This window comes from Callorhinchus milii, unplaced genomic scaffold (genome assembly GCF_018977255.1).
Source record: "Callorhinchus milii isolate IMCB2004 unplaced genomic scaffold, IMCB_Cmil_1.0 Scaffold4, whole genome shotgun sequence".
In the NCBI taxonomy this organism is placed as follows: domain Eukaryota; kingdom Metazoa; phylum Chordata; class Chondrichthyes; order Chimaeriformes; family Callorhinchidae; genus Callorhinchus; species Callorhinchus milii.
Genome location: NW_024704745.1, coordinates 62371031 through 62515209, shown reverse-complemented (window position 1 = coordinate 62515209; position 144179 = coordinate 62371031). Strand labels below are relative to the sequence as shown.

The 144179-nt window shown below is 41.0% G+C and overlaps 5 protein-coding genes, 1 long non-coding RNA gene and 1 other non-coding gene across 12 annotated transcripts; 4 read left to right on the top strand and 3 right to left on the bottom strand.

Moving 5' to 3' along the window:
• Nucleotides 1–8010: 8010 nt before the first annotated feature.
• On the bottom strand, nucleotides 8011–8922 carry LOC103172299. Its single transcript, XR_486927.2, has 2 exons — nucleotides 8861–8922; nucleotides 8011–8424 (listed from the first exon to the last, which is right to left on the bottom strand). It is a non-coding gene; the product is annotated as an uncharacterized LOC103172299 (long non-coding RNA).
• Nucleotides 8923–10122: 1200 nt separating this feature from the next.
• On the top strand, nucleotides 10123–16488 carry dph3 (diphthamide biosynthesis 3). Its single transcript, XM_042334470.1, has 3 exons — nucleotides 10123–10261; nucleotides 12912–12986; nucleotides 14591–16488. Exons 1-3 carry the CDS (start codon nucleotides 10154–10156, stop codon nucleotides 14657–14659), a joined length of 252 nt encoding a protein of 83 aa, XP_042190404.1. The 5' UTR covers nucleotides 10123–10153; the 3' UTR covers nucleotides 14660–16488.
• A 3165-nt stretch (nucleotides 16489–19653) lies between these two features.
• trnav-cac lies at nucleotides 19654–19725 on the top strand. Its single transcript has one exon. It is a non-coding gene; the product is annotated as a tRNA-Val (tRNA).
• Nucleotides 19726–41637: 21912 nt separating this feature from the next.
• LOC103172336 (four and a half LIM domains protein 2) lies at nucleotides 41638–73589 on the top strand. 3 transcript variants are annotated; one of them, XM_042334366.1, is made up of 8 exons: nucleotides 41638–41783; nucleotides 42346–42457; nucleotides 53476–53655; nucleotides 53764–53935; nucleotides 65636–65810; nucleotides 70672–70841; nucleotides 72280–72466; nucleotides 73343–73589. In XM_042334366.1, exons 4-8 carry the CDS (start codon nucleotides 53780–53782, stop codon nucleotides 73492–73494), a joined length of 840 nt encoding a protein of 279 aa, XP_042190300.1. In that variant the 5' UTR covers nucleotides 41638–41783; nucleotides 42346–42457; nucleotides 53476–53655; nucleotides 53764–53779; the 3' UTR covers nucleotides 73495–73589. The 3 variants fall into 3 exon arrangements, with proteins under 3 accessions (XP_042190300.1, XP_007883318.1, XP_007883313.1); XM_007885127.2 differs by having other exon boundaries at nucleotides 53472–53655; XM_007885122.2 differs by lacking the exon at nucleotides 53476–53655.
• Nucleotides 73590–83641: 10052 nt separating this feature from the next.
• On the bottom strand, nucleotides 83642–99029 carry cunh2orf49 (chromosome unknown C2orf49 homolog). Of its 4 annotated transcripts, none has more exons than XM_007885101.2 (4): nucleotides 98867–99029; nucleotides 94062–94231; nucleotides 92549–92906; nucleotides 83642–85698 (listed from the first exon to the last, which is right to left on the bottom strand). In XM_007885101.2, the coding sequence occupies exons 1-4, from the start codon at nucleotides 98969–98971 to the stop codon at nucleotides 85642–85644; spliced, it is 690 nt and encodes a 229-aa protein (XP_007883292.1). In that variant the 5' UTR covers nucleotides 98972–99029; the 3' UTR covers nucleotides 83642–85641.
• Nucleotides 99030–99280: 251 nt separating this feature from the next.
• On the top strand, nucleotides 99281–130558 carry tgfbrap1 (transforming growth factor, beta receptor associated protein 1). The gene is made up of 12 exons (XM_007885094.2): nucleotides 99281–99449; nucleotides 102120–102821; nucleotides 110636–110830; nucleotides 111346–111500; nucleotides 112174–112256; nucleotides 113852–114193; nucleotides 114714–114771; nucleotides 120927–121070; nucleotides 122128–122274; nucleotides 124060–124219; nucleotides 124482–124915; nucleotides 127739–130558. The coding sequence occupies exons 2-12, from the start codon at nucleotides 102137–102139 to the stop codon at nucleotides 127913–127915; spliced, it is 2580 nt and encodes an 859-aa protein (XP_007883285.2). The 5' UTR covers nucleotides 99281–99449; nucleotides 102120–102136; the 3' UTR covers nucleotides 127916–130558.
• A 7647-nt stretch (nucleotides 130559–138205) lies between these two features.
• gpr45 (G protein-coupled receptor 45) lies at nucleotides 138206–139327 on the bottom strand. Its single transcript, XM_007885136.2, has one exon. The coding sequence runs from the start codon at nucleotides 139325–139327 to the stop codon at nucleotides 138206–138208; it is 1122 nt and encodes a 373-aa protein (XP_007883327.1).
• Between the last annotated feature and the right edge of the window lie 4852 nt (nucleotides 139328–144179).

The window sequence follows — 144179 nt, the reverse complement described above, 5'->3', positions numbered from 1 at the left end:
GAGTAAGTGAAATCAGGTTCAATGAAGCACTTAGAGACGTCCTTCCAAAGTGAAAGGCACAATATAATTGTGAATTGTACTGTATTGGAATGTTACACCTCATGAATGTTTCAACTAGATGTGGCACTCTTATTCCTGAGGCTGTGTGATTGGGCCCATATTTGCCCACAAAATACACAGTCACTATACTTTACACTTCCCCTCCCCTCCCTTCTCCACCCCTGATCCCAGCTCGGATCTGAAATGCTGTACTCTGTCCAGCGCCTTGGGACGTCCTCCCGACGTGAAAGGTGCTATACAAATGTAATCTTGTTGTTGTTGTTGTTTACAACATATTTTGTGAAGCGCTTAGAGATGCCTTGATGTGAAAGGTGCTATACCAAATATAAGAATTATAATTATTATTTTCACTATGTTTTTTCCATTCCAAATCAACATTAATGCACCCCAAAGATGCTCTCAAGGTTAATTATCATATTGTTGAGCACTTCTGAAGGTTCATTCTGTTTCTCTGACGTTCAATCTGAATCCGTCCAGAGACTTTTATTGAGTGGTGTTAACATGCTTTACTCTTTTAACTAACAAAATCCTTTAAAGTTTTCAGGGTAAATCTACCAGAATGTACACTCTATAATGCTTACAGATAGCATAGTATGCAGTGTGGTTGTGACCCATACATATTAGAATTGTCTAAGGCTTGATTCCTGGTCTGTTCTGATTTAGATCGCAGGTGGGCAATGGTAAGGGCTTACAATTGACCTGAACACCCCCTTCCCAATTGTCTTAAGGCTGAGATCATGTTAAATGTTGAGTCTAAGATATTTTAGTACCCAGAATGGTACGTAGAGGAGAAGGAAACTTTAATTGCAAATGCAGGTAGATCCACAGAAAAGGAATGTGCGTTACTTTGGGCTGAAAGCATTCTGAACACTTCAACGAATGTACACTTTGCATCACTCAGTGCATAAATAATATAAGTGGTAGGAATGATTTATGCCCAGGGGTGCATCATGAATATAAACAAGGCTCCTGGGTTGCCACCGTTCTGCAGCTGCAGAATCTGTCACAGAATTGCATGTGTGGTGCCGAAAATTAGCCCTTCATCACCATCAGAGATCAAAAATATTGAAATTGAGTAGTTTATTCCCCAAACCTACATCAACAGAGGGTGTTCTGTTAAACGTTGCATTCCAGTAGCATACACAGTGCTACTGTTCTTTGCTTCCATCTGCTGCTGTCCAGATTATGGGCAAATGTGTGAGAAACATAACCATAGATCACAGTAGTCAAAAACAGCATTGTATGTGTCAGCGGATGGCAATGCCAAACACATTTACAGCTTGTACTCTTGTTTCAAATAAACTGTTTGTAGACTCTCTTATAGAAAATAAACATTTTCCACTGCTCTATTTCTGCCATAAATTGGAAATCCCTGGTTGCATATTAAATTTTTATCACAGCTCAGAATCCCAGGGCTCTGTCTGTACTATTAACATACACATAAGACCGTACACATAAAGATGAAATGGAGAATTGATTGAAGTGCTTACAAAGGAGATACAATGATAGTTTGAAAGTAAAGGGATAAGAGAAAGAATTGAGGAAATAGGATTAAAGACTGAAAGGCTAAAAAGATAGAAGTGTGAGATGGAGAGGAAGAGGGAGGAAGGTCCATTTTGTATTTCACATGGGGACAAAAAAACAGGAAGGGACTATTAATTGAACGGAACAAAAATAAAATGTGTGGAAAATGAAAAGGACCTGGGGGTCCTGATTAACAATAAATCAAAGCTCTCATAACAATGCTCTGTGGCAGTGAGTAAAGCAAACCAGAGGTTGGGATGTATAAAAGATCAATAGTAAGCCGAAATAGTGGGGTAATTCTGCCACTGTATAAATGATCGGTGAGACTGTACTTTTTGTGTACAAAAAGGATATGGAGAAATCGAGAGGATACAGAGAGGGGCAACCAGAATGAGTGAGTGAATGAGTGAGTGGATTGGACTATGAGGAATGACTAAGTAAATTCAGATATTCAGGCTGGAAAAGAGAATATTGAGAGGTGACATGATTGCTGTCTTTAAGATACTAAAGGGGCTAGATAATGAAGATCGTGACAGGCTGTTTCAACTAGTCCAGAATAGTAAAGCCAGAGGACATGGCCTGCGATTGATGGGGTGTAAATTCCGAAGAAATCTATGCAAACACTATTTCAGTGAGCGAATAGTAAGAGGCTCCCTAGGGAGATGGTTGATTCCTTCAAACACAGATTAGATAGTTTTCTTTTGGGAAATAACATTATTGGATATGGTGCATAGGTAGTTCAGGACATATGTGCATGCCACCGCCAGGAAGGTGGAAGGCAAACTAGATGAACCTTGGTCTTTTTTTCATCTAGCAGTTATGTTCCAGAGGCTAGATGTGTGGTTGCTGAAGGCTCAGCCACTGATGGTGGTGTAGATAGGTCGGGGGACATGAAGCAAGCATGAGTTTGCTGAGCAGCGGGGGTGAGAAGAAGAGTGGGGTATGAGAAGACAACAGTGAGAAGGGATTTAATAGGTGAGCATGAGGACCTTCAAGTCAATTTATTGGTTGCCAGAAAGCCAGTGGAGCCTGGATGTCTCTGTTGGGAATGTGGAATTTGGTGCAGGCGAGATGTGGGAAATGGAGATTGAGCCAAAACTCACTTGTTTTAAAACAAGCCTTGGACTGAACCATTCCATGGCTTGTCTTTAGGAATTGATGGAAAATGTTTCACCCCCAACGAACTGCTATGCGGGCATACCAGCATTCACTACAGTTTAAAGTAACTATTTCTATATAGCCCGTTGAGAAATTTTGAGCGAGAAATCTTGACATTGTAAGTGCTGAATTAAATGCAGTATTATTATACAATGGCACAATAGGCTACATTCCAAAGAACAATGTAATTGTGTTAGTTCACAAGTATAAGATCATTTCACTACATTCAACAGATTGTAGGATGCGGGAGGGGGAATTTAATCTTTATTTTTGTTGAATTGAGAAATTGTGATGCAAATTGTCCATAGTGCAGGACACCACCACCAAGGCTGAAAAAAGCAGGAGAGAGGGTGATATGTCACGGATTATTTGGTCAGGTAATTTCAGGTTTAGGTTTTAAAAGATTATAGATTGAAGAGTCAACTCAGGAAACTAAGGGCTTCCAAAAATATTGTGGTTCCAGGAAATAATGAGTTATATTGTAGAAAACCATACAATGGGTTTTGATATTAACATAGTTGAATTATGCACAGAACAGATTGTTGAGCAGACCATGCAGATGTGCACATATTAAAATCATTTGCATAGCATTTCTAACATTGAAACATGAAAACGTAAGTCTGTAAAAATTCCGTACAATTTAGTTTAATACAAATATATAAGATCTTGCACCGATTAACATGTTTGGTTTGATGCCTATTGGGAGATGGAACAGAAACAAATGTGGAACAGATAATTGCACTATAAAGGGTTAAGTTACGAGGAAAGGCTGTGTAAACTTGGATTATATTCCCTTGAGTTTAGAAGTTTGAGGGGTGATTTGATTGAGGTACTTAAGATGATAAAGGGATTTGATAGTGTAGTTACAGAGAAGCTATTTCCTCTGATGGGGAATCCAAAACAAGGGGGCATAGTTTTAAAATTAGAACCAGGCCATTCAAGAGTGAAATCAGGAAGCTTTTTATTTGCTCAAAGGGTGGTAGAAATCTGGAATTCTCTCCCCCAAAAGCCCATGGATGCTGAATCCATCCACACCTTCAAGAGTGAAGTTCATAGATTTTTGGTAGGTCAGGGTACTTACTAAGGGATATGGGAAGGAAGTGGAAAATTGGAATGGAAAGGATCAGTTGATGTACAGATCAGCCATGATCTAATTAAATGACAGAACAGGCTCGAAGTGCTGAATGGCCTACTCCTGATCCTATGTTCTTCGACCGTGCCTTCAGCCATTCTCCTACATTCGCTTATCCCCCCCCGGCTTGGGTCCTAATTGCAGACTATCCAGCACCTTGGAAAGTCCTCCCAACACTAAAAGCGCTTTACAAATGTAAGTTTGTAATGTATTAGGTATATTAAAATGTACTTTATGTTCTAGTTTACATATAAATCTAATCCATTTTACAAAATCTCGACACAAAATTGCAAGAGAGGCTTAATTCGGTTGAAAACCTATGGAAGTATGGTTCAGTCTATTTAAATCTTTTCAAAATACCCACCCTACTTTCTTCCCACTATAGAATCATGCTGTTTCCAAATGTGTTGAATATTCTGGTTGTCATTATGCAACCTTATAACTTGTTCCAGCTGCTGATTGCCTTCTGTATAAACAAATACTTTCCAGTGTCTATCCTACTTCCTGATATCTGTTCTAAATTTGCCCTTCATAAACCCAGGTCTCTTGTTGTGCAGAACTCTGCAGCTTGTGAGCCGATCATCTTCATCCTTGCCCAGCTTCACTGGATTGAGTATAAGATCCTTGTCCTCACCTGGAAAGCCTTCCATGGTCTTGTTCTTCCTGCGACCTATTAAAACTTCACCAGCTTATCCGTTCCCTCCACTCTGCCGGCACTGGCTGCTCTATGTCCCTCGCCCTGCCTGCTACACTATTGGCGGTAGGGCCTTCAGCCTTTCTTCCCCCATCCTCTGGAACTCCATCCCAGAGCCCCTCCGCCACCTCCCCTCTTTGGCCTCCTTCAAGGCCAGTCTAAAGATCTTTCTTTTCAAGCGTGCCTTCAGTCATTTCCCCCCCTCTCCACCCCTTACACTACACTTTTCTCTGATCGAAGGCAAAGCCCTCATTGTCCAGCGCCTTGGGACGTCCTCCTGACTTCAAAGGTACTATATAGGCACTATTCAAAGGCTGAAAGCCACACTTTTTACAACTTTTGCTGTTTATTACAGACAGTCTCTACAACACGTGTACTTACTGTTCTCTTCTAAAGGGTCCCATCTGAAACAGAGTTGGGGAAAGGGCAAGTTTAGGATAGACACCAAGGTGTATTTCTTTATACAGAGGGTGACTAGCAGCTGGAAAGTGTTACCAGGAAGTGATTGAGGCAAGAGACTGGACTCATTTTAATAAACGTAACTTGATGATGGGAAAACAATATAACTGGAAGGATATTCTGGAAGGATATGATCAAATGGGCCAAAAGGCTTTCTTCACCCAAAATGATTAAATGAGCAATTATCCTTCATTTGATATTGTGCCTATAACAGAAAAATGTTTCACAGATAATAGCTGTAATAGTGACAGCATCCAATTTGCCCATAGCAATGTCCCACAAACAGCTGTGAAGTGAATGACCAATTTTATCTGGATTATCCTATGACCTGCTGCGCATTTCCAACAATTTAGTTTTATTTCATTACTTGTGCCCTCTGGTGGAATTAATATGGTGTGTACCCACAATAGAAATTATTGGATAAATGGTGCCCAGCACAGCATTTCAATGATACTGCTTGAAAGCTGCATAAAAGCATGCTGAGTTACTCCAAGTCTTTGCCAGTTAAATAAAAGTCTCCATGTCTCAAGGTGGTTCTTTACAATTAAGAGTCCATCCAGTATATCGGAGGATGAAACTTATGAAATACTATACATATTAATTACACTATACACCAAAACAATAATTTGGTCACTCAATCCACGACTGCTTGTGGGACACTGCTGTGCGTAATTGGCTGCCGGGTTTCGCCCACTAGTATACAGTAAATTTACCTTACAGTATATTCTGTGAAGCGCTTTGAGACGTCTAGAAGACATGAAAAGCGCTATATCAAATGCAAGGATTATTATTATCACAGACCCAAACCTATGCTTACCTGATGTACACACAGCCATTATACTAATATAAAGTATCTGAGAGAAAATTTGCTATGCTTTATAGCTCTGTGATTTTTCCTAAGAAATATGGACAGGGAGGCAATGCCACCTCAACAATAGGAAACATTATGGTTAAGCATAATTCCTAAAGAACCTGGGTATCTGGAGCAATTTAGTTTGCTAATCGGGCGCCAGAATTCACAGGAGTTCTCATGCCCTGGGTTTTATTAAAGAGAAATATTACGGTCTATTTTAGTGAACAATACAAGTGCAAATTATAAAGTTCCTAAGAATTTTTTTCCCAATATTCTCACTTCCTATCCTATGTGCACTTGCTCCTGTTTGGGTATACTGAAGTTCCATTGGGGTCAGCAACACCAAAATAGTCATTTTACATGTTTTGGCCGAGACATTGAATGTCACTAAGAAATTTGACTGTGGCTAGCAGAGGTTTGTGGAGTCCTGTAGCTCAGTAGTTAGAACATTCACCTTGCAAGCGAGAGACCTGGGTTTGATTCCCAACAGGGCGAAATGTTGGGCAAGTTTCCTTACTCCACGTCTCTGCTTACCTGGCAGTAAGTAGGAATCCAGTTGTTAGTCGATTGCTGGATCGCTTTTCTGGGTATAATAATCCTTCAAAAAAAACAATAATTTGGTCACTCAATCCACGACTGTTTGTGGGACACTGCTGTATGTAATTGGCTGCCGGGTTTCGCCCACTAGTATACAGTAAATTTACCTTACAGTATATTCTGTGAAGCGCTTTGAGACGTCTAGAAGACATGAAAAGCGCTATATCAAATGCAAGGATTATTATCACAGACCCAAACCTATGCTTACCTGATGTCCACATATCCATATTGAATGAAATTTGTTGAACAGCAATCAGAACTATGAATCCTGGGTGATTTCACGTCCTCCTGACGCGTAAAGCGCAATATAAATGCAATTTGTTGTTGTTGATTTTCTTCTCCCAAGTACAGGGATGCGAAGGGCAATTGAACAACTCCCAACTATTGCCTTGGCTATTAGCAGCTAACTCAGCACAAATATGGAATTGAACTTACAATATTCTGGCCGGTATGGCTCAGTGGTAACAGAAAAGTGTAATCATAGTCTAATTGTGAGAAAATACAGAAAATGAATTCCAAATTCTGAGATTACCATGTCAAGTGGGTGTCCTGTCCCATTATGCCTCCACTCCTCATTGCTTTACCATGGGCAGTAAGAATGCTGACGAGCTTAAAGAATCCTTTGATGAAAGTGTATTTATTGTTTTTTGCTGCCCATGTTTAACAAGTTCAACTTACTCCTCCAAATTGAAGCACCGATGATTCACCTTTTGCACCCAGCAGTGATGATGCTATCCAAAGATGTTCTTTTGAGATTTGTCAACCTTGTGATAGCTACAAATATAAATGTTACGGAATTAAATTACATTGATTCTTGTATACAGTTCCGAATGTCTGAAGCGTTTGTGACCTTTGAGACAAATAACTATGCAAGAAAAGTAAACATAACTGATACAACATCATATCAAATATTCTTGGTTGAATTTGTGCAATTTTTTCAGCAAAGGACTGGATTACATGAGAAAGGCAAAGCCTTTAGAAGATCCTGTACTTAGACGTCTGTCTTTTGCACCTCTTTGCTCATCCTCATCAAAGGTACTGACAATGTAGGAGGATAGCACATCTCAAGGAGCCAAGGAACATTTAATGGATCTCTCCAAAGAAAGCTAGTGCATTTTCACATGCTTCACAATTTTCTTCACACGGGTATTGCAAAGTGCCATGTATTCGGAGATAGATAGATTTTTAAAAACTAAAGGGATTAAGGGATAGGGCAGGTAAATGGAATTAGGCTGGAAGATCAGCCTTGATCTTATTAAATGGCGGGGCAGGCTTGAGGATCCAAACAGCCTACTCCTGCTCCTATTTCTTATGTTCTTTTATTAATCTAACCAGTCATGTATCAGCATCTTTCCGTGATATAGAGGCAATGATTTATTGATTTCCTGATGTGATCAGTGCATAACAAATGAATCATCTGTTTTCCGAATTGAGGGATTATCAAATCTATGACACATTTCCTGAATATGACAGCACTATGAGAATTGATGAATTTGATATAAAATAAACAGTAAGTGGCCAGGCAAGATTCTCTATGGTTTCAAAATTTGTAAAATTAATTTGTTTAATCCCCACAGCAACATTTCATGTGAAAGACTATTCAGCATAGTACGGAAAATAATAACCAATACGAGAAGTTCATTGGGAAAAAACCCTCTCACACAGCAACCCATGTCCAATGTGTATCAAGAGACAACAATGGTGAGGAAACACTATGCGCTATACTGGCAGCGAAAATCAATATTCCTGAAATGTCACAAGTGGAAGCCATCACTTGAACTGTGCAAAAAGGCAAAATCTGGTATATATATTAGTTTGTCCAGCCAAAAGGAACACTCTACAGGGTAACGGAAGCAGTCGGAGTTTGCGTAGGCAACTACATTTATTTGTTTTACTGTATCCTTCTTTAGCCTCTTGAAATGTTGGGAGGTGTGCTATTTGGTAGGACTGGAGGAAGATGAAAACAACAAAGATAAACAAGATTAATCTGAAACAATTTGGCAGTAAATATCAGATAGATATTAACTATAATATAAATATTTTCAAACTGTAATAAATTATATATAGTTCTAAAAAATATATATACATATCACACACACAAATATATTATCAGGCCCAGCTCTTGTATATATTATTTATAAATGTTACAATAATTCTTAATAAATATGGTAATAAATAAATGTCAATATTATACATTAACTAGAAAGTCTTATAGTTTATGATGGAAACAATACATTGAGTACTTCAAAGTTTACACATTTTAACTGAGGAGAGGGGTAAGTCAGAGGTCCTATGGTTAGAGCACTTGACTCGCAAGCGAGAGGACCTGGGTTTGATTCCCGGGAGGGCGAAACGTTTTCTTACTCCACGTGCTTCTGTTTACCTTGCAGTGAGGCGCCAGTTGTTAATCCATTGCCGGATCGCTTTACCGGGGAGTAGTAAGCCCTTTTTAAAAAAAATTGGTTACTTAATCCACGACTGTTTGTGGGACGCCGCTGTGTGCGATTGGCTGTCGCGGCGTCTTGCCCACAAAAAATAAAAGTCAGTTCGCTTCACGGTACATCCTGCGAAGCGCTTTGAGACGCCTCGAGAACGTGGCAAGGCGCCAAATCAAATGAAAGTATTGTTATGATTGCGCTGGTACGTCCTCCTGATGTGAGAGGCGCTACACAAATCCAATTTTGCATTGTATTTGTGTTTATTAGGATGAAGGTCCGATGTTAGTGCAACAAGTGCCAACCAGTGTGGGGCGGGTTTTGTGTTGTTGTGCGGGAAAGCACGGGTTTGGGTGGGTGGGTAATATTTTTTTATTTTAACCTGAAAAACACGGTCCCCCCCCACCCCCCGAAAACACTTCCTTACACTGTTTGAAAAGCACTAAACTCGTCACTCTGCTGCTCACAGGAGGCAACGTGTAACATTGGGCTACAAACTCATTATCATTTCTGGCCCTGAGGGCGACAGCGGGTTACAGACAGAGCCTCACCCGCACCGCTCCCCACCCCGAGCCTCACCCGCACCTCACCCGCACCGCTCCCCACCCCGAGCCTCACCCGCACCTCACCCGCACCGCTCCCCGAGCCTCACCCGCACCGCTCCCCGAGCCTCACCTACTCCCCACCCCGAGCCTCACCCGCACCGCTCCCCACCCCGAGCCTCACCCTCTCCCCCACCCCGAGCCTCTCACACACACGCCGGGCCTGAGCCTCTCTCTCCCCCCCTGAGCCTCACCCGCTCCCCACCCCCCGAAGCCGGGCCTGAGCCTCTCACCCCCCGGAGCCGGGCCTGAGCCTCTCCCCCCGGAGCCGGGCCTGAGCCTCTCTCCCCCCCGGAGCCGGGCCTGACCTCTCTCCCCCCCGGAGCCGGGCCTGAGCCTCTCACCCCCCGGATCCGGGCCTGACCTCTCCCCCTCCCCGGGGCCGGGGCTGACCTCTCCCCCGGGGCCGGGGCTGACCTCTCCCCCCCCCCGGGGCCGGGGCTGACCTCTCCCCCCGGGGCCGGGCCTGTCCTCTCCCCCCCGGGGCCGGGCCTGTCCTCTCCCCCCCGGGGCCGGGCCTGACCTCTCCCCCTCCCCGGGGCCGGGCCTGTCCTCTCCCCCCCGGGGCCGGGCCTGTCCTCTCCCCCCGGGGCCGGGCCTGTCCTCTCCCCCCCCCGGGGCCGGGGCTGAGCCGCCGTCATGTCTGTTTTCCATGACGAGGTGGAGATCGAGGATTTCGAGTATGACGAGGAGGCGGAGGCCTACACCTACCCGTGTCCGTGCGGAGACCGCTTCACCATCAGCAAGGTCTGGGCCTGCAGCCCGGGAGCCGCGCTCACTCACTGCCCCGGGAGCCGCGCTCACTGCCCCGGGAGCCGCGCCTCACTGCCCCGGGAGCCGCGCTCACTCACTGCCCCGGGAGCCGCGCTCACTGCCCGGGAGCCGCGCTCACTGCCCCGGGAGCCGCGCCTCACTCACTGCCCCGGGAGCCGCGCTCACTGCCCCGGGAGCCGCGCTCACTGCCCCGGGAGCCGCGCCTCACTGCCCCGGGAGCCGCGCCTCACTGCCCCGGGAGCCGCGCTCACTGCCCCGGGAGCCGCGCTCACTGCCCCGGGAGCCGCGCTCACTGCCCCGGGAGCCGCGCCTCACTGCCCCGGGAGCCGCGCCTCACTGCCCCGGGAGCCGCGCTCACTGCCCCGTATTATTATTATTATTATTATTGTATTATTGAGTAGTATTGTTTGGACCCGTTACTCGCAATAACTGATCGCCAACTCACACAGAGCCTCATACAGATGGACATTGTTATCCACTGGTAGTTTTTGAGCCCCAGGAAATCAGAGCCCAACTTACAGACAGTTTTATATTTGAAGGAAAGGCCCTCAGACAGCACTTGTGAAACACAGCGGAGGGTGAGGAGGATTTGGTTTCACGCCGCGAGTTGCGCCGATCTGGAATGCACCGCCTTGAAAGGGCGATGGAAGCCGATGCGGTAACACCTTTCAAGAGAGAAGCGGATAATTATTCGGGGAAGGACAAGTTTGCAGGGAGGGCCGTGGGGGAGGGAGAGCGCGGGGGGAGTGGGGTTGATTTGGGTGGAGCCGGCACAGACACGGTGGGCCGAATGGCCTCCCTTTTCTCTGCTGTATAATTCTACGGTTCCTAGTTGTCAACTCGCTGCTGAGCTAACCAGATCGTGCCGGCGGCCGCTCTTGCGAGCATGTCCAGTGGTTGCGAAGATGCTGCTGACACTGTGCGCAGGAAAGTGGTCAGTCAGTGCAGGAAACCGGCCTGTCAGCCAGAAGTCTATCATGGGATGGGTTAAGGAATATATAGTAAACCCACCGCTTATCAGGTGTCTGGAATTTGGATCTTGCTGGACCAGGCCAGAAACCCCCCCAAAAAATGCTTTTCAAAAGAATTCTGCAGCTTGCGCATGCAGACTCTCTCCTAGCGCTTGCCAACACCCCGCTGAACAGACTCGCCAACCTTGCTGGCTTTCAGGGATATCGACTTTGACTCGAGTTGTTTGAATCTCGTGAGCAAAATATACTTTATAAGCTATCTTCTGCTTGTGGGATTTTCAAACAATTGCAATGCCGATACCGGCATTTACTGGCATTTTTCAAATTGCTGGTAAATAGTGGTGAAGGCATTGTAATTGCACACTGCCGGAAATACCGACTTGCCGAATCCCTCCCCTATTATTCCGGCTAACTGACGTTTACGCGTACGTGAATTTGTTTCCAGCGCCTTGGGATGTCCTTCTGATTTACAGTAAATCCTGTGAAGAGCTTTGAGACAAATAATTATACAGAATGTACAGCATGGAAATGAGACATTTATGGCTCAACTAGTCTGGATGCTGACCTACTCCTGACGTGAAATACTCTATTCTTACCACCCTCTACATAAAGAAGTTCCCCTAAACTCCCTTTTAGATCTGCTACTATCTTTATGGCTCCTCGTTTTGGACTCTTCACCAAAGGGAAACGGACTGCCAGCGTCCACCTTTAATGAATACTTCCATAATCTTAACCACCTTTATAACATCTCGTCTTAATTATCTCATCTCCAGAGGAAAAATCTCCAGTCTTTCTTGGGATGAAATGCATTCATCCATCCCTGGTAGTATCCCCTGGGAGCTTCTGCTGCACTGGATCTAATGTTATAAGCATTTTGAGTCACTACCCTGCGTGAAGGGCACTATATAAATGCAAGTTGTTGTAATGTTATTCCAGCATTATGGTGAACTGAACTGCACACAGTACTCCAAATGTGGTCTAACCAAGATTTTATAGAAATGTTGTTTGTTTTCCATTATAGTATGATGAAAACCCAAATGTTAATTTACCTTTAATGCAGATAATATTTGAAGTATACACTTGGGTAGCTCGAGGAACTCCATCTCAGCCTTCTTGCTGATCTGAAATGCCAACTGCTAATGAAAATGTTTGGAAACTCCCATAAACTAAACAGTGGCTTGACATGTGCACAGAGTATGGCTGGCAGTGACAGTAACTGAATAAGTGTGTGATGTCTTTTAACTGAAGAGGTGCTGTCTAACATTTTTTGTTAAATAAACCTTGCATTTGATATACAACAACAACAACAGCTTATAGCAGCTTATCATGTTATTTTTTCAAAATATTTCTCAGGATTTTTACTGTGAAGTGTAGTGACTGTTTATTTGTAGGCAAACACTAACCAATTTGTGCATAGCAATGTTCCACAAAAGCCACAAAGTGAATGTTCATTTTTTAGCTAGAGGAGCTGTCAGTAAAAACACCAGGAGAAACTCACTTCTCTTTTCAAATACTGCCTGGTCAGGGAGTTGGAAACTCTATAGGAAAATGTATCTCTCAGTGATGGTAATTGTGTGTAAAGGAAGATTTCCCTGACCATTACATGTTTTCGAAATTGATTAGAAACTTGATAGATGCTTTTTGTCTTTCAGGAAGATCTGGAGAATGGGGAAGATGTGGCAACATGCCCTAGTTGCTCTTTAATAGTTCGAGTCATTTACGATAAGGTAAGTTAGAAGGTATTTATTACAATGATAATTTAAAAAATAAAATAAATTTTGAGGCGAACATAAACTTGCTTATAAAAATAATTCTAATCAAATTATTTGGAAAATAAGTATGACATTCAGCTCAACGTAATCCACGACTGTTTGTAGGACACTGCTGTGCACAATTGACTGTCGCGTTTCACCCACAAAATACAGCCAATTCACTTTACAGTATATTCTGTGAAGTGCTTTGAGATGCCTCGTAGACTTGATGTGGCACGATATCAAATGCAAGCATTATTATTATAAGATGATAAAACAGGTTATAAACGTCCTCATTTATAAGCTCTCAGTTGTACACCTGTCAGTAAAAAACATAACAAAATCAACGTTATGAAGAAATCCTCCTCGGGGTATAGGTAAACAGGGTCCCCTTGGAGCTGAGCTGGCTCCAAAGTGACGTATTTGGCGAGTGAATGTCTCCATGGAGTCAATCCTCTAGTGCGTCCCTTTAGAGAGTGCACACTCCATTGCAGACACGGGCATATTTCTGTGTGTAAGTGGCATACATATGTGGAACTCGGTTTGGATACCCATCAGCATGGTGATCGGTTTCTGCATGTCACATACCTGGCTAGCCAAAAAAACGTCCAAGGCATGAGCTGTATTCATAAACAACAGCAAAAACAAAATTACATTTGTAAAGTGCCTTTCACGTCGGGAGGACGTCCCAAGGTGCTGAACAGGCCGAGTTATGGACCCGAGCTGGGGGTCGGGGTGGGGGAGGGTGGAGGGCAGGGGGGGAAGCAGGGAGATCGAAAGCACGGTCGAAGAGGAAGGTCTTTAGGTGGGTCTTGAAGGTGGCAAGGGAGGGGGTGAGACGGAGAGACTGCGGGATGGAGTTTCAGAAGGTGGGTGCAGAGTGGCTGAAATCCCGTCTGCCAATAATGGGGTGAGCAAGGTGGGGGACATGAAGCGGGTTACGAGGTCGGAGAGGTAGGGGGGAGCAAGACGGCTTTGAAGGTGACAGCCAGGATCTTGAACAACAACAAATTAGATTTGTATTGCGCCTTTCACGTCAGGAGGATGTCCCTATCACACCTGTTGTGTTTGCCAATCCTTTGACATATCTATATAACGTTTAGGAATTGCAGTCTCGAAACTTAACTGAAGCATAAGCAGTACCTCTCCCACACGACGTGGAATGGAAATCTGTTTTTAAAAAATATGCTTGCAGCAACCAATGAAGTTGTTGAGGTGAACACAACCAGTGGGGTGGTGAGAGTGAAAGGAAGACATTCACTGTTAAAAGAGGACATACCTGACATGCCAGAGGGCGTCTTTTTATCCCACTTTGTTGCTTGAGGCGACTATTTAGATTTTGGTACTCAAACTGGAGTAGATTTCCGAGTTAACAGCAAACAGTGGATTTGATCCTGAGATTCATTGATTTCCATTTCCACCAGAGGGAGCCCTAAAGCAGCATATAATCCAGAGCTGTTGTGGCAGGGAGTTTGTAAACTTCCAACAAACATGTTTCAGCAAAAAATTGTCTTAGTCAAAATTGTATGTTGTATCTCTGTTGTTGTGTGATGTGTTCTAATGTCTTGCTTTTGCTTCAGGATCAGTTCATGTCTGGAGAAGTAGTGGAGGCAGCAACCACAAAGAAACTGGAAAGTTTGCAATGCTGATATAGCAAGGACCGCAATTCTGATGGTCACAGGTGACATCACCCTTGGATGAGTCTAATAATCAAGAAATGAAGATGAACCCTGGTTATACAGACTAGAAGTGTTTTAATATATGCAAAATGTGGACAAGTCTCCGTTGCTAGAGTATGAATTCTGCAGTTTATGAGATTATGCATGTGATAGTTCAATTTCAAATTGGAAACTTTATAGACACCCAAGTTTCAAATAAACTCTAGTGGGCCATCAATCTTGATTTGCCTCAGGACAGCTATGATTAGAACCATATTCCAAACAGAAATGCATGGTCATTGGGTGCAATATTCTATTTTTTTCAAAATTCTATTAAAATCTATAATAAATTGCTACATTAATGGACTGGATTATCGGGATGTAAAACGGTAAATCTCTAAATCTATGTTACATTTTGGTACATGCAGCAATCCTTTCCAAATTGTGGCCGATCTGTAATTCATAAGTACAGTATTTCAAGCACAGGGACTTAAGACTCACTCTTGCTCGATTGGGGGATGGTGATGGGGGGAAAAGAACTGAGAACTGCCTGTCACTGCAACACTGTGGATGCTAACCTATTGGTATCTTGCTCACTTTTTGGTATGTATTCTGAAAACCTTTATGAAGCTTATTTCATGCAATTGATAATTGGCTTCATAGTAGAGCGAGAGATGTTGCAATTATACCAAAGAATGCATTAATTTACAGTGTATTAAAATGATTCGGATTGTTTAACTGGTCAGATTTAACAAAGTGGTGGAGTTTATATAGCTGTTTTCCTAAAACACTATGCTATCAGATAAAACTATTTAAGAATTATGTTTCTGTAACTCAACTGTTGTAGCTGGGGAAAGCAAAGTTACTGTACTGATTTTCAGTGCTGTGCTGTGATTGATCGATCCACAGGTTAGTAGAAATCAAATGCTCTGGTTCCTGGCTAGTAAGTCTTATCTATCAAGAATTGAAATACACTTAAGATTTCATGTGGGTAGTTAATAACCTTGTATGCAATGCCTATTCTGTTTATTATTATAAACGATTATAGACTTATTTTGGTGTGTGTTTGAAAAGTTGTTGAAGTACTTTTGTGATGAAGTTTCTAATTTTGGATGATGTGTGATTCAGAGTTTTACGAGTGTGACTGAAAATATATGTTGAATTTCCACCTATAAGAGTTATATTCTTGTGATTTGAGAGTTTTACCAATATTTTATATGCCTTTGTGATGCTGCACGAAAAAAAACAAATTGATAGCTATTCACCAATTTGGAATTTGATTAAAAAAAACCTTGTTCATTAAATCTAAGTGGTAGTGGTTGTTCAAAGTTTGCAAATATGCCTTTGTGTCTGCATTTAAAACAAAGAATTCTGATCTAACTTAAAACAGGGTATCCAGTTATTTGAATACCATGATTGATTTGATTAGACACATACCGATTGAAGTAGAATTTTTAATATAAATTGGAAGAGAATGGACAGCAAAATAATCAAAAATTAAATTGTACCTTATGCTCACAAACATTCTCCCTTAACCTTTTATTTATCTCCTGCTTCTGTGTTGCACATCATTCCTGAGTTAGCCAAGCAGAAGAAATTCCCAGATATAAGATCATAAAGATAAGGTAGGACATGAAGGGATTTATAGGTGAGGTTACAAAGCAAGCTCTAATTTATTATGTATTGTAATACACTAATATACTGGAAGGTGGCAGGAAAGGTTTTAGAGAAACCTGTTTAAATCACTGAAAGTTGTTATGTTTGAACCACATGCTTTTAAGGAAATAAAACACAAAATGAATAAAGGCAATATGACCAATCAAGCCTGTTCAGTCCATTCACAACTACCCCAAAATACTCTTTTTTCCTTCTCTCAACCTCAGTTGCTCTCTAATGTCCACTTTATTCCATCAATCTCAAAAGCTAACAAAGCAAAGCTCCAGACAATCACTAGGTCCTTATTCTGCATATTCATCCTTCATACCTACAGTCCTGACTGGCTTCCATTTATAGTAGAAATATGAAAGGGTTTGATAAGATGCAAATTGCTAGGTATTTTCCTCTTTTTAGTGAGTCCAAAATGAGTGGGCCTATACGATACCAAATAATAGATCTAATAGAGAGTTTGGGAGGAACTTAACGCAGAGCATAATCAGAATGTGAAACTCACTGTTGAAAGAGACGGTTACAGCAAAATGCATTTATAATCTATGTATTTAAGAGGAATATTTTTCCAGTTTTCTTATCAATGAATCCCATTAGAAAATCACACACATCATACCTCAATGCCCAGTATTGTATTAACTATAACATGCAAGCATAGATACCACAGCTTTATAGCTTAACACACAACAGAAGATTGATCAGATCAGGAACTCTTAAGCCAGTCTCAGCTCCTTCGAATTTTTTTTCATGTTCCAAGAATTAACCGTCACAGGCTTTCAATTTTCACTCTAAAAATAATTTAAATGAACCCCCATCCTTTGTTAATTATATCAAGTTGGTTCCTATTTATCCAAGAGTCAGCCAGCCGTTCTAGCTATAAATTCAGATATTGGGTCTTATAAAAAGAAGTATCCGAACACTTATTTTGTTAATGTTGATATTATTCACTACCTCGGAGACAGACTTACAGGTTTAGGAGTCCATCGCCTTGACCTAGCTTAGAGCATGCACGGGAGAGATGTGCTTTTTTGACCTCCTCTGGACTCTGGTCTGATTTAATAATAAATAATCAAATATTAAATTGTACCTTATGCTCACAAACATACTCCCTTAACCTTTTATTGATCTCCTGCTTCTATCTTGCATATCATTTCCGAATTAGCCAAGCGGAAGGAATAACCAAATATATAAATAATGTTTCACCCACAAAATATAAAGTAAATCCGCTTTACAATATATTCTGTGAAGCACCTTGAGATGTCTTGGAGACGTGAAAAGGCAGTATATCAAATGCAAGGATTATTATTATAAGAGGAAACAATGCATACATAAGGGAGATGGCAATAGAGGGATGTAGAAGAGGATATAGAAAGGGTGGGGGCTTGTGGTGGACTATAAACACTAGAGCAGACCAGTTGGGTCAATGCCTCTTTCCGTGCTATAATGTTCTATGTAATTCTATAAACAATCATGTTACACTGATGCTTTGAAATCACTCTTTATACTTATCATCTTATCAGACTTGCTGAGTTATGTTTCTGGCTGAACATTGATTCCTCATTTTCATTTCATACTGTTCTATAGACGTGATATCTTGCAGCTTGAAAAATGTTTTTGACATTACAAAGACATTGGATTGTATTTTTTGTGAAGGGATCAGCTTAAGGTCACAAATACCAGTAAATACATAATGATTGCATTGTGAACAGATCAGTCAAGCAACGTGAGGGTATCATTAAATAATTTCTTCCTACCTTCACAAACCCTTTTTTAAATCAGACTACGAGCAACTGGCTAGATACCAGCTGGTCAAAACCTGCAAACTAAGTGAAGAGTTTTGCAACTTAACTTGTATTCAAATAACATAAACATGTCATAATTCCATGTATCAATTAACGGGTGCAGCTTGAAATAGATAATTCTTCAAAGCCTCCATGCAAATTCCACAGAAACTGATCTCCTGCATCAGGAACACAAGGTTCATATCCTCATGTTACACAATTCCTGTTACAAAGCAACGTTCAGCATTTCTTATAAAGAAATACTCAGTTAGAGGCACATGAACATCTATGTTTTCAGAAGCAATTTAGAGTCAATGGCCAAATAACTGGGAATGTTTAAAGTTCTAACTCCCTGAAACTTTTCTCACTCATCTTTGGAAAAATTGTACCAGGCTATAATGTTACACATTTCTATTACCAATATCAAAGTTCTATTAAGCTAATTTATATACAACCTTTTATATTGCAAATGGTCCCTTCACAGTCTTATGATGTGAAACATGAAACTTAGCCTACGTTCACAATTAGCTGACACCTAAAACCTGTCAGTTTTTATTCTGGATGCATTTACACATTTGTTAAAGCCATCAATGCTAGTTTTGTAACCACTTGAAATGCTTTATAGGTCATCACTCTTGAGTGTTTAAAGGTAGGCACTCTTCATGAAAGCAGTACAGTATTTGGTATTTCATTTTTCATTGTTTAAAAGAGAATCAATCACATGAATTGCTTTGGAATCATTGCTTGTAGCATTACTTGTATATGATGCCACAGGATGATGAGAAGCAGATTTCCTCTGGCATTCTCCACTCCTTCCCAAACAAAAAAGAAGTTTCCCTCAAAAACTTTTGACAAAGAGGTAACAAAGGAAATCCACGAATGCTGTAAAGCTGAAATAAACAACAACACTAACAACAACTTGCATTTATAAAGCACCCTTTATGCAGGTAGCTTCTCAGAATGCTTAACAATGGCAGAGGTGGGAGAGAGGGAGGTGACTGTAATCATGGTCAAGAGGAAAATCTTCAGATGCAATCTGAAGATGGGTAAGGAGGGGGCAAGTCGGAGGGATTGAGGTAGAGAGTTCCTGAGTTTCAGGGTGTAGTGGCAGAAGGCAAAGCCACCGATGATGGAGTGGAGGGGACGACGGACGGGTAGAAAGCTGGAGCCAGCTGAATGAAGGAGGGGGTGTTGGAGTGGGATGTCAGCAGGTCAGAGAGGTGGGGAGGTTCTAGGGCACAAATTGATTTATAAATAAGTTTGAGGATTTTGAAATAGATCCGCTTTGCAATAGGGAGCCGGTGGGGTGATAGAGAATGTGGAGTTTGGTACACGTGAGAATGTGGGCAGTGATGGTTTGGATAACTTGGACAATGCTGGAAACACAGCAGGTGAGTCAGCATTTGTAAAAGAAGGATAGATTGATGCTTAAGGTATGATTCTTCACCACAACATTCTTCTTATCTCACTATCTGAAAGGAACAAGCAAGTTGTCAGAGAAATTGATGAAATGAAAGGTGAAGGAAAATTGGTGTGTGGAGTCCTGTAGCTCAGTGGTTAGAGCACTCGCCTCACAAGCGAGAGGCCTGGGTTCAATTCCCAGCAGGGCAAAACCTTGGACAAGTTTCCTTACTCCACAGGCCTGATAATAATCCCTCAAGAAAAAAACCCAATAATAAATTGGTCACTTCAATCCGCGATTGTTTACCTAGAAGCAAGTAGGAACCCGGTTGTTAATCGATTGGCGGATCTCTTTTCTGGGGTTAATAATCCGTTCAAAAATAGAATAATAAAAAAAATTTGGTCACTCAATCCACAACTGTTTGTGGGACACTGCTGCGTGCAATTGGCTGCCACATTTTGCCCACAAAACACTCAGTCACTACACTTTACAGTATATTCTCTGAAGTGCTTTGAGACGTCTAGAAGACGTGAAAAGCGCTATATCAAATGCAAGTATTATTATTATAAGGAAAATTGGAATGCAGCTTCTGCCCAACAAAGAAATGTTCATGCTAACTTCCCCACTGGAGATATCCAATCCCATTTACTGCTCTTTCCCTGAACACTTTATATTATATTTCTTCAAATATTTATTCAGTTCCTTTTTAAATACCATTATGGATTGAACTTCAGCAGTCATTGTTGAATAGCTGTCATCAGCTATTTAAGTGCTATGAGATGTCTCGAAGACGTGATAAGGCGCTATATTAAATGCAAGGATTATTATTATTGTGGTGAGTCATTTCATATTCTAGCAATCCTCTGTGTAAAACAATTTCTTAAGCGCACAGAGAATCACTACAGTACAGAGAATGGATTGCATCACACAAGAACAATGGTCAGAAGGCATCACAAGATTTTAACGAACTTTTATGCAAGCAACTTCTGTCTATTTCCAATTTCATCAACAACAACAACAACAAATTACATTTGTATAGCGTCTTTCACAACAGGAGATCGTCCCAAGGTGCTGGACAGACAGAGTTACGGACCAAGACAATATACCTATAATTACATTGCCTATGGTAGGTAGCCGTTAAAGATCCCATGGTACTATTCGAAAAGAGAAGGGAGTTTCTCCTGGTGTTCTGGCCAACAATCCCCCAAATAAAATTGTTCACTCATTCACTCATGGCTGTTTGTGGGACATTGATGCGCACAAACTGCCTGAAAACGGTAAAACAGAAAAATGATTCAAGCTTTTTTTTAAAAAACAAAACTACTCACTCTAATCTCTGAAAGACGAGATGAGAAGGAGCTTTGCATAGATTCAAAACAACAGCAATTAATGGTTTATGTTGATGAAATTTATTTCGCCAATTTTCTTTGGAAAGGCTTAGCTGAGAATATGATTCATTTACTCAGCACAGAAAAGTTCTACAACATTGCACGTTATCTTGATATATAATACACAGGTGACAGATAACAAAATAATAATAATAATAATACATTTCATCCCATTGCTGAGAAGGGGTTTGGGATCTTTTTGGCTACCTTATTACATGAGGAATTTGTTCATTAAAAGAACAGAATGGCAGGAGAAATCTCAAGTAATGAAAAATAAACAAACATTAATCATCCAGAGATTTCTAAAAATAAGAAGAGGAAATTAATGAAAGAGAACGTACTGGGAAAGTCAAAGTCAGCGAAAGACAATTAAAATGCAGAACTTCTAACATTGGTCAAGGTGAATTGCAGAGTATTGTGATAGATTGAACCCATGATTAAACGGGATAAAAATCAGGATTGATATATCATTGAATGTGCAGAAATAAGCTGTTAAAAGAGCATGTGAGATGAACAGTGCAGAATTGTGGTCAGGATTTGATCATTGCTATAAATGGACAACGCTTGCGACTGTGCCAATGAACTCTATCAACATGGTTGAAGCAGCCAGAAATGAAGCTGACACAGAGGATTTCTTTCACTCCAAAGTTACAAATTTCTTGTGACATGCCATGCTAAGGTCTTCATCATGAGACTAAATTGCCGAAAACAAACGCTGATTCAAGCTCTTTTACTTTCTTTCTGAATGTTCATTGCTGATGCTTATTTTTCCTGCAAAGGAAATAAAATATAGTGTCATGGTCCTTTCCTGATTTATTGTAGGCTGGATTAATCCTCAGAATTTTTTCAACCTTCACTGAAAAGTGCTACAATGGATAGAAAATGTGGTTTGTATGAGTGGTTATTCAATGCACTCAGGGATAGAAATTCTGCCTGTGTCCAGATTTACTCTATTTTCTTACCATTTTAGAGCATCCAGTATTTGCAAATTGTTTCACACAATCTTAATTTTGAATGAATTTTTCTGTAAGTTATTTTACAAGCAACAGAAAAACGCTGTAAAATTATGACTGAATTCAGCAATCAAATTCTGCATGCTTTGAAATGCTAAGAGAATAGAATAAATTTAGACCAAGGTGGGATTGCTCCCCCTCAGAGTAAAACAGTTATACTAGCATATCATTGGAAAGTCACAGAGGAAACCTATGATCCCTCAGGACCTAGAGAATGTCACAAATGCATCGATGAGGGTTCCAGTGGCCTGAGGGGTGAGGCAGTGGTGGAGCCGGGCAACGTTGTGGAGGTGGGGGAAGCCAGAACGGGTCATGGCACGGATGTAGGGTAGAAAGGATAGTTGAGGGTCAAACAAGGCAACAAGGTTCCGGACTGGCTTAGTAAGGTGGAGCGTGCAACCACGGATGGTGATGCCTGAGGTGTGGAGGCTCTGGCGGGAGCCAATCAGGAGGGCCTCGGTCTTGTTGACGTTCAACTGTAGAAAGTTAGCTCTCATCCAGGACTTGATGTCTGACAGACAGTCTGTCAGTGGACTTGGAGTCGAGAGTGGAGGCAGAAAGATAAAGTTGGATGTCATCCGCATATGGAAGTTGACTCCATGTCTGCGGTTGATGTTACCAAGAGGGAGCATATAGAAGTTGAAGAGGAGAGGACCAAGGACAGAGCCCTGAAAAACGCCGCATGGGACAGTGTGGGGGCTAGAGGAGAAGTTGTTTATAGAGACAAAGTGGAGGTGAATTGAGAAGTAGGATCTGATTTTTCCTGCAAGGACAGAACCATGAAGGTTGAGGTGAGAGAAGAGGTGGCGGAGGAGGATAGAATGTTCGACAGTGTCAAAGGCAGCAGAGAGCTCAAGGAGGACAAGGAGACAGAGGGAGCCCTGGTCAGATGGACAAAATGTCATTTGTTACTTTGACCAAGGCTGCTTTTGTGCTGTGGGAAACACGGAAATGTGATTGGAGGCGTTCGTAGAGGGAGTGGCAGGAAGCAATGACTCGTTCCAGGACCTTGGAAAGGAAAGGCAGGTTGGAAATGGGGTGGTAGTTGGAGAGCAGGGATGGGTCCAGGGAAGGTTTTTTGAGAATGGGAGTGTAGGTGAGGACAGGTAGGTTGGTCCTAGCTGGAAAGCAGTGGAAAAGCAGCAATATCAATGGCAAGTTATGCAGTTTTAGCTGGTTCGACACACACCTGGCTGATTATTAAAAAAACATTTAGATAGAGAGTTCCAGTGAGTGAGGGCTGAATGCTCTCCAGTGGCTGAAGGCTCATCCACTGATAGCAGAGTGGTCGTGACATAGAAGGTGAAGCTGGTCTAAGCAGATCTTAACAGCCCAACTATACCATTCATGGCATCAGGTGAAAATATCCAGCAGAGGCCAAGAATACATACTTACGATGTATGGCACACATACTCGTACATGCATTCCACAAACATAGGGTGCAAATCTGGAAAAAGATCAGCCAATCTGCACTGGTCTCTTGAACCGACAGAGGCCTGGAAACACTCTCTTGTCTCCTATCTTCTTGGGACATGATGAATTCCAGCAAGAATTAAACAAAGAAATAAAAATGTTGTAACAGGTATTTATATTTTTGAAAGAGTATAATGTAAAGTTGAGGAATTGGATGAGAAATATTTAACAACAAATCTGGAAAGGTTTTTTTTGTGAACCTGGGTAACTGACAGTGATGTGACTTTTTTTAAAGGAATATCAGAGGCTATGCGATATAAAAAACTGCTGAGTTTTTTCTTCTTCAATCTTTCAAAAAATTTTACCTCTTCAATTTTTTAATTTTTTTTTACCTGAAGCTGCCGAATCATAGCTGGGCATTATTTCACTAATAATAATCACAATAATAATAATAATCCTCGCCTTTTACGTCATTAGGATACCACAAAGGACTTCACAGGATTTACTGCAAAATATTTTACTGGGCGAACACAGTGGCTAATTTGTGCACAGAAATGTCCCACAAACAGCCATGAAGTGAATGATCAATTTTAATTGTTGGCCAGAATACTGGGAGAAATTTCCTTTCCTTTTGATTAGTGCCATTGGATCTTTAACTTTTACCTGAACAGCCAGTGGAGACCTCGGTTTAGCATCTGAAGAACTGCATCTCCAACAATGCAGCACGATTCCAGTACCTTGACGCCAAGTTGTCATTCCTCAAGAATTAATGTCACAAATAGGAAGTTTGTGGATATCAAGATGGTCAGCCTACCAGTCTGTGTTGACAAGTTTTAAAGGTGACAAGGCCCACAATCTCTTTGATGTCCCAACATGGCCTATGTGTGAAAAGTGTTAATTGAAGACTAACATTCTGAGGAGCCAGATAGTCTGGTTTCTGATGATAAGATAAATCCATAAATTCACACAAGTAGCTCCTGACATTCAGGAGTCACACCTACAATTTTCATGCTATTTTGTTAATGAAACAAGTCTATAAATTATTTTAGCAGGAAATTAGCTCAAAAAAAGGAATATGTAATCTATGCACAGTTTTGTTATGGAACGACAACAAATGACATCTGCAAATGACATACTTCAGGAAGACACCCCAAGGCGCTGGACAGTCAAGGATTTGGATCCGAGCAGGGGGTTGGGATTAGGAGAGGTGGAGGGCAGGGAGGGTAGAGCAACAGATATAGTTTCTCCTCTCCACTGATTTCCTACACTGTGTAGGGAAAGACCACAGAGGGACCTTGTGGCTTATCACAGCGGGAAAGAGAACAGAGGACAAGTTATGGTAGTGCTCTCCTCTTCGACACCTTGTAGCAATTGGTTAAGAAGAGACTTTGAAAAGGTATGAGGATGACATTACTTCATGGCTTGGAGAGAGAAAAACTATTCAAGAAGACAGAAGAGTACTTCAAGAAAACATAAAATAAGCCTTTTTTCTCGGAGGTGCTTGTCACAGGAATCATTTACTTATACTATTACGTTGCTATATAATAATAATAATCCATGCATTTGACTTGGCATCTTCGATACATCCCAAAGCACTTCACAGAATACACTGTAAAATGATTTGACTGTGTATTTTGTGTGCGAAATACAGCAGCCAATTGTGCATAGCAGTGTCCTACAAACAATCGTGGATTGAGTGACCAAATTATTATTTTTTTTTGGAAAGAATTATTATCCTCGGAAACGTGATCCACCAATCGACTAACAACTGGGTTTCTACTCACTGCTAGGTAAACAGAGGCGTGCGGAGTAAGGAAACTTGCCCAATGTTTCGCCCTGCTGGGAATCGAACCCAGGTCTTCTTGCTTGCAAGGCGAGTGCTCTACTCACTGAGCGACAGACTTCACATAGACATATACATAAATATATACTCAGCAATCTCTTTCCTCCACAATAGAACATGACAAAATTCCAAACTGGAAAGTAGAAATTAACTTTGATTACTAGATCATCTATTCTTAGCCTGTTATCAATGTCTATTGTTATCCCAAACCATTCAACGCACTGCTTTTGATGTGTCTGGAATTTAGATATCACAGTGCCATTTCAAGCAAGAACACTCCAGTGCCTTAAGCATTGACTTCACACAAAGCCACATTAGTTAGGGACACGATTGCCGATTTTATCCAAGTTCTACAGTATTGAAGTCAGAAGGCATTTAGTACTTTTAGTTAGCGAACAGGAGGTGAACAATTTCCTTATTTAATATCTAGTCAAAGCCCAGAGCAGACAGTCCAGTTGTAGTCCCGATCTCTCACCTCTTTCTGTTTTTGGCAATTGCTCTGTCACCCCATATTCCCATAGCATCCATCAAGCTATCTTCAGTGATTGCATTACATACCATCTGCAAGCCCATCAAAGCTTCATAAGTCATCACTATACTGAAGGAATTTTAAAATGAAACTTCATGTAGTGTGTTAACCCTTTAATTGCTGAATGGCATTCATGGCTTTTAAAATACAAACACGACTTAGGACCCATAAAATCTGTAAAGAAATTGATTATATGAGGCTTTCTGATGCAGACTGTTAACACATTGAAGTGCACAGAGGCCCAGGTGTTTTTTCTAGATATAATCTGCCTAAAAATAGACAGTCACTACACTTCTTTGAAATCCTGTGAAGTGCTTTGAGATGTTTTGATGACGGTGATAAGGAGCTATATCAAATGAAAGGATTGTTATTATTATAATTTGTTCAGCAAGAAATTGTTGCTTTGTTATTTTAAGGCTAATAATTATCAAATGTGTTATCAAATCTGTGAATCAGTATATCCTGTTTTTTAATCTTATAATTAATTTAATTTCCTTGTACACTTTTAAACAAAGTATTCTTCTTTCTCCTCTCCCTTTTCTCTTCTTCTCTAGATTTTCAGGGAACATGTCATCTGTTGTGGACTTCCTTACAACCATTTTGATAATGTGTGTGTGTGAGATGGGGGTGGTGGGAAAGGGGAAAGGGAGAGTGTTGCATTAGATCCTACCAATGTCCAAAGACAATCATCCATCCCCACATCTCCATTTCCTTCCCTCCACACACATGAATCTCCCACCCCCCACATCACAGAAATCATTGTGCAGAATCAGCATCCCAATGATTTCCCCCAATAAGGTTCTCAACCATTTATCCAGTTCCATATTGAAGGAACAAAAACAGAAGTCTCTGGGAACGCTCAGCATCTATGGAGAAAGGAAAGTGAGTCAACGTTTTGGGTCCATGACCCTTCGTCGGAACTGGGGCATGTTGGGAGGGAGAGGCTTTTAAGAGCTAACAGAGAGTGGGGAGGCAGGGCAAGGAAGGCAAAGGAGAAAATGGCCTTAAAAGCCTCTCCCTCCCAACATGCTCCAGTTCTGACGAAAGGTTGTGGACCTGAAACGTTGACACCCTTTCCTTTCTCCATGGATGCTGCCTGACCTGCTGAGTGTTCCCAGTGACTTCTGTTTTTGTTTCAGATTTCCAGCATCTGCAGTATTTTGCATTTTGTCCATATTGAAGGAGTTATTTGATGTAGCTTTTGTTGGAGTCTGTCGCTCATATCCACTTCTCTGTGGGGGGGGGGGGGAAATTCCTTCTATCTCCAATATTGCTTGAGGCTTTTTATTTTAAGTCTGTGCTCTCTATTTCCTCTCTCACGGTCTAACAGAAATACTCTGCCTACGTCTATGCTTCTCATCTCTCCTTATTGAGGGGAGGTAAGCGGGGTCTCCTTGGAGTTGAGCTGGCTCCAAGGTGATGTACTTAGCAAAGGAATGTCGAAATCAAGTCGACCGTCTGGGGTAATCTTAGTCGTCCAGATGCTGAGTCAGGCAGGTCTGTCGTGTCCAAGGCACTACTGGTGACAGACCAGCCGTGCACTCTGCTCCTGAAAACCCTGCATGCCAAAGCCCTAATGGATAGGGTAGTCCTAGTTGGATAAGTAGTTGGAAGCTTGCCAGACAGTGCTCTCAATTGCAAGCTATGCGGTTTTAACTGGTTGAACTCCAGCAGTTTCCCAACACACACTCTGGGATCCCCAAGCCTTGGCTCTTGCAAACCTATGCCTAATCCTTTCTGGAATTAGATAAGCCAGGTGAATCCCTCCGGCGAGAGAATGTGCATTCCATTTCCAGACATACACAAATGTCCATGTGTAGGTGGTAGACATACGTGGAAATCTAAGTCTGATTTGGATATTATTACACACAATAATGAGAGGTTTAATTATTGCTCATAATTTATAACTCTTAAATCCTGGAATGCTTATAGTTGCTCTTCTCTAAGCCTTCTCCAATAATTCAATGATATTTTGAAAGTAGGGTGACCGAAACAGCCCACAGCATTCCAAATGTGGGCTTATTCTCCAAGTTTAACATAATATCTGCGGTAAATAAACTTGAAAGCAGTGAATTGCTGCTGTAAAGGACTGGATGATTTGCACAGTTTCACACAGTCAATCCACTTTGCAGTATATTCTGTGGAGCACTTTGAGACGTCTCAATGACGTGATAAGGCTCTATATCAAATGCAAGGATTATTATTATTAGTTTTATTATTATTTACACACAGCTTTTAGGAAATGTTTCCCTTCTTCCTAAAATCTGCAAGTATACAAACGTTTCTTCAAGCTGAAAACATTCTCATAATTTTTATGCCACAATTTTCTTTCTGTGTGTCTTCTGATGTTTGAGCTCTTGATTTTGGCAGCATTGAAGCAGCACTTCAATCACCTCCTTAATACAGCAATACACAGCTATCCCCTGAGATTTTCTCTCCTGAGGCATGACATTTCCAAAGATCTTAGCTTTAAACCTCATCGTAAAATTTAAGATTGTGCAGAATTTGGGAATATTCTTCAACTGTGATTTCATTTCGAAGGTATTTTTAGCAGTTGTTTTCAAGAACCTCTGAATAATTAAAATGTTTTAAGAAATACTACAAAATTGATCTCACAAAATGAATCATCACATTTTTATTGTTCCGGTCAGAATATACAATGACAGTAGTAGAACAGGTAGCTTGGCTACCAAACCTGCGCTGATTGTCCTATTGCTGTATTTATATGGCTTTAGCTTGATATAAAATCTTTCCAGTACTCATAAAACCTGTCTAACACATTTGTTCAATACTGTATCTGCTACTTGCATTCTTTTAGGACTGCTACATTTCACCATTTCTTTGGTGTGTTAAATAGAGGCATAAAAAGGAAAAATAATGTGAGACTTTTGCAGTGTTGTGAATAAAATAACTAAAGCAAATTCATTCACCGTATTTTTCCTGACAAGGCTTGAGGCCAGAGATAAAAATAATCATCCAATCATCACTGTTAACCCTCCAAGTACTGAAATACTTTCTCAGCTTTCAAAATATTTGCACACTTCCCTTCAAACAGTGTCAACAAAGAATCATATTTTCTAAAACATCTCTGCGTGAAGAAAAATCAGAGCAAATTATGTGCGTGCTGTAATGGATGATGAGGGACGTCTGATGTGAAGAGTAACACTGTGAAGACGACAAAATTACAACAACATGAAAAATAACAACTTGCATTTATATAGCGCCTCTCATGCATGGTAAGCGTCCAGAGTGCTTGACAGTGGCAGAGCATAATGCCAGGCCAGGGGGAGGTGAGATTAATGTGAACTGTCCCTTTCTTCGAACAAACAATGCCTTAGTATTCTCCCCATGTAGCTTGTGACTGGTCAGAGATTATCTCCCTCTCCCTGCACCATGTTTGTTCCTGTCTACAGAGTGTTGGTGTGACCCCTTACAATTAGCAACAAAATGAAAGAAACACCTGAAATAACAGCATGTAATAGTTTGTGGCTTGATCACTATTCTTTTTAGATTCAACCTGACTATGTCAATGTCTATTTTGTATGGTTGCAATGATAGTATTTCAGGTGACACAGTGTTGAAGAACCCCAATGACAAGTGAACATTTCCGAGCAGACTTTTTTCACATTTCACATGCATTGCAAGACAATTCGGATAACATTATATGGAAGCTCTTTAAACCATACAACAACAACAACAACAACTTGCATTTATATAGCATCCCTCACACAAGGTCGCATCCCAGCGATACAGATAGTAACTAGATTTTTATGTGGTGATTTTTGGTTCTAAAGGTAGTTCCATCACCCTCAAATGAAGTTCCAGCTACTTTGGGGCCCAAGTGTCACTCACAGAAACCTTACTTTTTAAATACTGATCTTGGTTAAAACCTTAGCACTTATTTTTTATTTTGTGTTTTGGATGAGACTTTAGTTGAGTCTGTCTGTCTGTTCAGGCAGATGTTAAAGATGCCATAGCGTGGTTTAAAAAGAAGGGAGTTTATCCCCATGTCCTGGCCAACAATTACCCAAATAAAATCAGCATTTATTTCATGGCTGCTCACGAGACATTGCTACGCGCAAATTAGCTGCTGTATTGGTCTACAAAATATGGTCATTACATTTTACAGGAAATCTGTACAGCACTTTGAGATATCCAGTGAAGCGCTTTGGAATGTCCTCCTGACATGAAAGGTGCTGTACCAAATGCAAAGATTATTATAATAAGGATTGTTAGGTTTTATGCCTCTGAGTATAATAGACAAACGCTAACCTGAGGTAAGAATCCAGGCGGACCTAAATTGGTAAACTCAAATTGGCAAAGAATAAAGCAACTCAATCTGGGTTTGGATGAATTAAAAATTGTTTTAAACACTGGAGTTTATCTTTCCGACTTTAAAATTGTAATTTAATTTATTCATTCTTTGCTAGGCATTCAAAAGTCTTCAAAAGTCGGTGATAATCAAATTGAATATACAAAGCAAATCTTTTTGAGGAATCTCGGGTTATTCTGTTTAGTGAATGAAAGGTCTTACTGGTTGTGACTCGAAGCTCAAAGATAACAATAACAGGCCTTGTACAACATTTTGTAGAGTGAAATTCCTCCTGGATCTAGATTTACTCCATTTACATAGCATGTTTGTGCCCAGAATTTGGAGTATCGTTGAAAACAGTCTTAACTTTGAAGTTGTTTTTCTGTAGTTGTTAAAATATTTTACTGAAATTCAGCTTCAAAGTATTTGAGAATTTATCAAATCCTGGACACTAAACTGCTACGTGAATAGAGTAAATTTAAACCCATGAGGAATTTCTCCTCATCAGATTGTTAGTATTTGTCCTACTTATACAATGTAAATCAATGCTTAAGGTAACAGTTATTTACAGGATCATGCTAGATACGGGGAAAAGAGTGAATACTGGTGTAATAGAGACAACAATAGAACCTCACTATCATTGATCCAGTTAACAAACTCAATTCAGCTATACGTTGACAGATAAAGGAAAAAAGTGAACTGCACCTTCCATCGTTCAATATATGAGGACCAGATTGATATTTGACCATCCATTGAGGTTTAATGGAAACTGCAGAGCTTGCTTGCATAACAAATGCATGTATAAACAACTATGTAACCAAGAGACGTTTCCCTTGGTGTAAATCTCTCTGTATGCTGTTATTTAACATTTTGACAGTCTCTGTTATACATTATTACTGAGCCTCTGATTCTTGGCTTCACAGTTTGGGGGAGGAGTTGCTCATAAAATACCTAAAGGATTAAAGAAGAGGTCCATATAAGGTTAAACGCTAAAGCTACACTTCAATGTCAAGCCATAAATGTGTCTGAGCTAACATTGTGGACTTGGCAGTAGAATGTCAATGACTACTGTAATGTCATTGTCTAATCAACCTGATAAGGTTTTTTTTGTCATTCCATTTCAACTGAGTATTAAAGAGCTGGTGGGATCTTGTAAACCCCCAAACCACTCTGTTGATTTTCAGTCCCAGTTTTCAAATTCCATGGATTCAATTTTGGTCTGAAGGTGCGGACGTGAATAAATCAAATTGATGGGCATGCATTCCAAGCGCCTTGAATCATATGTAATCCTGTTGTAAAACTCCCAATAAACTCAAACTGTTTCACCCAAATCTGGCATATTTCTGAATCAGACCTGCCACTCTGAAGCCAACAAGCACACAAACAGCATTAGAAAGTGTTCTTTTCTTCATCAGCTGGAGTAGTGGTCACTCCATATAAATTCACCTACCCACAACCGTGGTCATGCACTTGACCTCATCATCACCCATGGCCTTGACATTTCCGACCTCAGCAAAGTGGACAAGGCCATCTTGGACCACTTTTTCATCTTCTTCTCCTCTCACATCCCTCTCTCCTCCACCAAGCCCTCAACCATCTTCTACCGTCCTTGGAAAAGGCTACCCCCTGTGATCCTCACAAAGGCCCTCTCATCATCAAACATCCTATCCGTCTGGCCTTCCACCCGTGGAGATCCTGAAGCAGCCGTCCAGCTGCTCCATGATCGCCTCGACTCTACTTTCAATTCCCTCGTCCCCCTAAAATCCAGGACCATCTCCAAACCCACCTGATCCCCCTGGTACAACAACCATCTCCGCCGCCAAAAAATCCAAACCCGTCTGCTCGAGCGCAGACAGCGGAAAACTGGCCTGACAGTTCACAGCCAACTGTGGCTCGAGCATCTCCACAGCTACCGCCGTTTTTTGACATGTGTAAAAATAGCTTTGTACTCCAACATCATCTTGGAGGCTAAATACAACCCCAAAATCCTTTTTCCACCACCCACTACCTCCTCTGTGCCCCACCTCAGGCCTCCTCAATCTTCATCTGAAATGCCAAGTGCGAAGAGGTCATGGACTTTTTTTCAACTAAAATATTGAACATCCACCAGGCAGCCTCATCCACCTGCCCCTTGTCACCCACCACCACGCCCTCTCTGTCCCCCTCACTTTCCCCATCATCTGCTCCCACCACTACCCCCTTTCTACATTCTTTCCTCCGCATCTCTCCCTCCTCCCTCTCACCCACCATCACCTCCATGAAACCCACCACCTGCTGCCTCGACCCCCTCCCCACCAACTTACTGGTCACACAGCTCCCCCTCCTCTGCCCACTACTGGCTGACATTATCAACCATCCTCCGGATCAGTCTCTGTCTCCCTCAAAACTGCTGTCATCACCCCCCTCCTAAAAAAACCCTCCCTAGATCCCTCAAACCGCAGCCATTACTGCCCTATTTCTAATCTGCCCTTCCTCTCAAAAGTTCTAGAATGCACTGTTGCAAACCAACTCCGCGCACACCTCTCCTCCCACTCCCTCTTCGAACCCCTCCAGTCTGGTTTCCGCCCTGCCCACAGTACAGAGACTGCACTTGTGAAAGTCACAAACGACATCCTCTCTATCTATGACCAGGGCTTCCTCTGCCTCCTTGTCCTCCTGGACCTTTCGGCCGCATTTGACACAGTCGATCACACCATCCTCCTCCACCGTCTTTCCTCCATCATCCACCTCAGTGGGACCGCACTCGCCTGGTTTGAGTCCAAAATAAATATAAATAATTCTTGCATTTGATATAGCGCTTTTCACGTCAGGAGGACGTCCCAAAGCGTTTCACAGAACACACTGTAAAGTGAATTGACTGTATATTTGTGGGCGAACGCGGCAGCCAATTGCGCACAGCAATGTCCCACAAACAGTCATAGATTGAAAATGACCAATTTATTATTGTTTTTTGTTTTGGAGGGATTATTATTAGGCGTGTGGAGTAAGGAAACTTGCCCAAGGTTTCGCCCTGCCTGGAATTGAACTCAGGTCTCTCACTTGCAAAGCGAGTGCTCTAACCACTGAGCTACAGGACTCCTACCTCACAAACCACCAGCAGTACATCTGCACAAACAGCTTCTCCTCCCGCTCTCATCCGGTTACCTGCGGGGTACCCCAAGGATCCATCCTTGGCCCCCTCCTCTTTCTGATCTACATGTTCCCTCTTGGAGATGTCATCTGTAGACATGGGGTACATTTCCACATGTATGCAGATGACATCCAATTCTAGTTTTCCACCTCTCTTTGAGATCTCAGGGGCTGGATGAGCACAAACTGCCTTCAGCTGAACGTTGACAAGATGGAAGCCATACTCTTTGGCTCTCATCAACGTCTAAAATCTCATGGTTCTCACCTCCTCCACCTACTCGACCTCCCTCTAAAACTTTCCGAACCCATACGCAACCTAGGTGTCAGGTTCAACCCCCAATTATCCTTCCTCCCCCACATCCGGTCCCTCACCAGCACTGCTTTCTTCCACCTCTGACGCATTGCCCGTCTCCACCAATATCTCTCCCCAAAAGCCGCTGAAACTCTGGTCCATGACTTTGTCACCTCTCGGCTGGACTATTCAAACGCCTTCCTCGCCGGTCTCCCATCCACTACCATCCATAAAATCCAACTCATTCAGAACTCTGCCGCCTGTATTCTCACCTGCATGAAACTCCACTCCCCGATCACCTCAATCCTTGCCAGACTGCACTGACTTCCTATCCCAGAGAGGATCGATTTCAAGATTCTCACCCTCGTATTGAAGTCCCTGCACTCCTCTGCACCCCCCTACCTCTCTGACTTCCTCTCTCCTCAGCAGAGTATCCATTGCCTTCGCTCCTCTGGGTCTGGCCTCCTCCTTGTCCCCCTTGTCTGCTCCACCCTCGGCAGCCGTGCCTTCAGTCACTATGCCCCGAGGCTCTGGGACTGCTTTCCTCACTCCCTTCGTCTCGCTCCCTCCCATCCCATTTTTAGGTCTCTGCTGAAGACCTTTCTTTTCGACCGCGCCTTTGGTCACCTTCCCACCCCTTACCTGGCTTGGTCCCAGGATCCTAAACTGTAAAGCGCTCTGAGACGCCGTCCGGCATGGAGGGCGCTATACTATATAAATGCAAGCTGTTGTTGTTGTTGTATTGTGTCCAATTCTGGGCACCACACTTTAGGAAGGATGTCAAGGCCTTGGAGAGGGTGCAAAGGAGATCTACCAAAATGTTACCAGGGATGAGGGACTTCAGTTATGTGGAGAGACTAGAGAATCTAGGATTGTTTTCCTTAGAGCAGAGAAGGTTAAGGGGAGATTTAATAGAGATGTTCAAAATTACGAGGGGTTTTGATAGAGTAAATAAAGAGAAACTGTTTCCAACTGTTTGGCGGGTGGGTCGGTAACCAGGCAAAGATTCAAGATAATTGGCAAAAGAACCAGAGGGAAGATAAAGAGAATTGATTTAACCAGTGAGTTGTTACAATTTGGAATGCATTGGCTGAAAGGTTGGTAGAAGTAGATTCAATAATAACTTTCACAAGGGAATTGGATATTTACTTGAAAATAAAAAAATTGCAAGGCTATGGGAAAAGATCGGGTGGGTGGGACGAGTTGGATAGCTCTTTCAAAGTGGCGGCCCAGGCACGATGAGCCAAATGGCCTCTTTCTGCGCTGTAGAATTCTCTAATTCTGTTCTATTTTGTAAATGTTTCTCTCGCAGGGGAGACCTCATAAAGATCTTTAAAATTATGAGGGATCGTGATAAAGTAAATAGGGAAAATTATTTCACTGGCTGGTGAGTCAGCAGTTAGAAGGCATCAAAAATTAATTAACAAAAGAGCAAATTAAGTTTTAGAAGTAAGTTTTTTTTACAGAGAGTTGTTAGGATGTGGAATGTCCTGCCAGTTCTAGTGGTTGAGGCAGAATTTGTACGCACTTTCAAGAGAAATCTAAATAGATTCCTAAAACAAGGTAATTTGTAGGGGTATGGAGAAAAGGCAGATCAATAGGACTGAATGGATTCCTCTATCCTATGGTTCTATATTTTTCTTTAGTTATAGAGCTCGGGTCAGGCCACACATAGAATACTTCATACAATTCTGACAATTAGATAAACTGGGCTCTTCAGTCTTGAAAGGAGCTACTCAGAGAGACCTTATAGAGGGATAGAACGTTTTAAATGGGTTTGAAAAAGTCTCATCCTTTAGATGAGACATTAAACAGAGTCTGCCTGTTCAAGAAGAAAATAAAGATGGCATAGCACTATTTGAAAAGAGAAGGGAATTCCTCCTGCTGTACTGACCAACAATCCCCCAAATAAAATTGGTCACTTGCTCCATGGCTGTTTGTGGGACATCGGTGTGTTTAAATTGGCTGCCGTTGACAAAGCACACAGAAACCGGACTTTACAATGTATCCTGTGACGTGCTTTGGAATGTACGCGTGACGTGAAAAGACGCTATACCAAATGTAAGAATTAATATTCCCAGAACAATACTTTCAGATGCACCAAGGCAATAGAACAAGAGGGCATATACTTAGAGTTGCAAAGCGCAATTTCAGGACAGACACCAGGAAGTATTTCTTTACTCCAGGGCAATTAATGACTGGAACTGGTTGCCAGGAAGCCTGGTTGAGGTCAAAAAGTAATTCTTCAAATGAATCAGTCTTGTGATTCCCAGATCTTGCTTCATTCCCAAGTCATGAGATTCCTCAACTCTGCTTGTCCCTCTTTTGTTCTGGCCGCTAACATTTTTTCTGCAGTTTTACTCCTCTTCAACACAGAAACATTTACCATCTGCATCTGCAAATAAATTAAAAATATTATTTTTTTTTGATCAGCTGTGTATCTGCCACGCAGAAATCAATCACCATGTTTAAAACTCTCCAGACAAAACTATTGAGAGTTCCAAACAGACATGGTTTCTGCTTAACTGCTATAGATTGTACATTTTCTTCCCAGAAAGATGTACCCTACTTTCCTAATCCCAGATAGTTTAGGTGAAGCAGGCACGAACCAAGGCTTGGGGATTCCAGAATGTGCATTGAGGTAATACTAGATCTGAACCAGCTAAATTAACATTAACATTAACCACACAGATTAACATTACAAAGACTGTACGTTTTCTGCTGCTTATCCAGATATGATCATAGAAACATAGAAACAGGAGGAAGCTATTCAGCCCCTCAAGCTTATTTCGCCATTTTATAAGACTGCCTCCTAATTTCACTCCTAATTTCACCATTGTATCCATCAGAGCTTTGAAACAGTCAAAATAATCCCAGCTCTAGGTCTGAGGTCTATACTCCTCTTTCTAGATTGTGAGGATATTGGCAAAGTCCCTCCATTGTAGCACCTTCAAATGCCAGCTAGACTATCCGTCATAGAAAAATAACATGGGCATTTTAAGGAGGGATGTAAACTCAGATGGCTTAAGCTAAGTGAATTCTGCAGATACCCAGACATGTCTGAAGTCGACTCTTTGGAACTCCACTTGGACGCTAATCTCTGCCAAGAAGAGTCGGCCTCAGATCATATCCGGATATCTGCAGGATTCACCATAACACATCAATTTGCAAAGATCACAAAATAGACCCCAGTGTTTTCTGTATTTTTCCCCAAGTTTTCATCCAGCAAAATATAATGAATGAAACTTGCTGCAGCCATACAAACGATACAATTATTTATGAAATACATCAGTCATTGTGTATCATGTTTGTCTAACCTCCAGAGGGAATAATGAAACCCTACACATCAACCAGAAGATTAACATCCACACTGGAAAAAAACTGATGTTTCAGCATCCAGCCATCATCACTTGGAATGTAAGCCACCAGAGATTCGGTTACTGCTTTATGTGATAAACTATACCATTGGTGAGTGCCCAGAAAATTGATGTTCATTATGGGGCTATCAACGCAAATAGTTCACACTAACATACGAGAAGGTGTTGTGCTAAATTTATTTCACAGTAATCCCAATTTGCGTTCCCAAGCAGGAAAACTATGTGAACGATGCTCTCAGAGTGAAGCGTACGTGCAGCTGAGAACGAAGAGAGCCATGTTTCAACACTGGCCAACGCTTCTTTGTGATACTTGGAGCACTTTTAAGGGCTTTGGGAATTTTTTGGCCATTGAGTTGAGTATCAGAGCTAATAGCCAGTTCCTCCAAAATTTATAGGATGCTTTCACTCAAATTCCTCCGGTATAAATTAAAATGGTTTAAGCAAGAAACTGGAGATTAGAAGATATTCCCCTTCACATAGGAGTGGATACAGTATGTGAAACAGACTTCCAACAAAAGCAGCTGACGCGGGTCGATTAACTCCTCCAGGAAAGAACCAGATAAATATCTGCTTGCGAGGAGTATTGAAAGGCATAGGGACAGGTGGAGATTTTGATGAGTAAATATTACATTGGACGTTATGATATCTGTGCTTCTGGGGTCAGAGGTGGCATATGCTGGATGTGAATGGAGGAGTCATGGGTTTGAGAGGTAAACATGTAAGAACATAAGAACATACAAATTTGCTGGGTGAAAGAAGACCAAGGTCCATCTAGTTCCACCATCTTGCACATGTCACGTCCCAAACTATATATTGTATCCCCAGATATTATTTCCTAACAGAAATCTATCTCATTTGTTCTTGAAACAATCAACACTATCTGCTTCCACCGTCTCCCTAGGGAGTCTGTTCCATATGTTTACTACTCGCTCACTGAAATAGTGTTTCTGCAGATTTATTTTGAATTTATCCCCTTCAATCGCAGGCCGTGTCCTCTGGTTCTACTGTTCAGTACAAGATAAAGCAGCTTGTGGGAAATTTACCACAGGATAGGTGTTTTAATAATAATAATAATAATAATAATCCTTGCATTTGATATAGCGCTTTTCACGTCGGGAGGACGTCCCAAAGCGCTTCACAGAACACACTGTAAAGTGAATTGACTGTATATTTGTGGGCGAACGTGGCAGCCAATTGCGCACAGCAATGTCCCACAAACAGTTGTAGATTGAAAATGACCAATTTATTTTTGTTTTTTGTTTTGGAGGGATTATTATTAGGCGTGTGGAGTAAGGAAACTTGCCCAAGGTTTCGCCCTGCCTGGAATTGAACTCAGGTCTCTCGCTTGCAAAGCGAGTGCTCTAACCACTGAGCTACAGGACTCTGTTATAAAATAACAGTTTTATTAACTGTTGAGACAGTGAGCTTGATGGACTTAATAGCCTTTGTTTGTTCTGTGCTTCTTATGCTTTTATGGAGCATATTTTCTGGAGTAGATGATCTCAATCTCTTAAAGATCTCATGTGGACAAAATGTATAGTGCTGAATCTCATCATGAAGTTATCCTATGAACATATGTAATAAAGTATCTATATTCTTGCTTGAGTTAAAAAGTAAAAAACAAACATGATTTTTAAAGTCCCAGTTACTATGATTCTCCCCTGAAGATGCTAACCCTTAAGTAAATAATCCTTACATTTGTTATTGTGGCTTTTACATTGGATGGATCTCTCAAAGCACTTCAAATTTCGCCCTCAAAATATACAGTCAATTCACTTTACAGTATATTCTGTGAAGCACTTTGAGATATCTCGAAGATGTGATAAGACGCTATATCAAATGCAAGGAATTTTATTATTATAAATGATTTTACTGTAAAGTATAATGACTGTGTAGTTTGTCAATAGCAATGTCCCACAAACAGCCATTAAGTGAATGACCAATTTTATCTGGGGGACTGTTGGTCGGGTCACTGGGAGAAACTCCTTTTTCTTTTTGAATAGTGCCATGGGATCTTTACCATCCACTTTCCATTAGAAGGACGTCACACAGTCCACAATGCAGCACACCCCAACACTGCATCGGAATGTCAGCCTCGACTATGTAAGTTCTGAGTCCCGATGTAGGTCTTCAAACAACAACCTTTTGACTCAGGCAAGAGCGCTACTTACTTAGTCAGATTGAACCTATTCTTATATTCTTACAGTTGGCGGTGGGGGGGCGGGCAGAGTATGGAGTAGACAATTACAATCACTTAAAGATGCCATTGTGGACAAAACATAGAGCAGTAAACATCATCATGAAATTAAAACTTATGAATGCATGTAATAAAAAGGAAAAGAAACAACATGATTTTTAAAAAAAGTTATAGTACTATATCCCTCCCTTGGAGATGCTGATTGTTGTAGAGATATGAATCCATGGATTCCCATTGGTCTCTGCTACCTCACCCCAGTGAGTTTACACAATGAGTACTGGAAGACAATTCGACAAAGGAAGGCATCACAGACAAGTAGATTTTGTACTTATACAACATTCAAACACCAGTAAGTGTTCCCCTGTCAGGGTCAAGATAGTGATCAGGGGAATAAACTATGGCTGATACAGTATTTCCTCACCTAGGTTGATGAGACCAATTCAACCCAAACGGACCCTCTCACCATCCCTGTCCCAAAAAAGATATTTTAGGTACTATCTTATTCAACAGTGATAGAGACATAATTTGAATTTACCCCTAGGTTCAAACCCAGAATATTCTGGTTCCAAGTCCAATGCTCAGCTGATTATTATACCTTGGTTGTTGACCCTGTTTCCATCCCTGGTCTGTGATGAGTTAGTGGAGTTAGTCCGTGTTGGGGTGTCAGTATTTGAACATGTTGCCCCCTGATATGGGGAGGAGAAAAACAAGCCAGGTTTCCACTTCTGATCTCTTTCCAGTAACCCCACACCTTGAAAATGAGCATGTTTGTGTATGTCAGGTATGGAGGAGAGAATGCACAGTGGCGATGGTTGAATAACCTGCTGACACTCACTTGTGATGAAAGGGCCCTTGAGTGAGACACCAGAGAGTGGTTAAGACCTGTACAACTGCATATCAACATGCGTCAGTGCCCTCAAGAGCGGAGGGTTGAAAACAGTAAAAATAAAACAGATGAGTGTGATTTTCACGTGACTCGAAGTTCACTGATACAATACTTTTATTTAACTGATTATCACAGGGAAATCCAGCATTTTGAATGTAATACACTGTAAAAATACGTACTTATTTTAAAAGCCGCATTGCATATTTAAAAGGTTAATTTTACATGAACCTGGAGGACATACAGTACAGGTACCATTGATTCAATCAGCCAACTTAAATGTACTTGCAGATCTGAGTTGTGCATATGTACCTGGTTGACCATAGTCATTTTTAGCAGCCATTCTTGCAGACAGCCAACAACGGTAATAAAATATATTCTCAGATGCATTTTACTAAACCTAGATTTGCTTCAAAGTTCAAGGTCACCACATGTCCTTCTGTATTCTTTATCACATAATAATAAGTGGTTATTCCCAGTAAAAGTCTACAGCAATATCTGCAGATAGTATTCAGAAGTGCATAGTTCTGTAGGTTTCAGAGTGCAGAATACACTTACTACTTTGTTCCAGACTCGACTTTTTCACTACGTGGCTTGCCAACCTCCCCAGCTCCATCCCCTACAAATTCCAAATCATCCAACGATAATAATAATAATATTACTAATCCTTACATTTGATATAATCCCTTCCACATTGGGAGGACATCACAAATCTCAATTGTGATGGTTGAATAGCTGCAGGATATACTCTAAAATGGAGTGATTGTGTGTTTTGTGATTGAACAGACTCCTCAGCCTGCAACCTCTCCCATACCAGGCTCTGTAAGTCAATTTCCCCCATTAACTTCAAGACCTTTAAATGCCTCCAAGGCCCACCCTACTCTACTAATCTCCTGAAACCCTATTCCCTCAGTTATTCCCTCCGCTCCACCAACTCTGACTTGCCTCAGGTTCTCGGATCCCCCTTCCCCCTGTCAAGTCTTCACCCCACCTCCTCCCCCCCCACCCCACACTCGCTGGAACTCCCTTAAATCCCTGAATCGCTCCCCTTCCTCTCAACTTTAAATCTGTCTAAGAACCTATCTCTTTGACTGCACTTTGCTCCCACTCAGTCTTCGTAAAGCATTCATTCTCCCTACGCGAAAGACCCTATATAAGTGCAAATTGTTGTTGTCCTAAGCCTTTCGGGTTTGTGTCGAGTTTTATGAAAAAAGGGGTACATATTTTTCAGTTTTAGCTTCTGGGTATTGGTATTTTATTGCAGTGATCTCCTTCCTGCAGTAGCACTTCTAAATCTGACTGCATATGCTAGGGTTGGTTTACTGCTATTAGAATCAGAAAGAAATCAGTCAATATAACTAGCACAGCCTAGGAAGAGCTTTACAAGGATTTTGTAATGTTTTGGAACCGGCTTAAATGCTCCCGAAGATATACGAAATTAAATATCAAATATTGAATTTCTTTTGCAGAGTAGTTTGGATTATTCAATAATAAATATAATATACTGTGTTTAGAAAGGTTTAGGAAAGCGAAGAGCTACCCTTAATGTTGTGCATGGCAACGGTTAGCGTGTCCTTGAAGTAACAGGATAAGTGGTCACATTTTCTACCAGTGCTGACTTTCCATTACAGGCTATGTGCCACAAAATCTCCCATACCTTAAAAGGTAGGATGTTGTAAGCAGCAATAGTGGTTCTTATCTCCAGTGGGTAGCAGTTGCTTTAGAGACATTGTATTTATAGACTGTTTGGCAAAAGAATGTCTATCTGCCTAATGACTGGTGTCGTCTACCAAATAGGAGGGTTCGCAGTCAAATAAAACTCTACGTCTCTACACTTGCCTCGTCCTCTGTTGGTTTACCGGACAGCAAAAGAACCCAGAGTGAGGTCAAGGTAAGGACTCTCTTTCCAACAACATAGAACTTTGGTCACAGGTAATAGAGTTATTGCACCTTTTTCTGTGTTCGCTTCTTTGCTATTCCATTAATTTCCCTTCCAAATTGATAGCTCTAAGTGTACAGTTTAATTAAATATATTCAAGCTGCTGATCCCCTCCTTGCTACTCCCCAGAGCAATTGAATTAATAGTTTAATAAATCAAATAATTTATTAAGTTGTTAAAGGATACTTTAGGGACTCTATGCTGAAAATAGATCAGAGATTAGTTTTCCCCTTTGTAATTCTCTACTGTGTTTGTGAACAGAATTTGTTTCTGACTGAAATCTGTTCCACAACTTTTCACTCTGTCACTTCTTCCCTCACTGTAAGGTGATTTGATCACAGCTAATGGACAGCTATCAGGTCATTGTAACAGCATAAAATGTGGTTACTGGCCCAGGTCTGATGAAAGTCTCATCTTTCTCTTTCTGATGTTGTTTGACCGCCCATCCATTTGCAGCATTTTCTGTTTCTATTTCAGATTTCCAATTTCTTGCAATTTTGCTTTTTATCTCTAGGTTCTAACAACATCCTCAATGAAGTTTTAGCTCGTTAAATTCCAGCAATACTCCCAACACACACTCGGGGCTCTCAAGCCTTAGCTCTCGCCAACCTACTCTACAGAATTAGGTAAGTAGGCTGTGTCCCTTCAGGGAGAGGGTATGCATCCTATTCCAGACACAAGACATCTCCATGTGCAAGTGACATACATGTTCACCTACAAAATATGCAGTCATTACATTTTATAGTCTATCCTTCGAAGTGCTTTGAGACATCCTCCCGGCATAAACATTGCTATGTCAAATGTAAGGATTATTATCTTTTATTGGAACTCAGTCTGGTTTAGATACTCTTAAGCATTGTGAAGGGGTTTCCACATGTGTCAGGTAGATTAAGAAACTAAAACAAAATGTCAATGTCCTGTGTAAGACAACTTCAGACTACGGGGATTTGAGAGATCATGAAGCAGCTTCACGGAATATAACTATTTTAAGAAATAAGTGAAATATTTCCATAGAATTTAGATTTATTAATTTTGGAAACATGTTGATACAATTCCTCTTTAAATATATTCTATTAAATGCAGTGTTTTCATACAACAACAACTTGTATTTACATAGTGCCCTTCACGCGGGGCAGGGTCTCAGAGAGCTTAACAGTGATGCCTGATGCTGAGCTGGGGGAACTTTGTTTCAATCTTCAACTACGTGTTTTGGTAGAATTCAGTCTTATGTACTAATGGAAACTTTTGTACCTGTATTGCCTGAAGCCAAGTGATACTGCATATAATACTTTAAGTGTCAGATAGGTAACTACAATGGAGTGGTGCAACTCAAGGGTAGCTCTGTTAATCAGTGTCTGGGTATCAGTTTTTTAATGTTAAAAACTGTCAGTTCTTCACTATCGTTAAAAGTGCAAAGGCTGTTTCCGTACATTTCCAATGATGTTTTGAAAGCTTAAAACGATCGCTTTGCACTGATATTGATAACAAAGTGATTTAACTGACCCTTTTATATCAAATGGTGCTCATAAAAGCACAGTTATGTGACAGATGTTATATTTTTTATAATAATAAATATAATGATAATATGTATATTTAATATTGCACCTTATCACACTGTAAATTTTCAAAACGTTTCACACAATGAGTTACTTTGAAATGTTATTATTGTTGTCATGTAAGGAAACAAGGCAGCAAACCTGTGCCAGGAATATCCCACTTAACATCATTTTGAAATGGAATATGGATGAGGAGGAATTAGCCAGGAGACCAGGAGAACTCCTTGTTCTTATAAAAACACATACGTTTGATATAAAGCTTTAACATGTCATTTTAATATCTGAAAGTGCTTCACTCGATTTATTGAAAAATGGGTGTGTATCTGTAGGCGAAAACAATAGCCAATTTGCGCACAGCAAAATCCCACAATTAGCTGTGAAGTGGATGACTTGTGGAATTGTTGCCAGGACACCAGGAAAAACTCCCTTCTCTTTTCAAATAATAATAATAATCCTTGAATTTGATACAGCGCTTTTCACGTCTTCTAGACGTCTCAAAGTGCTTCACAGAATATACTCCAAAGTGAATTGACTGCATATTTTGTGGGCGAAATGCGGCAGCCAATTGTGCACAGCAGTGCCCTACAAAGAGTTGCAGATTGAAGTGACCAATTTATTATTGTTTTTTTTCTTGAGGGATTATTATCAGGCGTGTGTAATAAGGAACCTTGCCCAAGGTTTCACCCTGCCGGGAATCGAACCCAGGTCTCTCGCTTGTGAGGCGAGTGCTCTAACTGCTGAGCTACAGGACTCCATGTCTGGAGTTCAGTACTTTCAAATAGTACTGAACTGGCAGATGAGATTCTGGTTTAATGCCTCATCTGAAGGAAAGCATCTTCGACAATTCAGTGTTCCCTCAGTGATGCATTAACGTTTCAGTCTGGACAATAAGCTCAAAATCCTGAAGTGCGGCTTGAATTCACATTTGACTCAGACATGAGTGTTACCAACTGAGCCAGTCTGACTGACACCCTTCTTCAAAATAGTGCCGTGAAATTTTTAATATTTGTTTGAGCTACAAAAATGAGCAGGTTGGACTTTTCTGTTGAGTTAATTCAAAACCTGTGGCATAAATTCCTGTAGCTTAGTGATTAGAACACTAGCCTCGCAAAAGAGAAGACCTGGGTTTGATTCCCAGCAGAGTGAAACGTTGGGCAAGTTTCCTTACTCCACACGCCTCTGTTTACCATGCAGTAAGTAGGAACCCAGTTGTTAGTTGAATTGCAGATCGTTTTTCCATGGGTAATAATTCCTCCAAAATAAATAAAAATAAATTGGTCACTCAATCCATGAATGTTTGTGGGACTCTGTTGTGCGCAATTGTGGAGTCCTGTAGCTCAGTGGTTAGAGCACTCGCTTTGCAAGCGAAGGACCTGAGTTCAATTCCCGGCAGGTCAGGGCGAAACCTTGGGCAAGTTTCCTTACTTCACACAGAGCCTAATAATAATTCCTCCAAAACCAAAAACAATAATAAATTGGTCATTTTCAATCTACGACTGTTTGTGGGACATTGCTGTGCGCAATTGGCTGCCGCGTTCGCCCACAAATATACAGTCAATTCACTTTACAGTGTGTTCTGTGAAGCGCTTTGGGACGTCCTCCCGACGTGAAAAGCGCTATATCAAAATGTAAGGATTATTATTAAAGGATTACCACAGTTCGCCCACAAAAACTGTCAATTCACTTTACAGTATATTCTGTGAAGCGCTTTGAGATGCCTCGAAGATGTGATAAGGTGCTATATCAATTCAAGGATTATTATTATTATAATTGTTCTATAACATTATGTTTTCACTATTCAATAGCTTCTTCGGTATTTTAAGGTATTTATTTTCTCCTTCTTTTGTCCCACTCTTCTCATCCATACACTGGGGTTTAACATGTGGTTTCAATTTAGAAATTTGCAAGATATCAATCAGGAATTAGCCAGATGTGCCAGAGGCACCTTTCACCATCGCTGATATGAGGATTGACAATGGTATTTATTCATTTCCAGCACACCCGGGTAATACATAATCAATACATTATGAATATTTAAATTGAAATTGCATGATACACCAAACTATCTTTATCGCAAAAGACGGGCAGGCACCTTATTCTACTATTGGCAGTTGGTGACCAGTCACTCTTATTCCTGTAAACAAAACACAAAATATTGCAGATGCTGGAAATCTGAACCAAAAACAGAAGTCGCTGGGAACACTCAGCAGGTCAGGCAGCATCTATGGAGAAAGGAAAGTGAGTCAACGTTTCGGGTCCACGAGCCTTCGTCAGAACACCTTCAGTTTTGACGAAGGGTGGTGGACCCGAAATGTTCATTCACTTTTATCCCAGTTTCAGTAGGCTTTGTTTTAGTGTGCTGTTCCTGTTCTGGCTGCCAGGAGGCAGCAGGAGCCCTAGTTACACAACACAATCACCTGTTGTGTTATTATTGTCGAGCTGTTCTTTCAGACAAGCACTCCTTTGGGTGAATGCAAAGTTCAAACCAAAATTAGACGGCAGCAAGTTTGAGTAAGCACTGGTATGTTTAACAGAACTGATTTCATTGCTGAGACACTGATGATGTCAGTGCGGTGTGCTACAGCCCCTGGCCCTTCATTCGTTTTACTGGGGGAAATTCTTCGCCCTTTGTTTTAAATGAAAGCTTTAATGAAGACATTACAAAATAACTTTCCGTCTCGTAACTCTGGGTTAACAAGAAACTTTTGCTGCATAAAGCACTAATTAGGTAAAAAAAAATGGCAAGTTAACCTTTTTGGCTCACTATGAAAGCTTCGTGTCAAATTGTATTCACTGAGCAATTTGGCTTCGTAGAATCCCAACCGCATTCTACTGTACATCAGTGGTGGCCAACCATGGCCCGCGGGCCGGAAGTGGCTCACCAAACAGTCCCACTAGTCTAAGGTGAGTCTGTTTTAAATCAACGTTATGTTTCCATTTTTTTCTTGATTGAATATTTCTTGATTTATGGCATAAATCAAGAAATATTCAATCAAGGAAATTTATTTTGTTGGCCGACCGCAAAGCTTGGCCACCACTGTTCTACATAGTTGAATTACATCCAGCACTAAGTGGGGTCTGTGCTGTTATTCAGGGATCACGTCCAGACACCCTCTTGTGGAGATGGGGAAAGAATGAACCTTATTTCCTGCCAGGGTTCCTTCCTCATCTGTTCTGATGAAATCTCTAAAATTGCCCAAGTAAAACCTCTGGCCTAATATTGTCTTTAATAGTTACAAACAGAATAAGTAGTTGATTTAATTGAATTGCGTTAATTGAATTTAACTCCAAAGGTGATGGAAAGGGCAAGTCATTTTTTTTCATTAAGAAAAGTTGGGTGGATTTTCATTCCTGCATTCTCATACCAAAAATTCCACAATATCCCACAAACTATGTGGTTTTAGCTGGTTAGACTTCAGCAGTGCCCCAAACCAAGCCATGGCTCCTGCCAACCTATGCCTAATACTTTCCAGATTTAGGTAAGCAGGAGGCGTCCCCATACCAATCGTACCAACCTGGCCTGCTCCATGACCTCCACCCTGCCCCCTTTGTACATTTTTATTCCTTTTTCTTTGGTCAGCCGGGTGTCTGTCACAGGCAAAAATCTATCACCTTGCTTATGAGAATCCAACCCAGACTGAGAGACACAAAATGCACGCAATACCTACAATTTCTTTGTCTGGAATGGAAGATACACTCTCTCCCTGGAACAAATCACGCTGCTTACCTAATTCCAGAAAGTATAGATGTATATATATATATATACTATTTTAAATATTAGGCAAAGAGTCTTCGGAACCGCGAAGTGCGCATTGAGATACTCCTGAAGTTTAATCAGCTAAACCACATAGCTTGCCATTGAAAGCAAGCTCTACCTTCCCCTGTAGGGCTTTGCCTACCAAGGTTAGCGGGAGCTAAGCAGGAAAAATCCCTGCCCAAGATTGGGATGTATGTCTCTCCAAGACTTGCCAATGAGCAGTTTATTCCTTGAATCTCAAAAGTTAATCCAATCAGCAAAATAGTCAGTGGAATTGTAAAAGTGCTCAACAGAAAAACGGGAATGTAAATTGCATCTCATGATGGAAAAAGCACATCAAGATGCAAAGTATATCTCCCACAGGGAGATCCTGGCTCTGACCCGAGATCTCTGAGTTCTCACGAGTTGGCATTACAAACAGCAGACTCACTTTATGTCCGAGGCACTTTTTCAGTACAATGTGTCATTTACGCTGCTGTAAGCATGGTCGAAAAGGAAGGTTTTCAGGCAGGACTTGAAAAAGGGGAGAGAGGGGCCAATGTGGAGGGATTGAGGGAGAGAGTTCCAGAGTTTCAGGGCATAGTGGATGAATGCTCAACCTCCAATGGTAGAACTAAGGGCACGAGGGACAAGCGGGAGGCTAGTACCAGTCGAGTGGAGGCGCCAGGTGATGGATTGGGGAGTGAGGAGGTTGGAGAGGTAGGGAGGGCCAGGGAGTGAAGGGATTTGAACACGAGTGTGAGGATCTTGAAGTCGATCCGTTCGGTGATGAGGAGCCATTGGAGCCTGGCCAGAACTGGTGAGATGTGGATACGGAGTTTGGTCTGGGTAATTATGTGGGCAGTCGAGTTCTGAATTAACTGAATCTTTTGAATAATGGAGCTGGGGAGACTGGCGAGGAGTTTGTTTGAGAATCCAGGTGGGAGGTGACAAACCAGGGTTTCAGCTGCATTTGGGCTAAGGTATGGTCAGAGGTGGCAATGTGGCGGAAGTGGAGGAAGGAGGTCTTGGTCAGAGACTGGATGTGGGGAAGGAAGGACATCTGGGGGTCGAACAGGGTGCCTAGATTGTGCACTGGTTCGGTGTGTCTGAAGGAGAGCCCAGGGAGGTTGAGGAATTCAGAGCCGCAGGAGTGAAGACGTTGACGGGAGCCAAGGAGTATGGTTTCCATCCTGTCCACATTCAGCTGCAGGAAGTTTGCACGCATCCAGCCCTTGATGTCTGCCAGATGAGCTGATAGAACATCATCGGACCTGGAATTGATCCTGGAGGCAAAGTAGATTTGTGTGTCATCTGCATACATGTGGATGTTTACCTAGTGTCTGCGGATTACATCGCCCAGAGGGAGCATATAGATTAGGAAAAGAAGAGGGCCAAGGATGGAGCCCTGGGGTATCCTGCAGGTGACCGGGCGGGGGCAGGAGGAGAAACCATTTGCTGAGATGAAGTAGAGGCGTTGGTTAAGTAGGACTCAAACCATATGAGTGCGGTCCCTCTAAGGTGGAGGAGGATTGTGTGGTCGACTGTGTCAAATGTGGCAGAGAAATCCAGGGGGATGAGGAGACAGAGGGAGCCCTGATCACAGATAGAGAGAACGTCATTGTGACTTTGACAAGCACTGTCTCTGTGCTGTGGGCAGGGTGAAAACCAGACTGCAGGGGCTTGAGGAGGGAGTGGAGGGAGAAATGTGACCGAATAGCTTACTTACATCAACCTCATTCATTATAATAATAATAATAATAATAATCCTTGCATTTGATATAGCGCTTTTCACGTCGGGAGGACGTCCCAAAGAGCTTCACAGAACACACTGTAAAGTGAATTGACTGTATATTTGTGGGCGAACGCGGCAGCCAATTGCGCACAGCAATGTCCCACAAACAGTCGTAGATTGAAAATGACCAATTTAATTATTGTTTTTTTTTTGGAGGGATTATTATTAGGCGCGTGGAGTAAGGAAACTTGCCCAAGGTTTCGCCCTGACTGGAATTGAACTCAGGTCTCTCACTTGCAAAGCGAGTGCTCTAACCACTGAGCTACAGGACTCCACATTCTTGATCATGCTTTTTTCTTATTTGTATAACTTTTTCAATTATACTTTGGATAGGCTTCAGGAGGATAAATTTACAAAACATTATTATTCTAACACCAGGCCCCAACCAGAATTGAATTTATTACTTGCATTTGAAATCGCAGGTTATCATGTCAAAACATCTCAAAGAGCATCAGAGTTTTTCTGTAAAGTGTATTGGGTATATTTTTTAGGCAAATGCAGCAATAAATTTCTGCACAGCAATGCCCCACAAAATAACCATAAAGTGAGTGGCCAATAGCTTTTAACTGGGAGATTGATCAAATATGGGAGCAAATGGCAATCTATGACATTCATCGTCCTGTAGCTTTGCAAGCGAGAGACCTGAGTTCAATTCCAGGCAGGGCGAAACCTTGGGCAAGTTTCCTTACTCCACACGCCTAATAATAATCCCTCCATAACCAAAAACAATAATAAAAAATTGGTCATTTTCAACCTACGACTCTTTGTGGGACATTGCTGTGCGCAATTGGCTGCCGCATTCGCCCACAAATATACAGTCAATTCTCTTTACAGTGTGTTCTGTGAAGCGCTTTGGGACGTCCTCCCGACGTGAAAAGGCTATATCAAATGCAAGGATTATTATTATTATTATTATTAAGCAGGTAGGTGGGATCTCTATTTAACGTCTCAACCAAAAGACACAACTCCTCTTACAATTTAGCACTCCCCAAGCACAGCATTGGAGTGATAAGCTGTAAGGTCAAAGTCCCAATGTGGGGCCTGAACCTACAACCATTTGGAATCAGAGGCAAGAGTGCTGACAACTGAGCCAGACTGAATATTTAAGACACAGAAGTCTATTAAGGCTTATTTCAGGATTATTATCTTCAGTGTTTGAAAAATCTGAAAAGCTCAGCCTTAATAATGTCATTCACTTGCCCAATGGCTGTCACATCTCAAAATCTTGGATTCTGGACTCATTTAAGAGACAGCCTGATGTTGTTGGGGTGGGTTTTCTGGATGAGATGGATAGGCGAAGGGCCTTCTTCACCCATAGATCTCTTGTCATTTTGTCATATTAACTAAAATGATTACACCTCACCTGCCAGATACAGTATTTAAATTCCGCTAGTAGCAGGTTCCACACAGGACTTCATATGGTTACTATAGGATGCCTGGGCCTGAAGGTGGTACCTAATAAAGGAATAACAGGACGATAGGCAAAACAGACCTTTATTCTCACGTATAAAACCAATTTAAAAGTATGTATCTCTGGATGAAACTCAGATTTTTAATAGGGTATGCTGATAAAAACAGTTGTGCTATTAAAATAAATTTAAACCAAGGGTGAGATGTTTCTTGCAGTTACATTTTTATTATAACTCAACAAATGCTTTCTAGCAGGGATGCTAACAGAGTATCAACTCCTCTGTGAAACCAATACTCTTGAAACGCAGAATGTCTAGTCGTTTGTTGGTGATTTGTGTTTGTTTACATTTTTGTTGCATATTCAACAATTCACCAGAACGATGATCATCCGTCAGTGTTGTGCAATCTGTAACAGCTCCAGTAAACACTGCTGTTTCAGGGCATATAAAATGTCTAGCAATCCAATGAGGATCTCCAAAAGTCTGCCAAAGTTTTGCAATTTTTATTGTAATCTCACAGTCAGGCTCACAGTCTTGCAATTTGCAGTGCTTAGTTGTCATCTTCTGATCTATGTCAGCTTGTTCTTCAGTGTGCTGTGGTTATTTCTGTTGTCCCAAATGACAGCAACAACATCTTGCAGTTTATGGCACTCTTCATGAGGGTAGGGTCTCGGAGTGCTGACAAGACATATGTGCACCTGGCGATGCAGAGGCACAAGCTCTTCGTATTGAAAAAAATTGTTAAGAAAAATTCTTACGTTTTGATGTGATTTTGTGGGAGTCACATTACAGTTATTGTAATGTGTGCAGTCCCAACATATTACAGTAAATCCTGTGAAGCACTTTGAGACATCCTCCCAGTGTGAAAGGCACGATCCCAAATGGAACCCCAGTAGAAAAAAGAATCTTACTCGTCAGGAGAGGGAAAGAGACAGGAGAAAAAAATGTGAAGAAAATGTGTCACAAGATTTCCAATAATAACATTGTGAGAGGACATATTCACCAGAGGAAGTGGGACAAGCCAGTACTTAGTCATAAAGAAACGACAGCTGGTGGTCAGACTTAAAGGGCAAATTCAAAACAAAAACTATAACCTTTCCCTCTCCATAAAAAGATGCAGCAAGAAAAGTACAGAGAAAGATATATCACAGCAGGGAAACCCTCATCCCCAATAATAATAATAAATAATAATAATAATAATAACAATAATAATCTTTGCATTTGATATAGCGCTTTTCACGTCGGGAGGACGTCCCAAAGCGCTTTCACAGAAGACACTGTAAAGTGAATTGACTGTATATTTGTGGGCGAGCGCGGCAGCCAATTGCGCACAGCAATGTCCCACAAACAGTCGTAGATTGAAAATGACCAATTTATTATTGTTTTTTGTTTTGGAGGGATTATTATTAGGCTCTGTGTGGAGTAAGGAAACTTGCCCAAGGTTTCGCCCCAACCTGGAATTGAACTCAGGTCTCTCGCTTGCAAAGCGAGTGCTCTAACCACTGAGCTACAGGACTCCAATACACATAGACACAAATTATTTACACCTATGCACCAAATAAATAAACAGCGGTTAGCAAAAATATCTACGTGCCCAACCTTCCCCAATAATTTTGCACAAGAGCAACAATTCAGACGAGCAATAGGAGTTAAAAATCAGAGCGAAAAGTACTTTCAGAACTGTTCTATTGTTCTATTGTTCCAGTGCTTCAGGTGAGATATTAAACCCAAATCCTGACCAGATGGACGTTAAAGATCCCATGGCACTATTTGAAAAGAGAAGGGGGTTTCTCCCGATGCCCTGGCTAACAATCCCCCAGACAAAGTTGGTCACTCATCTTATAAGTGGAGTCCTGTAGCTCAGTGGTTAGAGCACTCGCTTTGCAAGCGAGAGACCTGAGTTCCATTCCAGGCAGAGGGCGAAACCTTGGGCAAGTTTCCTTACTCCACACAGAGCCTAATAATAATCCCTCCAAAAACCCCAAAACAATAATAAATTGGTCATTTTCAATCTACGACTCTTTGTGGGACATTGCTGTGCGCAATTGGCTGCCGCGTTCGCCCACAAATATACAGTCAATTCACTTTACAGTGTGTTCTGTGAAGGGCTTTGGGACGTCCTCCCGACGTGAGAAGCTCTATATCAAATCCAAGGATTATTATTATTATTATTATTATAAGCTTGTTGTGGGACATTGCTGTGCACAAATTGTCTGCCACATTCACCTACAAAATATGCAGTCTCTACATGTTACAGTAAATCCTGTGAAGTACTTTAAAACATCTTCCCAATGTGGAAGACAGACACTATATGAAATGCAAATATTATTATTATTAACAACAATGGTTTGCATTTATATAGCGCCCTTCATGCGCTTGTGATAGTGACTTCACTAACTCATACACAATCTGGCAAATTGCAGTTATAAGTTAAACTAAGTAATGAATAGGGATCCTATCCTTGTGGATAATTAAACTCACACAGTGCAACTGGCATTATTTCTTTCCTGAAAATTCTTGCCGTAAATCCTAAAACTCAAGGATTCCTTCCCTTTGACCTATAAACTGCCCTGTTACAGTGTGTCTACAGCAAGGCCCCAAGGGTAAAGAGACAATAGTACAACTAAATATCACGTCTGGCAATAATTGCAAGTGGTACAATCAACTACATTAATTAGAAACTGAACGTGAGAGCGTAGGTTTATCTCAAGTTGTGAAAGACTGTAGCCACACATTTATACTGTACTTGTACATTGATCGATTTATCCACTTATACAAGATGAGAGCAATTCTTCGGCTGTAAAATCCTTAATTTGTGCATTTCTGTTTAACCCTGTTTAACGTAGCAATTCAGAGATTGTTTTAATCAAACAATTAATTTAGACACAAAGCTTGTTAAATAGGTGATGATGGACTATTAATGTCTTTGTCTATTTGAACGAATTACAAATGTTCTTTTGCAAACCTGTTTCTGTTGTGGCTAGACTACCTCTGCTCACTTACTAGGAGGAGAATATGCAGTGAGAGAAACAGTAAACCTGCAGGGAGGGAAGTTCAGCTGCCAGCACAAGCTGAGCTCTCAGAAAGAACCATTTCCAAGCTTTTCTATCCTTATATGGTAAAATGACACAAGGATTTTATTAGGCAGCCAGCCACTCAGTTGCTTCAACACAAGCTCACCCGATGGATACACAGCACTTCAAACTATATGAATTCCAGAGGCCGGAAATCTAACACCTCAGCCCCTGCCTGACCATCAGGGTAGTGAGTGACCGTGACGGTTTGTTGCCATTTCCACTGGTCACACAGAGCTGAATGCTGTTCATTTGTAAGTGCCTTTTTATTTTCTTTCTTGTTCCAGCTGAACAGAGTCAAATGCAGATGTGCCGAAACACATTGAGCAAATAAGTAATGAGTCTGTTTCCTGCCCTTAAAGCTTTCCAGAGAGCACAATGACAGAACGCTTTGACTGCCACTACTGCAAAGAGTCCCTGCTTGGGAAAAGATACATCCTCAGGGAGGAGAACCCCTACTGTGTGAAGTGCTATGACAGCCTTTATTCTAATACCTGTGAAGACTGCAAGAAACCAATTGCTTGTGACAATAAGGTATGTCGACAGTCATCCTCACTCATTGAAGTGTATCCTCCCTGTTGTGTTGTTGAGTCTGCTGTTTATCAATTGCTGCTTTGTAGCTGCATGCACTAGGCTGGATTTACATGCACCTTTTTACTGAAAGCTTTGAAATAATAGTAATTCAGTGTACATTATCTGCTTTCTTACTGTGGTGTTCTCTGCTGTGGACGTCCTCCCGACGTGAAAGGCGCTTTACAATTTTGTTGTAATTTTGTTTGTTGTTGAGGGGCGACTTAGCATTAAAATTAAATGGGCAGATTTCACAAACGTAGAAAGATGAGAAAGCGCCTCCGTTTTTATGTTTCCTTATCACATCGACGTGTTTGAAATGCTTGGCAAGTACAGTAGTTACTATCAAATGTAGTGACTGTTGGTTCGTAGTCACGTGTGACAGGCGTTTGCGCCAGCAAAGTTGACAAACAGCCATGAGGTGAACGAACAATAAAAACGTGACAGAGAATCATGAGGATTATTTTTTGACCACTGACAAAGGTTTTTAGTCAAAGCAGCAAAGCTCATTACAAAATAATAATCCTTACATTTGATATTGAGCCTCATCTGCACTTCACACAATGTTACTCTAAATTGTAGTGACTATATCTGTCGGCGAATGCGGGAGCCAATTTGTACGTAGTAATACTCCAAAAACAACTATGAAGTGAACGACTAATTTTATCTGGAGGTTTGTGGGCTGAGATATCAGAAAAAGTCTCTTCTCTTTTGAATAATGTCATGGGATCTTTAATGTCTACCTGTCCAGGCACAGCTGGGACCTCAGTGTAATGTCTCATCGAGAAGATGCCAACTATGACTATACAGCGTTCCTTCAGTAATACACTGAAGTGACAGCCTAGACTATGACCCCAAAATTCTTGATACGGGGTTTGGTCATTTTAATCCCGGCACATTAGAAATCAAACGTTTACATTAGGACTTTGAAGCACCGGTAAATCTTTTAACTAATTTATTGTCTACTGTTTACAGGATTTTTTAAACTTTCTTTTTCCATTTTAAAGTTTTCCTGAATTTTACATCTCTGTTGTTCCCATTTGGGGTGTTCCCAGGTGCCAAAGTGAGTCCCAGCAGGAGCTACTGGATAGGACTGAGGTGTGACCCACCCCACCTTATTTACTTTGCCTCTCACAGGGTTAGGCCACTTCCTTGACCTCGTCTACCAGATGGCAGTTCACCAATAACAAAGCTAGCCTTCTTTTTCACAGTGGAACTTTGAGTTCAGTCTAGGCTTATATTCCCAATACAGAACTGGAGGAGCGCCAAATTGTCGGAGGTGCTGTCCTTTGGATGAAACATTAAACCAAGATCCCGGCTGCCTGCTCAGGTAGATGTTAAAAATGCTGAGGCACAATTTGAAAAAGAGAATGGAGCTTCTCCCAGTGTCCTGATCAACAATCCACCAGATAAAATTTAACTGGTTTTAGAACATTGCTCTGTGCAAAATTGGCTGCCGTATTAACCTACGAAGTACACAATCCCTGCACTTCGTAGTGTAAATCCTGTGAAGAGCATTGTCTTGTTTTGATGACGTAATAAGGCATTACATCTCTCCTTCCTTGAGCACTTCACTCTCTACCATCCCTCCTCTCTCTCCCTCAAAATCCTCCTAGTTTACCACCCCCAACCCCCCCGCCAACCCTCCTGGCTCCTTCCTCACTGATATCTCCTCTCTCCTCTCAATCTTGTCCCTCTGCACTGAATACCTGCTCATAATGGGTTATTTCAACCTCAACCTAAACTCCCCTTGCACCACTTCCTCGGATTTCACTGCCCTCCTCCCTAAACCTTACCCTCCACATCGACTCACCGACCCACAAACGTAGCCACTCCCTCGACCTCATCATCACATATGGCCTTAACATTTCCGTCTTGTCAATTACGGACAAGGCCATTTCAGACCACTTCCTCATCTCCCTCTCCTCCCAGATCCCTCTCCCCTCTTCCAAACCCTCCACCATTTTTTTCTGCCCCTGGAAAAAGCTTCCCGCTGAGTCCCTCACAAATGCCCTGTTCCTTGGACCTCCTCTCCCTCAGGCCCTCCACCCGCAGCAATCCCAATGCAGCTGTCAAGGTGCTGAATGACCTTCTCTCCACAATCTTTAATTCCCTGGCTCCCCAGAAATCTAGGGCCGCTTCCAAACCCACCCGCTCCCCTGGCACAACAGTCATCTCTGTTCACTCAAAACACAAACCTGGATGCTCGAGCACAGATGGCAAAAATACGGCCTCATGATTCACCGCCGGCTGTGGGTGGAGCACTTCCGCAACTACAACTTCCCCCTCTCACAGGCCCAAACTGACTTTTACTCCAAGTAATCCTGGAGGCAAACAACAACAACAATCCAAAGATGCTATTTTCCACCGTCCATCACCTCTTCCGTGCACCCCCTCAAGTCCCCTCTATCCTCACATCAAACGACAAGTGCAAAGAGGTCCTAGGCTTCTTTGCCTCAAAAATTGAAAACACTTGCTTGGCTGCATTGTTGCCCCCCACTCCCTCCCAGCCCCCCATCATGTCCCCTTCCACCCAACCCAGACCATCCACACCACCTTCTCCCTCTGCCACGGCTCCTGCCACTCCGCCCTCCTTACACTCCTTTGCCCCCATTTCTCCCTCCTCCCCCTGAGCTACAACTTCACCTGGATGAAGATCACCACCTGCTGAATTGACTACCTCCCCACCCAGCTGCTGGTCACTCAACTCCCTCTCCTCTCCTCCCTGCTGGCCAACAAGGTCAACCTGTCTCTCTCCTCAGGCTCTGTTCCACTCCCCCTGAAAACTGCTGTCATTACACCCCTCCTCAAAAAACTCATCCTCGATCTCTCTAATCTCACACACTACCATCCCATTTCCAACCTATCCTTCCTTGCCAAAGTACTGGAATGCATTGTTGCAGATCAACTTCGGTCATAACTCTCCTTCCCCTCCCTCCTCGAGCCCCTGCAGTTTGGTTTTCGCCCTGCCCACAGCACAGAGACAGCGCTTGTCAAAATCACAAGTGACATTCTCTCTATCTGTGACCAGGGTTCCCTCATGCCTCCTTGTCCTCCTGGATCTCTGCCACCTTCAACACAGTCGACCACACCATCCTCCTCCATCGGCTCTCCTCCCTCATCCACCTCAATGTCACCGCACTTGCATGGTTTGAGCCCTACTTAACCAACCACCTCCATTTCATCTCAGCAAATGGTTTCTCCTTCCGCCCCCCCCCCCCCCCCCCGGTCACCTGCGAAATACCCCAGGGCTCCATCCTTGGTCCATGTATGTGGATGTCACACAAATCTAATTTGCCTCCTCCAGCACTAACTCCAAGTATGCTGATGTTCTATCAGCTTGTCTGTCAGACATCAAGGCCTGGATGAGTGTAAACTTCCTGCAGCTGAATGTGGATAAGACGGAAGCCATACAGCTTGGCTCCCATCAACGTCTTTACTTCTGCGGATCTAAACTCTTGGGCTCTCCCTCAGACTCACTGAACCAGTGCGCAACCCAGGTATCCAGTTCGACCCCCAACTCTCCTTCCTTCCCCACATCCAGTCCCTGACCAGGACTGCCTTCTTCCATCTCCGCCCTATTGCCTGCCTCCGACTGTACCTTACCCCAAATGTAGCCAAAACTCTCGTACATGTGTTTGTCACCTCCCACCTGGATTACTCCAACGCACTTCTCACAGGTCTCCCCAGCTCTACCATTCACAAGATCCAGTTCATTCAAAACACTGCTGCCCACATACTGACCTGGACCAAACTCTGTACCCACATCTCACCAGTTCTGGCCAGGTTCCACTGGCTCCCCATCACCAAACAGATCAACTTCAAGATCCTCACACTGGTGTTCAAATTCCTTCACTGCCTGGCACCTCCCCCCTCCCCAATCCACCACCTGGCAACTCCGCTCGACAGGCGCGGGTCTCCTGCTCGTCCCTCGCACCCTCCGCCCCACCATCAGAGGTCATGCTTTCAGCCATAACCCCCCAAAACTCTGGAACATTCTCTTTCCATCCTTCCACCTTGCCCCCTCTCTCCCCTCTTTCAATTCCCGCCTGAAAACATTCCTGTTCGACCGTGCTTATGGCCACCTCTCCCCGACTCGGAATCAGGCTCCACCACTATTAAGCACTCTGAGGCGCTACTCTGCAAGGAGGGCGCTATACAAGTGCAAGTTGTTGTTGTTGTTGTCCATCAAATGCAATTATTGGTGTTTCAGCCTGGCTCCTATCTTAGAGAAAGAAGATTTGAAGGTGAAGGGCTTGAGGGAGATTGGGACTATTAAACACATGTAGTCTTGGGTAACATTCCAATGAGTGCTGAGACGTGCCACATTGTTGGAGGTCCCAATCTTCAGATGTTATGTGAATCCAAGGTCACATCTGCATGTTGAAATGGATGTTAACATTGCCATTGCACTATTCTCTCCACTTCCTGACCCTATGTAAAATTAGTCAACAGTAACCACAAGTTTGCTCATATTGCAATAATAGAAGCTCATCTGTTGTACAATCTTATGTGCAAAAAAGCCATGATAGTGAAATCTTAATGGTTCAATGCTGTTCACACAGTATGGGCTGTATCCTCCTCTAGTCACTAAAACTGGCAATCTTTTTAATACATGTTTATAATGAGAATTCCTAATATAATCCCATTATAAACTTGGGGTGAAAAATGCAATATTTCGTAACAAGATTGACGTGATAGCATGAACAGTAGTGTAGTGTAATTATCTTAAGATAGCAGTCCAGGTCATAAATTCAAATCCTGCTGTTGTGTAATTATTTTTTAAATTATAATTTGAGCTAAAGTACCAACTGGTTCATATAATCTCCTCTAGGGAATGGAACACTATCATCCTTAGCTCGTCCCATCCATGTGTGACACCAGTCCCATACAACAACAACAACATCCATTTATATAGCACCCTTCATGTGGAGCAGCGTCTCAGAGTGTTTAACAGTGGCGGAGGCTGACTCCAACCGGGTGGAGGGAGGAAGTGACATAAGCACGGTCGAAGAGGCAGGTCTTCAGTCGTGATCTTAGAGTGGGAATGGAGGGGCTATGTGGGTTACTCTTGAAATAGCTATACTATGTGGCAAACTCTTAAAGTGCCCTCTAAAGTAAACGAGTAAGCCACTCAGTTGCAAAATGCCCTCCCCCAATCCCATCCCCTGTCACTAAAATATTGCAATATTCACTGCATGATAGACCTCAGTACACACACACTTGGCAAGTAGCTCCTGTGGTTATTTTTTTAAATAATTTTTAAGTCAGTTTTATATTGTATTATTTCTTCCCTGTTGATAATAATCCTTGCATTTGACTCTTCAAAAAGTGCTTTGAGTCGTGCTCCTGTCGTCTTTCACGTCAGGAGCACGACTCAATGCACTTTTTGAAGATTTTTCTACAGAACGAAGTGACTGCGTATTTTGTAGGCAAACATAGCAGCCAATATCCCACAAACAGGCCATGAGGTGAATAACCAATTTCATCTGAGGATCGTTGGCCAGGATTCCAGGAGAAATTTCATTCACTTTTTGAATTGTGCCTTAGAATCTCTAAACTGGCAGATGGAACTTCAGTATAACATCTCATCCGAAAGACAGCACCTCCAACATTGGACATCTCAGTAGGCCGTGTAACCATCGGTGGCCGCACGTTCAGCCACTATGCCCCAAAACTCTGGAACACTCTTCCTCTATCCCTCCGTCTTGCCCCTTTCTTCCCTACCTTCAGTTGCACCTGAAGACTTTCCTCTTCGATCGTGCCTACAGTCACTACCCCTCCCCCAGCGTCATACCGCCTCTGTCAAGCGCTCTGGGACACTGCCTGAGGGGTGCTACATAAATGCAAGTTGTTATTATAACTTCAAAGTCCTGTTGTGGGGTTGAACCCACAAGCCTTTGACTCAGAGGCAAAAGGGCCATCAAATAAGCCAGGCTGACACCTGTTCCCACCATAGATAGCGAGTGGCTAAGGCTAGAAAGGGCACAGGCCCGATCCCCAATCTGTCTACAGCTCAATCTTTAAGAGAAGCTGGGAGGTGAAAGCCCTGAGCCCTGAAGAGGACCACAGCCAATCCTCTGAGCAGCCCCAATCTGTGACACCCGCAGGCCCCCTCTTGCCCCTCTCCCAACTCCTCAGGGCCACCTGCCCACTTCAACTTCTGTGGGCAGCTCACCGGGGCGTCCTCACCTCTGATTGGCCGATGGACCTGTCAGTTAAGCCACTGCCTCACCTGTCTTACAGGCACCTCTTTAACTGAATTTTGCTCAGCCCCCCAAAGAATATTTTCACCCATCCACCTCTTCACCTCACATACATTCATGCCACTCTGTTTAGTTAATCTGGTTCTTTTTAGCAATCCAACTTGAGATAGCAGTGTACACCTTGATTGATGCATTTGGAGGTGCTCTTTGGCTGTGCAAGGAGCATTTTCTTTGCAGTTTTCCATCATCCTGCCACAGAACCTGCTGAAAGCTGGCAGCTCCCTCTCTTAGGAAAACCTGAATGGAAATGTCAGACGAGACTTAGATTTTGACATGTTACCAAATGTAAATTCTTAACCTACTAATCGTTTTTTCTTATCTTCATTCAATTAACCTTTGTATGAACTGCCCTCCAAATCTAACTTTGGGTATCCAAAAAGAGGTTGTGACCAAGGTATCAATTACAAAGCATATCTTTTTTTACTGCTGTAAAACTACAACTTTTAATAATGGCGCTGTTTAATGATGATGACCTTCTGACTAGGTTAGGCTGATATCCAAATGAAGGTTAATGATACCCTCTACTTTCTAATGGGTTACAGTTCCATGGATATTTTGCCCAAAAGCCATTACTCTTGTAATGTGTGTGAGTCTGGCACAGTGGTAGCACTATCTGAGTCAAAGGTTTCTGTGTTCAAGCCTCATATCGGGACTTGGAATCACATAGTTTAAGGTAACACTCCAATGCAGTGCTGGTGTTGTGTAGCATTGTTGGAGATGCTATCCTTTGGATGAGACGTTAAACCAATGTCCCATCTACCTGATCAGATGACACTAAAGATCCCATGACGACATTCGAAAAGAGAAGGGAGTTTCTCCCAGTGTCATGGTCAACAAATTCCCCAAATAAGTCCTGGAGTTCTGTAGCTCAGTGATTAGAGCACTTGCCTCACAAGCAAGAGACCTGGGTTTGATTCCTGGCAGGGCAAAACGTTGGGGAAATTTCCTTACTCCATATGCCTCTGTTTAACTAGCGGGAAGTAGGAACCCGGTTCTTAGTCGATTGTTGGATCACTTTTCCGGGGGTAATAATTACTTTTTTAAAAAAATTGGTCACTCAATCCACGGCTATTTGTGGACAAACAGTCTTGCCCTAATAAAATTGGTTATTCACTTCATGGCTATTTGTGGGACATCACTGTGTGCAAACTTGGTGCCGTGTTTTGCCCACAAAGCACACAATCAAAACCACTTTGCAGTATATCCTGTGAAGCAATATGAGATGTCTCAAGAATGTGAGAAAAATAAGGGATTATATCAAATGCAAGGATTATTATTATCATTATGTAAGAATCATAGTTATGCAATAAATTTCATATTTTATAAATGCTTGGTCCACCTTCCGAAAAAGGATTAATATTACATTAATAGTAATAATTGCATTTAATATAGCACATTTCAGGTCAGGAGGACACCTCAAAAGAACTTGACTGGATACACTGTAATGTGCGTTGACTGTATATGTTGTAGGTGAATGCAGCTGCTAATTTGCGCACAGTAATGTTCCACAACAACAACAAATTGAATTTATATTGCGCCTTTCACATCAGGAGGACATCTCAAGGTGCTGGACAGTCAAGAGTTTGCATCTGAGCTGGGGGTTGGAATGAAGAGGGGTAGTGGCCAAAGGGGATGTGGGTGGAAGGATGACTGAAGGCATGGTTAAAGAGGAAGATCTTGAGAAAGGCCTTGAAGGAGGCAAGTGAGGTAGCAAGGTGAAGGGATTCCAGGATGGAGTTCCAGAGGGTTGGGGCATAAAGGTTGAAGGCCCGATCGCCATCGGCATTTGGGCCTTCAGTCTTTCTGATCACATTCCCATCCTCACAAACAGTCATGAAGCAAATGAACAATTTCATCAGGGGGATTGTTGGCCAGGATACCAGAAGAAACTTTCTTTTCCTTTCAAATATTGCCATGGGAACTTTACAACAACAACAAGATTGCATTTATAGAGCGCCTTTCACGTCGGGAGGACATCCCAAGGCGCTGGACAGTTGGGATGGGACCTGAGCAGGGGGGAAATGTTCAGGGTGAGGGGAGGGAAGGGAGGGAGTGAGGAGGGGGTAGAGAGTCGAGAGGGGAGCTGAAGGCACGGTTGAAGAGAACCGTGGCTTTATCAGCCATTTGAACATGCAGATTGGACCTCAGCTCAACTTCTCATCTCCAACAACACAACACTGAATTAGAGTGTAAACCCTAGATTATATGAATTTAAAGTCCTGAAGTGGGGCTTGAACCCAAAGCCTTCTGACTCAAAGATGTGAGTGCTACCAACTGAACTAGGCAAATATCCAAATGAAGTCTTAATGATACATTCTACTTTCTAATGGGGTGCAGTTCCATGGTTTACCTTACCCAAAGGGCATTATTCTTATGTGAATCTTGACAGTGAATTAACTGCAGGTAGCATTGCAGTCAACCCACAAGTGGATTTTCTGCAGTTGTTTTATGAAAAACCAGCTTAATTTAGTAATTTCCCAAAATACTATGTATTGCAAATTCACATGCAATATTTGAGTAAACTTGGAATTGATTCAATACTATAGCTGCACTGCTTCAGCACATTGAGCAGAGTTAAGCAGGCAGAAACAACAAGAACAAAATTACATTTGTATAGCGTCTTTCACGTCAGGAGGACGTCTCAAGGCACTGGACAGACAGAGTTACGCATCTTCATGTCACCTTTTTGAGATTCAGTATGGAATCTATAGGCTTGAAATCCCATGTAGTTTGAGCCTTTGGGACTGTATGTTTTCAAAATTTAAGATTGTGCAGAATTGCAAAAAATTCGTAAATTCAGTTTTAATCTGGAAGTCAGTTTTCTACAATTCTTAAAAAGAACCAGTTTCCAAATCAAGATTGAATTTCAGAATTTTTAACAATTCTACGGCATCTTAGATGCCGACCCGGGGGCAGAGGGGGATAAACCGTAGGCACGGTCGTATAGGAAGGTCTTCAGACATGACCGAAAATGGGGAAGAAAGGGACAAGGCTGAGGGATAGAAGAAAGGAAGGTTTTCGGGCGGGACTTGAAAAACGGGAGAGAGGGGGCAAAGCAGAGGGATTGAGGGAGAGTGTTCCAAAGTTTTGGTGCATGATGGCTGAAAGCGCGACCACCAATGGTGGAATGTTGGGCACGAGGGAGATGCAGAAGGCTGGAGTCAGTCTAGTGGAGGCAGTAGGTTGTGGGTAAGCAGGTCGGAGAGGTATGGAGGTGTCAGGGCATGAAGGCATTTGAAAACGAGTGTGAGGATCTTGAAATCAATTTGTTCGGCGATAGGGAGCCTGGCTAGACTGATATAATGGGGGTACGGAGTTTAGTGCAGGTGAGTATGCGGGCGGCGGAGTTTTGGATCAGCTGGATCTTGTGCACGGTGGAGCTGGGTGGAGTAAAGTAAAGTTTGAAAAGTTGAGTCAGAAAGTGACGAATACATGCACGAGTGTTTCGGCTGCATCTGGGGTAAGGTACAGTTGCAGGCAATGTGGCGGAGGTGGAGGAAGGCGGAGGTAGAGAAGTGACACCATTTTTTAAGAATTTGCTAACTTTTGGTTCTATGAAATGGTATGTTGATAGAGTAAACCTGTAACCAGGTGAAATTTCTATCTCATCTTTCCATGGAATCTGAAAATACCAACATGACTGTTCTTCTGTGGGCGATCTATGTGAGCTACATGGAGAACAAGTGTAAATGTTTTTTTAGTAAACAGACCCAAGCATCAAAGATACCAAAGCAAACGATAAATCCACATTTGGTTCATTGTGGGGAAAGGGGTTTTTGATTTGCTTGGGCTTATAATTTCCATAAAATATTTTGGTTCCTTTTGTGCAATGAATGGCTTAGTGCCATAATATATTTGACAAAGATTGCATGAAAACATGTAATTGTAATATCATTTCCACCCCTGCCAGAATCGCCCGATTTTGTTAATGTAAGCAAGAATAAAAAATGGGATAGAAGTTTCCAAAATTCCATAAAAACGTGCAGTACATCAGCAAAGATAAACATTCAAGAAGTGGAGTTTTTACAAAAAACTTCCTATTGCACAGTACACATTAACATAGCACATAGTGTCAGCGTTTTAATGTAAGTAAGTGCAATTTATCCATTACATACAATACAATATTACATTTGTATTGCGCCTTTCACGTTGGGAGGAAGTCCCAAGACACTGGACAGTCAGGGATTTGGCCCTGAGCTGGGGTGTTGGGATAGGGAGGGTGGAGGGCAAGGAGGGTAGGAGGGTGGTCGAAGAGGAGGATCTTGAAACTTGCCTTAAAGGAGTATATAGTTTTTGACTGTATAAATTGTAGGTAAATGCAACAGCTAATTTGTATATAGCAATGTCTAACAAACAGCCATGAAGTGAATGATTGTTCTTATGTGAGGGATTGTTGACCAGCAATATAAAAAATATGCAAGATAAAGGGCTTTAGAGTTATTTACTATATTCTATAAGAATTCTATAAGTATTATTGTACACCAGGCAACAGAAATGTTCAGCTGTTTTGTGACCAGGAGAGTTTATGCTCCTTACCCTCTCCAGTTTCAGTTGAAACGCAACAGGCCTGAAGGAGTATGGTTATAAGATTACAAGAGATGGATTAGATGAAGAAGGCTCTTAGCCTGTTTGATCTCATCCTTCCAGAATACCAACCCCATTACTCCTCATTACATGACTGCATCAAGCTGCTTCTTAAATTAATCCAGTACCATTTCAATGTATCATTTTTCATGACAACCCTAGGCAAATATCTGTTGATAGTTAACAGGTTCGTTGACTTTTTATGTGCTTATGTATTCGGTGATGATTGACGACAGGATGATCACTAATAAAATCATATAGAAATGCACAAGTTGTTATCTTTATAAAGGTACTGTTCTTTGAAGTTAAAATAGGAATCCATGCCAACAAAAGACCTAATGGGTAGTGCAGGTAATGTAGCACGGTTATCCAATATTATTACTGAAATAATGGAATTGCAGAAATGTACAGCACAGGAGGAGGTTATCTGGTTCATTGTACTTGTACCCATGCTCTGTTCTTTAACATCACTTGATAGTTTTTTTCTTTGTGAAGATGGCATTCCGGTTGTTTCAGCTTCCATTCTCCACAAGGATGGGTTCCAGGGATCAGTGTAGTTCCATATTTAAAATGTATTAGTGCTGCACTTCCTGTGCATATGTATAAGATCACTTCTGCATAGTTCATGCTTTTAATTGTCAAACAAAAATGCAAACCAGAGCCATCTGTGTTATCTACAGAGCACATCAAATACTCCCCCTTTTCCCCACTCCCTTTTGGGAGGCAGTAGAGAATGTTCACTCTCATATAAACTGGCTGATGTTTAAACTGTTATTTGAGATGCTTAAGCTTGTGCTTTTTTAAATTCCCACAGGACTTGTCTCACAAGGACCGGCACTGGCATGAAGCCTGCTTTCACTGCTTCCAGTGCAAACAGTCTCTCGTGGATAAGCCTTTTGCTGCCAAGGACGATCAATTGCTCTGCACTGATTGTTATTCCAATGAATACTCCTCTAAGTGCCATGAATGCAAGAAGACCATAATGCCAGGTTAGAATAAACTGTAAATGTACTAATGTCTGATTAAATCAAATGTACTTGCTGTCAGAACATTGATGGGGTGCTGGTGGAGCCTGGCAAGGTTTACAACAATAACTTACATTTATATAGCGTTCTCCACACCAGGGGGTCGTCATAGAGCACTTAACAATGGTGGAGCCCAAGGCCGAGCTAGGGGGAGGGGGAAGGCGATTGTAGGCGCGGTCGAAAAGGAAGGTCTACAGGAGTGACCTGAAGATGGGGAAGGAGGGGATGAGGTGAAGGGGTTGAGGGAGGGCGTTCCAAAGTTTTGGGGGTAGTGGCTGAAGGCATGGCCACTGATGGTGGAGCGGAGGATTTGGGGGACACGGAGGAGGCCGGACCCAGTAGAACGGAGGTGGCAGGTACTGCTGTGGGAAGAGAGGAGGTTAGAGAGATAGGGGGGTGTCAAGGAATGGAGGGACTTAAACACTAGAGTGAGGATCTTGAAGTCGATCTGCTCTGTAACAGGGAGCCAACGGAGTTTGGTGAGGACTTGAGTAGTCAGGGTACGACGTTTGGTGCGGGTGAGAATGTGGGCGGTGGCGGATATGGGTTTAGGGTGATTGAAGTGCAGTGTGTTATGGGTGAGGATGTGGGCAGCAGAGTTTTGAATGAGTTGGACCTTTTGGCTGGTGGAACTGGGGGACTGGTAAAGAGTGCATTTGAAAAATTGAGGCAGGGGGTGACAAAGGTGTGAATGAGGGTTTCATTGGCTTTTAGAGTGAGATAAGGTTAGAGGCGACCAATGTGGTGGTGGTGGAAAAAAGCAATCCTAGTCCTAGTCCAAATGTAGGATAGGAAGGAGAGGGATGGGATCAAACTGGAAGCCAAGGTTTGCATAGGTTTGGTGAATTCATTCAGTAATAGATTTAATGGAAGAATTATCATATCAAATCTAATAAGAAATATCACAATTTCCACTCCTAAATGATAAATGTTTTACTATTACAACAACAACAAATTACATTTGTATAACGCTTTTCACGTCGGAAGGATATCCCAAGGTGTTACAAGTTCCAAAATGCATCCAGTGACCGGGATCAACAGAATCTATTTATTAGATTGATGTCAGAGTCTTCTACTTCCTAACCTTATCATGGTCTTTATGTCTGTCCTATATTATTTATCAAAATTGACTGGTTCTGCCTTCATCATGCATTCACTCAATAATAAAATCCTAATCATTAAACAGCAACATTCTCATAGTTGCAAGATGCTATACCATTAAAAGACTAACCAATAATAAAACTTTACCTATAGCGGTCATCCTTTGAACATCTGGGTGAGCAGGTGGATCTGCCTGAAGAGAGCTTTGTTTTAACCTTTGATATGACTTTAAGATGCAACTTTCAAGCACCAAAAATAATAACACTCCACCAAATACTACACCGGAATGTCACAAAATCAACAACAACTTGCACTTATATAGTGCCCTCCATGCAGGGTAGGGTCTCAGAATGCTTAATAGTAGTGGAGCCTGACTCTGCGTCGGTGTGGGGAGGTGACTGTAAGCACGGTTGAAAAGGAAGGTTTTTCAGGTGGGAATTGAAAAAGGGGGAAGGACAGAGGGATTGAGGCAGAATGTTCCACAGTTTCGAGGCGTAGTTGCTGAAAGCGCAATCTCCAATGGTGGAGCGGAGGGTGTGAGGGACAAATAGGAGGCTGGTGCCAGTCAAGCAGAGATGCTGGGTGGTGGATTTGAGTGGTGGATTGGGGAGTGAGGAGGTCGGAGAGGTATGGCTTATATTCCATATTCAGCTGCAGGAAGTTTGCACTCATCCAGGCCCTGATGTCTTCCAGACAAGCTGACCTCGACTTGATGCTGGAGGAGGCAAAGTAGATTTATGTGTCATCCGCATACATGTGGAAGTTTAACCTGTGTCTGCGGATGACAAGAGATCACAAGAGAAGTTTGTATTTAAATAGGCCCTTCGGCTCATTTGTGTTGTTGCTCAATGTGTTGTTGAACTTGGTTTGTTGAGTTCCTATCATTACATGTGAGAGAGAAAGAAAAAGAGAGAAAATGAAAAAAAAAAGCTGGATTTTCTAACAACTTGACAATAACCAGAAGTGAATCTCGCTGACCCAGGAGAATTCCACTTCTACTCAGATAAAAAAGAACACAGACTTGCCATGAGTTGCTGTGACACACTTCCAGTTACTGCTTCCACTATGAGAGAAGTCAAGTAATGAATATTGTGTTTTAGACCCCCATATTTAACATTGACATTTTGATTATTGTAAATATAACCAGAGACCTTTTTCCCACTGCTAATTTTCCAATATGCCTTCAATAGTTTCCAGAATGTATCATGAACTCCTCATATTATGGCAACAACAACAACAAACAACAAATTGCATTTATGTAGCACCTTTCATGTCGGGTGGGCATTCCAAGGCACTGGACAATGAAGGATTTGCACCCGTGCTGTGGGTTGGTATTAGAGAGAGATGGAACGCAAGTGGGGTGGGGGAGGGAAGATGATCGAAAGCATGGTCGTAAAGGAAGGTCCTAGAGATGGGGGACGTGGAACAAGCCAGTGCCTGCAGAGTGGAGGGAGTGAACAGGTTGGTGAAGTTTTAATAAGTTGCACAGAGGAGCAAGACCGTGGAGGGCTTTAAAGGTGAGGACAAGGATCTTGAATTCGATCCTCTGGGGTTTGGGGCCCCAGTGAAGCCATTAACATTTTAAGCACATTAAAAGAGCCAGCATTCCTTCATTTTTCAAATAAAACGTTTATTTAAATAACAAACACACAATCAAATATGCATACTTACATTAAATATGTATGGAATTGATTGGGAAACACGTCACTACAAGGAAGATCCAGCAACAATTAAACCCTGTCTTATGAATCATGACAACAAACAATTTTTAACAAGCTGTTGGCCTGAAATTCCACCCAGTTTAAACCCGTAAGAGCATTTTGTCTTAAAATGTAAGATTCTGCAGAATTGTGGAAATTTCTTCAATTCAATTTATAAGCCTTATCGTTTTTTCAAGAATTTGGTAGAACTTTGGATCCTTATTGTGTTGAGCTAGCCTTAATTCAGTATGAGATAAAGAACTGTAAATGTTTTATCTACAACCACTAGATGTTATTACAGTACCTTTTTTTCCCCCTTTTATCTGGGTTTAGAGTGTGTTGTGTCTATTCAAGTTCAGCACCTGAACTGAGTAAGTCAAGGCTCTATTTTCCTCATCCATTTTGTGCTGCTTTTGTTCCGTTCAACAATCCTGTACTTAACAAAACAGTTTGCAATTACTGTATTACTTAATATTTTTTAAAAAGTAGAAAGTATAGGGTGATAAAAGTGATGCTCAATAAACTTTTTGTGTTACAGAATCTGTTATGAAATACTGTATTGCATCTTGTCATCTATTAATATTTTTTCTTCCTTTCTCTTTTTCTCTCTCTCTCATACACACACACAAATGCATAGCAACTGAACAAAGTTGTGAAAAGTGTGCTCCACATGGTATCCATTTGTTACATATTTAACTGTTTGAAGAGGATTGATTTCAGTAATGTATCAGCCCAGAGGCAAAGAGCAGACATCTCTAGCATCAGTCCACAAACCGCACGTTACAAAATTGATCTCTTTTGGGAACATTTTAAGGGATAATGGATAACAGAAGATTCACTATTCTTTGTGGGTATCCGTCTTTGGCTGATACTTTGGGAAAACATAATCTCATAAATGGAATTATAATTGTATTGCATTACAGGTCATCAACTTGTTTCAGCTTCAATTGTCAACAGACGTTTAGAAAATGTGAAAAGCACTGCATCAAATGCAAGGATTATTATTATTTAACGTACAATGGTTTGTTGAGAGGATGATTAACAGGTTTAGTTTGCTGCAAATTAAAATTCTTAACTAACAATTCTTCCATTTGAAATAGTATCAAAACATCTTAAGCCCTTCACATAATAAGTTACTCAAAAGTCCAGCGATTGTTTTTAAGTAAACAAATACAGTGGGTAATCTACCTGCCACAAACAGCAATCAGATAAATGACCAATCTGTGTTTTTGTGAATTTGGAGCAATCGTGGGTAGGACATCGGGAAAAAATCCTGCTTTTCTTTGGAAGATATCATAGGATATTTAAAATCCAGTCACTATACTTTACAATAAATCCTGTGAAGTGCTTTGAGACGTCCTCCTGACCTGAAAAACGCTACGTCAAATGCAAAGATTATTATTATCCACCTGACTCACCAGAAAGAGCCAGTTTAGTCTTATCTGAAGGTTCGAGCACTGCTGTACTGCACTGGAGTAGTCGCCTAGATTGCAAACTCAAGTCCTGGTGCAGGACTTCAACAAGTAACCTTATAACCCAGAAGCAAGAGTGTTTCCAAGTGAACCAAAATGAGACATGTGAATGGATGATTGGACATTAATGATTCAGAAAAGATGGTCTTTAGTTTTTCAATTCAATGGTAGAAATACCATTGTGGAGTCCTGTAGCTCAGTGGTTAGAGCACTCGCTTTGTAAGTGAGAGACCTGGGTTCATTTCCAGACAGGGCGAAACCTTGGGCAAGTTTCCTTACTCCACACAGAGCCTAATAATAATCCCTCCAAAACCAAAAACAATAATAAATTGGTCATTTTCAATCTACGACTGTTTGTGGGACATTGCTGTGCGCAATTGGCTGCCGCGTTCACCCACAGATATACAGTCAATTCACTTTACAGTGTGTTCTGTGAAGCGCTTTGGGACGTCCTCCCGACGTGAAAAGCGCTATATCAAATGCAAGGATTATTAAATAGAAGAGATGCCACTTTCATTTCTACTTTCCCCAACTTCTTTTACTAAAATGTAGGAACTCGAAAGATGGAACATAAAGGAAGTAGCTGGCATGAGACTTGTTTCATTTGTCACCGCTGCCAACAGCCAATGGGCACAAAAAGCTTCATCCCAAAAGAAAATGAAAATTACTGCGTGCCTTGCTACGAAAAGCAGTTTGCCATGCACTGCGTTCAATGCAAAAAGGTGAGTCTCATTTTAGATGTGAGGGTTCCTGGGTAAGTCTACTGTATGCTGTGCTCCATGTGGTATTCATTTGTTATATATTTAACAGTTTGAACGGGATTGATCTCAGGAATGTAATGTGATTGGCAGATCAGGAAAATTCTGTGTTTCTCCTCTAGTTTTCTCCACTCCTCTTTTCTTTTTTCTTCTACTGGGAATACCTTTCCCAAGGCTCTATCTGATACCAAACTGGCCATTATTGATGTGAGAGCCTGACAGAGTGGCAGCAGAGTATTTATTATTTATAATTATTAATAATAATAGTGTAATAGATATATTGCCTGCCACATCAGGAGGACATCTCAAAGCACTTCACAGGATGACATAGGACCCAATGACTACACTTTTACAGTTTGGGTGGCAATGGGAGTTATAATGTTGGCTGATTTTCGTCTTTTTTGCACTAAGGCCAATTGTAGCAGCTCAATTGCTTGCCTGTTATTACAGATGATCTCCAGCTACTTTAATCACATTAAAGGGAAAAATGTTTAGGAAAATTACTTTTTTTTCCAAACTACTCTTTCTGAATTTGAAAATATTTATTTGTAAATGTCTACATTATCTTCATTGAAATTTCATGCAAGATTGCGGAGACTTGCCATTTCAGCCTTCCTTTTCCACTAGGCAATGCAGTCCAGCTGTTAATTACCCTCTGTGTAAAGAAATACTTTATGGTGACTGTCTCAAAATTGCCCTTTGTATCCCTGAACCTGTGAGCTTTAATCCTAATGCCTTGAGTTATCTGAAAGTATTCTAATGTCAAAAAATAATCTATATTCATTCTGTTTCTGCATTACTAAAAGAACTTCGAAAATAAATTCAAAAGTAATGTCTATCATATAACAATTGTCAACACTCTTTTGCTAAAATACCTCACCGATCCCCATGTACTAATCTTTCAACTGAACTTTGACTTTAGTATTATTATCATAATAGTAATAATCCTTGCATTTGGTATAGTGCCTTTCATATCAAGAGGACATCCCACTACACAAGATATAATGCAAAGTGTGGTCATTGTGTATTTTGTGAGTGAACATGGCAGTCAATTTGCCCATAGGAATGTCCACAAACAGTCATAACAACAAGAAAAACAACACAATTACAACAACAACACGATTCCATTTATAGAGCGCCTTTCACATCGGGAGGACCTCCCAAGGCACTGGACATTTGTATAGTGCCTTTAAATGAATGACCAATTTAATTTGGGTGATTGTTGGTCAACGCACTGGGAGAAACTCCCTTCTCTTTCTGAATACTGCTATAGGATCTTTAACATCCATCTGAACAGGCAGACACGACCTTGGTTTAACGTCTCCATCTGAAGGCTGGATGTAGCAATGACGGATGAACTAAGTACAATAGTGGTTATCTATATTTTCTTCTTATCTACCAGGCCATTACTACTGGAGGAGTTACCTATCGTGATCAACCCTGGCACAAGGAGTGTTTCCTCTGCACAGGATGCAAAAATCCATTGGCCGGTCAGCGATTTACCTCCCGAGATGAGTTTCCATATTGCCTGGATTGCTTCTGCAGCCTCTATGCCAAAAAATGTGCTGGTTGTTCTAATCCGATCAGTGGTAGGTTTCTCAGATAGAATGACAGGGGGGGAAGAGATTGTCACAGTTGGTCAGTGAGATTTGACTTCTTGTTCAAATTCAAAACCTCATTGCTTAGTTCATGTGTTCTGTTTTATGCTTCCAAAGCCATGTTTAAAGGCATCAACACGTACGAGGTGTTGTATAAGAAGGTTCAATGAGAAACCCATGCCCTGAAATTCCACCTAGTCTTAGCCCATAAGACCATTTTGTCTTAAACTTTAAGATTGTGCAGAATTTGGAAAAATCTTAATTTAAGGCTTAATTTGTTTCTAAAAGAACTGTGAAAAAGCTGATTCCAACATTAGACTGAATTCAAGAATTTTCCACAATTTTGCATTTTGTCTTAAATTTTAAGACAAAATTTTAAGACGGTGAACTTCGGCATTAGAGATTCCAGGCTATTGTTATGCCATTAAAATATTATAATTATAACATTTTCTCTGACATCTGTAATTGGAGAATTTTAATTATAAATGGGCTCAAAATTGTATTCAATTATTTTGCATTTGCAAATTATATCAAATTCATATATTTTCAAAGTACCATGATTGAATGTTATTTGCATTTATTAAACTTGCATATTAATTGTACTTCATTCGCATCTGCTAGTAAAATTAACTATATAAAATAGTCCTTTGCTGTGCAATTCATAGCTGCCTCAACAAATATACAATGTATAGTTTATTTATTACGATTGGATAAAGTTATTTATTGAAATAGTTGGTTTAAAATGTCGCAATTTCTCATGAGATTCTTTATTATTATTATTATGCTAACAGAGTGGGCAAGTAGATGGCAGATTCAATTCAATAAAGCAGCAGATTTTGAAAAAAAATATTCATTTTTTTACTCTAGGCCTTGGAGGGACCAAGTACATCTCATTTGAAGAGCGGCAGTGGCACAATGATTGTTTCAACTGCAAGAAATGCTCCATATCACTGGTGGGCCGTGGTTTCCTCACAGAGAGAGACGACATCCTTTGCTCTCAGTGTGGAAAGGATTTGTGAGAGCAACACAAAGGATTCAATGGTGGTTATGAATGCAGCTGTACTACAAACAATAATAATAATCCTAGCATTTAAACAGCGCCTTATTATGTCATTGCGTTTATTATCTCAAAACGCTTCATAGAATATACTGTAGAGCGAATTGACTGTATAATTTGTGGGCTTTTACCTATTGCAATTGCACTGACCGTTACTCAGTACGACTTTCTAGATAGTTGGATTAGAAATGTGCTGCAAAATCATTGATGGAGTAGAAATGTTTGCATGTCAGCACTAGGAAATGTTATCACATGGAAAATAATATTTAGTCTAATAGGCACAGGAAGTTTTGAACAACTGAAAGTAATACATTTCTCTGCAATAACCTGAGATTCAACTACCAAAATGTAGTTGTGCAGAGTATTTCAGTAGAGTATGAATTTTACTTTTGGTTTATTGTTGCTGCATAAAAATAACGGATTAGAGGTTAAATTGGTACCGATTTGAATTTTGAAGCTGGTTGAGAATTACAACAGTAAAATTCAACAGTTGAGCTGTAGGGTAGGAGAACTAAGATGGTAAACCAGCACCTGGGTGGTGAAACATAGCCCAATATTTTGCTCAACTCTTATCTATTGTTTAGATTCAAGTAGTAAAATCATTGTTGACAATAGTTCCATATGGATCAGTAGATAGAGTATTGTTGGTTGATGTTTAAGTGTTTTTTTTTTTGGCCTTTAAATGCATTATTAGAGAACTAATAAAATATGCTTCTGCTTTTCTTCAGCACGTTGAATTTATAAATTGTAACGTCTTTAAATGCCATATCTCAATCCAACCAGTCACACGACTCTGGATCGGTTATGTCATTGACTCCATGATTTCTACAGTTTCAGTAAAATATACAACAATTATTGTGTGGTACATAATGGACAGAATGGTAATTATTTCTTTATAAAGTGCCCAATAGATTTCAATACTATCCATAACAGCTATGAAACAACTATTAAAAAATACCTTGAAATATGGAAGTGTTTTATGGAATGGATCATTTAATCATGTGACATCTTTACAGTATCTTATTCAGCATTGCTACATATTTCAACACGTCATTAATTCAGTGCATAGCATTGTAATAATAATCACAATCATCCTTATATATGATAAAGCACCTTATCGTGTCAAAATGCTTCAAAACACTTCACAGAGATTTCTGTAAAGTGTAGAGACTGTACACTTGTAAGTGAACATGGCAGCCAATTTGTGCACAGCAATGACCCACAAACTGCCAAGAAATTAATGACCAATTTGTTTTCTCTGAGGGAGTGTTCATCAGGACACTGAGAGAAACTCCCTTCTGTTTTCAAATTTTCAAGTAAAACTTTAACATCCTCCTGAACAGGCAGCACCTCATCCAAAGGACGGCTCGTTCAGCACTGCATAAGACTGTCAGCCTAAGACAATGCTCTCAACATACTGATATATGGCTTGAACCACAACCCATTGAATCAAAGGTGAAAGTTAAAACCAGACTTCAAACCCAACTTAAGGAGCTTGAGCTCCAGCGCAATACTGAGATGGAGGGAGGGAGGGGAGAGAGAGTAATTGTTAGAAAATAAAATCTTCTTTTTGAGTTCCAATCAAACACAACCACTGTTTGCAACCAGAGTAGTGTTTATTAAACTCCAGGATCCGTCCAAGTTCCCGATGGGTGTGGGCAAGTAAGCACAATCAATAGATTCACTAACAGAACAATAGTACCGCGTAATCCCTCCTCGTGGTCGTCTACTTCTGCCTTCTACCTCTCAGTCTTCCATCCACGGTAGGTACTGTCCTGGGCGCGAGATCTTGGTCTGGCACGGTGTCTTAAGCTTGTGTCCATCCAATCATGGTGCGGACGTTAGGTCACCTGGCCAAAATCATGCTGGGTTCAAGTGAACATCTCATGGAGTGTACGTGCCTCACACACACAAACACACTGTCCTTGAGACAGTCCGTTATCTCGTGTACGTGCAGGACAGTAGGACACATCTTGTCCTTGAGACACTCACGTGATCCTGGGTGTAAACTCATGAGTTTCAGTCCAGTTGCCCACAACACACTTAACTTAAAAGTTAATCTGTTCCCAACATCTATTATGATTCTAACATTACACAAAAAGTGTAAATTCTAACACAATGCATTGCCAGATATGTATCCTCACAGTCTAGACCGACACTATAATGCAGCATTGGGGGCGCACTACATTGTCAGAAGTGCCATCCTTTGGATGAGATATATAAAAAGAGTTCCCATCTGCCTGTTCAGGCAGATATTAAAGAACCCATGGCACTATGTACAAAGAATTTCTCCCAATGTCCTGGCCAACAATTCTCCAGATAATAAAATGTTCATTCACTTAATGGCTCATTGTGGGTCATTGCTATGTGCAAATTGGCTGCAACATTCACACAAAAATACACAGTCACCATAGTTGGCTGTAAATTCTGTGACGTACTTTAAGACTTCGCCCCCACTGTGAAAGGTTTAGCTCAATTGCAAGGATTATATTAAAAACAAGCAATAAACTAGAATTGGGAGACGAAGGGTATTGGCAGGAGAATATGGTTTGTGGAGATTCTACCAATACGAAAGGACAACTGTTAATCTGTAAATCTGATTTATAGATCAGGACAATGATCCTCAAGTCATCCCAGCAATTACATGACTCAAGCAAAACAAACTAGTAAATGTTAGAAAAAGAAAAGAGTGAGTCACTAACAAGCCAGAAACACAGGAGAATACACAGAAGGTTTTTTTTAAACCCCATAGAGGAGATGCTAATCCATCTCTTTATTATAATTTACGAATAGCTTCAGTTTGCACAGATATGGAATAGCTTCAGTCTGGAATGCATTGTTGCCAACCAACTTCGCGCACACCTCTCCCTCCACACCCTACTCAAACCCCTCCAGGCCAGTTTCCGCCCTGCCCACAGTACAGAGACAGTGCTCGTGAAAGTCACAAACAATATCCTCTCTATCTGTGACCAGGGCTCCCTCTGCCTCCTTGTCCTCCTGGACCTCTCCTCCACGTTCGACACAGTCGATCGCGCCATCCTCCTCCACCACCTGTCCTCCTTCATCATTCTACGATTCTATGATTTTATGACTCACTTAGCAATCAAAATAATTTCTCCCCATCTACTCTGCCATCAACCCAGGACCTTTAGTATACCAGATGCATGGTACACTTCTGGTATTAACTGGACAACTTCCTGAGCACAAGCACAGAAACCCTCTCTGTGTCACCCCCATTCCAACAACTGCTGTTGCTACTGGCCACCTGCAGCACAGTTTAGCGATATCAGAGGCGGTCTGACATCATGGAAGCACTGACTGTCAGCTATTTCATAACACAGCAAGTTAGAATAATGGGTCCGATTTTTTGGATCCAATCCATATTTAACAAGGTAGTTGAACTATAGTTTGGTTTGGATACCCTTCTTAAGCATAGTGATGCTATTTCGCTTGTAGCAAACAATTATATGTATACCCGGCTGAACATCAAAACAATTCACTGTTAATGTCCTAGAACAATATTCTTTTTTATACTTTAGCACTGTCAATTCACAGTTAAATGAAGAAAAAACATTAAAATTTTGTGGTATCGAAAACCATCTGCAGGATGGCTGTTACTTAGTGTGTATTCAGGGTCTGACTACAAATTGCCTTTTACACTTCAGTAAGTGTCCTGAAGATATTTGTGAAATTAACATAATTCTAAGGTAATGGTAATAAGAATCCATAAATGCACGGAGACATTGGCTGACTGATAAGTAAATTATCTCTAATTTTGGCAATAATCTTAGTTTTTGTCTAGTAGCAAGAGAGCAAACTGAGAAACTAATTATCTCAAAAATGTTAGGAATCTAACCAGGATTTTTGAAGCAAAAAATAGTGGAAATCCACAGCAGGTTATAAAATAATAACATTTACAGCATAGGAGTGGGGTATTGACTCATAGAGTCTCTCCTGGTGTCAGCCTGTCTCAGTTGGTAGTACTCTTGCCTCCGAGTCAAAAGGTTGTGGTTTCACATTGAAACTTAGAACTCATATAGTTTAGCCTAACATTCCAATGCAGTGCTGAGGAAGGACTGCTTTGTTGGAGGAGTTGTCCTTTGGATGAGATGTTAAACTGAGATCCCATCTGCCTGTTCAAGTTAAATATATCACCGCACTATTCGAAAAGAAGTGAGTTTCTCCCAAGTGTACTTACCAACAATCCCACAGATAAAATTGATCATTACCTTCATGGCAGATTGCGAGACAATCATTTTATGGTATTTCCTAATGGCTTCTTAATTAAGAGGTACGAATAGTATTTCTTTCTGTTAAACTGAAGGACGCCACGCCAACTTGAGGGATCTGAATCTCAATCCTTGCATTTGTTACAGCGCCTTGTCACATCGAGAGGTTTCAAAGCGTTTCACAAGATATGCTGTTAAGTGGCGTGCCACTGTGTATTTTGTAGGCAAGTGGAGCAGCCAATTTGTGCCACAAACAGCAATAGAGCGAGCGAACAATTTTATTGAAGGTTTGATGGCTAGGACCCCAGGAGAAACTCCCTAAAATTTTGATATGGGAGAATCAGATGAGAAAATCTCAATCAAAACATGGCAATAGATGTTAAATGTTTCAGTGAGCCATCTTCGCTGCAGCCCATTGGAATTTGGACATACATGGCATCTAGTGGTGAAAACTGAGTACTGCCAGTCTATTGGGTTAACAGATTTGCAATAATTTATCATAGGATATTTTGATAGGGAGATCAGTACCCCTACCCCCAAAATAACTAACTTTGAAATGACATGCAATTAGTACCTCAGTAATAGACTGTGAGAGGTACAGTTAACAGGACGTGGAATGATACTAAACACTTTCACCCAATGCCTTACATAACTCTGCATTTGTTTGTATCATCGTGATCATGTGAGGTATAAGAGAGCTCGGCTGCTCAGCAGGACAAAATACAGCAAACAAGAGGTACTTAGCAGTAATATGCTTATATACATTCAGCATATAAAATAGGCTCAGATTTCCCTTTTGCAAACTGTTTACCAAACTAACAATATCACCACGAAAGGTGCAATATCAACAATTTACATTTATATTGAACCTTTCAGGTAGGGACAATGTGTCAAATCACTTTACACAGGTGATTGTGCACCCAAGTTGGTGCAGGATCAGGGAAACTAAACGATATCAGTGCTAGAATGTAGTTTTGTCCATAGTATTTCAGGGCATCAGGAACTTCCAGATCATGCACAATGTGGAGTTTTAAGACCCATCTTTTCGACTGTGCTTTTCGGCACCTTCACCCTCTACCCTGCCTCTCAGCTCCCCCAAGCAGGGGCTCCAAGTCAAATGTGTGAAACACTTCAAGCGAGCCTTCCAACATGAAATGCGTTATATAGATACAAATTATAGTTATTATAGTTAATTTGGAGTTTATTGCAACTAGACAGCCGACTTCCACTGCATATTCCCCATTGCAGCAATTATCAATTATCACACATTGCTATCTTTTTATAATTATCAATGGGCTCTGAATAATAATTAATCCTTAAATTTGATATAGCACGTTTCAATCGGGAGGACATGTCAAAGCACCTTACAGGATTTCACTGTGAAGTGTAGAGACTGTGTATGTCATGAGCACAGGTGACAGCCAATTTACGCACTGCCTTGTCCCATAAACAGCCATGTAGCAAATTTCCAATTTTATTTGGGGGATTGTTGTTCATGAAACCGGGAGAAACTCCCTTTTCTTTTCGAAGAATGCCTTGGGATCTTTAACATCCACCTTAACAGGCGGACAGGATCTCAGTTTAATGTTTAGTCTGAAGGACAAAACCTGCAGTAATAATAACAATAATAATCCTTGCATTTGATATACCACCTTATCATGTCGCTGACGCGTCTCAAAGTGCTTCACAAAATATATTGTAAAGTGAATTGAGTGTATTTTGTGGGTGAAATACGACAGCCAATTGCATACAGCAGTGTCGTGCAAAGAGTCGTAGATTGAGGGATCACATTTTGTTTTGCTTCTCCAGCACTGGATTGGAGTGTCAGCATGGAATACATGAATTCTGAATCCCAGTATGGGGCTCAAACCCACAACCTTCTGACTCAAAAGTGAGAACATGACCAACTGTTAAATCAAGCTAAATAGTGCCAACTATCATGGAATGTTTTGTGCCATGGACTTACACCCATTAAAAACTGGAATGAGATTGCTCTGAATTTTCCGGGGGTAATAATTCCTTCAAAAAAAATTGGTCACTCAATCCACGACTGTTTGTGGGACACTGCTGTGCGCAATTGGCTTCTGCATTTGCCCACAAGATATAGTCAATTCACTTTATAGTGAAGCGCTTTGAGACATCTTGAAGATTTGATTCTTTGAAGTTCTGTTGCTCAGTGGTTAGAGCACTTGCCTCGCAAGCAAGAGACCTGGATTTAACTCCCAGCAGGGTGAAACCTTGGACAAGTTTCCTTACTCCACGTACTTGATAATAATCCCTCAAGAAAAAAAAATTATAAATTGGTCACTTCAATCCCATGACTGCTGTGCACAATTGGCTGCCATGTTTTGCCCGTAAAAATGCAAGAATTATTATTAGTGTCTTCACGTAAAGGAATCCGACAAGAAGCAACCATCTTCCAATTTCTAACTATTGACAGCTCATTGATTGGAAAGTTCTCAAGTAGTATAGCACAGAAGATGACACTAATTGCCAGCAATGTAACTGGTCCATTTCTAAACAATTAACATTGTAAAGTGCATCAACTCATTTGTTATTGGAAAAGAGGTAATTTGTCCTTGTGGCTACTGGAGTCCTTTATCCCATAACGCTGCATATTCATTGCAGATTGGGGCAAGCAGCACAATGCAACCAAGTTCAAATTCAGACAGTAGCTGACGGAGCAAGAATCATTTCAGTATCAAGTCTTGTTTTTTGTAGATATTACAACACAATTTACACTTATATAGCGTCCTCCACGCAGGGTAGCGTCTCAGTGCTCTATTAGGAAATACTAGAAGTAATATCTTGGTTAGTATACACTTGGTCAGTACATGAATATAATATTCATTGGGCTCAGCTTCTACAAACAACAAAATTGTATTTGTATAGAGCCTTTCACATCGGGATTCCCAAACGCATATATTTTCCAGCTTTAATTAGATTCACATGAAGAATACCTGAATGCAATTTGCGTTCATTCTAGCAGGAGTTAAAACCATGCAATGTATGTTCGAATTCAAGATCCTCACCCTCACCTACAAGGCCATTCACGGCCTTACTCCCCCCTACCTCTCCGACCTACTATCCCCCTACCTACCTGCGCGTACCCTCCGTTCCTCTGGCTCCGGTCTGCTCCACATCCCCGCCCCAACTGCCCTACCATCGGTGGCCGGGCCTTCAGCCTCTCAGCCCCGAGGCTCTGGAACTCTATCCCCCAGTGCCTTCGCCGCCTCCTCCCTTTCCTCCTTCAAGGCCGGTCTCAAGACCTTTCTCTTTGACCGTGCCTTCAGCTCCCCTCTCGACTCTCTACCCCCTCCTCGCTCCCTCCCTTCCCTCCCCTCACCCTGACCATTTCCCCCCTGCTCGGGTCCTGACCCCACTGTACAGCGCCTTGGGACGTCCTCCCGACGTGAAAGGCGCTCAATAAATGGAATCTTGTTGTTGTTGTTGATAGAGAGGGTGGATGAAGGTAGTGCAGTTGATGTAGTTTATATGGATTTTCAAAAGGCGTTTAATAAAGTGCCATATAAAAGACTTGTAAGCAAAATAGAAGCCCACGGTATTAAAGGGACATTACCAGCATGGATACAGTACTGGCTGGAAGACAAAAAGCAGAGAGTGGTGGTGAATGGTTGTTTTTTTGACTGGAGGGAAGTGTGTAGTGGTGACCCCCAAGGGTCGGTATTGGGACCACTACTGTTTTTGATCTATATAAATAATAATAAAAATAATCCTTGCATTTGATATAGCGCTTTTCACGTCAGAAGGACGTCCCAAAGCACTTCACAGAATATACTGTGAAGTGAATTGACTGTATATTTGTGGGCGAACGCGGCAGTCAATTGAGCACAGCAATGTCCCACAAACAGTCGTAGATTGAAAATGACCAATTTATTATTGTTTTTGGTTTTGGAGGGATTATTATTAGGCTCTGTGTGGAGTAAGGAAACTTGCCCAAGGTTTCGCCCTCTGCCTGTAATTGAACTCAAGTCTCTCGCTTGCAAAGCGAGTGCTCTAAGCACTGAGCTACAGGACTCCCATGACACAGACTTGGGTATAGGGAGTACAATTTCCAAGTTTGCAGATGATACTAAGATAGGAAAAGTAGTAAACAGTAAGGAGGATAGTAGCAGACTGCAAGGGGACATAGACAGACTGGTAAAATGGGCAGACATGTGGCAGATGAAGTTTAATGTGGAGAAATGCAAAGTGATGCATTTTGAGAGGAAGAATGAGGAGAGGCTATATAAGCTTAAAGGGGATGATCGAATAGGGGGGTTCATTTAAGTAAATCTTTGACAGTGGCAGGACAGGTAGATAAAGGTGTTTAAAAAAACATACAGGATACTAAGCTTTATAAATAGGGATATAGAATACAAAAGTCAGGAAGTTGTGATGAACCTTTACAAAACACTGGTTAGGCCTCAGCTAGAGCACTGTGTTCAGCTCTGGGCACCACACTTCAGGAAGGAAATCAAGACATTGGCAAGGATGCAAAGGAGATTTACCAGGATGGTAAATTTATTTGGATTTATTTCATTATTTTGCACAAATGAGTACCCAAAACAATATTCTAATAAAATCCAGTATGGACGGAGCACCCTAGTCTGAGCAATACTCCTCCCCACCCTAGTTTAAGTGCCAGCCATGAAGATTTAATAATTTACATTTGCATTAGACCCTTTTGCTCTCTCTCCGGGAGAGTGGGATTGAATTGGATAGCTCTTTTCAAAGAACCAGTACAGATAAGATGGCCTCCTTCTGTGCTGTATGATTATATGATTCTATGATATCATTTGGAAAAGCCTATTTTTCCATTGGGCACGTATTTAGAATGAATCACTAAAATCAAATTCCACATGTCGAACACAAAAAAACTACATTTATTGAATGAGATTTATCTATGTATACAAAAGGAGAAACCAGACAAAAAATTTAGTTTCAAAATCATTTATTTTAAATAACCATGATTATTTTTATTACCACTCATACAAAAAGCACCATTAGATATAAACAATGTTCTGCTGTCACTTGCTAAACCCTAACAAAATAATTAATTCACAAATTAGTGTGACAGTAACTAAAATAAATCTAGAAATATCAGATATTCATTTGGTAAATTGGGACTCATTTTTTGACAAACATTTTAGCTTAAAAATCCATGGTCCAATAATTTTGTTGCATAAAGTTTGGTACTAACTGTAATGCTGAATGTGACTGTATGCTTTTAATTGAAAATGCATCAATGTTCATTTGGATTGAAAAAGATTTTTAAATATCGTGGACGAAGGTTTTGGCTGCGTTTGGGACAATGTACATTAATTCTTCCCCCCCCCCACATCCCAATAATAACACCCTCATGCAGTTTTTCTTTAAAATGTAGAGAAGTCAACAACAACAACTTGCATTTATATAGTGCCTTTCACTCAAGGTAGTATTTCAGAGTCAAAAATGATATAACCGTGCAAAATGATATTTGAAATGTAAATACATAGTTTACCAGAGCAAAGGGTGAAAATGTACATTAATCCAGCATAAGTTATTTGATGAAATATTATGGAAATTATTCAAAAGTAGTCCTAGTGCAATGAGGAAAATAGTATGTGTAACTATGCAAATATCATCAAAAAAAACAATCACTACACACAACTTATTCAAGGTTTTCAAAAAAAATTCTTAAACGATTTTAACTATCTTCTCCCATTCTCACTTTTTTGTGTTACAACACATTTCCTTGCCAATGTTGATCTTACAGTTGAATTAATTCCGTTATGCAAAATAAACCTGTAAAAAAAACACCTAAGGGAGTCTGCCTCAGTTCCAGGACATCAATATTAGTGACCATTCACAGATGCAAACAGAGTCTCATAAATCAAGTTAAGTGAAAATACAAGGCTTTTATTAGTAGAATGGTCACACCATACTGACAGACACTTAAAATGCAGCAGGCTCATTTACTAATGGAACCAAGTTGGATAATGAACCCACTTGTAAATTGTTGCAATTCCCCAGAAACATATTTGGTTGTTTTATAAACCCAATTAAACAATTTGCTTAAATAGCCTTTTTTTGTAACCTTTTCCATAGGTCTAAAAATTATTGCGTACCAACACAAACATCACCCTCCCAAGGTCATATCCTTTCTATGCAATAGTGAGGATATCTATGATTTTATAACTGCGTTGCCTACTGCATCTCAATATAAAACCAGTTCACCATGTCTTCTCTCCACTGATCTTGTTTGTCTGCTAATCTTTTCAACCTTTCATTCACATCTACTCACCTGCATCATGTAGAACTTGTGAACATTTAAAGAAAAGAATAGAGCTCTGTAGCTTCACTTCTGGAACCTGGGCTAAATTCCAGGCCAACTACTGAAATGTAGGGCTCCTCTCTGCTGAATGAAATAAACATATCAAAAATCATCTTAGGCCGTTTTAGTCCATTTATAGCAAGAGTGTGTATTGTATACAGCACAAAACTGTCTCTAATTTGGCCCAGTGATGTAAAATGTAGGTTGTGTTAACCATGTGCAAACCGTTATACAATGACTGGCAGGTGCCCTTAATTATGTAATCAACAACAAATGAAAGGTTAAAATTGATTCTCGATTCCTTTTAGTTGGTTAACCACATAATGAATAGCACTTGTACTCCTTTATGAGCGCTTGCATTCACCCATGGTTTACACAATGTGCAAATTAGACCCAGTGGTTAACACAACTTGAAAATGAGATTGGGTATCTGGGGTAGCAAAGATGAAAATGTTACATTGATGATGCAGTGCTACACATTTCGGGTTGAGATTAAGGCACTCTGGAGGGGCAGAGGAAAGGGATCTCCTTCCCTGCATTGAGCTGTGCTATACATGACCTAGAAGTGTTAGAAGCTGACACTGATGAAAATGGGAAAACTTCCATTTTCCAACTCTAGAATCCTTCACCACAACCAGCACATTTAAAAAAAAGACAGGCGCCTTCTCAATACCATATTTATCAGAAGGGTAATTCATGACAGTGCACTTGTAACTGTTGTTCAGGTCTTAGTCAGACCTGCTCACTCCATAGGTGCTATTTCTAAATTTCCTTTGTATGCATTATAGTTATTCAGTTGTCAAACTAATATGAGAGAACAAACTAGTCACAGATTCACTCTCGATATGAATATGGGGTTTAAGGGCCCATTTGATTTTCTGAATTTATAACCCTGCTGGTTTTATTCACATTGTCATGCACATGTTTCCATTAGTAATCCCAAACATTAGGAACAAAGGTGATATCCAGTACAGTTGGTTTTTCATAATAAACAATCGCCTATCATATGTTGGTGTAGGTCGGAGAAAGTGAATGGTTCACATGACAGAATAACAGCATCAACGTAAACAACGTTGATGAATAACAGCATCAACGTCAGGCTGGTTAAACACTCTAGAGAGCTGTGCTTCCTTCTGTGATGATGTGGCATTATGAGCTCATAATTTCTAAAATTAGTTCCAGGTAAGGACCAGATATACTAAAATAGTTAAATGGCTACATACATCTGAATTGCTTTTACTCAACACACAAACCAATTTTCAAAGCCCATTGCCATAACAAAATATGTCAATTGTGCTCCAGTAAAATTCTGTTCTGTGAAAGATGTTACCCCACCAGGTAGATTACATAACTAGAATAGACTGCATGTATTTACTCTGGTTTATCGAGTGCCTCACATCTCAGATGGTTCTTCCAATTCTTATTTTCAACAAACTATATCAAAAGATAAACTCCTGATAACTCGTCACTCTGGGAAAAAGGGCTCAGTGCTAAGTTATCAGGAGTCGCAAATACAAATATGCGTGAATGAAACCCCCTTGCTGGAATACAAGACTGTGAGAGTTCATGGCCAGGTAATATGTTGAATCTTTTTCTTTGGCCCTGGAGATGTTGGCTCCTCCTGCAGGCAAAAATAAAACAATTATTTGCATTAAAACATTCAATGAAACTTGTAGACATCATTGTGTATATTTGTGTACGGGATAGTGATAGTTTAGTATCAAGACATTTTTCATTTAAGATTCAGATTAAATTACGATTTAAAATAGATGGTACATGACAGAAACTGGCCTATCGGCCCAACGAGTCCCAATTGTGCTGACATTTTAATAAGATGGAATTTCAACTGAAAGTTACACATTTGAAATATCATGCTTCCCTTTATCGCAATGTCTCTACTTCCATCACATCTGCTCTGATAACTGCATTTTCTGCACTAGAACACATATGAGCTTCTTTCATATGTGATCAAGGCCCTTGATCATATTCATTATGTTTCTCATACAACCACTTACTGTCCCTCAAACTCACAAAATAGAGCCTCATGTCCTCACCTCCCACTAGCTTCAAACCATCAGATCACCATCTGCCATTTCTGTAATCTGGATGCTTTCACAATTTTGTGAAGGTCTGACATCAATGTTCGCTCTTCCATAATAACAAAAATCAACTGATCCTCCCTAGATACCTTCTGCAACTGCAAGAAGTGCAACCCTTAACCCTTTATTCCTGCTGTCTGCATCCCCATTCTTTCTTTCATGGTGGATTATTTAAATTGTGTTCTCTTCTCACAGTGAAGTCTCTTCTACATTAAGAGTCAAAGCAGATACTGGGAAACTACTTTGCAATATCACCCTGATCTCCCACTCTCATTTTCACTTTGATCTTCCTTCAGATGAGATGTTAAGTAGCAATCCCATCTGCCTGTTCAGGTGGACATTAAGAATGACACGATTCAAAAAGAGGAGGGAGATTCTCCCAGTGTCCTGGCTCATAACCACCCAAATAAAATTGGTTATTCATGGTTGTTTGTGGTTCATTGCTGTTCATAAATTTGTTGCCATATTCCGTGATTACAGAATATAGTCACTAAACACCAGTATTCCATGAAGCACATTGGGATATCCTCCCGACGTGAAAGGTACTATAATTAAATGAAATATTATTATTGTATTCCTATCTTGGTTTTCTAAGCTGCCCCAGAAAATTTTAACGCAAACAACATGATCTTTTCTCAGTTTCCTTTCAGAAGAAGGGAAAAGGACAAGATAAATGCTATTTTGTTATCTTGTCTTTCTTTTGGTGCAGATTCACTCAGTGTAATGTTGGCTTTCTTAGTCTGTTCCAGGGGTTTCCCGGCAACTTCTGTTCTGCGGTATTTTGTGTTTTGTTTATATTCAGATAAGGTCCGCTTACCTCATTCATTGATCTTATGAATATCCAGATGTTCCAAATCACCTTTTCTCTCTGCTCCTTCACTTTCCTTTTTTTCTTGGCTTTCATCTCACCTCTGTGTGTGTATGTTGTTTACAAAGAATGTACAGTGCAGAAAAAGGCGATTTGGCCTAACCAGTCCGTCCAGTGTTTAAACTCCACGAGTCACAACCTACTTATTACTCCTATACTCACTCCCCTTCTCTAGCTCACTGAATGTTATGGAATCCGATCTCTTCACCAATCCCTCTCTTGATTAAAACAAAACAGATAACTTAATAAGTATATTTTATACAGCATCTGTGATAACATAGTTCAGTGCCAATGAAATAACAAGATTTTGATCAATACTTGATTAAACAATGATTTCTATGGATGGATGAATTTCCTGTTGAGTTGAACTCCACTTTGGAAAGACTCCGCTAGAGAAGAGTGCATGTTCCCAGCAACCAATGGTGGTTGATGCAGTTTGAAGAAAATGGCTTCAAACTATTTGGACAATTCTTGGTTTATGCTGTAAAAGACCTCCTCTATCCAATATGTTGTAGTTTTTATAATGGAGCATTATGTTAATCTAACTTTTGCTATCAGATGCTGATTGATTTACACTTGATTTCTAACTATTATTTTTTTCCTTAATTGGCATCAATACCAAGAGTTGTTTCTGACCTCATTCCCTTGACTTTCCCCAGTTATTTTTTCCAACTGATGAGTCTGTCTCTTATGCATTGAAATTCTTTCCTTAGCAGGTTACCTTCTTGGAAGCTTTGCCCAATGTCAGAGGAGTCTATGATGGTCAGGCTCAGATCGTACGAAGCCTTTTCACACAAGGTCCGTTCAGATGACTAAGGCCATTCAGACCATTTATATCTCATCTTGGTCATAAATCTGATCAACATGCTGACCAATACTCGATTAAACAATGATTTCTATGGATGGATGAATTTTCTGTGTCTTGAACTCCACCCTGAACAATGTGGAGTACTCATCTTGCAAGCGAGAGGACCTGGGTTCGATTCCTGGACAGGACAAAACGTTGGGCAAGTTTCCTTACTCCACACCCCTCTGTTTACCCAGCAATAAATAGGAACCCGGCCGTTAAAAAAAAAAAAAATTTGGTCACTCAATCCACGACTGTTTGTGGGACACTGTTGTGTGCAATTGCCTGCTGCGTTTCGCAGTTTTACAGCATATACTGTGAAGCGCTTTGAGATGTCTTGAAGACATGTTAAAGCGCAAATGCAAGGATTGTTATTATTAACAAAATAAACTTTGTTATCTTAATGTCTACAAATGTTTCTGAACACCCAAAGACAGGACTAAACCTTCTAGACTATCTGTCCCGGTATTTGTCTTATACAAAAATAAAATGAACGCCCATATCAAAATAATGATTTTGTTCACCGGATGTACGAAATTATAATGGCACGATTCTCATCTTATCTACTTATTGTTTTGCCTAATCCACTGTACAGTCTTCACTTTTCGACAATAAGTTACATTTATACAGTGCCTTTTTCTCCAAAAGAAACATATTGAAGTGCTCTTACAGGATGAAATTAATTACAAGTGGAAGTTATGTAGGAAAATATATTAGGTAATTTTTTCCAGCAACATCTTACGCATGGAACACCTCAGTGGCACAATAGCCAATTTGAGCTTTGGGCGAATATTGAGGATGAAGTCCGGATAACTAGAAGAAAAACTCCACACATTTTCCACCTGAAACAATATGTAGGACAGCTAACAACCATCTATTCATAGATGTTCAGGCACTAAAACATAGATGAGCTAGGTTACTGTCCTAGAAACATTTGGCTCTCTGCCATTTCATATTTCATTCCTTACTTAGATTTGTCAAAAATAAATTTGGGTCAACTGGGTGACTGTCATGCACAGAAACCCATGCTTAAGAGAATCCAAACATGACAACAGTTCCACACATGCATTTATATAGCATCTTTCACTTCAGAAGGATGTCCCAAAGTGTTCAACAATACTGGCTGGGGACCTGAGGGTGGTTGGGAGGGGAAAGAACTACCTTTCTAATCAGATTTCTCCATTCTACTGTCGCTGCCTCCGCTCAGCTGGCTCTGGCCTCCAGTTTGTCCCCTCTGCTCCACCATCGGTGGCCGCGGTTTCAGGCATTATGCCCCAAAGATTTGGAACTCTCCCCAAATCCATCTGCCTTGTCCCCTCCTTCCCCTCTTTTAGATCATGACTGAAGACCTTTCTCTTTGATCACGCTTATGGTCACCTCCTTTCTCCTCGGCATCAGGCTCTGCACTGTTAAGCGCTCCGAGACGCTGCCCCATGTGAAGGGCACTATATAAATGTAAGTTACTAAAAGATAATCGAAAGTGCAGTGAAAAAGGCAGGTCTTGAGACAGAGCTTGAAGGAGAGAGTGAGTGGGATGGACTCTGGAATCGAGTTCCAGAGAGTGGGGTCAGAAAGGTTGAACTAGGGCAGGGAACATGCAAGCCTGTGCTCGTTGAGTGAAATGAGTGGCTAGATCTATGCTACCCACATATGGAAATTTCCTATTGTCTGGAGTGGTTTTGAACATGGTAGGAAATCACAGAATTAGGGAGGTGCTAGGGTAAATAGGGTGCTATTTATATCATAGAAGCCAATTCATTGGGAGCCAGGCAAGCACTGAGGGCTGGACACGCAAACAGGAATTCGGAATAGCTGACGTTTACGGGTGGTGTAAGTATAGAGACTGATGAAGAATGCATTTAAAAAAATCAGGTGGGAGATGACAAATGTGCGAGTGGCATTTGCTGTGAGATAGAGATATGCAATGCAGCAGAGGTGAAGAATAGGGGTTTTGATCAGGGACCGAATGTGATGAAGTAGAGACAAGGATCGAAGTGGATACCAAGGTTGTGCACTGGTTCAGATGGTAACATGGTAATTTCCGTCTTCTTGCTGGATCATATAAATTTTAAATTAACCTTAAAGAAAATAAACTTTAATGATGTAAATGAAATGTATTTGGACTTCTGGCACAGCTTTGTCCTTAAATTCGATATAGCAACTTTCGTGCCAGAAATAAATTTCAAAGTGCATCACGTTATTTTATTGTTAAGTGCAGTGATTGTGTATTTTGTAGGTGAATGCGGTAGCCAATTTGCGCAAGGAATGTCAGACAAACAGCCATGAAGTGAATGACCAATTATATCTAGAGATTGTTGGCCTCAATACTGGAAGAAACTCTATTCTCTTTTTGAATTGTGCCACGGGATCTTTAATGCCGACTTGAATAGGCAGATGAGACCTCAATTTAAAGTTTCATCACAAGGAATGTCAGACCACATTGTGATCACAAAATTCCCACATGGTGCTTGAACCCACAGCCTCCTGACTCAAGAGGTGAGAGTGTCAACAAGTAGGCCAGACTGACAATTTTTGAATACAATGTATTCAATACAATGAATAACAAATTTGTGGAACAAATTCATAGCACCCCATTATAAGTGCCAGAATAGAATAGTGATTTTTGCAAAAGATACATGGTTATCAATTACTTTCTTTTAAAAGAGTTTGTAATACTGTTATATAATCAGACAATGCCAAAGTGTGACATAATTTGACATAGATTTTGCAATGCTGAAATTCAGCTGCTGTTTGAAACAATAATTCCAAATGAACCAAGTTTTAAAACAATTTGCACTTTGATTCTAAAATAAACTTACACATTTCTGAATGGTATTAAAGTAAATTGTTGAAGCTCTCCTGTTCACGAAATATGCCTAATGATTCAATTCGATAACAACTTTTAAAAACGCGGTGGACGGGTATTTAAGTAGGACTGGTTTGCAGGGTTATGGGGAAAGGGCTGGGGAGTGGGATTGACATTAATTGCTCTATTCAAAGAAACGGCACAAACTCGATGGGCCGAATGGCCTCTTTTTGTGCCGTACGATTCTATGAAGTGCTACTGAGGTGGCAGATTTAATTCCTGTTCTTGCTGGATTTGCTGATCTCAAATCAGCAGAATAATAGGGACACAACAGTTCGTGATGAATTCAGATCAAGGAATAAAAAAAATCAGCCATGTATCACTTTGTATCAATAACCCATGGCCTCTGATTAAAAGTATACATGGATTGTGTCTGAAGGACATGATCAATACCCAGAGTAATTTTTTGAGACTCAATCTTTCGGCTCCCATATAAAGAATGGCTAATTAAATAAGGTATCAGAGGACTATAAGAATCCAGAAATACATAATCCAGCACAAAAGAGAAGGAAAGGGAGATGAATTAAACTTACCAAGGCACCATTAGAATTTTGGATTTTTTGGTAAGAAAATACTCAGGCCTAGAAAACAATTGTGGTATAAGCAAATCCGTTTTATAATGAAGCATGTTACAATGTCTCTATATATTAACAATTGATAGTTTTATGGCAGAAGGGAAATTTTAAATGCAACTGATTAAAATATGCTGCATCCAAATTCATCATGGCCAATTGTTGTGTCCCTACTATTCTCAGGATTTGAGATCAGCAAATCCAGCACAGAAAAGGAATTAATGATTATAATGTTATACAATCCCCTTCTCCAGGTTGGCTGCAAACCTTGGAATGTCCTCCATGAAGTGAATGGACCTACATAAATGTAAATTTGTATTGTAATTTGCATTGTACAACAATAGTTACAAACAGTGGTGAACTTTCCCAATTTTAAAACCTTTCTTCTACATGGTCATTTATGATGCCAATGAACGTTTGTCTAAAGCAGACCAGGGAACCTGACAACGCTAAAACTTTAAAGCTGTAAGAAAGTCATGTATTTTTTTGGTCCAAAAGTTGCGGCCACAATTTGTAAGTTGTGGTTTTGGTGGGGTCAGTTCAAGTTCAAATACCGAGTGAGTACATACTCCCAATGGACCATCCACCTGCCCATCAATCCATCCAGGACTGATTGGATTAATGGACATTTGGATGGTGCAATGGAAGCATGTACTCACTGTGGTCATTAAATGTTGCCTCAACTTTAAAACAACGCGGTGTGTGTTAAAAGTTGCAGTTTTCCCAAAATTACAGCCCACGATTTTCTTTCAGCCTTACAAATCTTCTATTCTAAAGGATACAAAATCAAAGGCAATTTAACAATGTTTAGCTCTTCTTCTACAACATTTAACAAATAAGTTAATAACGAATTGGGTAAGGAGGCTGTAGTTGTAATTTTATACTTGAAGGTAAATATAGTATTAACACTAGTTTCCATATCCCTTTCCTTAGCTTAGCAATAAATATAATCACTCAAATAAACAAACAAAAACTGTATACAATAACAATCATGTTTATTTGACCAAATGCACTAACTTTGAATCATTACAGCATTACTATTTACGAAGTAAGATTTGCAATTAGTAAATTCAATCTTTAACCTAGGCATTAAATTCTGTTCCATCCATATGATATATTACAACAGTTATATCTCAATTATACATGTGTAAAACCATATGGCTGCAATACTGTATGTGTCATTTTAGTCTCATTAAAAACGGTAAATTTTATAACTTACTGGTGGATCTCCCTCGCCATCTTTTCCAATTGCTCGCTTTAGTTTTATGACATTGGTTCCTCCAGGGGATGCTGAGGAAAGCAATGGTGAGGTTTTCAAAGGCATGTTGTCTTCATATTTCATGGTAGTGGTGCCGTTATTGGGTGTTGCACTGGATGGGCTTTTGACTGCATTATTATCAGTCAGAATTTGTGTGTCTCGGGGTGATTGAGCGAGTTTATCTTTTGTACTGGTGTTCATGATCCCTTTCATTTGATCACCCATTCCATTTTCATTCTTTTTGAGTTTTATATTTGTACTTGTTGAACTGCCATCAAACACAATTAGAGGTCTTTTCCTTGAACCGTCCATCAATGATCTGCAAAAGAATTGATACAACAAACTATGAGATGAATGCTGTAGGAAAACGGTCAAATTTTTAAAGTCAGTATTATTCCGTCTACTCCATGAGAACAATGGAAACGTATACAGATACCAACCTTCAGATCATATTTAGTAAATATTGTACTGAGATTGTTATCTGTATACGCTTCCAATAATAATAACCCAGTCGCAGAGTACAATGGATATCTATTTTAAAAAAAGTATAAACGTGAATAAAAAAATGTTATGACATTGGATAGATGTAAATGCTGCTGACTTCCTTCCAATGTACAAATGTGTTATAGCAATAAAAGTATAACAGTACTGCATATGATAGTTAGATGACAACAAAACAAATTATCTTAAATTTTTCTGAGGAAAACTCAGCGTTTTTTTATAAACACAGTAAATAGTGAACCGCAAGAATTTAATACTGCACAAAGATAACAAGAATCCTTGCATTTGACATCCTTGAGATGTCTCAAAGGGCTTAGAATATGATTATTCAGTAATGTACCTCTTCAAAGATGTTTTAACAAAAGTTATACAATTGAAGATCAAATGTTGTTACCAAAACTGTGATAAACTTTCACTGAATTGGTAGATCATTGAAAAAAAATTAATTATCCGTGGATATTATCAGTGATTCCATGCAAGTTCACTTTCCTTTGTGTATTCTGTAAGTTTCAGAGACCTGCTAGATATGGACTGGAGCTTACTAGTAAACTGATGGAAGGAAAATCTGGAATTTTTCCAAGCTTGTACTTGACAGGTTGTGTACTTGATAGCTGACTATGTGTTAGAAAAGCACTACAGTAATTCAATTGAATGTTTCCATTGATTGCAGAAATGAAACACTAATTATCACATTATTCACCAAGCAAATAACAGAATGGGCATTAATCAATGCAAGTAAACAATGCTTACGCAAGTACTAAGAATGCTAACTCTGAGTAATGGCACCAAACATCTTATTAATGATTATTTTAAGCACAGAAATCACCTCCCCAAATACAGAAAACATATATTAAACATGACAAATCTTATCCACAATGGATTAGCAAGATCTATCAACTTGAAGCAAACACATAGCAATAGAGTCGTTAAAATTCATTAATGAACTGTTAAAATTTGTCCTCATAATACATGCCTTTTACTCTGTGTGGTAGAGCCAGTTTGCTGTCCTCTTTTTTCACTCATCATTCTTCCCCATCTATTCTTGGGCAGTTCCCTTTGGGGTAGTGGAATAACATGTTGAATGTAGACTTCAACAATCCGATCTTTCTCAGCATCCTTCAGGCTCTCAATTGCTATGTTCCTCTGCAGAAACACAAAAGAATCAAAATAAGAACAACATTGAACCTGTTGCTGGGTAGGATTGAAAGGAAAATTAACTTATAAAAAAGTGACAGGCCACAACTGAATCATCAATATGGGATTTTAAAGATTAGCATTGGTACCAAACTTCACTTTCTTAGTGTTCTGCACTGAAGACATTTTCCACTTTATATAGATTGAAGGTATATCTACTTATTGCAATACAGGATCTTGTGGCACTAGTTCACAGCTCTGCAATTGGATGGGGATAGTTGCTGTAATTTTCAATTATTGCAGCAGCTTTAAAATGCAGATCTGGAAAATAAACATTCCTCTATTGAATAGTTTATAGCTGTCATGAGTTCAAATATCGAGGGCAGTGAAATTGCAATTTCCCGAATGGCTTGTTCTCAATATTCCACCTGGAATACACCCACTTACCTCTCCTCGTGGAGGATAATTATGAGAAGGTTATATAAAAAAGACAGCCTCTCCAGTTTTAAATTTAGCGAAGTTGGAAGCCATCAAATCCTATGTATTTTACATTTATTAAGTTTCAGAATGTATAATTATTTGGAGGGGTGGGGAGGATTGAGTGAATTTAATCTATAAAAACAAATACTAGATAGAAAATGTATTATATCATTCAATATTCAAACACTAATTTAAATTTTCCAGATCAAAAAATCCAAATGAATTATTTTCAAAATTGCAGAAAAAAGTTTTAAAAAACTGTCAAATTAATAGACAAATTGAATATAAATGTGGAGTCCTGTGTGGAGTCCTGTAGCTCAGTGGTAAGAGCACTCGCCTTGCAAGCAAGACACCTGGGTTCAATTCCAGGCAGACAGGCAGGGAGAAACCTTGGGCAAGTTTCCTTACGCCACACGCCTAATCCCTCCAAAAAAAAACAATAATAAACTGGTCATTTTCAATCCACGACTGTTTGTGGGACACTGCTGTGCGCAATTGGCTGCCGCGTTTCGCCCACAAGTATACAGTCAATTCACTTTACAGTCTATTCTGTGAAGCGCTTTGAGACGTTTAGAAGACGTGAAAAGCTCTATCAAATGCAAGGATTATTATTATTATAAATATAATCAACTAGGGTTTTAATATCATAGGCATCTGGGAGGGGTTTCTATCAAATGAAATGTTAAAAGCCTTTCTGGAATTTTCTAAGTATAGAAAAGTAGATTTCAAGAATTGTACTGGTTTTAATTAATAACATGTTTGACTAAAGAAAGCAATTAGATGTCAATTTGGTGCAGAAATGCCAAATGGTCCTCGGAGTTACTATTTTGGAAAGTGTCAGGATTGTGCATAGGGAATAGTTCCGTGCTTCCATAAAGGTTTTGGGTAATAGGCAGAAAGGAGCAGATAAACTTATTATCAGAGGAAAGTTGCTCATCCGAAAAATGGACCTTGAGCTCATTATTTAAAGGAATCCCCTAAAAATTGTCCACCCACAAAATACAGTCTGTTCCATTCACAGTATAACATGTGAAGCACTTTGAGATATATCCTCCCAATATGAAATGCGCTATATGAAATGTAATGATTATCATATTTACACATCTCCCAATGCTGAATAATAAAAACATAAAAACTAAGAGTGAAGAATTTAGAAGCGATTGAAAGTACAATCTAAGATATATTTAGCGCCTTTCCAAAAGGAAGAAAATTGTAGTTAGTCAGAGATTTTCAAATGATAAGGGTGGGATAGCTAGATACTTGACTTCCAATAGAAGTTAACAAGAAGTTAACCATAGTGAAGAGCAAAGGATAGACTGAAAATTTGCAGATAAGGTAGAATAGGTTCTAGCAGGAACTTGAAAATTATACATTAAGGGGCAAGCCTTGATGCCCCTTTATACATACAAAGAAAGGGATAACCCATGCAGAAATTACTGTGAAGAACTTAGAAATGTTCCTATATTACTTATGGGAATATTTCAAAGCTTTTCACAGTAATTACTGTGAAGTATACATTACAAGAATTATTATTATTCATAGTTAAAGATATACTTTACAGAGAATTTTTAATTCAATAAATAGCAAATCAATGATTTTGGTAAGAGATTTCTAGAGCGCAAACTGGCCACTGATAGCAATAGAACAAGCAATTGATCTGAAGAATTGACCTTATGTGCTTGAATGTAGAGCTGGAGAAGAATGCACAAGAAGAATAGAGCAAGACCACAGACGAACCTGATAGCCAGGATAAAGATCATAAAACTCAATCTGAAAAGTCAGCTGCCTCACCCAACTAATGCAATCTTCCACAGACCTACTTTCCAATCTGTTCCCTTTGATTTGCCAACTCTGGATTAATGCTTGCCCCTCACTCCGCCACTTTGTCCCTGCCTTCTTCACCTCTGCTCTCCCTACACCTGGCTTCAAAATTTCTGCCCCCAAAATATCACTCCCACTTATGTCTTTGGTCAACATTTTGGTCAACATCTTTAGATCCATTTTCTTGCTGGGTGGACACTGTATCTATCAAAAAATTTGAAGCAGTCCTTTACAATGTAGGGAGCAATAAACACAAGTCATTTTGAGGATGAGGTAAAGCATGCGTGAAGCCTCAACAAAATTTTTTTACATTTGTTCAGCGCCTCTCACGTCGGGGACGTCCCTAGGCGCTGGACAATCAGTGTTTCGGACCCAAGCTGGGTCTCAGGATTGGGGAGGGTTGAAAGGAGGGAGACCAAAGGTACAATTGAAGAGGAGGGTCTTGAGACAGGTCTTGATGGAGGCAAGGGAGGGGGGCGAGGCGGAGGGACTGCGGGGCAGAGTTCCAGAGGGTGGGGACAGAGTGGCTGAATGCCCACTCACCAATGGTGGGCGTGCGAGGCGGGGAATGTGGAGCCAGCTGGAGCCCACTGAGCACATGGAGCGGGTACGTTGGTAGGGGTTTAGGAGGTCCAGAGAGGTAGGGGGGAGCAAGGCCATGGAGGGCTTTGAAGGTGACGACTAGGATCTTGAGCTGTATCTTTTGTGTGACGGGAAGCCAGTGGGGTCAGGCAAAGATGGGGGTGATAAGGTCGTGGAGCCTGGTGCGGGAGAGGACACTGGCTTCAGAGTTATAGATGTTCTGCAGCCTATGGAGAGAGAAGTTGGGGAGGCCGATAAGTATGGAGTTCACGTAGTTGAGCCTGGATGTCATGAATGCATGTATGAGGATTTTGGTGGCCTGCAGTGTGAGACAGTGGCAGAGCGGGTGATGTTGCAGATGTGGGGGAAGGCAGAGCAGGTCATAATAACAATAATAATAATCCTTGCATTTGATATAGCGCTTTTCACGTCTTCTCGATGTCTCAAAGTGCTTCACAGAAGACTGTAAAGTGAATTGATCCTATTTTTTTATGGGTGAAACGCGGCAGCCAATTGTGCACAGTAGTGTCCCACAAACAGTCATGGATTGAAAATAACCAATTTATTATTGTTTTGTCTTGGAGGGATTATTATTAGGTGTGTGGAGTAAGGAAACTTGCCCAAGGTTTCGCCCTGACCTGCCTGGAATTGAACCCAGGTGTCTCGCTTGCAAAGCGAGTGCTCTAACCACTGAGCTACAGGACTCCATAAGTCATGGCTTGGATGTGAGGTAGAAGGGTAGTTGAGGTTTGAACAAGACGTCAAGGTTCCGGACCGGCTCAGTGAGGTGGAGTGTGCATCTTTGGATGTTGATACTGTTGGTGCCTGAGGTGTGGAGGCGCTGACACGAACCAATCAGGAGGGCCTCAGTCTTGTTGACGTTCAACTGTAAAAAGTTAGCTTTCATCCAGGACCACATGAGTTGGTGCAGGGGTTTGAGGAGAAGCCGTTTGTGGAGATGAAATGGAGACAGTGTAAGAGGTAGGATTTGAATCACTCAAAGACAGAACCATGAAGGTTGAAATGAGAGAAGAGGTGGTGGTGGAGGATAGTCTTGAGAGAACAAGAGACATCGGCCTGCCTATGTGTCACCCACAAAATATACAGTCAATTTGCTTTACAATATATTCTGTGACGCAGTTTGAAGATTCTCCCAAGACATGATAAGGCACTACATCAAATCAAGGATTATTATTATTTATATCATTATTATGGAGTCCTGTAACTCAATGGTTAGAGCACTCGCCTCTCAAGCGAGAGACCTGGGTCCAATTTCCAGCAGTGAGAAGTGTTGGGCAAGTTTCCTTACTCCACACGCCTGTTTACCGAGCAGTAAGTAGGAACCCGGTTGTTAGTCAATTGGGAGATCACTTTTCCAGGGGTAATAATTCCTTCACAAAAAAAAAAATTTGGTCACTTCAATCCACGACTGTTTGTGGGACACTGCTGTGCTCAATTGGCTGCCACTTTTCACCCACGAAATATACAGTCAATTCACTCTACAGTGAATCCTGGGAAGCGCTTTGAGACATTCGGACGACATGATAAGGCGCTATATCAAAAGCAAGTCTTACTGCCAGCCGCAGAGTCGTCTGTAGAGCCACAAGCTCCAGGACTCACCAACAACTTGCATTTATATTGCGCTCCTCACGCAGGGCGGCCTCCCAGAGCGCTGCCAACCTCACTAGCACCAACCCGCGCGGCTTCACTCCTCGGCAACTAAAGCCCCGGACAATAACTGCCCTGTTTCCGGGCGCTGACCTGCTGCAGCAGTTGGAGGATGAAAGGGCCGGACAGGAGCTCCGGGTGCAGGAGCAGCAGCTCCGCCTCGATAGCGATCTTCACTCCGTCTCCACCAACCGCCATCTTCCAAACCTTCGTCCCGTAGTGCGCCGCGAGCCGGGGGCACGTGATCCGCGTCTGACCAATCGGAGGCCGCAGACCGGCCCCGGCTCGGCGCCACGTGACTACAGCCCGGCCAATCGGAGGCCGCGGATATGATGCTCGAGCGCCCGATGACGCAGTCACTTAACGGGGGACAGGTAGAGAGGGTGACGTCGCACGGCGCTGGAAAGGGTCATGACGCAAAATGCAATCAAACTCACGGGGAGGGGGGATGGATAAGGAGGAATTGTTGTAAACAGGAATTTAAATCCCTCCCCCCCTCACCGACAGGTCGCAAACCGTCGCTGGTTGCGACTCGAAGTGCTACCTAATGGCTTAAAGTCACGTGGCGCAAGATGCCGGTCGTTATCACGTGACCGGAAGTACATTTAGGAGAGCGCCGGATGTGGCGGTGGACGGGACGAGCCGTCAGGTGCGGGGTTAGAACTGGGAGCTGTTGGTAAGAGAGTGAGCAATGGATGTGCGCGGTTCAGTTCAGCGGTGATAGCGGGTCGATGGGGACTTTCAAGGCGCCGTTAATTCTCAGCCGAGTCCTTGTGTTGTGTTGAATGGGTTAAAGGGTCACTGCCCTTTGCAGGTGGTTCACTCTGAGGATTCAGTTTAATGATGAATGCTCGTTCAGACGTGATATTTCACGCACGTCCTCATATTATTCACTTGGTCAATTATCTTTTTGCCAAGAAGTAGGAAGTGATGTTTATGGAAGGATCTGTGTTAGAAGCCCTCTACTGTTCACCGTCTAAGTAAATAATTTTGGACTCTGTCATTAAAGGTACAGTTGAAGTCTGCAGTTGATATCAAACTGGTGGGGATGGTGAGAATGTGGAAATGACTGCCAGAAGCTGTGGGTGAAGCATAAAGCATCAATTAATTCATTGAGAAGCAACCTGGTGCATAGTTGATGTAAAAAGAAATGGAGGAGTATGGTGGATGGGGTTCGGTGAGGTGGAGCCTCATGTGGAGTATGAGCCTCTACCATACCATACTAGGTCGGCTGAATGGCCGGTTTATGTGCTATAATGTTCTATTTGATTGTATGTATTACTTTGGTGATGTACAGATCTTTATTTGCATTGAGTTAAATAGGAGCAACAAGGTAAATTGCACTGAAGGGACATGTGAAGGGATGTAGTTCAGATACTAGCTTGTTCTATTTTTTCCTGGGGTCAGGGAGAACGTTTGCAAGTGCATATAAATACAGTTCTTGGATTAGTCGAAATCTGAAATAAAACCAGAGCTTGCTTGAAAGAGGTCATAGGTATTTTTTTGGGGGGGTGGGGGTGAACTTTCATCATGAATTCTGAGAAGAGGCCACACCTGAAATATTAAACCCATCTTTCAGATATTAATCATGTATTTCTAATTTTGGTTGTTTCACAGGTGGGTTGGGGAAAGTGCACAATAAAGTAGATTCTCCCCAGCTCCACCATCCACAAAATCTAGCTGATCTAAAACTCCGCCGCCCACATACTCACCCATACTAAACTCTGAAGCTGATTCACATCAGTTCTCGCCAGGCTCCACTGGCTCCCTATCGCCAAACTAATCGATTTTGAGATCCTCACACTCAATTTCAAATCCCTTCGTGCCCTGGTGCCTGCCTATCTCTCCCGATCTGGTTATTCCCCAACTACCTACCTGCTGCCTCCGTTCGACTGGCTCCAGCATCCTGTATGTCCCTTGTGCCCCCCGTTTCACCATCGGTGGCCACGCTTTCAGCTACTACGTCTCAAAGCTCTGGAGTTCTCTTCCTCTATCCTGCCGCCTTGCTCCTTCCTTTCCCTTGTTCAGATCGTGCCTGAAGATCCTCCTCTTTGACCAACAAAAATAAATTATATTTGTACAGTGCCTTTCACATTAGGAGGATGTCCCAAGGCGCTGACCATGCCTAGGGTCACCTCCCCTCGGCTCAACGTCATTCTCCGCCATGGTCAAGCGCTCTGGGATGCTACCCTGAATGAGGGGCGCTAAATAAATACAAGCTGTTGGTGTTATTATGTCTAACTAAATTGCAATGGCAGTGAAGAGCACAGGTCAGATGTATCCATTATATCTATTTAAAATCAATATTGTGCTTAACTTGTATCCTTAATAATAATAATAATCCTTGCATTTGATATAGCGCTTTTCACGTCGGGAGGACGTCCCAAAGCGCTTCACAGAACACACTGTAAAGTGAATTAACTGTATATTTGTGGGCGAACGCGGCAGCCAACTGCGCACAGCAATGTCCCACAAACAGTCGTAGATTGAAAATGACCAATTTATTATTGTTTTTTGTTTTGGAGGGATTATTATTAGGCTCTGTGTGGAGTAAGGAAACTTGCCCAAGGTTTCGCCCTGCCTGGAATTGAACTCGGGTCTCTCGCTGTTAACATGTTATCCTTATAACATGTTAATCTAACTAAAATGCTTTGCCTTGAATCTTCATTTACATTTGGAAAAATCTCTGAAGTAGATTGATTTGCATAGCATAGCATATCCAGATTTATGTAGCTTGTACAGTCTTTAAACAGGCCATTCGGCCAACTAGTGTGTGCTGTGAATCGTGGTTGTAGGGATGTAGTTCCCATTTGCTTGTCTCTTCCTGTAATTGTGTACAGTACCCAAAACAGTACCCGTTGCCTTCGTTCCTCTGGGTCTAGCCTCCTCCTCATCCCCGAGTCCTCCGCTCCACCCTCGGCGGCCGTGCCTTCAGCCACTATGCCCCGAGGCTCTGGAACGGCCTTCCTCACTACCTTCATCTCGCTCCCTCCCTTCCCATTTTCATGTCTCTGCTGAAGGCCTTTCTTTTCGACCGCGCCTTTGGTTACCTTCCTCCCCCTCCCCCTGGCTCGGTCCTGGGATCCGTTACTGTAAAGCGCTCTGAGACGCCGTCCGGCGTGGAGGGCGCTATATAAATCCAAGTTGTTGTTGTGTGCATTCTCTATAAATAAGTACCTGATAGCTGGAGATTATTTGTGTTGAGATGTACACTATTTCAATGAAGAGTGGTGATCTTATGGAACCAATTTCTCATGAGCATTGAGGGAAATGAACATTTTCTTTCTAAAATATTGTTTCCATAGCATTCAAATATTTGTGTGTTTTCTTCTTTCATTCTTTTTAGATGATTGAGAAGACACAATGAGCATAAAGGCATTTGAACTTGTTCCCGCACTTGAGCGGACCCTGCTGATAGGAGACAAAACTTGGATTAACATTGAGTGTATTGAATGCTGTGGGAGGAATCTTTATGTGGGAACAAATGAATGTTATATCTACCACTTCCTATTAGAAGAGAAGACATCCACCTCAGGGAAACTAACCTTTATTGCAACAAAACAGCTGCACAAATATCTTGGCCTAAAGAAGCCTGTAAATGAAATAAAGGCAGCATCGGCATTGAACAGGCTAATGGTTCTATGTGACTGTTCTGTGAATTTATTGAACATGATCAATCTGGAGCCAGTACCAACAGGAGCTAAAATTAAAGGAGTAGTTGCATTCACTGTAAATGAAAACCCAGTGACAGCAGATCCTTTCTGTGTTGAAGTGTGCACCATTTCAATGAAGAGGAAAACCATACAGATTTATGCAGTGCATGAGGACCGTGTGCAGCTCATAAAAGAGGTCTCCACACCAGAACAGCCTGTTGCTTTAGCTGCAGATGGATACTTCATTTGCTTAGCACTGAGCACACAATACATTATCTTGAGCTACAACACTGGAGTTTCACAAGATCTATTTCCTTACAATAGTGAGGAAAAACAACCAATTGTAAAACGGATTGGACGAGAGGAGTTTCTGCTAGCTGGTCCAGGGGCATTGGGTAAGTTGTTCAGTTATTTGGTTGTATGCAACCTGTTATTTGATGTATATATTGAGGTATAATCCCTTTTTACAATTTTCTCTTTTAATTCTTTAGATCATTCAATTGGCAGGGCTGCTAAGTGTAGGGAAGGTGAAATTCTCTATCTCCAAGGCTGAGGTGGAAGTGTTACTGTGGGAAAACCCACTATGAACCAATTCTGCCATCTCTCTCCTGGCATTCATGTTAAGATTTTCTGTGCAATTTATTTTCATTAAGAATGTGTGGAAATACCTCTTGGGCTGTTGAAATGTGATCAATGAGTGAGTTAATTTTATAATGTATCCATTGAATCGGTTCAATCTTAAGGAATTTATTGTGTCATCTGAAGTACTGTAGAGGCCTCTGGACTTAACTGCATGTGATAAGAGGATGAGGAACATTTAATTAGTGCATTGACCTCTTTTGTATTCCAGTTCAACACGTTAAATACAATTTAACGACTTACAAATTAGCTATAAGTAAGCTTAGGAAATGTTGAATGTGTTTAAATTTGGTTTCCAAATAGGTATTCTGTACACTTAGACTATTTTTCTCCACTCTCTCTCTCTCTCTACCCCCTCCACCCCTCCCACCAAACCATAAAATCGTCATGATGTGCTTGGGAATCCGTAGCGTAGTGGTTAGTGCACTTGCCTTGCAAGAGAGAGGACCCAGGTTCGATTCCTGGGCGGGGCAGAATTGTAGGCAAGTTTCCTTACTCCACACACCTCTGTTTACCTAGGATTAAGTAGGAACCCGTATGTTAGTTGATTGGCAGATCGCTTTCTGGGAGTAATCAACATAAATAAAAATAATAATTTGGCCATTCAATCCATGACTGTTTGTTTGCAATTGGCTGCAGAGTTTCACCCATAAAATATACAGTCAATTCACTTTACAGTATATTCTGTGAAGTCCTTTGAGACATCTTGAAGACGAGATGAGATGCTATATCAAATACCAGGATTATTATTATTACCCCCCACACCGTCTCTATTTCTATCATACTTGTACAGAAGACCTGGACAAATAAGGAATTATCCAAGTAGAGAAGTGAGTTCAACTATACAGTTGAAACTAAAATAACTGACTCATTTAATGTGTCACAACCAAGGGTCAAACAGGTTGGCTTTTGCAATGCAAATATCATGAGCCCTTCTATTTTAGTGTAGTATCAAATTATTTTTCTCAATTTAAAGAAAGCTATAGGTTTTGTTTGAGTTAGTTGACTGTTTACCAATGGGCCCCAGTAAATGCAGTCATTTAAATTGTTCAAAGAGCAACACCAGACAATGTTCTGACATATCAGCATGTTTGAAGGAATGTTCTTCCCACAGCTTAACTGTGCTTTGACGAACTACCGGTTGATCTAACTGGTACATAATAAAACCTAATATATGAATGTTTTTAATGAACCAGAAAAAGCAAGAAATTGTTGAAAAGTAGCTCCACCAGAGTACAATCATTAAAAAGTATTATCCTAGCTGGTTTAGTAATGAGCACTAAATACACATTAATTATTTTGCCCGCAAAATACAGTCAAACCACTTTACAGTATATCCTGCAAAGTGCTTTGAGATTTCTCAATGACGTGATAAGGCGCTATAAGATGCTATAAGTATTATTATTAAATATCGAACTTAATATTAATACAATACAAAGTTACATTTGTAAAGCGTCTTTCACGTTAGAGGGTGGGAACGGTGCCAGTTGACAGGGAGAGGTTGACGAGGTTTGAGAGTAAAGGAGCGAGGAGGTGGACTGGGAGGTAAGGAGAGGAGTAGGAATGGGGTCGAGGGAGCAGGTGGTGAGCTTCACGCGGGTTATAATGGTGATGAGAGAAGAGAGGGAGACAGGTCCGAAGGTGTGGAGGGATGGGTAGGGGCCAGAGTTTGAGGGAGAGATGGGGAAGGGGTGGCATTTGGGAGGATGGAGGCGGCTGAATGGATCCCCTTGATTTTGGTATCAAGGAAATCCAGCATTTCCTTACAGTTAGAGTTGAGGAGAAGAGGTGTAAGAGGGTGGACGGAGGAGCCAGTTGGTAAGGGAGAAGAGGAGTCTAGGGTTGTCCTTGTCCACCAAGATTATCTTGGAAAAGAAGGACAATTTAGCAGAGGCGACGGCTGAGCGGTAAATTTTGATGTGGTCCAGCCAGGTTTGCTGTTAAATCATTTGAGCCAGGTGTGTTCGGCGGCTCGCACCTGTGCCTTGAGTGTATGGAGGTGGCTGGTGTACCTGGGTGACTTCCGTGAGTAGGAGGTGGTTCGGGAGGTAAAGGGAGTACAGGCATCGAGAATGGTGGAGAGGAAGTTGTGGAGGAGAGTGACCAAGGAGGATAAGTCGGTGCAGGAGGTAGACCAGAAGGGGAGGAATTCAGACGACTTCAGGGCAGCGGAGAGGGGTGCAGGGAGATTCTTTTCCAGGGGCTGTAGGAGATGGAGGTGGTGGTGGGGAGAGGAATGGAGAAGTTAAAGGAGATGAAATGGCTTTATCGGTGATTGTGAGGTCCGAGTCACAGGTCGAGTGGGTGGATGTGGAGGGAGAGGTTGTGAGAGGAGGGAGAAGTCTGTGGAGATAGAGCAAGATGGGGTGAAGTCCAGGTTGAAGTTGCCTAGGATGAGGAGGCATTCAGAAGAGAGGCAGAGGGAAGCTAGGAGGATGGAGATGTGGGGGAGAGTTTGGGGGAAACAACGATAAATCAGGAGAATTTTGAGGGAAAGATTGGAGGGATGGTAAGAGGGTAAGATGCTCGAAAGAGGAGAATGAGCCAGAGTAGTAGGGGGATAGAGCAAGTGAGGACCTGGAGATAAGGGCCACACCACCACCACGGCGGTTAGGACGTGGGGCCTGACGGTGGTGTGGCCTCAATTGGGGGATGGTGTCGCCTGGGGTGTTCTAGGTCTCAGTGAGGGCCAGGGTATCAATATTTTCATCCAAGATGATGTTGTTGATGGCGAGAGCCTTGTTGGAAAAGAAGCGGTCAGTATGTACACTGATGCGGAGGGGACAGTTGACAGAAAAATGTGTGAGATGGGAGGGGGTGGTCTGACCCGAGACCATCACCACCTCCCTCCCTCCCCCCAAACCCTCCCCCCTCTGCATCTCTCCTGTTCTGTCCTCTCTCTCTGTCCCCCTCGCCTTCTCTCCCCACTTGACCTTCCCACAACCTCCCTCTGTTCCAGCCTGGGAATCCTCCGCCGGGCTCACTGTGGCACTCGGCGTTGGCTGTACAGCAGCAGCCACACCGACTGCCCCATTCCCCACCACACTCACCAGCCACCCCGGACACAGACCCGGGGAGCCAACCTCTCATCCCCATTCCCCCCACCCCTGCCTCACAACCTGGACCCCCCTCCCTCCCCACACACCCTTCTGTTAACCGCTCCCTCCATATCGGACTACAAAACGTCCGCTACCTCTGTAACAAGGCCCTGGTCATCAACGATCTCATCCTTGATGAGAGCGTTGACATCGTGGCCTTAACGGAAACCTGGCTCACCCCAAGCGACACCTTCCCCCTCACGGAGGCCACACCACCCGGCTACACCTCCCACCACATCCCTCGCCCCAACCGCCATGGCAGTGGTGTAGCCCTTATCTCAAGGACACCACTTGCCCTATCCCCCTACTCCTCTGGCTCTTTCCCCTCTTTTGAGCACCTCACCCTCTCCCACCCCTCCTTTCTCTCACTCAAAATCCTCCTCCTCTACCGGTCCCCTAAAACCTCTCCGACCTTCATCTCCGATATTTCTACCCGACTAACATCTCTCTGCCTCTGCTCTGATCGCCTCATCATCCTGGGCGACTTCAACCTGCACTTCACCCCCTCCTGCTCCATCTCCTCGGACTTCTCCTCCCTGCTCTCCTCGCTCAACCTCTCCCTCCACATCAACTCCGCCACTCACAGTCACGGCCACCCACTCGATTTGGTGATCACCCGGGGCCTCAGTGTCTCGGATGTCACCATTACCGACAAGGCCGTCTCCGATCACCACTTCATCTCCTTCACCACCTCCACCCCCCTTCCCACCTCCATCAGACCCACCACCATCTTCTACCGCCCTGGAAGAAGTTACCCCCACAATCCCTAACCGCTGCCTTGGAGTCCTCTGAACTCCTCTCCCTCTGCCCTTCATCCCTCACTGACCCCTCTTCTCCTCTCACCCTCCTCCACAACACCCTCTCCTCCACACTCAACACTCTTGCCCCCATCACCTCCCATACTGTCTCTTACTCTCGCTCCTCCCCCTGATTCACCACCCACTCCGCTCACTGAAGAGCCAGGTGTGGGCCGCTGAACGCACCTGCCTCAAATCTGGCCTAACGGTCCACCGACAAATCTGGCTGGACCTCCTCAAAATCTACCGCTCCACTCTAGCCTCGGCCAAGTCGTCCTTCTACTCCAGGATAATACTGGAGGCGAAGAACAACCCCAGGCTACTGTTCTCTACCACATCCCGACTCCTCCGTTCCCTCTGCCACCCCGCGCAGGTCATCTACTCCCAACATTCACTGTGAGGAGATGCTGGATTTCCTTGAATCCAAAATCAAGGGAATCCGCTCCGCGGTCACTCCCACTCCAACTTCCACTCAACCCCCACCCCCTCCCTCCCACACTCCGACTCCTACCCATCCTCCCCTACACACCTTCGAACCCGTTTCCCCACCCTCTGTCACCAAACTCATCCTGTTCCTGAAACCCACCACCTGCTCCCTTGACCCCATCCCCACTCCACTCCTTATCTCTCAGTTCCACCACCTTGCCCCACTTCTCACAGACACCATTAACCTGTCCCTCTCCTCTGGCTCTGTTCCCCTAAAAACTGCCACCATCACTCCCACTTTGAAAAAAAATCCTCCCTTGATGCGTCGCAGCTATCAAGCTACCAACCCATCTCCAACCTCCCCTTCCTGTCCAAGGTCCTTGAAAGAGTTGTCGCCTCCCAGCTGTGCTCTTTCCTCTTCACCCATGCATTATTTGAACCCCTTCAGTCAGGTTTCCGTGCTGCCCATAGCAAAGAAACCGCCCTGGTCAAGGTCACTAATGACATCCTGACCATCTCCCTCTGCCTCCTCGTCCTCCTCGACTTATCGGCCACAGTTGATACGGTCTATGCTATACTCCTCCACCGCTTGTCCTCCCACCTCAACCTTCAAGGCCCTGTCCTTGAGTGGTTTAGGTCGTACCTCTCCCACTGTCTTCATTTTGTTTCCACAAACGGCTTTTCCTCCAGCCTCCGCACTGTCTCATGCGGTGTCCCTCAGGGCTCTGTCCTCGGTCCCCTCCTCTTCACCCTCTATATGCTCCCCTTTGGTGACATCATCCGCAGACATGGGGTTAACTTCCACATGTATGCGGATGACACCCAACTCTACCTTTCCTCCTCTACCCTCAACTCCATGACCACCGATATCCTGACAGCTGCCTGTCTGACATCGAGTCCTGGACGAGAGACAACTTTGTTCAGCTCAACGTCCGCAAAACTGAGGCCCTCCTGATTGGCTCGCGTTAGCGCCTCCGCACCTCTGGCGCTGACAGCATCAGCATCCAAGGCTGCACTCTCCACCTCTCAAAGCCGTCAGGAACCTCGGTGTTCTGTTCGACCCTGAGCTGTCCTTCCTCATATCCGCGCCACAACTGGCACCGCCTTCCATCACCTCCGAAACATCACCAGACTACTGCACTACCTCACCCCTCACGCTGCTGAAACACTGGTCCACGCCTTTATCACCTCAAGGCTGGACTATGGGAACTCTCTCTTCGCCGGCCCTCCCTCCACAAGCTGCAGGTCATTCAGAACTCTGCAGCTCGTGTACTGTCCTGCACCAAGCATCGCGACCACATCACTCCCACCCTCCCTCCCCATCCCCCAGAGGATCGAATTCAAGATCCTCATCCTCACCTACAAGGCCATTCATGGCCTTGCTCCCTCCTACCTCTCCGTCCTACTATCCCCCTACTTACCTGCCCGTACCCTCCGTTCCTCTGGCTCCGGTCTGCTCCACATCCACCGCCCTACCATTGGTGGCCGAGCCTTCAGCCCCTTGGCTCTGGAACTCCATTCCCCAGTCCCTTCGTCTTGCTTCCTTCCTCCCTTGCTTCCTTCCTCCCTTTCCTCCTTCAAGGCCGGTCTCAAGACCTTTCTCTTTGACCGTGCCTTCAGCTCCCCTCTCAACTCTCTACCCCCTCCTCGCTCGCTCCCTCCCTTCCCTCCCCTCACCCTGACCATTTCCCCTTGCTCGGATCCTGACCCAACTGTACAGCGCCTTGGGATGTCCTCCCGACGTGAAAGGCGCTCTATAAATGAAATCTTGTTGTTGTTGGAGGATTGGCAGGGAGGGTGGGAATGTGGATGAGGAAGGAGAGGTTAGCCCCCGGGTTCTGGATCTGGCAGTGTTTGCGGTGGTAATGCCTTGTGATGAAAACTACCTCTGGTGGAAATCTGTTTTGCAGAATGTCAGTGTGTATACCATGCAGGATTTAAAACAGACTGTGCTGAAACTTGCTGTGGTTATCTTTCTGTTTAATAACTTTCCTGTCCCAAGCTAAAATGTAGCACTGTACTAAACTTACTTTTCAAAAAAATACTCTACGTCTTTCTTCAAATGTGCCTTCGGCCAACCTCCTATCCTTCCCGCCCCGATCCCAATTCCCTGCTCGCGTCCAAATCCTTGATTATCCAGCGCCTTGGAACGTCCTGCCGACGTGAAAGGCGTTATACAAATATTTGTTGTTGTATAAAATGCCAATTGCAGATAAAATATTTTCGTAAAACATGTCTTTGGAGCTCCAAGAGATAACCTTTAAAATGTTTCAACTGTATTTAATTAAATAAACTCTGAACTTGACTTGTGAGCGTTTTAGTGCTTAAATCTGTAGAATTTCTCTTGGGAGTTGGACTTCCTGATGACTGATTAACAAGTACTTGTGTATTAGCGGAAGAATACCAAACAATATGTGGTAAAACATGAAAAGTCAGCTTTTTAAATGCCATGAATTTCTCCTTCTAATTAACCTAGAACACAATACAACAGAGCAGTATTTGATGGATACAACTATATATAATTGATCTGGACAGAGAGAGGTTTAAGTTTGATAAACCTAAATTATGAAGTGTAAATTGTGAGGGAATTGTGCCAATAATGGGAAATTGAAATAGTGCATTTACTGAACAAGTGGTCAGAATTATAGTTATTGAAGTTCAAATGTGAGGTAGTGCAGTTGGATGAATTTTTTTTAGGTCAACCATGTATCCCACATAATGCATGAGAACTCATCACATGCTTAGGAGTAACAGATTGAAAGTTCCACATTTATGCCATCTATATATGTAAATTTTTCTGTAACTGGAATGGACTGCCCACACTCTCCTTGAAAGGACAGGTTAGTTGGTGGGTCGATCTTGGGGTCCCCAGAATGTGTGTTGGGGTATTGCTGGATTCAGCCAGCTAAAACCGCAATCGTTAAATACATAGCAATCTGTGATTTGGCGTTAAATCAGTGTTATGTGATGAGACCAAAGAGACTTCAACCTGTTCTCTCCCAAAAGAATTGGTGGAAAAGAGGAGTGATAGAACATTTTCCCATTTAGCCTTCTATCAAGGTCAGGGGAATGGGAAGAGATTAAATGCTCTGTAATTAAATGTGTGAATTAACTATTTTATTCTCTGTAGTATAGGTGCTATAATTACAAACAAATGCTTACTATTCAAGCATCAAATGTTTCTGGAATACATCAGGGAGATGGTAATTGCAAGTCATTAATTGCTTTTTATAAATTTTCCCTTTTTAGGAATGTTTGTGACAGCAGCAGGAATCTCCCAGCGTGCCCCTGTTCATTGGTCAGAGGATGTGATTGGAGCAGCAGTATGCTTTCCTTACGTTGTAGCTCTGGATGAGGAGTTTGTTACTGTACATAGCATGCTAGACCAGCAGCAGAAACAGACCGTGCCATTCAGGGATGGCCATATACTGCAGGATTTTGAAGGTAATGCATATTATTAAAAATAATTATCCTTACATTTGATACAGGGCCTTTCATGGCAGGAGGACATCACAAAACGCTTAACGGGATGTACTGTACATCATAAATTGTATTTTGTAGGTGAACACGGCAGCTAATTTGTCTGCAGCAATGTCCCACAAATGGACGTGAAGGGAATAACCAATTTTATTTTGAGAATTGATGGCCAGGATACTGGGAGAAACTCTTTACATATAGTGGCATGGGATCTTTAACATCCAACTCAACAGGCAGATAGGACCTTGGTTTAACGTCTCATCCAAAGGACGGCACCAACAACAATGTAGCACACCTTCAGCACTGCAAAGATTATTATTATATCTCTGGTCTTGTTCCCTCTTATCTGAATATGCTTCCTGCAGTATAAATAATTGTTGTTGGTTATCTGTATAGACATACTTTTTGGGGGGGGAGCTATTTGTTAGCAAAATTACAGAATACTCCAGCAGGCCTAATTTGTAAGATCCATTACTCAACAGGGAAACTGATTTTAGCTACAAGCAAAGAAGTATATGTCCTGGTACCATTACCTTTGGAAAATCAAATTCAAGATCTTTTGACCGGCCGTAGAGTGGAGGAAGCACTGGTCCTGGCAAAGGGAGCTCGACGGAACATTCCAAAAGAGAAATTCCAGGTTAGTCAGATTTTGTCCTTTTTATTTCCTTAGACAGAATCCATTCAGTCAAATGTAATTTGTGTAATATTTGTGTCCCAGTCTTACACCATTGGCCACTTTCTCACTGTATGGATTGAAGATTGTTCTTTCGTCCCCACTCTGCTGAATTAGCTGATCTTAACTGGAGACAGCAGTGCACCAGCTACACCTATCCTCAACAACCTTGGACTGGAGAGAGGAAAAGCATAAACCAGACTTCTCACTCCTGTTTATTTTAGTTAAACCATATCTGTATGAGAGCAGGATTGGACTGGGTTTGTTCTTTCCCCTTCTCTTCCCCATTGTTATTTTGTGGAAAGCTGTATAATTTTTAAGTCCACGACTTACATTATTCCTAGTGCCATTTAACTTGCACTAAAGTTTAAACAAAATAATTGTAAGATGCAAATTGTGAAACGGAGTAACTGATAAATGAGCAATAGTATGTTGCATTGCAAAGCTGCTGTTTCAGACATGTAAAAAAAAAATTGTTTTTGTTTTGAAAAAGGAGGCTCTAAATTTATATGTGATGTCCAGTTTCATGCATTTGTTCACTCTGGAATGCAAATTGATTGACTTGATTTTGGTTTTACATTTCTGTTCGATATTTTTTGGATTGACTCTGCCAGTCACTTCTGTTTATAATCTGCAGGGTATGTACAGAAGAATTCTGCAGCAAGCAGGATTTATACAGTTTGGCAAACTTCAATTTTTAGAAGCTAAAGAACTCTTCAGGTATAAAGCAACTTAAGTGTTCAGTAGAATTGCTCAAATTGTTAAGATGAATTTTGTTGTACAACAACTTTTCTTTGAATTGTATGCATCAATTTAATCTTCAATCATCTACAGAATGTTGAATGGTAAAATAGTACTGTTTCTGTAGTAAATTGCATTAATCCAACTGGTCATGGCCTTGCAGATATTTCTTTGTTTTATGAATTGCTGATTTGACTAAATGCAGAAGAAAATCAAATGTATTATGTGAAAGCCAGTGGGCACAAATCTATTCATAAATCTGATGATGATGTAGAAAACATTGGTACAATTAAATTGATCTATATACCAACAAGATTGGACTTATTTGGAATATTAATTGCAAATTGTTTGCCACTAAAGTTTGCTGTTGATAAAAGTTGGGAACTATAATACCTTGAGATCAGAAAACTTCAAGATGGGTTAAGCAATAATACCTTGAATTTATATAGCGCTCCTCACGCTCACAAAATACAGTCAATCCACTTTATGGTATATCCTGTGAAGCGCTTTGAGAAGTCTCAATGGCTGATGAGGTGCTATATCAAATGCAAGAATTATTGTTACAAGTAGGGTCTCCGAGTGCTGAACAGCAGGATGGTATGACCCATCATAACATGTGGAAATTGTATTGGTCCATGATGTTGGAATAGCTGCTATTTAAATGCCATTCAAGTCTCTTGCATTTTTTTAAAAAAATTCTGGATTGCCCATAGTGTTGGTGAAATCCTCTCTGCTAAATAATATGCTAAATAGTTTGGTTTTATTATTCGTGCAAAAAAAACTTCAATATGCTCCTCTCTGTGTTCGTCTTGCTATTGGTATAATGGTTTAGTCTAATTCAGTCAACTTGATCTTGTCCTCTCTATGAATTTTCCAGAATGTTGAGGATTTAGGTTAATATACATAATATACATAGGTGGAGTCCTGTAGCTCAGTGGTTAGAGCACTCGCTTTGGAAGCGAGAGACCTGAGTTCAATTCCAGGCAGGTCAGGGCGAAACCTTGGGCAAGTTTCCTTACTCCACACGCCTAATAATAATCCCTCCAAAACAAAACAATAATAAATTGGTCATTTTCAATCCACGACTGTTTGTGGGACATTGCTGTGCGCAATTGGCTGCCGGGTTCGCCCACAAACATACAGTCAATTCACTTTACAGTGTGTTCTGTGAAGCGCTTTGGGATGTCCTCCCGACGTGAAAAGCGCTATATCAAATGCGAGGATTATTATTATTATTTGGGATATAATTGAATATTTTGGGTTATCTAAATCTGTATTGGTGCAATCTAGATTTTGCGGGGAAAATATTTCTACTTAAAATGTAAGTTTTTTTTAAACAAAGTAAAAAACAATAACTTTTAATATTTTCCCCTTCTGAGCAAATGTATTTTTCTGGGTTGAAATGGTAATATTTTCTGTCTTATAAATTACAGCAATATATTTAACTATGCTCTGCATTGATTCCCACCTACATATTTAGTGTAATTTCTTTAGTGATGGTTCTTTTGGCTATTGTAATTCACGCCCATTTCAATTTATATTGATTTTCTTTATATTTCTATGTGACTTAACAGGAATGGCCAGCTTGATGTAAGGGAGTTGATATCTCTCTATCCATTTCTGCTTCCTTCAACCTCCACATTTATGCGGTCCCATCCCCCCTTGCACGAATATGCTGACCTGAATCAGTTGACGCAAGGTGACCAAGAGAAGATCACGAAATGCAAGCGCTTCCTTATCAGCTACTTGAATGAGATCCGGAGTGCTGATGTTGCTAATGGTTATAAAGAAGATATAGACACAGCTTTGCTGAAACTATATGCGGAAGCTAATCACGATAGTTTGCTGGATTTATTGGTTTCTGAAAATTCTTGTCTTCTAGTGGAAAGTGCTCCCTGGTTGGAAAAACACAAGAAGTACGTAATGCAGGTTATTTGTATTTTGGTTAATTCTGTGAGGGGTGGCATTGGCTTCTGTATTTTATCAATGATTGTTTCTGAACTTAAATGATCAGCATAGACTATTAGCGAGCAGTTAATTTTATTCACACTCAGGGTTGACTGGAAGAGGAATGAAACATTTTAAGGGAGTATGTATAGTTAGGTATTTAATTAATATCAATATTGAATCCTTCCAAATAGGTTGGATCAGCTTTTAAAGCAAGAGTGCAAATCTAATTCAGAACTATGTAACTGCTAATATGAGTTATAACAACTGAGTGCCAAGATGAATATTCATTTCCAGGTGGAAGTGACTTTGATGACGACCTTAATTCCCTTTTCTTAACTTTCAGCTGTTCACTATCACCAAACAAGAAACCACTGCTGTATCATTGTTGTGCTATGAATGTTTGAATTGATACAGTGATCATTTGTATTTAATGATTTCTCGGGTAGCATAACTGATGGTGTTAACATTGTGCTTTTCTAACTGCAGATATTTTGCGCTTGGTCTTCTTTATCACTACAACAGCCAAAATGAGGCAGCACTACAGGTAAGAAATGATTCACAAGGCTTCTGATTCTAGGAACTTCAGCATTTACAAAGTCAAATGGTGATCGAACATGAATGAGGTAACTGGAATAAGCATAATATTTCATTATGAAATCTGCGTGAGTTGCATCATTGTTCGTTCATGGCATGTATTCTACCTTTCGGTCATTAGATTTCGCAAACCTAAAACACCTGATAATAATCCCTCCAAAACAATAATAAATTGGTCATTTTTAATCCATGACTGTTTGTGGGACACTGCTGTGCGCAATTGGCTGCCGCGTTTCGCCCACAAATATCCAGTCAATTCACTTTACAGCATATTCTGTGAAGCGCTTTGAGACGTCTAGAAGACGTGAAAAGCGCTATTTCAAATGCAAGGATTATTATTATTGCTACTGCTGATTTATTTTAAAATGCTGATTTTCTGATGGTTACTGTTTGGGTGGTTGAAAAATAAAATGCAGTAATCCTGCTAGTGGAGATGAGGTGCTGTTATTTTATACTTCCTGCTATGCAATACATTTAATAATATAATAATAATCCTTGCATTTGATATAGCGCTTTTCACGTCGGGAGGACGTCCCAAAGCGCTTCACAGAATATACTGTAAAGTGAATTGACTGTATATTTGTGGGCAAACGCGGCAGCCAATTGCGCACAGCAATGTCCCACAAACAGTCGTAGATTGAAAATGACCAATTTATTATTGTTTTGGGTTTTTTGGAGGGATTATTATTAGGTGTGTGGAGTAAGGAAACTTGCCCAAGGTTTCGCCCTGACCTGCCTGGAATTGAACTCAGGTCTCTCGCTTGCAAAGCGAGTGTTCTAACCACTGAGCTACAGGACTAATTCACTTGATTGGTTTTTTTCTGGACCACTTTGCACAAATTATTTAAAGGTTACTGGTCCTCAGTGATGCTATACTTAACTAAATAAACAGCAATATATGCTAACATTTTTTAAAAAGTCCTTCAGGGTTTGTTACTGTGATATCAATGCAAAAATAGGTTAAATTCTTACTCTTCACAGATCAACTCTTTGAACTGTTGAAGTTGCTCCTGTACTTCAGAGTTTTATAGTTGGAGAGGTTCTGCTGCACACTGTGTTGAACACCAATTAATTGCTTTTCAGATGAGCAGATGTTTATTATGCCATCCACTTCACTACAATCTGGGAACACTTGAATAAATAAGTGCTTCTTAGATCATTTGTTCAAAACATCTTGCTTTTTATATTATTTTTAAAAGCCTGTAAAATTTATGGTTAGTCTCTTTTATTTCTCTTGAATTTTTTTATTTACATGTGAAGGAAAATCTAGAGTCAATATTTTCTGTTAAAAGTATTCCTTGCTGTAGAAGAGAATTATGATTATTTTGTTGCCTATAAGCAAAGAATCTTCCAAAGTTTTAAGAATTCCTGCTCCAGGGATGTAAATTATAAGGAGTAGAGCATGTCCCAAAAGGCACCATTTTGTTCAATTTGTTGAGTTCTTCTGACTGGCATGGGAATTGATCCTTTGAAAGCAACCATACAATAATACCAAAGAATAATAAAAACAAATAATATGTGCTTTCCTGGGTGTTGTTTGATTCTGGATCAACTCAATCCAAAGCCACCTTTTTTCTCCTCTCTCTCAACAAAATGACCCTTTCTTAATGATTTTCTCTTCGTGAGGATTAGTAAAATGTTTTGTTTTGCTTTGTAAGGTTTTTAAAAATTTGATCATTCCACGTCTGTTTGTGGGTCACTGCTGTGCCCAATTGGCTGCCACATTTTGCCCACAAAATACGCAGTCAATCCATGTACAGTATATTCTGTGAAGTGTTTTGAGACGTCTCAACGATGTGATAAGGAGTTATATCAAATCCAAGGATTATTATTAGATTTTTTTCTGCTTTATAATTTCTAACATGTAATTTTCTAGAAGCTGCACACTATATTAAAATCATCTTCTATGAGCAGTGTGAACATGTAGGCTTTGTTGTAATGATTGCAGAATCGATTTAAAACTTCCACGAGGCATGAAGAAAATTATGTATGGATAAATTTGCCTCTTAAGTGCAGCTTAGTTTGTATCTGCATCTTGCTTATCATTTTTCACTGTTGCAGATTTCAATCAAATTCTGTCAGCCTGTTTGCATTTAATTAATAAGACATATTGGACTCAAAATGGGAATCATTGTATATTGATTTTAGAAATGTAGGAGAGTTGCCCATTGAAATAATGGTACAGTGTTGTGTATGTATGACACAGTATGCATTTTTATTTGCCAGTTTAAATTCTCTTTCCCCTCTCAAAGATAGCTTCCTACAGGCATTTTGCCCACAAATATACAGTCAATTCACTTTACAGTCTATTCTGTGAAGCGCTTTGAGATGTCTAGAAGATGTGAAAAGGGTTATATCAAATACAAGGAATATGTAGCAGCATAACATCATTTGTGCTGTGTTTAAAATTCAATATGTCTATATTGCTACAAATAGGCATATTGATGAGTGCTATAATAATAATTGCATTTGATATAATGATTTATGACGTTTCAAGATGTCTCAAAGCGCTTCACAGAATATACTGTAAAGTGAATTGACTCTATATTTTGTGGATGAAATGCTGGTGCATATGCGCCATCCAACATAATATAAACAGAATAAGCACAAAGCAAATTGAATTGTCTTGAAGTCTGAAGAATTGAATTGTCTATTTAAATGACTTCATTTTCACATTCCTCAAGCCTCTGGAGGTAGAGAGTTCACATGTTTGAAGAAGGCCCTTTAGCCCATTTGATCTCATCCTTCCAGAATATTCACCCTAAGGCCCTCCCTTCTCAGCATAAAGCTGTTTCTTAAGTCCAGAGTCCTGGCCTTGATTAAGTTTGCTTGGTTTCATATATTCCTATTTACATGGTAACATGTACACAATATTAGTGAATGGACAGGCGACACAGTGGGTGAACAGAAGCTTAACTCATTACGGGTGAGTGGTATAGTATATTAGGCAGTATTTTTTCCCTGGATACATGTAGCTCATTGGTGCGAAGGACTTAAGAAAACCTAGGAAAGATAGGTGCTGTTCAGCTGAAACTGTGAGAAACAGGAGAATGATGCACTAAGAGATTGTGTTGAGAACAGAAATTACAGGACTAGGAATAGGTCGGAAGCAAATAGAAAAGCAAGTAAAGTGATGAATAATACAGACCAATTAACCAGATGCTAGAGGAATAAAGGAGGCAAAGGTGACGTATAGCAGAGGAGATGGCAATGGGCATAAATTTGGCTGAGAGGATGCATTAATGAAAGTTTTTATGAAGTTAAAAAGAAAAATTAAAATCTTGAATAAGATTGGAAAGTCCTTGAAATGCACAATAGTGGGTTAGTAGTTAACCTTTAACTGCATTAAAATAAAATTGCCATAATTGGAGATGCAAGTTTTTTGAATGTTAAATATTTCATGTTCAGGAGTCGGCAATCAAGTTTCCAATGCTGTTTTGTTAGTTTAAGCAGTTTTTTAATCTTTTTCTCCACATCCTTTACTATCTAAGGTCTTATCTTTCTCCTTAAATACCTCACGTGATTCTGCATCTACAGCCTGTAGCAATGCATTGCACATTGTGCGCAAGTAATGTTTTCTGAATTCCTTTTAATCAGGTTAGCCCCAATTGTAAGATTGTGCACCCTTGTTCTCGTTTTTCCTACTAGAAAGAAGTGTGTTTTTTCTCTCTCTCTCCTCAATTTCCTTTGTTGTTTTCAGATTCCAATCAGACTGCCCATAACCTGCTCCTTTCCAGATAAAATACCCTAAGTTTGCCCAACCTCACTCAATACAGCGATTAGGTTCCTTTATTTCATCTTTTCATCATGTAGATCCTACATGATTCTGAACATATCAATTCAAAGTTAATGATTTTTACTTTTCTTGAAAATAAGTATTATCTAGGAAGATACACTGGCATACTGTCCATATTTATGATATAAAACGTCCTGAGTGATAGCAGAAAGGGTAAATAGGGCTGTGGCAAAGGCTTTAAACTAGTAAACGGGGGGAGGGATCAGAAGGAAGTGACTCAAGCCAGACAAAAGTAAGAAATAAGGAGAATATAAATGATCAGGAATTAATACAGTTATAGAACAGAAGTATGAAAAGACTGTCAAAAATAAAATGAGGAACAATTAATAATAATGAATTAAACTGTCCGTACAACAATGTACACAGTCTCTGAAATAAAACAGGAGAACTGGAGGCAATAATTCGTAGTGGGGAGCCAGATATAATTGGGATTACTGAAACGTGGCTACAAAAAGAACAGTACTGGCAATGAAACATTGTAGGATATAACTTATTTAGAAAGGATAGAGATGGGGAAAAAAGGCGGTGGAGTAGCTGTACTTGTTAGGGACAGCATCATGGCAGTAGAAAAAAGGGGCATGGCTAACAGTAAGATAGAAGCAGAATCTGTGTGGACAGAGATAAAAGATAAGAAGGGATCAATCACACAAATAGGGGTTCTTTGCAGACCACTTAACAGTGGAAGGGAGGTAGAGGAAGAAATATGCAAGCAAATTAGGGAAATGAGTAAAAGACATAGTGTAATAATCATGGGGTATTACAACTACCCCCAAATAAATTGGCTAGTAAAGGGGAATGGAGTTCCTTCAATGTGTACAGGACTCCTTTCTTACCCAGCATGTAAGAGGCCCAACAAGCGAGGAATCCCTACTGGATTTAGTAATGGGAAATGAACCAGAGCAGATAAGAGAAGTACGAGCAGGGGAACATCTACGCAATAGCAATCATAACATCTAGAAACGGAAAACATAATAAAGAATAGTCAGCACGGATTTCAAAAAGAAAGGTCATGCTTGACCAACCTCATTGAATTTTTTGAAGGGGTAACAGAAAGAGTGGACAACGATAATGTGGTAGATGTAATATATTTAGATTTCCAAAAGGCGTTCGATAAGGTACCACACAATAAACTAATGAATAAGGTCAGCGCATGTAGAATCGGGAAAAATAGCAGAATGGATAGCAAGCTGGCTGCAAAACAGAGAGTAGGGGTAAAAGGTAGCTACTCAGACTGGCAGAGGGTGGGCAGTGGTGTTCCACAAGGATCGGTATTGGGACCACTGTTGTTCACGATATACATTAATGATTTGGGTTCGGGGATCAGCAGTATGATTTCAAAATTTGTGGACGACACCAAATTGGGGGGAGTAGTTAATACAGAGGAGGACTGCAACAAATTACAGCAAGACATTAATAAACTTGCTGAGTGGGCATTTAAATGGCAAATGCATTTCAGTGTAGAAAAGTGTGAGGTGGAACGTTATGGTAGAAGGAATAAGGAAGTCACATACATCCTGAAAAATAAAAACCTAAATGGGGTAGAGGAGCAAAGGGACCTAGGGATACACATACACAGTTCACTAAAAGTAGCAACTCAGGTTCACAAGGCCATAAAAAAAGCAAACCAGGCATTGGGGCTCATTTCTAGAGGTATAGAAATGAAAAGCAGGGAAGTTATGGTAAACTGCTACAGAACCTTTGGTTAGACCACACTTAGAATACTGTGTGCAGTTCTGGTCCCCACATTATAGAAGGGATGTAGAGCACTGGAGAGGGTGCAAAGGAGATTCACAAGGATGATCCCATAACTAAGAGGTTATACCTATCAGGAAAGACTGAACATACTTAGACTCTTTTCTCTAGAAAAGAGGAGGGTAAGGGGTGACCTGATAGAGGTCTTTAAAATGATGAAAGGTTTTGATAGGGTAGACATAGGGAAGCTGTTTCCACTTGTGGGGGAGACCAAAACCAGGGGCCATTAATATAAAATAGTCTCAAATAGGGAAGTTAGAAGAAATTTGTTCACATAGAGAGTAATGGGAATGTGGAACATGCTACCACAAGGAATTGTTCACGCAAATAGCACCGATATATTTAAGGGAAAGCTGGATAGGTACATGCGGGGAAAGGAATAGAAGATTAAGTTTAAAGGCTTAGTTGAGAAAAGGCAGGAGGAGGCTCATGTGGAGCATAAACACCACCATAGACCAGTCGGGCCGAATGGCCTGTTTCTGTGCTGTATATTCTAATGTATAATGTGGCTGTTGAGGCATTTACAGTATAAATGTAATTATCTTCATTTCTCATAGCTGTGGATGAATATTGTCGATGGAGGCCTGGAGGACACTACCCGCTCAGATCTTTATGAGTACATCATTGATTTTCTCAGTTTCTGCTCTGACCATGAACTGGTGTGGAAATATGCAGACTGGGCCTTGCAGAAAAATGAAGAGGTTTGTTATTTCCTAACGATGTTTAAATTTATTCAAGTGAACTTTCATATGAATTTTCAGAAGTTTTATTAATATATTGTAAAGCACAATATTCTTTCACTTTATAACTGATGATGTGATTTGATTTGGCTATTCCCTCATGGCATTTGTAGGACTTTGCTATTTGCAAAATGCTTGCTGTGTTTGACAATAAAAAACAGTCATTACATTTAAGTATAATAACCTGTTCTTTTGTGACATTTCCACATAATAAATAACTAATTATTTTTAGGTAAGCAAAACTTAAAAGCTGTTAATCTTTGAATATGGAAGATCAGAAGTTAAATTGGTAGCTTTGTTACCTAATATATGGCAAACAGCAGATTTGGGGAATGAACTTTGGATCCAACTAATGCATGAATGCAAGAAAATAAGGGGATAGAAAGAAAAGTTTCGATTTAAAAACAAAATAACGTGTTACCTTGCATGTTGTAACATATACACTGTGATCATTTATTCCATGTGAAAGATGCCATGAAAGTACAAGCTGTTATGTAAAACGGGTGTGGCATTGTTCAAGACAGAATAGCCTAAATGTTTTATCTCTCCTTAAATAATTAGCAGATTTAAAATGTGAAGTGAAGTACTAACTGAGTTGGTTTTGCTCTCACAGCACTCTGCTCCAATCTGTTACCACACATTTTGTTTTAAAATCTATTGTAAGATTTCTAGACCACCATTAGATTGTCTGCATATGAGAGGTTCACAAGTTCAATTACTGAGAGCATATCTGTCACTGAAGCCTCTCACTTGGGAGTGAAATTTCTCTGGCAAACTTCCTAGACTGAGGGATTTGGGAGAGCAGAGGCTCATTCCCTGTAAGCGCACCATTAAGCATACAATATTAATTGACAAATTCCCAGGCTAGTGTACTGCTTAGCAGCTTCTTTTGACGTGTGAACTGATGGAAAATTAAGATAAAGTAGGCCACGATTAATTAAGGTATTAAGTGGATCATGGTGTGGTTTATTGAGAATTCTAACAATGCTTTGGTTGTAATTTTATCGTTATGCTGTAGGTTGGGGTCAAGATTTTCACACGACGACCTTTGGTTGAAAGCCAGACTATTGGTATAAATCCAGATGACATAATCAACTATCTACACAAGTACAGAAAAGCTGTTGTTGTATACTTGGAGCACTTAGTATTTGAGAGAAATATTCAGGTAAATTTATAGCACATGAATACCAATAGCTATAAAATGTCAACTTGTACGCAAAATGGGGTTTCAAAAATAATTTTCAACCAAAGTTTTCACTGTTTTTACCTCATTTTCGTTTCCTGCCTCACCTCTCCTGAAGGTGCTGATTACTGCTATGGTACAATTCTATAACTTCCTCCAATTCATCTTCCAATGGGCTATTCATGTGTGAATGTAAATTAGGGAGGATTCATTTGTATTCAGTGAATTTCATTTACTTCATTCTTTGACTGTGATAAGATCCAGGTGGATAGTCGAGACTTCAATCTTCCACATTATATTCATGCATTGACTTTCACACAACCAAACCTCAATCATGCATGAAGTCGTGAATGGTTAACTAGATTACGATCTGTCAAGGTGTCTACACAGAGCTACTTTGTGTAAAAAAATTCTACACAAATTCTGTACTGGTTTACTTTACAATTATTGCTGCCAATTCCACAGTATTTGAAACACATTCCATTTCTTTATTTAAGGATTGTGTTAAAATGGTATTTTAAAATCTCCCACCTTCACCTTATTCGAATAATGCTTGTGCCCAAAATCCATCTGAAAAGTCCTGACCCACTCTGCCTTTCCTCACCTCCGTAACATCCCCCGACTCCGTCACTACCTCACCCCTCAGGCCATTGAAACTCTTGTTCATGCCTTCATCACCTCCAGTGCTCGACTATGCAAACCCCTGCTTGTCGACCTTCCCAACTCCTCCCTCCACAGGCTGCAGATAATCCAGAACTCTGTAGCCTGTGTCCTCCCACACCAAATTCCGTGACCCCATCTCCCCCATTCTCTCCCGACTCTATTGGCTCCCTGTCCTTCAGAGGATCCTGTTCAAGATCCTGGTCCTCACCTACAAAGCTCTCCGTGGCCTTGCCCCAACCTACCTCTGCGACCTCCTAGCCCCCTACCAACCCGCCCGTTCCCTCTGCTCAGCCGGCTCTGGCCTGCTCCACTTCCCCCGACCCACCCGCCCCACCATTGGTGGGAGAGCCTTCAGCCACTCTTCCCCAACCTTTGGAATTCCATTCCCCCAAACACTCCGCCACGCCCCCTCCTTAGCCTTCTTCAAGTCCCGCCTCAAGACCCTCCTCTTCAACTCTGCCACAAGTGCTATGAAAAGTATTCGTGCTTTATATAAGTAAACTGAGATTACCCATTACTTAAAATTCTTGTTTTACATAAACCTTTGTTTGAATGTTTAAAATTCCCTAATTACTCAGAATTTTTTTCAAATTTGGGAATTCCCACAGATGAGGGTTAAAAAAATGTCAATAGAACAAATACAATTTTAAGTTTATTTTCTTGACAACCGAAAATCTCAATTGGATTGCCTTTTTACATTTTTGTCACCTCCAAAATAGATAATAGGAGCCTTGAGGGAGAAACTCAGTATTTTAATGTTAACATTTAAATATTATATCGTGGAGTCCTGTAGCTCAGTGGTTAGAGCATTCGCTTTGCAAGCGAGAGACCTGGGTTCAATTCCAGGCAGGGCGAAACCTTGGGCAAGTTTCCTTACTCCACACGCCTAATAATAATCGCTCCAAAACAAAAAAAATTGGTCATTTTCAATCCACGACTGTTTGTGGGACACTGCTGTGCACAATTGGTTGCTGCGTTTCGCCCGCAAATATACGGTCAATTCACTTTACAGTCTATCCTGTGAAGCGCTTTGAGAACGTTGAGAAGACGTGAAAAGCGCTATATCAAAATGCAAGGATTATTATTTTATGTTTGCACCTACAGAAAGAAAAGTGCCACACTCATCTAGCCGTATTGTATCTGGATAAAGTTCTGGGATTACATTCACAGTCAAGGAATGGTTCAGAAGAACTAACTTCAGCTCGGAACAATCTTAAGAACCTGTTCCGGCACTCTCAACTCTATAGAGTTCATCTTCTGCTGGGTAAAATTCCCATTATACTAGCAATACGGCAAGGGAGGTTTGGAAAATATGAAGTTTGTGGAGATTGAACTATTCCAGGGTGGTTGTTAACTGGAAGTGGTTGGTGAATGGAGGTGATTGCTTGAACAGATTTAACTGTGTGTGTGTGTAATATATATCTGAGATGCAGCCTTTAAGTAACTATTTTGAAATATGAGTAATTTGCGATCCTAAACTCAGATTTCTTAGACTTTTTTAAATTCATTTTCTCTTTCCCCAACAGGTAGAATTAAAGACACTGATCTCTATGTGGAGCGTGCAATATTACATGGAAAATTGGAAGAACATGATAAAGCCCTTGAAATTCTGGTTCACCGACTAAAGGATTTCCAAGCAGCTGAAGACTACTGTTTGTGGAATTCTGATGGCAAGGACCCTTTGTGCAGACAGAAGCTCTTCCATATGCTATTGGCACTTTACCTGGACCCAGCTGTCACCAGTGATGCATTAGTAATGGCTGGTGTAGATCTTCTCAATAACCATGCTGTTGAGTTCGATGCAGTGCGTGTGCTACGACTGATTCCAGATAATTGGTCGATTCAGTTGCTTTCACCATTCCTGGGTCAGGCAATGCGAAAGAGTTTTCATTCTAAATGTATGGCAGAAGTTGCACTGGGTTTAGCGAGATCTGAAAACTTAATATATAGATACACAAAGGTGGGTAGCTCTCAGTAGAAAAAAACACTCCACATTTTCAGTTCTTTATCTCATAAACTTAACAAATTCATGTTTTTTAAAAAATAAAAAATTCCATTTTCTTTAGGCCACACATCTGTATTACAGAGTGACCTGGCCTGATTCACTTTTCAACTTTTACACTAACTTTCATGTTTTTTCTCCCACACACTTTTTCCCCATTTGTTTTCCACTCTTCTGTAATATAAATAGATGACTTATACAGAAATAGGTAATGCTCATAAATACTGCTGGCAGTTCAGCCTTGTATGAAACTGTCAAATTGTCAAAAGTCCCAGTTTTGATCCTCTCTGTTCCATTCTCTCTGTTCAAGTCACCATAATAGCAGTACAAAAATCAACATCCACACCCTTTGGTTAGAGAGAGGATATCAACTTAGGTTCTGCTTCTAATCGCCACCCAGTGATTCCTGCTTGGAAAATGTTTGTGTTTAGTGAGACAGGATCAGAAAATATAGTCATTTCACTTTATAGTATATTCTGTGAAGAACTTTGAGATGCCTCAACAACCTAATAAGGCTCTATATGAAATGCAACGATTATTATCAGGCTTGACTGATGCTTTTGGAGGAAGAATAGTTTTACATCACTCCCGTTTCTGGGCTCATTCATGAAGAATAATCAATTAGACAACGTACCAGAGGGTGATTGGTGCTTCTGAAATTAATTTGACAATAATTGGAGAGGACTAGTTAAATCCTCCCCCCAAAAAATGCCTTAACTTTGTGACATTGGCATCATAAACAACTTGTATCTGCCCTTTGCCACTGAGTGCAAACTGTCAAGTGTAAATCAACTCTTAACATCCATGTAGCAAATGGATTTAGATACACAAAGGTGGGTAGCTCTCGGTAGAAAAAAANCTCCACATTTTCAGTTCTTTATTCCATAAACTATACAAATTAGTCTTTCAGTCCTTTTTAGATGTGTAAGAATGGAGGGACTGAAAAAACAATTAGCTCAATTCCTGTCTTGTCCAACATCATGATGATTATAATTGTAACAGGAATATCTTTTGCATTTGAAAAGTTTGTCTAACATATAGCATTGTAGGATAAGAGAAATGTAGCCCTTTTACAACATTGGATTTCAAAAACAAGCTGTAGTTGTACTACAGAGTTCTGTGCTGTTGAAAAACATTCAACACAAAATGTTACAAGTAAAGTTTCATGCATGTTCTATTTGTGCAACTCTGTCATTATGTAATAATTTTGAGAAGCACAATAGGCCATTTGTTGCTGCATCATATATTAAGGTATAGAAAATAGGTGGTACTGATACCCCAGTGTAGTATTTTCCAAATCAAACATCAGTGTCAAATCCTAATTGAATCAAGCTGCATCCTGTTACAGTAAACTTGAACAAATGCATAGCAGCATTAATGGAAAACAGATGAAAACTGAATCTAATAAGTGCTTGGGAGGGAGTTCTTTAATAATGTGAATTTTGAACCAATGTAACCAGTCTACAAACCTGATTTTCAAACCGCATGATAAACAGTGTTAATGATGTAAAAAAATGCACGCTCACTCAGTAGCTAAAGATGTAGCTGGTCCATGAATGTGCTTCCACAATTGACACAATGGTTGTGTCTGAAGCCTGTCTTGGATCATAGCAGGGGAATGCTGGTGAGAGGGAATGCAGTGTTAAGTTAGTTTACTGCTAATCAGCACTCCAGTGTGTCCAAGTCCAATGCATGTCATGGGCCAGACTCAGACCCAACCGTTGTGACAGTCAGGAGCAGATGCATTTATACCAACAATAGATTGCATTTATATAGCAACTTTCATATTGGGAGGATTCCCCAAGACATAGGATAGTCAAGAGTTTGCACCCAAGTTGGGGGTTGGAATCTAGAGGAGTGGAGATGGGAGGGGTGGGTTGCATGAGGACTATTGAAGGCACAGTTAAAGGCTTGACACGGGCCTTGAAGGAGGCAAGGGAGGGGGCGACACAGACGGGCTGAAGGCCTGACCACCGATGGTGGAGCAGGCAGGGAGCGGGATGTGGAGCAGGCCAGTGCCTGACGAACGGAGGAAATGGGCAGGTTGGTAAGGTTTTAGCAGGTCGCAGAGGTAGGGAGGGGCAAGACTGGGACTTGCCAATACAGTATCTTTATTAGCACATGAAATGGTTACATTTTTCAACTGTGATTAACAGCAACAAATTAAATTTGTATAGCACCCTTCACATCAGGAGAACGTCCCAAGGAGCTGGACAGTCAGGGATGCGCACCTGAGCTGGTGGTTAGGATCAGGAGGCGTGGAGGGCGGAGAGGGTATTTTCACCTAATAGTATTATTAAATATTTTTATACATCTGATAATGACAACCTTTTTTACTTTATAGTTCTTTTCATCAGTCTTGCAGTTAACTATTTTGAAATATAACAATCATCGGGACCAGAAAAGGCCACCTCAGATTGCTCACATTTTTAATATTGTACCATATCTCTCTTGATTTTGCATATCCCTCAGTTTTCTTGACTGCCAAAAGTCCATTCAGTGCTAATTAAATCTATTCTCACTTCTACTTCCCTGGGCAAACTCAGTGTAAAATGGCTACCAACATTGCTGTACAATCGATTCCATTTACTAACCATCTCAACCATCTTTTGCGTAAAGTAGGCAAACTAAAGCTTCCCCCTTCTGAATGTCAGACCACATCTTTTTGTGAACTTCTTGACGATATTAAATACGGATAGTGGAGTCTTATTTGATCATGTTTAATATTGCTGCTGAATGTTGAAACCTAGCCCCTTTTGTTTTTGCTTACTCCCTTTTCAGGTGAAATCAAGAGGAAATGCTGTTGCACTTTCAGGAAAAAAAGTTTGCCAAGTATGTCGTGGCATGTTCACTGAACCAGTATTTCTGCGCTCCCCAGATGGTGCTCTTCTTCATACCCATTGTGCAACAAAATCATCCAGTCCGTCAGCCACTGTTCAGACATATGCCAATCCTTGAAATCAATCCTGAAATGTCAGCACATAAACCAGTGGGTTGGTTAGTTCAAAAATAAAGTTGTCCTCCTGCAGATCAAGAGAAAGAAAAGGAAGGTGCTGCTACTCTTTGAAGAAAGAAAATGAAGAAATCTGTCTGCATATACTTGAAACTTACACTTCAGTGTAAAATGGCTACCAACATTGCTGTACAATCGATTCAATTTACTAAGTAAAGTTAACTGAGCATTATTTGAACTTTTAGGTTTCCCAGCACTGGAGGGGGATGAGGAGTTGGTATCATTGCCTGGACTTGTGCAACATGTGGTAAATACAGAAAAAAAATGACCATTTTCAATTTTGTTGTATGGTGACAGGCTTCTGTTTTTGTGCCCCTCATGTTGCTTTGGGTGTCTGCTGACATAGATGTGCAAAATGATTCTTCTCTATCTTTGATGTACTGAATTGGAAATGGGTAGCCTATTCCTTACCCCATCCTTAAAATTCCTGTCACGTTTTGAGCGCACCTACATTTGTAATTCACCAGTCAGCCCAATAATCTGTACAACATGTAGAATAACCTACACTTGACTTTCAGTCTGTATGCTCTAAATCTACTGTAACATTGTGGGATAATGGTTCCCATACACACCCTAAAGAGTTACAGATATGCACAAATAATATAATTTCTGCCCATAAAAAGAACTGATATTGATTTGACTGCAAGGGAGAGATGATTTTTGGTAATGAAGAGTAATGTGGGGTTACTGGTACATAGGAGCAAAGGTTCTCCAAGGTGTTACTGAAGAACCTATATTTGGCATTATATGACCGACTTCCATGGAATTTTTAGGAAAAAGGGAAAAAAAATACTATGTTAAGTGATTGTGATTTTCTAAGTTTTAGTCCATATGATTGTATTTTGAGTTGAAAAGGATCTCATCAATTAGTGCTATTTTGAGAATATCAAATACATGAGCTGCAGTGAGAAATTTGAGGAATTATAAATATTTTGACTGTCTTGAAATCTATGGAAAATAGTCCTATTAAGTAATTATGATATCTTTTTAACTACAGCCATACATTTATTCATGTTGCCATTAATTAACAGATTGATTAAGCATCCAGGTGGCTACCAATATTCTAGCAGAGTTTTGTTTAAATGGTCATTTTGCAATGCTTATAGAGTATTTGTATGTTGTAAGATGTTTGATTTGGAAATCTTGATTATAGAGGACTTACCAGGTCAAAGGATACCGGTTTCACACATTGTGTGTTAATAGTCTGACATTTTAATAAGTATAGGGAGAGAACAGCTATGTTATAGTTCTATTTCACCCTCATACATGTTAAATATATTTGCAGGGGTAGATAAATTTCAAGGTCAAGAACAATTTGCTTCCAATGCAAACCAGAGGAGGAAGGGATGCACGTTTCCTGCAGGTTCGATCCAATCTTTGTTTTGTTCAGCAACAAAATCTTCATGTGTATTTCTGACACGTACATCTTATCAATTACATGTGTTTAATGTGAAGTGAATCAAAAGACAAACTGATTTGTGATTTTAACTTCATATTGGTTTCCTTAACTTTATATTCTAAGAGGCGTATTCTAGATTGAGTAGTAACGGCCTCGTTTTCTACTTAAAAGTTGCATATTTTATTATGTTTTAGGTGATAAAGTTTACAACTTCTGAATCATACCAGATTTAAAAACAAAAATGTGAATTCTTTGAATAGTAAAATAACCAAGTTAAATTCCAATACCATTTTAAAGAGTCCAATGATATGTTGAAACTGAACCAAAGTGCACGTTTACTTCTGAAACACAGATGTACACTTCTTCTGTCTGTGGTTTTGTACAGTGTGTATATGCAGTAGTATTGGTAACAGTCATATATGTTTTGAGTTGCAATCTAAATTTTGTTTACTCTGCTGTTTTACATAATCCCAGTGATGTTCAAACACAAACATTTTAAAATTTGCAAAATTGCCTAATACAGTGGAAATCTTTCTACTTTAACTGTCCTATCTGACTACTCTGCTTATATTTAATTTTGCACTGTAAATACTATTGTACAAATGTACAGATGACAATTTTAATAAATCCTTTCATTGGGGAAAAATAGAATTTGTTGGCCTGATTTGAGGACTTAAAATAATTATTTTGGATTGTGTATGGAGACTCTCTCATTTTTAGCTGGGGAACCAAATTGTGTCTAGGAATGCCGTAGAATATTTTAGGAATGAGCTTGCATTATAGCATCTTTTCCCTTCAAACTTTCCCAAAATGCTTCACAGATAATTACTGTCAGGTGAGTAGTTTTATGGGAACATATTTTGGCACCAAACTCCCACAAACAGCCATGAGGTGAGCAATACGTAAATCTAGAGGTTGTTGGCCTGGATACTGCCGAAATGCTCTTGTTTGAATAGTGAGGCCCGGATACTGCCAGAAATAGAAGTGAGAAGTGCTGTTTATCTAGTCTTTCCTCATAGCTCATCCCTCAAACACTGGAGAGCATCCCCATTGCTCTCACTTCCTCTAGAGCCTGCTCAGTTATTGCAGCCATCAGAAATATATATAATCCTATCTGCAGATGGACAGGAAGACAGCATAATGCTGGAGTTTAAGCAGCTAAAACTATATAGCTTGCCATTGCAAAGACTGCCTAGTAAGCTTCCTGCTGCTTGTCCAACTGGGACCATCCTCTCCATTAGGGCTTTGGCTTGCGGAATTAACAGGATCTGAGTGACAAGAATCCCTAACCCCAATGCCTGGTCTTTCCCTCCCAAGTTAGTGTCCAGCAAGCCAGACTCCCAGCATTGGACTTGGATCAGTAGAAAGCGACTGACATAAACTTCCTCACTAATGTTGAAAGTAGTTGTTCGTCAAAAGCCCAATGGGGAAATTAAAGCATTGGATAACAAATGGCACATAAAAGGGACTGACAGGGGCAGCTGGGAAATGGCATCCTTTTGCCTTAGCTCCGGATAATATTGCAAGTCAGTTTCCTATTGAGTAGGGTGGATCCAAATGGACTAGTGGTATTTTCACTGGTTCAATTCCAGTCATATTCTTCGTTGTCTGGTTCCCAATACCTTCGCTTCTGCCAACCTCCACCAGTCAGAGGCAAGTGGAGTGTTCTTTTTTGTATTTTCCTTTTTTGAGAAAAGATTTCCAAATCAAACATTTTAATTGGTTATTCTTGCCTTTAATCTGTTAGAGAAAAGTTGTATGTCTCAATTTCTGGTCTCTTTCAGCCTTGTTATTTTATTAGGTGTGTTAAAGTTGACATTTTCCATCAGATGTCTACAGATGTAATGCTTACACAAATGAAGGGATTAACAATAATTCTGCCTGCACAAAACCAACTTGTGGAATGTCTTCAATAAAATGTTCCTTCTGGTTGGCATGTAATTTCACATCTTGCTAAAGCTAAAAGAAGAAGAATTTTCTAAACCAATTTTATCAAAAAATCATTCACTCTGCTTCAAACAGAGACAGCGCTAAACAGATTACAAATATCTAAACCATCATTATGAACTTTTGCTGGGAAACAATAATGATTGATCCCAGTTTAGATGGTTCTGGTTTCCTGGAATGAAATAAAAACAAAATATTTTCTTTCAATAGTTAAGTGATCTTAACTTTGGTTCTTTTCCATATAAGGTTGATTAAAAATGTAATAAGATTAAGTGCAAATAATGGCTTTAGTAATTGAAAAACAATGAGTCAGACACTGAGGTCATAATTACAGCAATTTCAAAGTACTTATTATGTTGCAAAGTCAAAGTCACAATTGGCTCTGGGTATTGCTGATCAAGCTGAGCTTAATCCCAACGTTGCCAAATATGTGTACATAAAACACACGTCTTGCTGCACCAAAACTTGCAGTAGTTCGACTGGTTTATAGCATTCCCCATTAATAAACAGGGTTAATGCACTGTTCATTGCACTGAAAGTTGTCATGTAGTTCCCAGCAAATTCTATGCTGCAAGAGAGAACAACGGTTATTAAAAGTGTGTTGCGTGTGTGTGTGTATACATACATATGCAACTTCATGTGCTCGTGTGTCTGCTCTCTGTTGGCAATACAGTCCTTCTGCTGTATTTATACTCTACTGTATTTCAGAACAATTTGAAGAAGCCTAGCCTGTCAGATAAAACTCTTCATCATCACAAGCAAATCTTTTTTGTATTGTTTATTGAAGTTATGGGCATTTTACTAAAAGGACACAAGGACACTTTCCTGCTTTTAAAGATCTTAAAAATTATCAACTCTATAAACAGTTCATTTCAATATTTTATCCTGTCAATACAAAACTAATCTCAATATTATTTTAACTTGAAAAGAAAATGTCAATACATCTGGAACAGCTTCAGAAATTTTAACAGAACACATTATTTCCATTCAAAATCTTAAGATTTATATGATGCTACACAGTCCTGATCAGGGTTGATAGAGAAGCTTTTTAAACATTAAATGCAATTAATTTTGCACACTATTGCAGACAACATGCCACTAGATAATTCCTCTTATCCACCTCCTGCAGATAGAATACCGGCTTTACAGATAGCTGAACCATGCAGTCTACAGTCGCAGTGGCATGTATTAGAGGGAAGACTAACTAAATAATCAAGGATTTGTGGTCTGTAGCTTGCTTGGCTGCCCCAGACAGGAGTATATCTGCTTCTCAATCAGATGTTCATGGCTTGAGTCCCAGGGCAGAAAGATTTGCCTGTTCTATGCTGCGAATTCCATTCAATATTGAATGAATGTTGGGTGAAATTGGTAGTTTATGTGAAGTTACTCTACAGACTCGAGACACATCTTGGCATAGAAATGGAACTCTCCTGAGCTTGATTTGATGCCAGCTTTACTCTGGAAATAAAGTGGTATAAACAGCTTGCTAGCTTCAGTTCACAAATCCCTATCCTAGCATGAGACCCTGGAAATATAGTTAACAGTAAAGTAATGGAATGTCCTCCCAATGTGAAAGGTGTTATATGAATGCCATTTGTTGTCACTTTAAATTTCTATATTAACTTTATATTCTCCATCTGAAGCCTGACATTTCTTGTGGTCTTAGCCTTAAGACTGATCTCTTAAATTTTAGGAAAATGCTAAATTTTGGAAAATTCATAAAATCAGTTTAGAAGCTGTGGTTTGCCATTGTTTTTTTTTAAATCAGCTTCCAATTTAAGAATTTTCCAAAATTCTTCAAACTGGCAAGGTTTTAGCTGGTTTGACTCCAGCAGTACCCCAACGCACGCTCTGGTTTCCCCCAACCTTGGCTCTTGCCAACCTGTGCCTAATAATTTCCAGAATTAGGTAAGCAGGATGCGTCCTTCCAGGGAGGGAGTGTGCATTCCATTCCAACTTCGATATCTGGAATCTCCATGTGTTGGTGGGATGCATGGAATTTTCAGTTTGGTTTGCATACTAAGTATGGTGATGGGTTTCCGCATGTGTCAGACACCTGTCTGACCAAAAATAATTAAATGTTAAGACAACAGTGGGAAGAATTTAAACTGGGAGATTTCAGGGCCCAGTCTAGCAAGCCAATTTACCAGAACAGTATATAAAGAACAGCATTACCATGCAGCTGATACCCAGCAATGTTCTCTTGCCAAAACACAAAATACTGCAGATGCTGGAAATCTGAAACGAAAACAGAGAGAGCTGAGAAAAACTCAGCAGGTCAGGCAGCATCTATGAAGAAAGGAAAGTGAGTCAATGTTTCGGGTCCACGAGCCTTTGGCAATTCTGACAAAGGGTCGTGGACCCGAATTGTTGACTCACTTTCCTTTCTTCATAGATGCTGCCTAACCTGAGTTTTCCCAGCTCTCTCGTTTTTGTTTTATGTTCTATTGTCAATCAGGTTAGGCACAATAAATGGTTTTAGTTTAATTGTTTGGGAAAAAATCCTGGAAGGATTAAGCTAAAAATGTAATAATTATGTAAAATCTGCTTTGCAGCAGATTGATTGACTGAATGAGTTCCCTTTTTGAGAAGACTGTATGAGAAGATGAACTCACATTCAATTACCTCACCCTATTATAAGAGAATTAGAAACTCAGTTGGTGAAGCCACTACCCAGTGAGAATTAAAGGCTGAACTACAGCGACATATAAGTCTATATAGGATGGTCCTAGCTGGACAAAACGATCAGAAGTTTGTGTTCGCAATGGCAAGCTGTGTGCTTTTAGCTGTTTAAATTCCAGCAATGCCCCAATGCACAGTCTGCGGTTCCCAAGCCTTGGCTCTTGCCATACTTCCTGGAATTAGGGTGAAATAGAGTGTGCACTCCATTCCACATTCCAGACAAAGTGAAATTTGTACAGCATATATTTGATAGCAAATTGATTCGGTTTCACGTGTGTCAGACCGAACCAAAGAAAGGACCCAACAGATCTCAGGTTTGTTTTTTGGTGAGTTAGCTCACATGAGAAGAGTTCTATACTCTCGGAAATTTCCTGATTGTAAATTTACTGACTTTGGCAGAGCTGATTTATTTTGAGTTAGCTGATCTCAGTTAAGGTAGAAGTTAATCCCACTAGAAATATCAGTGGCTCTGAGCTAGAGCGGCAAAATATCAGCCGGCTTTCCCACTCTTATCCAGTGACCACTACTGGAATGCATGCTTGCGTAAATGTGAGGGCAGGGTCAAAGTCCTGAGAAGACCTCTATGCTCAAACAGCCCCGCCACACTAACTGTCTGGCTCATGGAAACTTATAAACAATGGAAACTTATAATAATCATAATAATTCTTGAATTTGATATAGCGCTTTTCATGTCTTCTACATGTCTCAAAGCGCTTCACAGAATAGACTGTGAATTGACTATATTTGTGGGCGAATGCGGCAGCCAATTGCGCACAGCAATGTCCCACAAACAATCATGGATTGAAAATCACCAATTTATTATTGTTTTTTGTTTTGGAGGAATTATTATGGATGAAGCAAGGTGATCTTGACATGGGTTCAATTTCCGTGTGGGGCAAAACTTTAGGCAAATTTCCTTACTCCTTAAACACCTCTGCTTACTTAGCAGTAAGTAGGAACCCGGTCATTAATCACTTTCCAGATTGCTTTCTCAATAATCCCTCAAAACCAAATGTGGTCACTCAATTCACGACTGTTTGTGGGACACTGCTGTGTGCAATTGGCCTCCACATTTCATCCACAAAATACACAGTCAATCCACTTTACAATATATTCTGTGAAGCACTTTGAGATGTCTCAATGATGTGATAAGGCAGTCTATACAAGGATTATTATTACTGTTATATATAACCTCCAACGAGGCAGCACTCCCCTAACATTGGAGTTTCAGTCTAGATCGGGTGTCAAACTCATCTGGCCTCAAGGGCCATTTATGTTAACACTGTTGACTTGCTGAGCCACACCATAAAAAAAGTAATATACTTGTACAAAAATGTCTATAGTGATTATGTGTATGGGACGATCACTCATGCAATGCAGAATGCACAGGTTTGAATATGCATCTTATATTAAAAAGAGAAGGGTTGATTTAAAAAAAAATTCCAGTACATCAATACAATTTTAGAAACTAATTGGCAGGATGTCAAATATCACCCCATGGGCCACTTGTGGCCATATGTTTGACATGCCTGGTCTAGACTGTGAGATCAAAGTCCTGAAGTGGGGTTTGAACTCACAACCCCTGACTCAGAGAAGAGAATGCTATGAACTGAGCCTACTGACACCTGATATATATTTAGATATATGGAATATATACTGGGTAAGGAGTAACATATTTAATTCTATTTCCATATAGTCTATTCTGTGGCCATATTCTGTTTGAGCTACTCTACCATGCAAGCACTTGAAATTGCATTTGACTTGCAGTGAAACACTTCCAGACAAGTGTCAAATGGAAAATTGCTAAAACTATTGTCTTAAAGTTACCACACAGACAGTGGAGTCTATTTTAAATAACGTTTCTCAGAATCAAATTCCCGGAAGGATGAAGCCACAGTGATGCTGGTAGCTTATGTATGTATAGTCTGCATAATGCTAACATCTACAGGGACCACATGGCACCTGTCAGAGATGGTACCTAACTCAAGAAGAACAACTAACTGTGGCCATCTTGATGGAATTGCACTATTTCCCACAAGAATACGAATACCTACACAACCAGTTGTAATACTGAGCTTGCAAGTCTTACACAAGTGTGAACAAGATAGAAATGGAAAATGCCACATAATATCCAGCATGGAGTTCACATTTGTACTAATGATGTGACATGGTTGATTACTGAAACTAACCAGCAACAAATGCAGAGTCTAGTCCTGGTAACACCACATCGGATGATACATTTCACATCACACTGATGTGTGAGACTAATGGTTTCTCTCACTTAATGTAGCTCAGCAACAGTTGTATAATGGATTTGTTTCACAGCTGTTTAATGCAGGCACGCTATAGAACATGATTAATTTCCAGCATTAACACACCTAGGCCTGTAGAAAGCACCGTGGAAGTGGTGTTGCCATGTATTTTGGCTGCCTGCCTCTAGTTTCTTCTCTACCCACATTCTTCTCTCCTTAAGATCAGTCGCTCTTTTCTTCCTCGCTTAGTCACTTTTCCATTGTCCCCTTTGCCTGTGTATTCTTTAATGATATTTTCCAAATACATTTGAATTCAGCTTCTGTCTATTTGATTAACATTGGGTTTCCCGCCACTTCCTGTCACTCATCAAAGCCAACAATTCCACATACAAAATCACTTTGTGTTAAACTTCAAGATTGGTAGAATTGTGGGAAATGTTTTAATTTAGAAGCTGGTTCTTTTAAGAAACTGACTTCCAAATTAAGAATGAATTTAAAATTTTTCCACAATTCTGTGCAATTTAACATTTTAAGACAAAATGGTTTTATAAGCTCAGGCTGTTTCCAGAGTGTATAGCTACATGTGTGGAATATGCTTCTTACAGTGCACATCAGCCTTACCTGCACTGTGAAACTCAGAAACACAGAAATGTCTGAATGCAATCGTTGTGGATGTTACTGATATAATTCTAACACATGATATGCTGCTAAAATAATAATAATTCTAATATTTGATATTTTGCCTTATCGTGTCAATAAAATGTGTCAAAGCACTCCATACTCCATTGTGGAGTCCTGTAGCTCAGTGTTTAAGAGTGCTCGCAAGTGAGACGAGTGCTCTAACCACATCGCCTGTTTGATTCATGGCAGGGCAAAATGTTGGGCAAGTTTCCTTACTCCACACGCCTCTGTTTACCTAGCAGTAAGTAGGGATCCGGTTATTAGTTGATTGGCAGATTGCTTTTTCGGGGGTAATAATTCCTTCAAAAAAATTAACAAATTGGTCACTTCAATTCACGACTGTTTGTGGGACACTGCTGTGTGCAATTGGCTGCTGCGTTTCGCCAACAAAATATAGTCAATTCACTTTACAGTATATTCTGTGAAGCCCTTTGAGACGTCTCAAAGACATAATATGGTGCTATATCAATTGCAAGTATTATCATTACACATAAAATATTGGGGAAAAAAATCCACAATTGGCTGCTGTGTATCGCCCACAAAATGCACAGTTGCTCTGCTTTACCATATAGTTTGAAGCACTTTACGATGTCTCAATGATGTGATAAGGCGCAATATCAAACACAAGGATTATTATTATAAGATTTTACTGTAAATGAAAGAGACTGCATTGTTAGGCAAACATAAATTTGTTCAAAACAATGACCCCCAAAATACATGAAGTGAATGACCAACTATTTTTATCTGCAGAATTGTTTGCCAGGACACTGAGAAAATTCTCTTCTCTTTTCGATTAATGCCACAGGATCTTTAACATCTGTGTGAACAGGCGTACACAATCTCAGTTTAATATCTTTTCTAAAGAATATGTCAGAATCTCTTACAATGCAGTGGTCCTTCAGCGTTGCATTGGAGTATCAGTCTCATCTACATGTGCTATAACAGCAACCTAGACTCACAAAATGAATGACAAACATCAACATTAACATACCTGTATCATGTATACAAAAGTGTCCTAATTGACAGTGCTTTATAAATACAGTGAGGATGAATTTTGCAATATATCTTAGCAGGATCTCTTAATTAAGAAATGCAAGTGGGGCTGCCGTCTGGTAAGCAGAAATACAGTATGTTGTGCTGATTGCGAGGACACCCACTCTGAGTTGCGGAATTGATGCAAGTTGGCATCACAGATTTTCGCACTTCTTAAACAGGAAATCCATTGAGAAATGGCGTAAAATGAACCGCTCCCTTCCATTTCTAGAAGCTTTTATTTATACTGATGATTGATGCTCACTGCAAACGTATATGGTGCTGGGTCGGATTCGTCGCCTCGCTCTCCCAGGCAACTTTGGCAGAATTTTGAATGTTTTGGGCATGAATTCCACACAGGACTCGCGAAACTTCCTGATACGCCAGCAGTAGATGATAGGGTTGAAGACGGACTTCAGGTAACTGAGCCACAAGATGTAGGTGCTGATCACGTAGAACGACTGGCTGTAATAAAACTTCCTGCTGAAAACAGATAGCAGGCTGTAGACGGTGTATGGCAGCCAGCAGAAGGAGAAACCAATGAAGAGGATTAAAATGGTGGTGAAGGCCCGGGTTTTAAAACTCATGTCGACGTTTAATTGATGAGGCCGTTGCAGCCCCATCAGCCCCAGTTTGCTCACTTGGCTCAGGCAGAGGCTGTCGGCATGGTTCTGGATGCGCACGGCGTTCCTTCGCACTGTGTTCAGAATGCACAGGTAAGAGTACAGCATTACGCCAAAAGGCACAAAGAAAATAGTCACCAGCAAGAGCACAGCATACACACGGTTGGCCATGGACTCGGTGTATCCCAGGACACACTGGGGTGCCCGAGTGGGCACTTCCACAACAGTCCAACCCACTACTGACGGGAATGAAATGCAGAAGGAAAACACCCATGAAATGACGATCATCATTTTGGCCCGGTGTGGATTCAGCTTGTCTTGCCGCTGCACTATGATTAAATAGCGGTCCACGCTGATTATCAACAGTATTGCCACACCTTCCAAGACAAAGAACCAGTACAACATCGCAGAGATCCGGCAAAAGTAGTTTCCAAAGATCCAGTCGACTGTTATGATGGTGGCTGTGGTGAAAGGCATGCACATCAGAGACAGCATAATGTCAGAGAATGCCAGAGTTGCCAGGAGAAGATTGATGGCTGATCGCATTGCCGGCTTCTGGTACACAATTAAGCACACAATTGTATTGCCAAGGAAACCAATGGCGACCATTGACATCATAACTATTGTCACTAATATCCTGATAATGATGGGCAGATTTCCACTGTCTGAATTGAGAGGGAGATTTGTTCCATTCAACAGCTCAGGGGCACAGCTCTCTAATAAAGTGCTATTACAGACCATTATCTTGGGAAATGTGTTGCCCACTCACTTCTAAGCTGATAATGAGTTTGATTAGATTTCCCATGTTCACTCTGACTGCAATGTTTGAAGGTTGAGTCTTGTAAGTAGGCTCATGGGGAAAGAGCATCCATTGTGGGAAGATGTAATGCAGAGCTGCAATATCTTGACAGGAATCATCTTCAATACAATTTCCAAAATACCTGTCACCACATCACAACTCCAAAAGTTGGCTCAGAACCCTAGAAAAAAAACAACAAAAAATCAAGTTACACCAAGGATAATTAACATTTATGTGGTACCTACATTTATATAGCCTGAGGAGTGCTTCACACAGCTGAAAGCAGTAACTATTGCTCGTTTCACTTTATGAAGGAAGAATACATATGCGGATGACACCTATATCTACTTCTTCTCCCCCAGCTCCGACTCCAGCTCTGCTGATGTCTGTCAGCTTGCTTGTCAGACATTAAGACCTGGTTGAGTGCCAACTTTCTGCAACTGATTGTTGACAAGATGGAAGCCATACTCCTTGGCTCCTGTCAACATTTTCTCAACTGCGGCTCCGACCTCCCGATCCTATCCCTCAGACTTACCAAACCTCTACATAACCTAGGCGTCAAGTTCAATCCTTGGTTGTCCTTATTTCCCGCATCTGGTCCCTGACCAGGGCACTTTCTTCCGTGTCCTTTCTCGCTTCCAATCGTATATCACACGCAACACAGCCAAAACTCTTCTCCTTGCATTTGTCATCTCCCACCTCGATTATTAGAATGCCCTTCTCGCCCAGCTCCACCATTCACAAAATCCAACTCATTCAAAACTTCAAATCCGATACCCTCAACCACACCGTACCCGGTAAGCAGGTCGGAGAGGCTGGGATGGGTCAGGGCAGGAAGTCATTTGTAAACAAGTGTGAGGGTTTTGAAATTGATCCGTTTTGATAGGAAACCTTTGAAGTCTGGAAAGGACTGGGTTAGGGAAACGTTTTTAAGGCACAGAATGGCTAGGGTATGGAATACCCTACTGGAAGCAGTAGTTAAGGAGGGTCCGTATTAGCTTTCAACAAGGAACTAGTTAGATACCTAAAAAGGAGTAAGCTACCGGGGTATGGGGAATGGGGCAAGTAAATGGGATTACTCTTAAAGGAGCCAGCACAGACACAATGGGCTGAATGGCCTTCCTCTGTGCTGTAAATTTCTATAGTTCTAACAGTGCAAACATGTGATTATTTAATGTCTGCTCTGCTTATTAGCAGTAAAGCTGTACTGCCATTCAGTTATCAGGAATGCACAGGACTGGAAAGGATCATGGCAGTCCATCTAGCAGATGCCAGATTTTGTTTTACCCTCAATCCATTTCCTCAGCAAATAACCGGCAAATAACCAATCCATTTTGTGGAGTCCTGTAGTTTAGTGGTTAGAGTGCTCGCCTTGCAAACGAGAGGACCTGGGTTTGATTCCCAGGCAGAGCGAAACGTTGGGCAAGTTTCATTACTCCACACGCCTCTGTTTACCTAGCAGTAAGTAGGAACCCGGTTGTTAAGTCGATCGCTTTACCGGGGTTAATAATCCCTTCAAAAAAAAATAATAATTTGGTCACTCAATCCATGACTATGTGTGGGACACTTCTGTGCATGAGTGGCTGCAGCATATTGCCCATAAAATATAATCGATTCAGTTTTTCAGTATATTCTGTGAAGCTCTTTGAAGACGTGATTTGCACTATATCAAATGCAAGGATTATTATAATAATAATTATTATTATTATTACCTGCGTCAATTCCCTCTTGAACTTCAGGGCACAATGCGGTGAAATATGCAATGTATCAACAGATTCCATAATTATTGATAACATTCAAAGCAGGTTTTCAAAATATTTCTCTGCCATACTGCATTCCACATCATGGGCCTGAATGTTTTGCCTCACTTTAGAACCAGTGTTTGAGCAATGCTTCACAGCTTACTTACTGAGTTAAGTTGAATCAGAAAACAGAAACAACAAATGGAACACTATAATAATAATTCTTTTCTACTAAAAAATTGTCTCACCAGCCTATTTCTACTTTTCAGAAGTTTGCCCAGGTTCAAGAGGCCAAAGTAAACCCCAAATAACACTTCAACACCAACAAAACTAGGACTGTAAGACAGGTTACAGGTTCAGGGTTATGAAAACAACCTTAGGACAGACATCAGAGAGTACATTTTTACACAGAGGGCAGTCAACAGCCAGAATAGGTTACCAGGATTGTTGTTTGAGGTCAGGACGCTAAACTCATATAAGAAACTGCTTGATGCTTTAATGTAAGTTGGGTGGATATTCTGGAAAGATCAGATCAAAAGAACTGAAGTGCCTTCTTCATCTGAGCCTGTCTTGTGATCTGGGACACCTTACTGACTTTTGTGGAGTCCTGTAGCTCAGTGGTTAGAGCACTCGCTTTGCAAGCGAGAGACCTGAGTTCAATTCCAGGCAGGGCGAAACCTTGGGCAAGTTTCCTTACTCCACACGCCTAATAATAATCCCTCCAAAAACCCCAAAACAATAATAAATTGGTCATTTTCAATCTACGACTGTTTGTGGGACATTGCTGTGCGCAATTGGCTGCCGCGTTCGCCCACAAATATACAGTCAATTCACTTTACAGTGTGTTCTGTGAAGCGCTTTGGGACGTCCTCCCGACGTGAAAAGCGCTATATCAAATGCAAGGATTATTATTATTATTATTATTATTATTGTGTCTGAGGGAAAAATAAGTAACAACAGAAGCCATGACATAAGCTCTGGGCTATGGGTAGGTAGTCAGTGAAGTACAGATGTTACGGAGAAAGGAACGCAGAGGAAACTGCCTGAAAGAATAACATTGGGGAAGGAATACTTTATATGCACAGGATGTAAAATCTTCCAAGCCTTGCACTAAAGTGTTGAAAGCTTGTATTAGCGACCAACGTCACGGTTCCTTTTGATGCACTGTAAGTCTCCCCTTGCTTTCCTGTTTGTTATTGCTTGGATCTAAGCGGCTACCAATAAAAGAGGTTAAAAAATAAACAGATTGAGGGCTGAGTGATGAATGTGCGTCATATTGTCTGCCAAAAGTTGCAGGCTCAGTAATAGAGTTTCCTTCCCTGCAGTGCAGTGCATTTGATGTTTGCAGATGAAAGTGATATTTTATCCGAAGAGCACTAGAAAAACAAAGAAAGACCAGGGAGATGCCATAGTTTCAAAGAAATTTCATTCAAATAGAGCTGTTCTGGATTAGGCTCTGTATATAGTCTGTGCAACGAGTGCTGACAGATCAGCATCTTTAGGATTTGTGACCTCAAACTCTAGACATAAGACAGAATTGGGGCAAGACAGCAGACAAAGCTATAGTGGGTGAGGGAGGAAATTTCAAAAGATAAAAGACTGAGTAGGTTGTCACTAAGATGTGGGTAGACAGAGGAGTTGGGGCAGATGTACAACTGGTAGCATTGGTGGAGAGGAAGACACAAGAGATTAAAATGGGTTGTGACTGGGGAGATGGGATAGAAACTTTGCTAAAGTTTGCAAGTGGGAAAACAGTACCCAACACTCTTTCCCTTCCAGCTGCAATCTAGGTACATATTCCAAGCCAGTAACTCTCCAGATGAAATTGTTCATTTCCTTTGTGGCTGTTTATGAACATTGCAAATTAACTGCTGTGTTCACCTACAAATATCCAGTCACTATACTTTTCAGCAATTTGCTGTGAAGTACTTCAAGATATTTCGCTATTATAAGAGTTATATCAAATGAAGGATGTAAGGATTACCACCTGCGCAGCAGAGAGTGGAAAGAAAGGAAATAAACAACATTCTCTCCTTGTGGAACAAGTCCAATGCATGGGGCTTGTTGGCGTAAATCCTCAGGTTGGCATAGAACTATCCTCCTTGGGGAGGAGGTAAGCGGCTTCTTCTTGGAGATGAATTGGCTCCTAGGTGACATGCCTGGCAATGGATTGTCAGAATCGAGTCGGCTCTCTGTGGCGGTCTCAGTAGTCTGGTTCCTGAGCCAGGCGGGTCCGCAGTATTCCAGGGTATTGCTGATGACAACACAGCCAGTCTAGCACATCGGCAGCACTTGGAGGGCAGACCAGTCTCTGGGGGCAGGGAGTCCTCCCACTCAGCCCCTGTTAATCTTGCAAGCCAAAGCCCTAGGTTAGGATGGTCCTAGCTGGACAAGCAACGGGAAAGCTTGCCAGCCAGTGCTATCAATGACAAGCTATGAGGATTTAGCTGGTTAGACTCCAGCAGTACCCCATCGCAAACTCCAAGCCTTGGCTCTTGCCAATCTTCGCCTAATGCTTTCTGGTATTACGTAAGCAGGATGTGTCCCTCCAGAGAGAGAGTGTGTATTCCATTCCAGCAATTTATTTCTGGAATTTCCATGTGTAGGTGGGATGCTTTTCTTAAGCATGATGATGAATTTCCACATATCTTAGACACCTGGCTTCCGCAAAAAATAGGAGAATTCTGGAGAGTCTGTGACAGACTCAATGTCATAGATAACTTTTGTACAACCAAATCCTGGTGATTGGGATTGTTGGTTCAGTCTCCATCCCCTGTTTCCACAGAGGAAGCAGTCGATGATCTACTGTAGGATTCCAGGCTAAGCGAATCTAGGCACATTCAGCACTGTTGATGCTCAGGAAAAATTCAAGTTAAACATCTTCATACATTTTCTAGTGTACTTCCTAATGTCAGAACTTTCAAAAGGAAAATGGCTCATTATGACCTACCGCACAAAATTTAAAACAGTTTAGATGTTAAGCAAACCTCCATTAGCAACTTAATTGCACATGGACTGTCAAAATAGCAATTTATTGAAATCAATTATCTGA

Excerpts from the sequence above, each read along its gene's own strand:
- gpr45 (XM_007885136.2), bottom strand. The coding sequence starts at position 139,327 with ATGGTCTGTAATAGCACTTTATTAGAGAGCTGTGCCCCTGAGCTGTTG.
- cunh2orf49 (XM_007885096.2), bottom strand. The coding sequence starts at position 98,971 with ATGGCGGTTGGTGGAGACGGAGTGAAGATCGCTATCGAGGCGGAGCTG. Across the intron at positions 94,232-98,866 it reads TCCTCCAACTGCTGCAGCAG|AGGAACATAGCAATTGAGAG; the intron begins GTCAGCGCCCGG and ends GTGTTTCTGCAG. Across the intron at positions 92,907-94,061 it reads TCTACCACACAGAGTAAAAG|ATCATTGATGGACGGTTCAA; the intron begins GCATGTATTATG and ends ATTCTTTTGCAG.
- dph3 (XM_042334470.1), top strand. The coding sequence starts at position 10,154 with ATGTCTGTTTTCCATGACGAGGTGGAGATCGAGGATTTCGAGTATGAC. Across the intron at positions 10,262-12,911 it reads ACCGCTTCACCATCAGCAAG|GAAGATCTGGAGAATGGGGA; the intron begins GTCTGGGCCTGC and ends TTTGTCTTTCAG. Across the intron at positions 12,987-14,590 it reads TTCGAGTCATTTACGATAAG|GATCAGTTCATGTCTGGAGA; the intron begins GTAAGTTAGAAG and ends CTTTTGCTTCAG.
- LOC103172336 (XM_007885122.2), top strand. The coding sequence starts at position 53,780 with ATGACAGAACGCTTTGACTGCCACTACTGCAAAGAGTCCCTGCTTGGG. Across the intron at positions 65,811-70,671 it reads CAAGAAGACCATAATGCCAG|GAACTCGAAAGATGGAACAT; the intron begins GTTAGAATAAAC and ends ACTAAAATGTAG. Across the intron at positions 72,467-73,342 it reads TTGTTCTAATCCGATCAGTG|GCCTTGGAGGGACCAAGTAC; the intron begins GTAGGTTTCTCA and ends TTTTTACTCTAG.
- tgfbrap1 (XM_007885094.2), top strand. The coding sequence starts at position 102,137 with ATGAGCATAAAGGCATTTGAACTTGTTCCCGCACTTGAGCGGACCCTG. Across the intron at positions 114,772-120,926 it reads AAAATGAGGCAGCACTACAG|CTGTGGATGAATATTGTCGA; the intron begins GTAAGAAATGAT and ends CATTTCTCATAG. Across the intron at positions 124,916-127,738 it reads TAATATATAGATACACAAAG|GTGAAATCAAGAGGAAATGC; the intron begins GTGGGTAGCTCT and ends CTCCCTTTTCAG.